Consider the following 138791-nt stretch of genomic DNA (forward strand, 5'->3'; position numbering starts at 1 on the left):
TTTACCTGACCAAATCTGCCAAGTCAGAACCTGGATCCAAATTAGCAGAAGCTAAGGGAACAGCAGCACAAATGCAACAGCAGTGGTAGGAGTGGCCACAACCAGGGAAGGAAAGAGGTTCCTCAGAGCCTTGCTGGAGCCAGTGGTGGGATTCTGGCTTCCCATCAGCCCCTGGAGCCTGATTACAGCATCTGCACATATATTAATTCTGGTCAGAGGCTGACACAGGACCTCCTGGTCACCTCATATAGAAGATGCTAGAGAAACAAATGACAAGTAGACTTGTCAATAAATTATTACAAGACAAAAGCATAATTATGGACCTTAAAGAAAGCATGTCAGGGAGTCATTATGATCCTTTAAAGAACTTTGAATCTCAAATTAGATGCATCCTTAGATGCATTGATAGAATGCATAAACCAGCATTTTGAATTTTATACAAATCATAAAACCACGTTTGGTTTCTTGTACAACCTCCACAAGTTACAGGAAATGTCAGAGGAAACATTTAAATGCCATTGTATAAATTTCCATTTAAAATTAAATTTCAACTTACACAAGACTGATTTGTATTAAGGATGAAATATTTTTAGAAAAATTGTTCCATGAGAATCATCAGTTCTACATGTACTAAGATTTTTATTTCAAAATAATTTATCAGCATAAAGATCTTAATCAAAATTTAAAATAATTTTCAATCTTTCATTTTCCAAGAGTAATTAATGTCTCCTTCAATTGTATCAATTGAACATAAAATTGCTGCAAGTACATTTTGTAATGAACTTTTAAATGAATTTGTAGGAAAGTAAGTCACAAAATTATGATTAACCAAGATATTATATTAATAAAGTAGTGTTATTTATTGGTTCCTATATAATTTTGATACCAAATTACCTTTTGCATTTTTAAATCATATTGGTATTCCCGTGTCATTACTTCTATTATATTTTATAAGTAACAAAATTTTTTTTTAAAAGATTTATTTATATATTTATCCAAGCGCTGGATACAGTCAGAAGTGCAGAAGGGTGAGAGAATTCACCAGAGCCAGAATGGGGAACACAACAGGCAGACTGACAAAACACACTGCTGAAGGGAACAGTGGGTGCGGCAGTAGAGGTCTGTCGCGCCATGTGGGACCCTCGCTGGTGGCCAGAGATCAAACCGGTGCTGTAGAGGCTGCGGGCAGCTTCGCAGCCCAGCTCTCAACCGCTGTGCCACCAGGGGAGGTCCAGTAACAAAATATTTTTAAAGAAAAAGTAATTTTTCGGATGTGTGTATAAGAAGAGGTGGTTCATATATGTGATGGAATACTACTCAGCCATCAAAAAGATAAACTCATGCCATTTGTGGCAACATGGATGGAACTGGAAGGGATTATTCCAGATTCTCCTTCTGGAAGGAGAAAGATAAATACTAAGGCTGGAATGGGAGAGAAGACTCACTTGACTATTGGCTGGAGGCCTCAGTTTCTCACTGCTATTGGTAGGATGTGTCAGTTTTTTGCAACACAGGTTTCTCCACAGTGTTGCTTGCACGTGACATCTAACATTCTCTAGAGTTCTATGAAAGACAGCAAGGCAGAAATCACAATTTCATTTACAATCTAACCTAGGAAGTGACATATTTGACATATTTAATTATTGTATATTCCATGGGTCACTCAGATCAATCCTGATACCATGGGTGGATGGGTATGTGTTTAGGAGGGGGAGTATTATAATGTACAAGGGCACAAATACCAAGAAATAATTGTCATTAGGGATTATCTTGGATACTACCTGCCACAGAAATCAAATTCTTGCATTGGCCTAACTGATAATTCAGCAGAATAATTAATTTTGGTCCTGGACTGGCGTTGAAGAAACTGATCCTTTTCTAGGAAAACACAAAGAGCTGTTCAGGAGATAATGCAGCTTCAATGAAGCTGCAACTACATTGTCCCTGTGCATTGTGTGACAAACAGTATTAGTTTGCATTTTGTAATTTCCCTAGTGCAAGAACATTTTCCTTTATGCATTGTATGCAAAGAGAATCATTATTGATAAAGTTAGAGTAACATACCCCTATGTCATTTACTAAAATTACTGAACTAAAAATAACTTAGAAGAACTGAATTATAGAGTTATAAGGCTCAGCAAACTTTCTCTGTAAAAAGCTAGATATTAAATATTTTTGGATTAATGGGTCATACGTTCTTTGTCACAATTACCCAACTTTGCTGTTGTTGCACAAAAATGACCATAGATAATATAAAATCAAACAAACAGAAAACACAGATATGGCTGGTTTCTAACACTTTATTTTCAAAAATAGATTGTGAGTCAGATTTGGTTATAAATCATAGTTTGCTAATCCTGATTTAGACTTAGGTGGGTCATTTATGACTAGCTAAGGGAAACATAAGCTAAGTCAGAAGTGGAATACCTTAAAGGAGTAAAGAAAAAAGTATTACCAAAAAGGTATTAAACAAAAATATACGATGGAGAATATGATATATAGAAAAATCTTTTGCTGATTTGCAGCAACATGGATGGCGCTGGAAGGGATCATGCTCAGCGAAATAAGCCAGAAAGAAAAAGAAAAATACCGGATGGTCTCACTCATAGCAGGAATCTAGAAAACTTAAATAAGGGACCAGGAAAATGAATAACTATAAGAAAGTGAAAATCAAAATCAACAAAAAACTATGAACCAGAGACACTTTTGGGGGGGTGGGTGGCAGGAGGGGAGGGATTGGGGTCAGAATGAGGGGGTTGCAATTGTATGGGGAATATAAAAATAAAATTTATTATTTAAAAAAAGAAATTATTATACTTGGTTGAAATAAAAGAAATGCAAATTAAACAAAAAAAAATACAGACTTGAAAAAAAAAGAAAAATCTTTTGCTGGTATGGTCCAAAACTATCTAATCCATAGGGTTATCAGCTTGTTCTGTGAGTCATCTGTTTCTGGGAGTCCTCCAGAGAACCTGAATTTAGGATATTTAATGAGTGTAACTTTTCAGTTCAATTAAAACCTTGTATTTTCTCAGAGGACTGGGAGTGATAAGGACCATAAAATTTATGAATGATGGGCAAAGTCTTACATAGTTTAAGTTCATGAATAAACATTCCAGTTATATGGTCTTGATATCATTGGATAAATTGGAATATACTATGTAAGAAACACAAAAGCTGATTGTGTTTTTTTATGTTTGTAGGTTTTGCTACTATGTGCGAGTGGATTTCTGTTAGACATGCTTCAACCAATCTAGAAAATAAATGTACCATTATTGTATACTTATAAACTGTAAACAGAGACAATTGTATAAAATCCATTTGAGAATGCTCAGAGGATCACTTAGGACATGGTTCTAGTCCATAGCCCATATTTACAATATTTCCAACATAATTTATAGATAAGACATGAACCAGCCGTGCCTTCTATTATACTAGAAAAGATTTGCTGATGGTGCCTACTGTTATGGTAAACCTGTGATGAGTTCCTCATGGAGAATTTTATTAAATGTCAATTTAAGATTTACTTTGATACTTAAATCTGTTTTTTCCAGAAAGACCTTATCTTCATCTATGTCATAACAGATCATTCTCAGTTTGAGATTTGACATTTTGAGAATTTGGGGGTCCAGATTTTGTGTATTTAAACTTCCCATATAATTTATTATGTTGTTGTTATTGTTGTTACTCATATGAGGTTCGTGTGTAAGGACTTTAGTCAGTCTATTTCAGTATGGTAGTCTGTTAAAATATTTCAAAAGTATTTCCAAGCATGGTATACAAATTTCTTACTGTAAATCTCTACTAATAGTAACTATTTCACATATCATCAAGACATCAAATCATGTATTTATTATTTGTTTTTAAGAGTATCTGAGTAAAATTTTGAAACTTTTTTTTTCTATAACAGTTTTTTAAAAGGAAATTATTTTAAGAGCAGGCCAGATTAACTTATATATTTATTATTGTTGTTCTTATTTAGTATTTGGAATGCCCTAGAGAAGACCACAGTTCTGTCATTTGAACAATTTGAAAAATTAAGTTGTTTCCATGTCTTGGCTATTGGAAATAATGCTGCAATGAATATGGGATGCATATATCTTTTTGAATTAGTGTTTTCATTAATCTGTGTTCATGGAGTCTTTTGTACATCAGTTTTCTGGACCATGGTTATTTTTTCAGTTACTTCTTGAATTATAATTCCACTTACAAGAGAAGACACATGTCTCTGTTTTAGCTATGGTGTTACTCTGCATTTTGAACATCCCCTAATGTCTATTTTTCATCTTTATTTTGTTTACAGTAAGAAAATTTTTCAATTTCCCTTACAATAATTGCTTTTGAAATTGCCTTTTTATTGTCAATTTTTTTATTTTTATTGCTCTCATAGAATTTTTTTAAATTTTGATATAACTAGATAATTTAAATCCTTTCTTTCCTGTCTTCCTACTTACTAGTATTTTCCCTAACTGAGAGGCTAGCATTAGCTGACCTAGTTAGTACAGAACTCCAGTAGAGGAAATTAAGTCTGTAACAAAATATTAAATTCCATAGCAAGCTTCTTCCTGTGTTTCCAAGGATTTAGGAAAACCCTTCACTATGTCCCTTACCCTGGCTCGAGACAAGAATTTTAATTCAATGTTCTGGTGTAGAAATTTTACCGTGTTGTTTTTCTTTCCCTGAGAAAAAAAATATCTCATTTTGAAGGTGAGAGAAACCTCAGTAGAAAAAGAGAAATTCAATAGTTTCAAAAAGGTTACAAAGTCTTTGAGAGACTGTCTTGAGTGAGAATTTTTTTGAGGCCTTAGCTAATCAATCATAGTAACTGACTATTGATTATTTAGCATTCTGTCTCCTAACATTTTTAAAGTTCCTCTTAACTATATTATTTAAAGATTTGAACATGTCAAATATGACATTATTTTAATTTAGAATTTTTTTGCCATTTACCAAGAAACATACAAAAGTGAGAAAAATTGTGCTTATTAAAGGAAATACATAAGAAACCACAAGTACCAGCAAGTATATGAAGAAAAGAGAACACTTATTTGCTGTTGATGAGAATGTAAATTGATACAGCCCCTATGGAAAGCACAGGGGGTTAATACACCGTACAATGAAGTTATCTGCAGCCACTGCAGCACGAGTTCAATCCCCGGCCAGGGAGATACCCACATGGTGCAGCAGACCTCTCCTGACTTGCCTGCTGCTCCCCTCAGTGGTGTATTTCAATTAATCCTGCTGTTCTGCTCCCCACTCTGTCTCTGGTGAATCCTCTCACAACCTGCATCTCTGACCTGCATCCCAGCTCTTGTATGCATAAATAAATCTTAAAAAAAAAAAAAAAAAAACAACTACCCAGTGATCTAGCACTTCTACTTCTGGGTATTTACCCAAAGAAAGTAAAAATACTAATTTGAAAAGACATATAATCCCTAAATTCACTGTAACATCATTTACAATAATCAAGATATGGAAGCAACCTAAGTGCCTATCTATGGGTGAATGGATAAAGAAGATGCAGTACATACAGAGTGGAATACTACTTAGTCATGAAAACAGAGAAATTTTGCCATTTGCAAAAACATAGATGGAACTGAGGATATTAGGCCAAGAAATAAGTCAGACAAAAAGGAGACAAATACTGTGTGATATCATTTATGCTGGGAATCTAAAAAACAAAATAAGCAAACAAATTAAACTAAACTAAAATTATGGAGCCAAAAATGGATAGGTGGTTACTAGAGGAGTAAAGTGCTAAGGAAGTAGGCAAAATGGGTGAAAGAGATCTAGAGGTACAAACTGCCAATTACAAAATAAGTTGAGGAGAGTAATGTACAACATCGAGAGTCGTAACATAGCACTGCAAATTTGAAAGTTGCTAAGAAAAAATAGTAAATAGATTTACTGTGATAATTACTTCACAATGTATACAAACAGTAAATCATTATGTTATATGCCTGACTAAAATAATATTCTATGTCAATAATGCTTCAATTAAAAAAAATGTTTAAGGGGGTTAAAAAAGAAGTAGAAGCTCTTCCAGGAGGAGAAAGAGGCTTTGGCATAGATAAAGTAGTAACACACAAGAAAGACAAACCATTACAGTTGAGTCTACAGTGTGGATTTTTGAAGGGTGTTTGGGTTCCTTTGACAAAGCAGAGAGTAGGATGAAGCCGTATTGCCAGTGACATGACAATCCTTAATGCCCGAGTATAAACAGAATGAAGTGAGCTTCACAATTAACAAGAGCGTACCCTCATGAAGGTTTTATAGAGGCCTCAGACAAAGATGGACCAATGTTTTCTTCACAAGATGATTGTTGAGCTAACAGACCTCCACCATTACTCCTCATGGCTAGCTTGCATTGGGTTGAAAACTTATCAGTCCTATGCTACAATCTGTTCCCTATGGAACACTCCTTTATACATTCAAAAGAGGCAAAACATCCCAGCTCAAAGCAAAAGCACATGAAAGAAGACTTTTTAATATAGACAACCAGCAACCACATCAGGGCTGACAGCAGAATAATAAGTTTAATAAGAAAAGCATTTCTCAAATGTAGTATCTCCACAACAAAAAATCTGATGATGTTATACAAAGACCTAGGTTTAATTATTTACCAAAAGGCACACTTCTAAATCAGAAGATCTAATCTTTCTACACAAAGATGTAGAATTAAACAAAGACCTATTTGGTAACATATCCTAGAATAACAAGATAAATTCAGTGATAAGAACCCAATGAAATACTGACTCACCTGACAGCCTCTCTGAAATGTAAATAGAATTTCAGCACAAGTGCTCAGTGAGTGTACCGAGTGCACCTGTTGGCCTCAGGGGCCCCTGGAATGCTGCCAAATGAAGGTCTTCAAAACAATCTGATTGGAACCTGCAAAATTGTCCCATGAGACTGTCCCTCACCATGAGAAATAAAAAGACAAAGCTAAAGTATTGTTTGTTATAGAGATGCAGGACAGATGGTCACTTCAAATAGAAAAAAAAAATGGCTGATCTTATAAAAGGTTTGGGGAAACATGACGTTCAGGAATTGACCAGAGGCTTAAGTTGTCTGACATCAACTTCAATTCTCTGGATACCCATCAGAGGCACACCCTTGGAGTGAGTCTGTTCCTCAATGGCTGGCTTTCAAAAGTTTTAGATTGACAGAGTAGTTCGTCTGTGAAATTCAGTTACCAAGACCAGTGGCTGGTTGATAGAATAGGCTTAAAATCAGTTGTCCTGGCAACTTCTGACATAACTTTGGAATAAGCCATCTTTTCCTGCATTTATAAAACTTTTAATTCTCAAGTTCAAAAATAAAGGAAGGAAGAAAAACATTAAAAATATTGGAAGTTACTCATGGTAGAGCTCTGTCAAAAATAGTATGGTTCCCCAGTCTGGAACCAGTACCAACCTTTGAGTTAAATGGAACAGTCTTTGTTATGAGTAAGATTTCTGTATATATAGTTTATATGGTTGGGACAGCGGAAGAAGGAAAATAGGAATGTTTCTGTAAAAAAGAGTTACATTTGAAATTGAGATAGTTTCAAATTTTTATTCCCTTCTGGCATTAACACTTTTTGTACAGTATTCATTTTTAGGAAATATATTTGTAAAACATATGTAAATCTGTTGAGCAGGTATTCCATATTCTGTTTACACTCCCTTACTTAGCTTTTCTTCTTTATTTTCTTACTATGGCAGAATCCTCCTAAAGAACTTCATAACTCCACTTTTTAAATATTCAATATTGTAAGTGACTTATAGTTTTAATTTATGATGCCCTCTTTATTTCCAGGGCAACTGGTTTTAATATTATTGGTAACCACAGTTAGAACTTCAACATAGAACTAAACCTTAAAAAAATCTCTAAATTTATTTGGAGTTATTAGAAAAGAAGAGGCAGAGAAGGTGGTATCAGTATGATTAAAAGCTTGGTCTCTCAATGCAAACAATCAGAGTTTAAGTTCTGATGCTTCCATTTATTAATTGTGTGACCTCCAGTATGTTACTCGACTTCTCTGAGCTTCTGTGTTTTCATCTGTAAAATGTTGATAATAAATAATACCTACTTTATCTTACTATTAGGAGGACTTAAAGCACTAAATCATGAGAGAAATTAGCATAGTTCCTGCACATAGTAGACATCAATAAATGGGGTTTATTATTTTTGTAATTAATAGGAAAATAAGAAGTCATGCTAAAATACATAATTTATGAATTTTTCTTGTTTCAGTTTCGTTTCTGCCTAAATAAATTACTTTTACTATTTTGAAACTCTTTTCCTCAAATTTGCAGCATAAAAACCTACTTAGATCTCCATAGTCCTTTAGTAACTATGTTAATAAATTTATGGTAAGAAATTACTTGAATAAGATAGCAAGGATGAGAATATGAAAAGAAATGTATGCATTCATTAAATGTGACTAAAGTATCCAGGAAAGATGATAATTTATATTCCTAAAGAACTTTTACTCCAACCAACTCAGGCCATCTAATCACATTATATATTGAGCCACAGGCTACTGCAGCAAAAAATAATGGGGTACTCAAATAGGACTGACCTCCTGATCCTCATAAATTACTCAAAGATGTAAGGACTTCGAGAAGACTTGCAAAAAAGACAGTACTTTTCTGAGTTTGGTGGCTTGTACCAGTATGCCTTGGGAAAATAAAAGTTCTGACCAACTTTTGTTAAGTAATTATCTGTTGAATTAATGCATTATAATATTCAGTCATTCCTCTTGTGGAACATGTAGTTTTCCCCCAATTTTTTTTTATATTATAGGTGATGATACTATAAGCATCTTTCTATATAGAACTTTTTCTTCCATTGAAGCAGCATGATTACAGTGATTATGAGTCAACACCAGGAGTCATATTATATGGCTTCAAATCTCAGCTCTGCAATTGGCCAAACATGTGAATATTAAAAGTACCTGATTTATATGGCTGCTATGAAGATTAAATGTGTTAATTTATATATAAAATATTTAGTAAAGTGCCTGCCACAAAATTAAGTATTCTAGGTGGTAACTACTACTAGCTGTGAAATTTTGGTTTAGGATGGATCTTTAGTTATAAAAGATCATTTATATCTCCATGCCCTCAATATTTAAAATTTATTATATTACATCATTTTATACTGACAACAACAATGCTTGAGTGTTCATTTCCTACAGCCTCTTTTGTATTCTTTCTTTTTTTTTAAAAAAAAGAATCTTAGAAACTTAACTTTTTTAAAATATTTATTTATGCATTCAAGAACTGGGGTACAGACCAGAGGTTCAGGGAGTGAGAGGATTCACCAGAGACAGAGTGGGGAGCAGAACAGGCAGATTGACTGAAATACACTGCTGAAGGGAGCAGTGGGTGAGACAGGAGAGGTCTGCTACACCATGTGGGTATCTCCCCTGCTGGCCAGTGGGGATCGAACCCACACTGTAGAGGCTGCGGAGAGCTTCACAGTGCTGCACCCAACTGCCTGTGCCACCAGGGAGGACCCTCTTTCTTTTTTTTTTTTATAAAGAATCTTAGAAACTTAACTTTTTTTTTAGGATTTATTTATTTATGCATATAAGAACTGGGGTACAGACCAGAGGTGCAGTGGGTGAGAGACAGAGTGGGGAGCAGAACAGGCAAAGATTGACTGAAATACACTGCTGAGGGGAGCAGTGGGCGAGACAGGAGAAGTCTGCTGCGCCATGTGGCTTGCTCCCTGGCCAGCCGGGGATCCAACTCATCCTGCAGAGGCTGCAGATACCTTCACAGTGCTATGTTTAATCCCTTAATCCCTTGCACCACCCAGGGATGCCCTCTTTTGTATTCTTGTAGTTTTTCTTATACTCTAAAATTTATTCAGCATGAGATATTACATTGCTGTTCTTTTATTTTTAATATTTTTTTAAGATTTATTTATTTTTATACAGAGCTGGGGTACAGGCCAGAGGTGTGGGAGGGTGAGATGATTTACCAGAGACAGAGTGGGGAGCAGAACAGGCAGACAACTGAAATACACTGCTAGGGAGCAGCGGGCAAGGCAGGAGAGGTATGCCACGCCATGTGGGAATCTCCCCAGCCGGCAGGAAATCGAACCTGCGTTGCAGAGGCTGTGGACAGCTTCACAGCGCTGCACTCATCCTTCTGCGCCACCAGGGAGGCCCCTACATTGCTGCTCTTAATGCAAATTTATTTCATTGCTATTGAAGATATTTTTTAAATGTTTCCTTACTTGAATGTTGTTAGTGTCCTTTTGTTCTTCAGGGGTTTGGTGCTAGGCTTTAACTGACTAAAAACTTGCATATTTACATTTTCATTAGCTCTTCTTTCATATTTCATATGAGTAATTACTCAGCCATTTTTCTTAGCTTTCTTTACTGATTTTCACTTTGTAGATATTTAATATGTTTTTGTAAAGAATAAAATATATATCCTTATTCTATTTCTTTCATCTCGCTGTTTGCTCTCCTTTTTTCTTATTTTCTTACAATTTGATTTATTAATATTCAACTTTCTGGAGTTTCTGCCCTCCTAAGTGGCAGAGACTCTGTTAGCCACCATTGTATCTACATGCCTAACTAGTTCCAACACACAGTGGGCAACCAATAAATATTTGTGGAATGGATAAATAAATGATAAATGAAGAAACCAGTGAATTGTTCTCAGTAACCCACAGACCACACAAACCTGTGATTACACAAATAGTTACATTCCATTTAATAGCCAAATTACAAAACTTAATGAACCTGCATTCTACAGGGTATAAGAAACCTGTTCATCCTCAGGATTCCCTTCCACAGACCTATTACATGTTCCTCTAAGTTAGTCCTCATGATCATTTGTCACCACTGTTGGAGTTCAGTGGGTCACCCCGACCATCTGATAACCAACATCACCAGACTACCACCCAACCCGACAGTTCCTTGCCCAGAATGTACACTGATTTCTCCCTTAATTCTCCAATGCAAAGTTTAAACAAAATAAAGCAATTTTTTAATGTGCTGCAGGTTTGTGCATTCAATGCACAAAAATACAATGTAGATTACAACTACTTCTAGGAGTTACTTTTAGGACAACCAGTGTGGCAATGGCCAGTTTACCCCACAAAGAGATCTCAAGGCATCTCCACACCATGGAACACTGGCCTAAGAACCCCTGTGGTAGAAGCAGGAATATGAACGTGTATGTACACATGCCTATGTATATGTGTGTCTCTGTGTGTACAGAAGAGAGATGGAGAGACAGAGACATTCAGAGAGATCCTCCCTTTCCAAATCCATGCCTGGCCTCATGTTCTATTGTGAGGGCTAAGTAAGTTTAAACAATGTAAACATTTGACAGTGTGTGAACCCTCCCACCTGGAATGTAATCTGGATCTCATTGGCTCAAAGTGATGATAATGGTTGACAACTCATTTTCCAGATCTGAATTAATCTTTCTTAAATAACACTATGTGAAAAGCACCAATGGTTCAATCCAAGTATTATGCCAAGCCCAGTTTTGATGATTCCTTTTCACACTTTTAATCTCCAGCATAAAGAGATCAGGCCTACACAGCCCTTAAGGCAAGGTCCCATATGACATTCTCCTATAAGTAAAGTACAAGGGCAGTTCGAACTGGATCTGTATTTCAGGGTGCTAGAATTTGAATGTTTTCATCCCATCCTCCCAAATCCTATGTTAAAAGTCTAATTCCCAAAGTGATTGTAAGGGGAGATGGAACTTTTGGACAGGTACTTAAGTTATGAAGGTATAGCCCTAATGAATGGAATTAGTGCCTTAAAAATGAAGCTCCAGGAATAGCCCTAACACTTTCCACATGTGAAGATACAGTAAGAAATCTACCTCCTGGAAGAGGATCCACACCAGACCATGCTGGCACCCTCACGTCAGACTTCCCACATCCATGACTGTGAGAAATAACTTTCTACTGTTTGTAAGATACCCAGTTTGGTATTTTATTTTAGTAACCCAAATGGACTAAGACACAGGGATTGTCATTTCCCCTCTGATTTTCAAAGGACATACACCAGTCAATAAACCCAATTTACATTTTGAAACCAAACTTGTCACCTTGCTGCAAACTTCAGTTTCCTCCAGAGCAGTAAGTACTTACATTACATGTTAGTTAGTATGGGTAAAAGAAATTGCAAGCAGATAGGATGAGTTGCCCACGGTCCTGTTTGAACAAGTGGACAAAATCATGGGCTGCAGAAGCCAGACCAAACAATTTGGCCCACCACACTGACCACAAAGTTGCATGCTAGACAGAAAGTGTTAGATCCTGAGTAATGATTATTTCACAATTTCCTGGAGGGAGGAAGCTGAGAGCCCGCATTCACAGTCAAAGTGTAACCCATGGGTACACTCTGCCAGGGAATAACCCAACACAGGACAAGCTATGATGCAACTCTCCTCCACCCTAACTCATTGACTTACCCTTTAAATATGTCGTCCATCATCCTTTTGAGGAGCTAGGCTAAATTCTCTTTTCCAGCACTGGTTCCTTCATGCATGAGCATTAATAAAGCCTTGCCTGGTTTTACTACATCTAGCAAACTCTACTGAATTCTTTCCCTAGAGTGCAAAGAATCCACTCCTTTGGGTTGGGGCAGCCTATAACATATATGCATAGTATGCTCCAAAGATGAATTGATGACTTATTTCTGTAAGAAAACAGTGGGTAACTTTTATATGATGAAATGCCAGCTTTCAAAAATAGAAAAGTTCTGATACACAGCTTCTTGCAGAAGAGATAAAAATCTAGCGTGAGGTAAAGGTCTAAGTTCTTTTTTTCATATTAAAGTCTTGTTTAAAAAACTAGCTCTTAAATCATGACTCCACTCTCGGACCAAGTACAAATATTATTTGCACGGACCAAACACATACATTAAACTTACATTTAAACTAGGTTTTCTACTCCTTTCAGTTATCCTTTATCCATTTTTGAACAAGTGCCATATCATTTCTGTTCATTTCCTTTAAAATTCCAGTACCTAGTAAAGATAGTTTATCTTCATTGTTCTTTGTATCTCTTTAGAATCTTATTTGATAATTCTGCCTCATTTGCTTTGCCATGACAGTTTTAGAATAATTTTTATTGAGCTCTATATTCTTTGGTTTTTAATGGGAATATCTTAAATTTATACACTAATTTGACAAATATCATGTCTACTATTCATAGTCATGCTATGTCTGCATTTGTTTGGCTCTTTGAAGGTTTTCGTTAAAGTTATTTTAATCGTTTATGTGCCTTGAACATCCCACATAAATTTCCATACATTTTGTAACTTACTGACATTGTGAGTATGACCTCTTTTTAGTTTTCTTTGCTAGTTGGTTTTGTTTTAAAAAGAAAAAACAGAAGGCCTCCCCAGTGGTGCAGCAGGTTGAGTGACACGCTGCAAAGCTGTCCCAAGCCTCTGCAGCACTGGTTCAATTCCCCACTGGCCAGGGAGATACCCACATGACGTGGCAGACCTCTCCTGTCACGCCTGCTGCTCCCCTGAGCAGTGTTTTTGGCCCGTCTGCCTGTTCTACTCCCCACTCTGTTTCTGGTGAATTCTTTCACCTTCCCGTACTTCTGGCCTGTACCCCAGTTCTTATATAAATAAATAAATTTTTTTTTAAAAAAGAAAAAGAAAAAAGACTAAAATGGTGTGATTTATTCCAAATTTTACCAAGATTTAATGCCTCACCTGATTGCAGTTTCAATCCTCCCAAAAATGAAATTTTAAACCCATCAATCTGCAATTTTCTGGTCAGCACTGATGACTGATGAGACTTCTCCCTGATGAGATGAGTAGCACCTTTCTACTTGCTAAATGGGATGCTGCCTGTCATGAATCATTGTATAAAGTCAATTAGACCTTCAAGTTTATTCAAGTGAATTTTATTTTTTAACAATTTTTATTATATTTAAGAAAGATATGTGTTAGCAGATTTATATTTGTTTGTTTTACTGATAGCTGTTAATGTCCCAAATGATTTTGTGGAGGGTGACAGTTTAGGCCTTTCAGTTTCCTTTTCCCCAATATTCACTTTCCATTTCTTTTGGCGATCCTACTGTGTTTAAAATAAGTTTCACCATTATTTTGGAAAATAATGGTGACAAAGAATACCTTTGCTTTCTTCATTTTTTTTTTTTTTAAGGGAGATGTTACTAGATTTGCTCTACCTCATATCTCAATTTTAATATGTTTAAGATTAGATGTTAAATTTTATCAAATTTAACTATATGTTTTATTGTTGAAGTTATTGATGTAACTTTTATTTAGCACCTTTCCCTTTCATTAAATTATTGATTAATTTGGAGAGAATTTCCCGGACTCCCTTTCATTTTTTTTTAGAGAATGCCTGTTATGTTTTTATTTATTTGTTTATGTTGTTATTGAAGTACCTTTATTTTACATCCTTGCTAGTGTTTTGACAGTATAGGATTCCCCGCCCCCAGGGCACCCATAGCACCCATGGTCCTCTACCATAGTCTCTCAGACATTATATTGCATCCTCCATATAGTCTCTCTATCTCGCATTAGCTTGTTTGTTTACATGTGCCTTATCTGTATTCTATGCTGTGGTCCTTATTGATATTGCTACTTTGAAATCCTTAATGATCAAGCATCATTGCCATTTTAAGTTGTGATGTTCCCTGATCTATTATTACAGTACTATCTTGTAACTGATGAAATCCAAACTGCCTCCTAAATCATGTTTGTTTATTTTTCAGATCTATCTGCAAGTCATTTCTGTGCAGAAGTAGCCTTTCACTCAGGAGAGAGCACTGCATGGAATTGATGTTTCTTAATTTGAGCTAAATTCTGACCTGCTGTTAAGTCTGGCTGCAATTAGACACAGTGAGATCTGGGGTTTACATACACTTTTATTCAGATATGTACAAATAAGAAGCCATTCTTAAATTTTTTTAGCAAAATATAAACTAATTCTAAGCAGATAATATGATTAAGATAGTTGCACTAGATTAGAAGTAACACTTGGATTTCAGCCCAGATGTTTTCACTTATTTACCATGTGACCTTGGTCAAGTTATTTTTCCTCTTAGCGTCTTCGTCTTAAAATTAGGAACTGCATTAAATTGATATCTTCCAACTACAATTCAAAATGAATAATTTATTAGATAAAATCTATAATATTAATAAGCCACTCTTTTTATACCAAAGATGTTAAAAATAAGTCTTGGTAAACCTTCTGTCTTGCCAGAAATATGATGGTAATTTGTAGGATATTTGTACCCAAATGTCAAATCATGAATCAAATGTTTTGAAGATGTGCTTCTGCAGTGGATAACTTTGAGGCAATCTCCCTAACCCCTCTACTTATTCTAGGAATTGCTCCTCCCTCTCCTGTTCCCCCTTTCACTACAGTGCAGCGAGAGCAGGCCAATTCTATTGCAGAGTGACCCTTCTTTCTATCTAGAGTTAATCTCTGATAGTCCAAGTGTGGGCATCTCACCCAGTCAGGGCCAGTGAGCCCCATCTCCTCAGTTGTTTAGATAAGAAAGAAAGAGGGAGAGCTTGTCACTAGTGTTTGAAGCCATAAAATGTAAGCCTTGAGTATACCAGGCAGCCATGTTGCCCATAGGAAAGATGGACCATGGAAACGAGAGGTAAGCAGAGGATCTGACATTGCTGGGCCCTAGGAAAACTGAATTTCTATTCCTAGATTAGGTTGTCCAACTCATTCTTGAGAAATACCCCAGTGTATTTTCAATGAATTCTTTTGTCCTTTGTTGATCAAAATCTGGCTTTGTTGCTTCCCTTCCTCCCTCTCCCCACATCTCAAGTAAGGCAACTTCTATCCAAATAAATAGAAACTTTCCATCTTCAGATCATCTCCCTGCCAGGTATGATTACCTTTCTTATAACTCTCCATCTCTCTGACTTCTATAGCATGGCCTTGAGTTTTCTGTTGACATTTTTCCTTTCTTTTAAATGAAAGATTTCTATTTGCTTAACTAGTAAAAGATATACTTTCACTAGATCAAATTGACCTCTATGACTTAGATTGTTTCACTTTGATTCTGTCATTTTTGGGTTGTTCTATCCACTCCACAGAGTACTATAGTTTCCTGTAAAAAGAAAAAAATTCTATACATAAAGATCACTAATCTCTCTCTCTATATATATATATATGATATTTATATATCATATATATAAAGATATATCAGATAAACAATTTAAGATGTAATTTAAGATATAATAGATAAATCATCAAAATAGCAATATGCCTGCCTCCTCAGCAGTCCAAATTCCAGTATAATATCCATTTATAACAATGTGATTATGCACTCCATATATTGAACATACTTCTGAGAAAGAAATTGAAATTATTTCAGCAAAAATAACCAGCATAGCAACAAGGGGTTAAGGAAGAAATGGGGAATGAGTTAAAGGATATAAATTAGTAGCTTATCTAAGACTACTATTGAAATTTTCCTTGTTTTGATTTTCCAGATGTCTTATCAGCTTATATGTTCTTCATAATAAAATTCCCAAATGACTTTTCTTTCTAATTTATGTGAATATGAATCCCCTCAGAAAAGTCCAATACCAAGATTAAAAAGCCATTTAGTCCGCAGAGACCATGGGCGGTTTCCTTGCATTGGCAACACCGGTCCTGTGAAAGGGAGACAGCGCTTTCCTGCCTTCAAATCCATTTCTCTCACTATACAATCTTTACTAGTACAGGCATAGCAAGTCCAAATTACAGCTGCCACTTCAGGCCAACGAGAGAAGAGACAGCTCTCATTTTAGAATTCTTTAAATCTTCCCTGACAGAGTGCTAGGAAAAGCATAACATATGGAATCACAAATTGGTCTTTTGACAAACTGCCAATCCAGTGACTCTAAAAGGAAGAACAACAGTGAACACGAAGGACACGAAAGAGATAGGAGAGAGATGCAGTTGGAAGTTGAACTAAATATTCAGGAGTGGGCAATGGAGGAGTCATGTAGCCAGATATATTGTAACTTCAGAGGAAACCTGAAGCCCCAGAGGAAACCTTCATGAGGAAATCTTTCATTACTTAAAATTTATAATAATAAAGATCTTTATGGCAGAAAATCCTCATGGTTTGGTGGAAGGCACTGAATGCTTGGATATAAAGACCCCAGAATTTTTGGTACAGAAATAAAAAATTAGAGAAAGACTTTCCTATTGTGCTCGTTTAGTGTTGTCTTTAGGGATGATTATTTTAAGAGATCAGACATAGCAGTGATTTCTTAGATAGGAAATAAGATGAGAGTTGGTTCCTAGTGCTAGAAGTGATAAAATATCAACCTTGGGTATACTGGGTAGTCATAACTTTTTAATCTGTAATTTTAGCTATAACAATTTGTGCTTAAAAATATTAATCTTTCTGGAGAGACTCTTTGTTCTATGAAAACTGCTGATTCATTTGTAAATTAATTTTGTGAACAATTTTCCTAACAAAACATGAAAAATTATGGGATAGTTCACTTGGATCAACTTCATGTAATTCCCAATGGGCTCTAACAAAATCATTACATTGACTCCAATTCAATGGAATTGCACCTATATTTTATTTGTTTAAATAGTTAATTCTGAGTTGCTAGACTACTGACTAAAAATTATAAACATTAAAATTAAAAAGCAGTATGTTATCTAACAGATACTTTTAAAAAGCAGTATTGAAAATTCTGGTTTAACCTGTTACACATTTTTCTCTCTTCTCAAATCCTATGAAAATAATAGTAAAGGGAAAAAATTTTAAGACATAAACCCACAAGCACAAAGATAGTTAGAGACAGTAGCAGTCGGGAATGTTAACAAATTTATGAAGATAGAAAGCAGATAAAGTGAAACTGGCTTAGAAGAACAGAGAAACCTGAAATCTAAGTGCTTAATACCAAACTAAAGCAAGTTGATTCTCTCCGTAGAATCCATAGCTCCTGGAAAGACAGAGATACGTGGGACTGACCACAAGAAAACAGATTAAAAGGAACATTGGAACCCTACCCTATGAAGACAGGTAACTTCTCTCTTAGTGTAAGAGCATAGGAGGCTTTTTTATCTCTAGTAACTGAAACATAGAGGCCCCAGAGTTAGGACTCCAGGCACTCCACAGGGTAAGGATAAAGTGCCAAGATGAAAATAAGGGACTCATCAGAGTTAGGCATGCTAAACAAGGAAAACTCCCACATCCAGCCCCATAACCCTCCCTCCAGGTCCCAGAACACCAGGAGTCATGCTTATTTCATGCTTATTTTATTAAGACATCAGAAAAGTTGTCAGCATAAAAGTTATCTCAGAGCCCCATTGCTCTATGGAAATGCCCATCTGTCCACAAATTCCTCCCTTCCAATCCGTTCTTCAGTGCCTTACTCTTTAATAGGGCTTAGTGGAGAGCCAACCCTCACCAAGCATTTAAGAAAAGCTCCAAAATGGAAGAGGTGAAAATAAATAGAACAAAAAGAACTTGAAGAGGTAGAAATAAATATAAGAAATAGGAAAAAAAAGTTTTAAATTGGGATTCATGTCCTCTGAGAGATAAGAGAGTAATCCAGTTTTTCCTCCCACATGCTCCATAATAGCAATGAATTTGAGATTCCTTTAGATACCATTCTAAAGGAGATACCATTTTATACCATTCTAAAGATACCATTCCTTTAGATACCATTTGACATTATTTCTGCCTTCATGAGGTTAGACAACACATCCAACTCATCTTTACATTAATAGAGTGTAACACAAACATTCAAAACATTTATCAAGAGACATTTTTAGAGAAAAAATTTTCAAATTGTTCTCTATTGGTTATATGGTCACTAATGGTAGAATTAGTATTATTTTCAGCTCACCTAGCAGAAATTATTACTCATTCTAGGCAACAACAATGATAACAATAACAACATTTTATTGAGTCCTTAATTTGTGGTAGGTATTGTGAAAAACCATTTACAAGCAGTCTCTTTTTAGTGGTCTCAACAATCCTCATATGGGTACAACCATTATTCTCATCATATAGATGAGGAAATCAAAGTTTCCAAAGGCCAAAGGATACCTCAAAGTTGGCAAAGGCAGGATTTCAACCTACATGTGCCTAGAACTAAAGATTTGTCTTTAACTTCTGTGTCCTCTATTGCTTAAAGAAGAAAAAAGGAAGTACTATAAAGCAGCTCTTGGCAAAAGGAGAGGGATTAAATTGTAAATTGATAATATATCACTTATTAGATGAGTACCTCAAGTTTTATAAGTCAGATATAAAAACAAATCTGGAAATATTATGGAGGGAGCAGGGCTATTCTAGACAGGGCCTCATATGGGCTGTTTACTTTAATAGGGTTTTGATAGAGACACCTGGTCCTTTTTGCTGTGCCAAGAAAAAGTGTCCAGCTAGTTCAGGGGGTGCCTGGCAAGACTCTAAATTCAAAGACAGATCTGCTTCTCAAGAGCAAACTCCCATTAACCAAATGGGGAGATTTATCTATAGTGTTTTTATTGGTATTTTCTAGGTATTGCATTATATATATATATATATATATATATATTTTTTATGTATGTTACATAACAGCTATTGTGGTATATATTACATATGATAAACATTGTGATATATAATAAATGTTGTTTTATATATATATATTATATAACGTATCCCAGGACACTGATGTTATTTTATCACTTCAGGTGAAGTATAAGGACTTTTATCTCCCTCTGTCTCTTTACCTTTTCTGTTTTATAACATAATTATCTTAAATATTTCCTCTATGTATAGTTAGAATCACACCAAAGTTTAACTTTAGCCTCAACCCTCCAACATGATTTAGAAGACTCAAGAGGCAAAGAAAAACCTTTTCTATTTACTCTTGTTTATGATTAGTGTATTTTTCCTTTCCAGTGTTCCTACATTCCTTCTTTTATTTTCTTTCTGTTTACAGAACTTCCTGTTCTTTAAAAGGAAAAGTCTGCCAGTGACAAAATCTCTCAGTTTTCCTACACCTGAGTGAAGGAATGACTTCTTCATTCCTAAAAACCGTCTGTCCTGGATGCAGGATTAGAAGTGGACAGTTTTTTCCTTTTAGCACTTGAAAACTGGAGTGTTATTTCCTTTTGACCTGATGATTTCTGATATGAAATCCAGAGTTATTCAAATTGTTTTTCCCTTACAGGCAAAACATCATTTCTCGCTCCCTGTTTTCAAAGATTTTTTTCCATTGTTTTAAGTTTTCAGAAATTTTAAGTTTCAGAACAATGGGACTTGGCATAGATTTCTTTGGATTAATCTCATTTGTCTTTTTTTTTTAAGATTTATTTACTCTTATGTAAGAGTTGGGGTACAGGCCAGAGGCGCGGGAGGGTGAGAGGATTCACCAGAGACAGAGCAGGGAGCAGAACAGGCAGACACACTGAAATACACTGCTGAGGGGAGCAGTGGGCGAGACAGGAGAGACAGGAGAGATCTGCCGCGCCATGTGGCCAGCTGGGAATTGAACTCACGCTGCCGAGGCTGCAGATAGCTTCACAGAGCTGCACTCAAACAGCTGCGCCACCGGGGAGGTCTTGTCATTTTTTTTTGTAATAACACTTTTATTGAGATATGAATTAATTACCATGAAATTCACCCTTTGAAACTTCACCTAGCAATAAAGTGGTTTGAAACTTCACAATAAAGTGGTTTTTAGTATATTCACAGGTTTGTGCAGCCTCCACTGTCTAATTTTAGAATGCTTTCACCACTCCTAGAAAAAACCCTAAACCTATTGGTTGTCATTCTCTATTTCCCCTCCCCTGGTCTTTGGAATTGACTAATCTATTCTCTGTCTCTCTCTGTTTGCTTATTTTATATATTTCATATAAATATAATCATAAGAAATGAGATCTTTTGTAATTGACTTCTATCAGTTGGCATAATGTTTTTAGGGTTCATTCATATTATATCATGTATCGTTATTTTATTTCTTTTTACTCCTTATTAACATTTCATTGTATGAGTTTACCATATTTTATTCATTTATCAATTGATGGCCATTTGAGTTTTTTCCTACTTTTTTGGTTATGAGTAATGCTGCTATGAACACATGTCTACAGAAGGCCTGGTGGGTACTTTTGGGTGGGTACTTTTGACCAGATCCCACATCACCCCTTCCCATGGCCAACATCTGAAATGCTTTCCTCCCCCTGGCCTGGTTCTGCCACTAGATCACCCTGTGGCTAGGAAAGAGAGCAAGAAAAAGAATGCTGCTATGAATATTTGTGCTCAAGCTTTTGTATAGGCATATGTTTTCCTCTGTATTCAGAGCAGAATTTCTGGGTGATATGGTAACACTATTTTTAATTGTTTGAGGGAAATGTCAAACTGTTTTCCAAAATAGATGTGGTATTTTGTATCTCCATCAGCAACACTAAAGAGCTCCAATTTATCCACATCCTTGCCAATACTTGTTATTATCTGTCCTCCATATTACAGTTACTCAGGTGGGTTGAAGTGATAGCTCATTGTTTTGACTTGTATTTCCCTAATAGCTAAAGATATTGAGCATCTTTCCATGTTTATTGGCCAATTGCTTATCTTTCTTGGAGAAATGCCTATACAGATCCCTTGCCCATTCTTTAAATTTTTTTTTTAATTTAAAATTACATTTTTTGAGGTAATGTTGATATAATTCACAGAAGATGTCTTAGGGGTATAGGTTTATACTACTATAATGTTATTTCATCACGCTCATGACCAAAGTCCAGGGACCCTTTGCTCCCACCCCATCACATCACCCTGCTGGTTAATCATAGTCTAATGTGCTCTTACGCCTCCTGTTTTTACCTCTTCCTCTCTTTTCTCCTTCCCTTTCCTCTACTTTTCCCTCCCCTCCCTTGTTCAGATCTATGCTCACCTTTTAGTTTGTCCATGTCTGACCTTTTCTTTGGTTTCTCTATATTCTAAATGTGGAATATAAATATCTGATATTCTCTATATTCTAAATGTGGAATATAAATATCTCTACATCTAAATGTGGAATATAAATATCTGATATTTATCTTTCTCCTGACTTATTTTGCTTAGTAGAACCCCTTCCAGCTCTAGCCATGTTGCCACAAATGGCATGAGTTTCTCTCTTTTGATAGCTGAGTAGTATTCCACGGTGTATATACAGTCATCATTTTTGGAGCATTTAGTTTGCTTTCATATCTTGGCTATAGTGCTGCAATAAACATAGGAGTGCAGGTTTCCTTTCAAATTAGTGTTTTTATATCCTTTGGGTATATACCCAAAGGGCAGAATAGCTGGGTTATATGGCAGATCCATGTTTAGTGTTTTGAGGAACCTCCACATAGCTTTACCCTTGTCCATTTTTAAATTAGGTTGTCTTTTTTATTATTAAGATGTAAATGTACTTTTTGGGCCTCCCTGGTGGTGCAGGCAGTTGAGCGCAGCACTGTGAAGCTGTCCGCAGCCTCTGCAGTGCAGGTTTGGGTTCCATCCCGGCCGGCCGGCAAGAATCCCACATGGCGCAGCAGACCTCTCCTGTCTCACCTGCTGCTCCCCTCAGCAGTGCATTTCTTCATTCTGCCTGTTCTGTTCCCCACTCTGTCTCTGGTGAATCCTCTCACCCTCCCACACATATGGCCTGTACCCCGGTTATTGTATAAATAAATAAATCTTAAAATAAATAAATCTTTAAAAAAAAAAAAAAGTAAATGTACTTTTTTTCTAGATACAAGTCCCTTACCAGATATAAATTAGCAAATATTTTCTCCCATTCTGTGGGTAGTCTTCACTTTCTTGATGGTGTCCTTTGATTTAAATTTGAAAAAAAATTATCTAGTTTGCTTTGTTGCTTGTGCTTTTGGTGTCATATCTCTAACTCTTTTTAAGGGTCACAAGATATACTTCCATGTTTTCTTCTAAGAATTGTGTAGTTTTATCTCTTCTATTTAGTTCTGTAATCCATTTTGAAGTAATTTTATATATGGAGTGAGGTAGGGGGTCCAACTTTATTCTTTTGTATGTAGATACTTAGTTGTCTCCACACTATTTGCTGAAAACTGTCCTTCCCCCATTTAGTTGTTTCCAAGGAAACAATTAGGAACAATTGTTTGTTGAAAATTCATTCAGCTTCTTAAATCTGTAGGTTTATGTATCTTGTCAAATTTTAGAAATAAGCAGTCATTGTTTCTTCTAGTATTTTTTTCTCCCTTTAGAACTCTATGAAATAAATGTTAGTTCTTTTGTTATAGTTGTCCTATTCCATGAAACTGTTTTTTTTTTTTCAATTTATTTTCTATTGTTATATGGAGTAATTGCTATTGTTCAATATTAAAGTTCACTTATACTTTTCCTCTGTCCTTTCCACTGTATTTTTAAATCCATGCATTTAGCTTTTTATTTTGATTATTGTATTTTTCAATTCTAAAATTTCCATTTATATTCCCTTTATGTCTTCTCTTTCTTTGCTGAAATTTTCTTTTTCATTTGTTTCAATGTTTTCATAGTTGCTTATTTAAGCACTTTTATATTTGCTTTAAAATCTGTGAATGTCAGGGCCTCCCCGGTGGCGCAGTGGTTGAGCACTGGGTTGCGAAGCTGCCGGCAGCCTCTGCAGCGCTGGTTTGATCCCCGGTCTCTCCCTGGCCACTGGAGGAGGGTCCCACATGGCGTGCAGACTCTCCTGCCGTGCCCGCTGCTCCCCCCAGCAGTGTACTTCGGTCCTTCTGCCTGCTCTGTTCCCCGCTCTGGCTCTGGTGAATTCTCTCACCCTCCCATGCTTCTGACTATGCTCAGTGCTTGTATGTATAAATAAATAAATAAATCGTTAAAAAAAAAATCTTTGAATGTCAGATAATTCTAACATCCATGTCATCTTGGTTTTGTCATCTATTATCTTTCTTCATACAGTTTGTGTTATTCTTGGTTCTTGATATATGAGTGATTTTCAGTGGAAATTTAGACATTTTGGGTATTAAGAGATTTTGGGTTTTTTAAAATCTTCTGTTTCCTTTTTTTTTTTCTGACATAGTGCTGGAATTGGAAATAGGAGTAAGAAGAAGAGACTACTTCATCACTTCCAGGTTGGAGAAGGCTAATTTCCCTACTTGGCCTCCACTGACACCCAAAATAGAAGCTCCTTGTTACTGGCCAGTCCTGTTTCCCTACTTAACCTTCTCTGACATCAGAGAAGGGCAGAGGGAGTGAGGTGCCTGAAGAGGGTGGAAGCCTAGACTCTCCAGTAGGCCTTTGCTAGCATGACTGTGGTACAGCCACAACTGTTTCCTATAGTTTTGGCTACAGTAGATCAGTTATTGTTTAAAAGTATTCTGTTGTTGTTAGTGGATAGAACAGTGAAAAGTAGGTCTCTTCCCTCTTCCCAGAAGTGAAAGTCTAAGTAGAACTTTCTATAGATAGAATCATATTTTAATCACTAAGAGGTATTAATAAAGGAATTTTGAAGTTATTCCTTTTCCAATTTATAATAACTTATCTTTTTTTGCAAATTCAAAATCTTTATTACGTTTGCTTTAAATGAGAAATGTCTATAGACTATTTACACATTTCTGAATATTGACTATAATTGTCCTCTTACAAAAATTGAATTAAATTCTAAATAATTACTTTAAATCTTTTTTCCCTTAATGCCAATTTGAACATAGTTTAGTGGGAAAGCAATTCCTTAAATGGTTAACTGGTGACAATTTAAAGAATATAATGAGAATTCCCACATCTTTCCAGAAGTGTAAAACAGACACAATATTTCTCAGCAGTATTCATGTTTAGAAGCTCACCTATATCTAAGATGATTTCACTTATTTTAGTGAGTTTCTATACACGCACCACAATTGCCTATTAACGATATTTAACAACTTTCAAATTTCCAGATGTAATTTTTTTCAACATCCATTCCTCCTCTCAAACATCTGTTCCTTTACATGCATTAACATGTAGTAATACCATGTTTTATTGCCCTCTATCTGCCAGGCACTCTGCTAATGAGCTCTTAATATACTTAATCCTGCTTAAGACAAGGAAAGTGAAGCTCTAAAAGACTGAACAGAAAGTGTGCTAAGATAAAGCCAACATCTGCATATAGGCCTTCTGCCTCCAAGCTTCATGGTTATTTTGACAATGCTACATCTAACAGAGTAAGCATCTTTTCCTTCCAAGGTGAAAGCTTATCAGCATGTTTCCTCCCTTACATACTATTTTGTAAATTCTATCATACTTTGGTTTTTATCTTGGTCAATTTTTCAAACCCAAGACAAAATTAATACAGAAATTAAAAAAATAAGGTATCTATAATAGGTTTGGAAAAGACAAAGTTTATTATTTTTAATTTCAGTATATGTCAAACTTTTTCTGCATGAACACTGCTGTACTGCATTTGGATATAAAGAGAAATCTACAGGGTTAGCTACTATTTCATGAGCAAACTATGCCTCCCCCCAAAAAAAAACCAAAAAACAGGAAAAGGAAAATAAAATAAATCATGTTAATGAATCCTTGTTAGAGGTACAAAGTTTACTGTTTAAAACATGTATTTTTAATTTAAACTAGAAAGTAGAAACAAAGTCTTTATGTCTAAGCATTTCTTTATTCAATGCAAAAGTATTTTTTCAACATTTTAATTCATTTTTATTTACATTTTATAACAAAATATATATTTAAGTTGTTTTCTCTCAATTTCACATTTGATAATATTTCTTCTTTCAAAAGATATTGAACAATAAATCTTATATGCACCAAATAATACTTCAGTATTTTCAATTCATTTCAATTATTTCCAAACTACAGCCAGGCAATTCCTTACTAATTGCTCAGTCTAGTTCTTTACATATGTCATTATTTACTAATCTTTTGCACCTTAAATGTTGCTGTTATTTTTTTCTTTAGCAAAGATTAATGCAGATAACACATATTACCTAATTAATATAGAGCAAGACTCCCTATTACATAGTGAAACTTTTCAAACGCAGAAATAAACCCTGTTTGTTATTTGAATAAATATACTTATTCTGGATAAATATATCTATTCTGTGTAGATACAGTAAACCACCATTTAGGGAGATTTATATTAATTTTTTCTTAGTAATCTATTTCTATTTGGGGGCCTACTGTATCCAACTGCTACTAAATTAACATTAGAAAATGTGGAAATCACATTTTAGTTTACAAGTATTTTAGTTATTTAAACTTTTTCTCTTGCTATATTCAATATCCTAATATAAAAAAAGATCATTTTCTACTCAAAATTTTAAGTTAAATAAACCAGTGGTTCCTGTAAAAGGGTTGCTTTTCAGAAACGAAAATTATTAACAGGTTTATTAACAAATAAACTGTCTTAAATAAAAGGAAAAACGTTCTAGTATTGGTACTACTTTTATCAAGAATATGCCTGGAAGGCAACAACAGCTACACATTTTCCAAACATTTCAATATACAACACCTGCAGTAGAATACTCAAAAATACGGGCATTTTTACACACGCTGATTATATGAGAAAGAATATTACTAGCGGTATCATCACCTTAGGAAATAATGACCATCTAGCAATGAAAATCCAAAATAGTCACCCACATTAAGCTTAACCTTTAAGAATAATCAGGGATAGGGGGACTGATATTTATCTATTCACTACCATTATTGTAACTGAGTATAAAAAACGTCTACCTCTCCCATTTTGAATTCTTTTCTGTTCTGAAAACTGACATTTTAATCTCTCATGATGGCTGGTGAAGCAGAGGAGGACACGTTATTTCTAAGAGCCAGAAACTAGTTTTAACATGACTACACACCTGGGGCCATAAACCTTAATATTATAAATCATTTCTGTTTACCTACAGAGCAGTGGACGTGCTAGATGCAGCATACTCCAGAAGCCTCCCGCGCAAGAGCGGGAGGCCGGCCGCCCACATCTAACATCATGCAGGCATTTCTGCGCTTGTACAGCGACGCTGCAATTGCTTTATTGTGGGATATGCGGCATGTGCGGTGTCAAATACAAGTCAGTCTGGGGTGGAAGCATCATGCTGGGAAGGCCCTGGACAGCCCCTAGGAAACCGCACTTACAAGGGCCATTTTGGGCTGGGCCTTGGAGCCCAGCAGAGTCCGCCGCCGCCCCTCCAGCGAGCCAGAGGCTCCCGTCAGGGCACGGGCCGCGGGGCAGCGAGCCTGAGAGCCCCGCGGCGGGCGAGAGGCCGCGGCGGCCGCACCCCGCGTAGACTCGGCGGCCGCGCGCCGCGGGGAATAGGTCCGCGGGCCGGGCAGGCCCGGCAGGCCCAGGCCGCGATTTTCCCAGCCCCGCCGCCGTTGCCAAGGCGACCGCCGCCGAACGTTCCCGCGGCGGGCCCCGCCCCCTGGCCAATCGGACCGGCGCTCGCCAGAGCCCAGATTCTCTTTGTTCCGCAGCCATTTCAGGCCCCGGACCCGAGGCAGCGCCGCTTCGGCAGAGGGCCCGAGCGCCGGAGGCCTCTGGGATGGTGTGGGACCGGGTAGGTGGCCTGACGGTGCGCGGCCCCGGGCTGCGGGCGGGAGCGGAGGCCGGCTGTCCCCGCGCTGCCTGAGCCGCGGCGGGATGAGGCGCCGACCGCGCCGCTCCCGGCTGCCCGCCCGGCCGTTTGGAGCCCGCCGGCGGCGGCGCGGTTCCGAGCCCAACAGCTGCCTGGCCCGGCTCCTGCGGGGTTCGGCCGAGGGGAGGGCGGCGGCCCCTCAGGTGTCGGATTCGGGGCCTGGAGCAGGTTAGGGCCGGCGGGAAGGGGAGGGGCGGCTCGTCAGGGGGCTTCTGCCCCCCTCCGGGAAGCGGCGGCGTTTCGGGGCCCGGGCGGCCGCTTCCCGCGGGGCTGACCTTTGTCGGGCGCCGCCGGGCTGGGCCGCGCTTTGTCCGCGCCCGGCGTCCCCTGCTCGGGCGTCCCGAGCCGCACACGTTATTCGCTCTGCGCGCAGCTGGCTGAGCTTTCTCCCGGCCCTGCTTCCCCCTCGGGCCTCTGGGTCTCACGACGTGTTTACCTGATTTTGATGTTTTTAACTGCACGGGTTTTGCGTAGGTTTCTGGTTTTTGCGCTTCTACCCTTTTGTCCATCTCCCACGAGAACGAGCAACTGGGAACAGCTGCCGAGGAGCAGACCCGCTGCCACACTCAGCCTGTTTTGGGAAAGTCTTTCTGGCTTTAAAAACGATCGCCTGCTGTTTGTTTACTTACTGATTTTTTAAAAAAATCACCTGGGTTTTGCAAGGGTACTTACAATCTAAGAGCGCTATCTAATCGCTAAGCAGCTTGGTCCATCAGTAGATATGATGTAGAAATTTAAAGTTAGAGACTACTCATATTGATTTGGACAGGTGTATTTAAGAAGCTTAGTGCTAGACCTACTTTGAAATGGTGGTGACTGCAGTGAGGAGTGCATCAATGGGTTTTTTTAAATCTACAGGAAAAACATGTTGTTATAATAAAAGAATATATCGTGTAATAGGTATTTAAAAATGTGAGGTTGTAAAATGGCTCTCCTGCTGTACTCATTTTTTGGAAAAGCAAAAGTTCCTGCTGGATTTTGTTTCCTTATTATATGTTAGAATGCCAAATGAATTATATTTAGTGAAGTAGGGGAGGATTCTATTTTTGGAAACAATTCCGTTTTCCACTTTTACCCTGTCTGCACCCTGTCTCTTCTTAGAGAATGAACTTCCCCAAGTTGAAAACTTGCAATTGCCAAAGGGAAAGAAGGTGCAGATATCTCTTTTCACTCCCCGGCATCTGCAATACATAAATTTATAACAGTTTGACAGTACCATTTTGATTTCACCCAATTTGCTTTGAACCTAAAGAAGTAGTAGTGTTCCATTTTCATTTTTCCTTAAAGGGGCCCCCACCGGAATAGCTTGATGTGGTTCTTGGGAATACTAAATTCCTCTCACTGAAATAACTAAAAATATTTTCAAGTAATCAAGCTTATGACCATTATATGTTGTGAGCAGGATAATATTTTGGTAAAAAATACATTTCTGGTTGTAAATATTTTTTTTATCAACACTTGCCATTGTATTCATTGTTTCTATAATTAGTTTTTCTCATAATGTTAAATCCATCAGGTGAAATCAGTTTTTCTAAATACTGTAATGAACTGCAAAGAAATGTAAGTTTCCTCTAGTTAGAAGAATTACTTGCATTTAACTATGTTGGATTTGGCAAAAATTATTTTTAAGAAATTTGATTATAAAGAAAACGAAGTGACATAATGAAATAAGTCTATCAAATGTAAACTGCAGGTAGAGGCACATCAATAAATAGGAGTTTTTATTACTCAGAATGTAAATTATGAATATTTCTTCCTAGGATTGACTTGGAATACACATTGATACTCAAAAGTTCTTGTTCCCAAAATAACCATTTGGTTTACCAGCAAAAGGGGGAGAAATCTGAGAGCATCAAAGTGATTAACTGATGAAGTTTTCAAAAACCATGGAGAATTGTGCCATCTTTGCAAAGGAAATATCAGAGACAGTGAAATTCTCTGGATATTAGAGATCTTAACTGGTTCCATTTAGCCAGTGCCATGGTTGATAAGTATTTGATGAGTGTTGGTAGATCAGAGTGGTTTTGGAGGGGATGAATTTCACAAGGAAGACATGTGTTTGCAAGGGTGGTAACTAGAGTTGTAGTTGCAATTTTAGATGGGTGTTAGCATAAGAGAGAGTTGATAGAAGCTAAGATTGGTTGCTCCAAGATCTGCTTACTGAAATTCTTGGAAGGACTGTCAGTAGGTATCATAAGTGAAAATATTAGTGTCCCATGGTCTCAATGGTTAAAGGAAACGTTGGAATAAGAAGTAGGGGTGCTGGAATTTCCCAGAATAGGTGGAATCCAATCAGGAATGGTGGGTGGATCTTACTCCTAAATGACTCCTCATGGCATAGCAAATATTTGAAATCAGAATTGAAAGAAAGCCGTTAGCTATAAAGACCACAAGATTTTTGACTTATGCCTTTTTATGGTTAAAATTTGAAAACACTGCCCATCTTTTAAGGATAGTATAGCAGTTAAGAACAGAAGCTCTAGAGCCAGACTTCTTGGGTTCAGTTCTTTACAACTTGCATAATTATCTGGTTGATTTCTGGCAAGTTTATCTCACTGTGCCTCAGTTTTCTCATTTCATAATGTTAAGAGGACTAAATGAGTTATTACACTAAGCTCTTGGAATTGGACGTGGCATGTAATGAACACTACATAAATTAGAACTGCTATTACCATCATGATCATTTGGTATTTTAGAAAACTATGGGAAATAACCATAAAATAATGAAAATCACTGCTATCAGGACTATGAGATAGCTACCATAAGCCCTCTGATGCATTTCCTTCCAATATTTGTTCTCAGTGTATTTGGTTTTTACAAAGTTGAGACTTTTTTTTTAAGATTTATTTATGCACACAAGAAATGGGGTTCAGACCAGAGATGCCGGGGGTTGAGAGGATTCACCAGAGACATAGTGGGGAACAGAACAAGCAGACTGACTGAAGTACACTGCTGAGGGGAGCAGCGGGCAAGTCAGGAGAGGTCTGCTGTGCCATGTGGGTTGCTCCCTGGCCAGCTGGGGACCAGAGGCTGCTGATTGCTTCACAGTGTGGTGTTTAACCCTTTGCGCCACCAGGGAAGCCCCAAAGTTGAGACTTTCCTATATGAATAATTATATTCTGCTTTTCTTACCTAAACCTCCCACCCTAAGCATTTTCTAATGCTATTAAATTATCTTGAAGCATCTTTTTCATTTTCCTGGTCCCTTATTTAAGTTTTCTAGATTCCTGCTATGAGTGAGACCATCCGGTATTTTTCTTTTTCTTTTTGGCTTATTTCGCTGAGCATGATCCCTTCCAGCGCCATCCATGTTGCTGCAAATTGCATGTGTTTATCTTTTTTGAATGCTGAGTAATATTCCATGGTATATATGTACCACATCTTCTTGATCCATTCATCTATTTTTGGGCATTTGGGCTGTTTCCAAAGTTGAAGCATCTTTTTAAATGACTTTCTTTTTGTGTGAATTTCTCAACATTTTCTTCTTGGACAAGTCAGCAAGTTCTTTTCAAGAATGTAATGAGCATCCTTGCGCATAAAACAATCTGTTTTAGATTGTTTCTTTAGCATAGGTCCATGTAGCCAGCTTGCTTTTACTAGAGGGGATTTATTAATAGATTTTAAATAAATTGGGAAGCGCAATATTTATAGCCTTTATTGCTTGACATGGGAGGAAAAAGGAATCAATTAATAGTTTTTCTTCTAACATATGAGGCATTACTTTTACATACATTCTCATTTTCATAGCCTTGTGTTAACACATGGGAGTTACTTCCATTTAATTACTGAAGTGTAGATAATCAAGTCTGGGTCTGAATGTAGATCTGCCTGATTGCAAACCTCGTGTTCTTTTATTTGTAAATTTTTATGTTATGTATATTAAATGAATACCAAATGTTACAGTGAATCTTTAGAAGTCACTATAACATGGTGAATCTACTAACTATAGATCATCAGCCACTTTGTTTACATAGTGAAAGTCAGCTGAAAATAATAAATGGCTAGACAACAAAGTTAAGGCAGTGCTTAACTGTCCACATACATTTCAGCAAAGGGCAGGGGAAGGGGGAATCCTTACCTGAATGGGTGTAATTGGTAATGAATATATAAAGCTGGCTTCTAAAATGAATGCAGCAAGTATTTGTGGGTGAAACACTCTCAGTGATTAACTCGGTGAAAATAGGACAGGAAACAAATTCATCATATGTTGGGAATAAGTAGCAAAGACCCATTAAGTAACCAGATTGAAAATTACATTTAGTAAAACCCCTGACAAAATAAAGTCTTAGTACAGAAATATGCAACAAGGAAAAAGATGTTCCAGATAATTATTCTCATATCCATGAAGTGTCGGAGATTTATTTTATACTGAAAACCAAAGGAGAAAGCATTCCCGTTGTGTTTTACAGTTGTCTTTGAAGTGCTGTAAAACCATTATTAAAATAATGAGGTCCCTTAATCCTGAGGTTCAGAAGTTACTGCCATAAATGAAAAGGTTGATCCTCCAAAGGTCAAGATTCCATTCTTTTTGTCTTTGCTACAGAGGAATTAGGGAAGATAAATACTTCAACAAATAGTGAAAGTACTAAGTAGACTCAAACAAATAATTAGGAATGGAGGTATTCACCGAAATTGAGTTAAAGCATTGATCATCATACTGCTATCAGAAGCAGTGTTTTTAAAAATTATTTAATGACATAAAAACATAGTTTATTTGGGCTGGAGCATAGGAAGACAAATGATGTGAAAGATGGCAAATTATGAAGAGCCTTGTATACTATCTGTTCATTCACTACATATTTATAACTGCTGGAATTGTCCCTTGTCCTCAAGGGATTTACATACTAGTGGGGAGAGAAGTGTAAATAAAAACCCCAATTACTTGTAGTTACAACTTTGACAGTATAAATCTGTACATACACCTCAGGCTGACTAGTAGCAATAGATTCCATGCAGAAAGTGGGGACAATGGCTCAGGCATTTCAGGGGAATAGGAACAGCACATCCAGAGACTGTGTCAGCAAAGATAGGGACCTTCTGTGTTCTCTAAATTCTAAGCAGTTGAGGGACCCTGACAGGTACCAAGCAGTAATTCAGATGCTTTTTCCCCCTCCCGCACACAATTTTTTTCTGTAAAGGATGAGTAATCTTTTTCTGCTCTGTAAACCGTACCAACTCTGCCATTGTGCAAAAGCAGTCATAGGCAGTATGGAGACTGATGGACATGATCAGATATGACTGGTGGGCCTTAAAATTAGCCGTCCTTTAGTATGTACAAAAGGGATTTGAAAAAAAGATAAATTACTGAGCTATGTGTCACCCATCCATGAGCCACTGAAAAGTTTGAAATCTTCTGAAGAGTGTGCAACATTAATTTGTGTAAATCATAAGGGCATAATCATAAAATAGATTCTTTTTAAGCACTACAAATGAATAAGAAAAAACAACTCAATTTGTTCAGTGGACAAATTCACAAAAGAGGAAATACAGCTAACAAATAATGAAATAATGTTCTACCCCAAAAGGGAAATGCAAAGTAAAACTGAAATTTTTTTTACCCATCATATTACAAAGGTGGAAAATGTTTGTGAGTCTCTACTGACCAGGTTGTAAGGAAACCTCATTCATTTGCATAAATCAGTGCTGACATTTTAATTCTAAAGTAAAACGTATTTGACCCAGCAGTGTCCATTCCTAGAGAAATATTATGGTGTATCAGGAGTCAGATGTTTCCAAAGGTATCTTTGTCGGTAGTTGCAGGATTTCCAGACCTCCAGGTTGCCTTTCATCTCCTGCACTCCAGTTCATACAAGGGTCTATACTAGTCTCTCTCTCTCTCTCTCTCTTTTTTTTTTTTCATTTTAAAATTATGTTCATTGAGGTAATCTTTATTTACATCACTGTATTCTTGAGTTAGGTTCACACCTCTTCCACCATCAAAGCACCAAGACCTTGAGCCCAGTTCCCACTTTGCTCCCAGTCCTCCTGCCTCTTTTTTTTTTTTTTTAATCCCCCTTGTCAACTCTTCATCTGCTGTGCCTGCTGGAATTGAATCTGCAAAATTCAGTGAACCTATTAAACATTGTTTTCATTTTTATGGAAATGTCTTTTTGCAGTGTGCACTTGTGACTGCTTGTTTTGCTTTTTTCCATCGCTCTCCTTATCACTATTCTTGGAGGTGAGAATGTCTGTCATATATCTCCTTGCTACTTTCAAACTGTGCTTCCTCTCTTCTCTAAAAATCCTCAGCTTGGGGTTATGCATAAGGTTTGCAATCCACTGTTCCTCATGATCAATATCTGCGTGATTCCTCATTATTTTAGCTCTAGGCTCACTGCACCTCTGTACAGTACCTCAGTCTTCATATTGAAATGGGCTAGAATATATGTACATAAATTTTCTTTCCAGTACCTTGACATCTCATTTCCTAGACCTTCTCTCCAGTGCTCTTTCCATCTACCCTATCACAGTCACTCACTTCCATAGCGATAGCCTCTTTTTTTTTTTTTTTTTTTAATAGAGGCATGCTTTATTTATTTGTTTGCTGGTTTGTTTGTTTTGTTTATACATGCACTGGGTACAGTCAGAAGAGCGGGAGGGTGAGAGAATTCACCAGAGGCAGAGCGGGGAGCAGAGCAGGCAGAAGGACCGAAGTACACTGCTGAGGGGAGCAGCGGGCGGCAGGAGAGGTCTGCACGCCATGTGGGACCCTCCTCTGGTGGCCAGGGAGCAGCTGGGGATCGAACCGGCGCCGCAGAGGCCGCGGGCAGCTTCGCAACCCAGCGCTCAACCGCTGCGCCACTGGGGAGGCCCCATAGCGATAGCCTCTTGTCCATAATTACAGTCCCTCCTCAGTTCTCATTTTCTGTGCGCTACCCTGTCCCTTCCTCCTACTTTTGCAGTTCACTCCTAATAAGTAGCTCAGCTTCAACCATATTTTGACCCCAATGGAATCTCCAATATTGATTCTGCTGTTGTTTCCCTGCCACTCACTTTCTTGATGTCTCCTTCTGTCACTCAGCTTAAATTCCATGGTCACTCCTTTGAATCCTTTCCCTTGCTTACCTAGAACCACACCCCTAGTTAGAACCAGCTGTCTATTTTCTTTTCACCTGTCCCTATGTAACATAGTGGGGCTGGAAGAAACAACCACCTATGACTTCATACCTCAAGTGGTTCTCAATGCTGCCTGGTGTTTGTACTATATTCTCGTAGTCTGTTTACTCTGTACTTCCCTAAATGACAATTTCTTCTTTTTCTTCAGACTTCTAGTATCTCTTTATCCTCACTCATGATCCTGCTCCCTACTTTGCTGGAACCTAAGCAATCAGGGAACAGACTCCCACCACCGCAGGTACCTGGCAGCATCTAATCAATACATGCTGCCTTCTGTCTTTTTACCTTAGGTGAACTGTTTAAGTTCTTGTCTCCATTTGTACTTGATCCCATCTTCTCTCATCTGCTCAAGGAGATTCCTCAGCTTCTCTTTTCACATATATATTTTTTCCTTTACTGGGTAAGAACAAGCGTAATATCAGCTAGAAACTGTAAGAAAACCAGTGTGACCAGAACATACTACAAAGGGAGGCAAAGACTGCTAGGTTTTAGTTCAGAGAGAGGCAGGAGCCCAGATTAGGTACAGCTTTGTATACTATGATAAGCATATGAAGTTTAATTCTAAGTGTGATGGAAAACCATAGGAGTGTTTTCATGGAGCTAAGACATGATCGTATTTACTACTTTGTCTCAGACAGTAGGTAGTGAGGGAATGAAAGAGAAGGGAAACCTATTGTAGACCATGCAGTTATAGAACATGGTATCTGGAATAGGGTAGACAGTGGAGGAGGTGAGAGTGGTGAGATTTCAGAGCATATTTTGAAGATCTATTTTGAGGGTATATTTTGCCAACACTGGTGGATGGCGTGAATGTGGCATATGAGGGAAATCAAGGGTGACCCTTTAGTATTCTGACCCAAGCAACTGGATGAACACGAGTAGCATTTGGTGATGTTAGGCAACTTGAGAAGAAGCAGATCTGAATGGAATTGAGAAGTGAACCAAGGGTTCCCTTTTATCCAGCAGTTTGAGATGCGCATTTAACAAACAGGTGGATATGTCTTGTGAGACACTGGATACTTGGTGTGGAGTTTAGAAAACTGTTTAATGGTACAGGCTAGATGAAGTTATGCAGATAGAGAAAGCAAAAGGTACCAGAATATGTGGGATGGGGGACTCAGAAAAGGAATATGTAGCACAAATTTTTCTGCAAAGAACTACATAGTAAATATTGTAAGTTTTGAAGACCACATTTTTGTTATATAGTCTTATATAGTCTCAAGCCTTTTAAAAACATCAAACTGTTCTTAGCTTATAGTCTGTACCAAAAGGGAGTGATAAAACTTGCTGACTCTTGAAATAGCATGTTAAGTGATACATGTTATGCAAGAAATAAAAAAAGAATACACAGTAAGAAGGGTGGGAGAAGGTAGAATACAGAATTGAAAAGTGTGTTCAGAGAAAGTAAGATCAGAGCAGAGATTTGGAGTTAAGGCCAGTGAGTCAACTAGATATATGGGAGAAGTATATTCCAGACAGCTGAACCAGCTGGAAAGTAAAGGCACTAAAATAGGAGCATGAGTGATGTGTATAATTTGGCAGGGAGTCCAATGAGCAGGGAGGGGAAATGGTAGTAGGAAATGAGGTCAGGGAGGTAAGGAGAACGAGGAGGAGGTTGAGCAGGTTATATAGTCCATTGAAGGCCATTGTTATAACTATAATGGATTTTCTCTGAATTGTAATGTGGGGATGGTCACCTCGGGGCTTTGAATAGAGAAGAGACAGGAGTGTCTCAATTTGTTAAAGACTTACTCTGGCTCCTATGGTGAGAAAAGACTGTTGGGAGGAGCTAGAGTAGAATGGGGAGACCAGGGAGTAACCTATTTAAATAATCAAATGAGATATGACTACAGTGGTAGTAGAGAGGGTGAGGCACGATAAGATTCTGGATATAAATTTTGGTGAAAGAAAAAGTAGTTATCCTGAAAGAATGGATTTGAAAAGTGAAAGAAAAGCAAAGTCAAGAATGATTCCAAGATTTTAGCTTGTCCTTCTGGAAGGTTGGAGTTGGCACTGACAAAATAAGAAAGTTTCTAAATAGATCAGACTTAGGGTAGAGGTTAAGGAGTTTAAGTTTTGGACATTCTCGTGCTGGTATGTATTAGACAATTAGGTAGAGATGTTTCTGTGAGTGGATGGCAATGGGGAAATTGAGTAGTAGTGGGGTGTGAATGGAGTCAAAGCTGGATTTTTAAGATTTTATTTTTAAATAATTTTAGGGAAACATTGTGAGAATAATTCAGAGAATTGCCATATATACTTTATCTGAACCCACTGGTTTTTTCATTGTGCCATTCTTTCCACCATCCCCCTTACCACAGTTTATTTTTCCAGTCATTTGCGTGTAGGTTATATACATCATGCCCCTTTGCCCTTAATACCTTAATGTGCATATCTTTAGAGCCAGAATAGTCTCTTCTGAAACTGTGTGTAGTTACCAAATTCAGAAAATTTAGTTTTTTTCAGTCTTTTTTATAAAATTAAAATTTTGTCAGTTGTCCCAGTCATATCCTTTCTAAGATTTTTTTTCCCTCCAGAATGGTAGCCAGTTCAGGATTTTATATTACATCTAATTTTTATCTTTTTAGACAGAAAAGTTTGGGGGTGTGCGTGTATGCATGTGTGTGTGTGTGTTTTAATGGAGCTTTGTCGTTTTATCTACCCCATGAGATTGTCTAATTTTTTATAATTTTTTATTATTCTTTCCATGACTAGTAAGTGGCAGAGCAACAAGTCAGAGTCAAGCAGAGACACTCCAGATGCCTTAGTCTCCATACTACTTTGTATAGAAAAATCTGAAAGTGGACAAAGAAGTCAAATTTATAGTTTAGAGGCAAAGATCCTTATAACAAAAGAATGATTTCAAATTTTTAATCTTTGTAATATATACTTGAATAAACATTACGATAGGGGGAAAAGCAAGAAAATATTTAAAAGATATGTAAATTTATCAAGACTGGCATAAAGGATATATTTTCAGAGTTATTGATGCTGATTGTTTAGAAAGGTAAGATAAAACACTTGGATTAATTCTCTTTTGGTAGAGTTTTGTTGGAGATATATGGACATGACTGAAGAGGCCTGATCTAGGTTTCAGAAAGTTTGCTTCAGCTCATAAAATGCTGGTTGTCAAACCTTTATTAGAAAATACTACAAGGCTTGGGCCTCCCAGGTGGCGCAGCAGTTGAGCGCTGGGTTGCGAAGCTGCCCACAGCCTCTGCAGTGCCGGTTCGATCCCCGGCTGCTCCTTGGCCACTGGAGGAGGGCCCCGCATGGTGCGCAGACCTCTCCTGCCACCCGCTGCTCCCCTCAGCAGTGTACTTCGGTCCTTCTGCCTGCTCTGCTCCCCGCTCTGGTGAATTCTCTCACCCTCCCGCACTTCTGACTGTACTCAGTGCTTGTATAAATAAATAAATAAATAAATCTTAAAAAAAAAGAAAAAAAGTATTACAAGGCTTAATTGAGAAAAAGAGCATTAAACAGTGAATCATTGAAACCACAGGTCCTCCTAAATAGGAATTAGAATAATCCATTGGATTTTTAGTTCAATAATGTTTTGCACAATTTTCTGCTACATAGGTTTGAGGAGATAATGGGTAAAGACTGTTGGGTAGAAACCGAATTATGGTGAAGATTTTTTGGTAAAATTTTCAACTAATGCTTGTTAAATGTTACTTCTGGAAACAGTGACCTGAGCCTGGCACAGTGCTGTGCCCTTTCACAGGAGTCCAAGTATTTGCTGAAAGAATCAAGTCACATGTAGCTCTCACTCAGGTAACTTAGCAGTCCCAACTACACTTGAACAATTGACAAGAATACAAGCCAAGCTTCCCTGGAGGGTAGGAAGGACTTGGGGAAGTTCAGTAGTAATTATGAAAAAAAATAGTAATACTGGCCTTTGCATGTGGAATATGATAATATTCACTATTTACAGTCAATGTTTTATTTTATATTTTTTTAAAGATTTACTTATTTATACAAGAACCGGGGTACAAGCCAGATGCACGGGAGGGTGAGAAGATTCACCAGAGACAGAGCTGGGAGCAGAACAGGCAGACTGAGGAAATACACTGCTGAGGGGAACAGCAGGCGAGAGGTCTGCCTCGCCATGTGGGATTCTCGCCCAGCCTGCCGGCTGGGATCAAAGCCATGCTGCAAAGGCTGCGGACAGCTTCACAGTGCAGCGCTCAACCACCTGTGCCACCAGGGAGGCCATATTTCTAGAAGCTTTTTAAAAAATTTTAATTTTATGTATTTTTTACATCATTCTTCATTTTTGTGCAATGTCTGCTTTCTCCTCTCAAGCACACCTCTCAGGTGTAGTCCCAGTGAAATTCCCACCACCAGTTTACCCGTGCACCATCACCATAGTCCCTTGTGCTCTTCACACCCCTGTTTTGATCCTTCCCCCTCCTCTTCCCCTGGAGAATGTCTCTGATTTATAGTTGCCTGTTGATTTTGATTTTTAATTTATTATAATTACTTTTTTTTTCCTGATCCCTTATTTTGTTTCTCTACATTCCTCCTTTAAGTGAAACCATCCGATAGTTTTCTTTTTCTTTGTGGTTTATTTCACTGAGCAATGTTTATCTCTAGAAACGTAAAGGAATATGGTTTTCAGTTGTTTACAGATGAAGGAATTAACCAAATAAGTGTAAGCATTGCCCAATAAGTTGTTCTTTGGGCAAAGAGCTGAGACAGGATTCCCATATCTCTGACACCCCTTCTATTTTCCCAATGTTATTTTAGCTCTTTATGACACAGAAGACTTAAAGACCCTGATTAGAAGACACTTTTTGTACTAAAGCCAAGCCTCATGAAGTTACACTGGACTATTAGTTCCAGAAGGGCTGTGACAATGAGCTCAGGTATCTGTGTCACTTCACTATCCTTCCCCTGGCCTGACACTCCCAACCATATGTCAGGGATGAAACAGCGGTGAAACTGTAAAGATACGAAAGTTTTTCTGGAGTATTGTTTTAGCATAAACCATAAGCTTAGATTTAAGAGTGGTATAGTAGTTTAATATTTAATTTAGGGATTTGTTGGGGAAGCTTAAGAGCCAATAGAAAAATCAAAGGTTGGAGCATAAAAACAAAGACTATTAATAATCCGCTTGATTTTAACCTAAATTCTAGTGGGCTAGAGACTTTGTTTTGGTACTTGCTGATCAGCAGGTGCACTGCAGACAATTTTTATTAGTAAAGCAGAACCTTTACAGTCATACTCCATCCAGTATGATTCTAGTATAGTTTAAATTGCTTCAGCAACCAAGACAAAATTATAATTTCAGATAAAATTATTATTTTGTAGTGCTGGGAAATACAAGCTTCTGGACATCTCAAATGCTTTTGAGTCAAGTTTATTAAATGGCCGTGTTGAACTCTTTGGTAACATGACTTAACCTTAGGCATTTCCTAGTTCATCCTTCTTATTCTCTCGACTTTTCTTTTATATCTGTAGTTTCCAGCTATAAAATCCTGCATATGCCAGTGCCTAGAAAATGTTTGTTTATTGATTTAACTACTGGAGTTGCTTTCTTCTACAACATGCATACTGCTTCTATAAGAATGTATAATAAAGAGTTGACTGAAGATTATGTGTTTTATTAGCTAAAAAATATGAACTATTGCATGAACTTTTTTAAAAAATGAATTATCTTTTAATGTGGTAATGCAAAGATTTGCTTTGTGTATCTCTAACTCCTGTAAAATGATTTAGGGAACGGTTTATAATAAAGGAATTTATTTTCAAAAAAACAGTTTAGTGTAATATAAATAATGTATACTCCTTTGAAGACAGTTCCTTAAACTCCTGTGTCTATCAATTCTAAGTGCATGGTCAAGGATTTTATCTTCCTCATACACTAAGTAGGCAGGCAGAACTGTACCAAAGTTTCAAGTTAAGATAACTTGCAAGCATATATATTTTTTCTGTCCCTTCTTAGTTATTAGTTTTCTTAGGCAGAAAGATATACTAAGTAGACTGTTGACAATTCTAACATAGTTTTTAATCTGAAATAAATTTTATTTACTGTTTACTCAAGGTCTTAATTTTAAATTATTTAAGTGATTTATGAAAAATCTTAAAATAAGGATTAGTATAGTAACATGACATAAATAATTAAGCAGTAGGATGAAAAGTACTAGAACTCTATCCTTTTTCAGTTTAGTGTATACTAAATGGCAAATTTAAATTATTTGTGGTATATGCTATTTATTCCTGCAGTCAGTTGTCTCATCGTGCATTAATAATTTTGCTTAAAATATTTATAGTTCTGATTATTGAGAGAATGGGTAGAACTTACATAGAAATCTCAAAAACCATTCTACAAGAATTATTGACCCTCATTTATAAGCTAAAATTTATCATAATTTGCTTTTGGCTCTTACATTTTTGTGGGATTTTGCCATCTAATTGAATATATGATTTAATTTAGCTAGTTATTTCTTAATATTTGTGGAATTATGCATAAATGTTTTGAACAATTAGAGGAAACTGATGAGAAATGCATGTAGTATGTTTTACATTCAAGAAAAATTTTGGTATTCGTTCTTGTTTAAGTTTTGTTATAGCCTTTCTATTTTTCTATTGTCACTTAGCATTTCATTTAAACATTTAAATAAATCTTAACAGCAATTAGTATTATAACATCATTAAAATTATTTCCATGAAGCTGTATGGAGGTTCCTCAGTCTTCTAAAAATGGAGCTACCATATGACCCAGCAATTCCACTCCTAGGGAGCTACCCAAAAGACACAAAAGCACTGATTCAAAAGAATACCTGTCCCCCTATGTTAGCACCATTTCTAATGGGTAAAACCTGGAAACAACCCAAATGCCCCAAAATAGATGACTGGATGAAGAAGATGTGGTATATATACACAATGGAATATTACTCAGCAATCAAAAAAGATAAACTAAACTCATGCCATTCCCAGCAACATGAATGGAGCTAGAAAGAAATGTGCTCAGTGAAATAAGTCAGAAGGAAAAAGAAAAATATCTAAGTGGTTTCACTTACAGGAGGAATATAGGAGAACCAAATAAGACATCAGGGGAAAAAATAATAACAAAACAAAATAAAACCAGACAATTATAAACTAGAGACATCCTGCAGGGGAGGAGAGAGAGGACTCAGAGGGAAGGAGGAAGGAGCACTAGGGTCTGAGGTAATAGTACGTGGGTGAACTGGTGAAGCAAATTCTATGGGAACTGCACCTGAGGGAGGAGGGATAAGCAAACATTGTTTAAAAATGAACAATGATGTAAAATATAGATAAATAAGGGCCTCCCCGGTGGCGCAGCGGTTGAGCGCTGGGTTGCGAGGCTGCCCGCTGCCTCTGCGGCGCCGGTTCGATTCCCGGCTGCTCCCCGGCCACCGGAGGAGGGTCCCACATGGCGTGCAGACTTCTCCTGCCGCCCGCTGCTCCCCTCAGCGGTGTACTTCGGTCCTTCTGCCTGCTCTGCTCCCCGCTCTGGCTCTGGTGAGTTCTCTCACCCTCCCGCACTTCTGACTGTACCCAGTGCTTGTATAAATAAATAAATTAAATAAATCTTTAAAAAAAAAAAAAATATATAGATAAATAAAAAAACATTGTCTGAAAGTTTAAAAAAATTATTTCCATAATATAAAGTAATAAGGTCATATATAATGTATTAAAGTCATAATCCAAGAAAACTAATCACAAGTGTAGAATCTATTATTTCCATTATCTAATGGAAAGTAAAATTTATGTTTTCTAATTTTCAAAACAGTCTTTTTCTGAGACTAGATCTTCAGAATTATAGAAAAACTTTTATGATATAATTGCTTTGCTTTGAATAAGTTGAGTTAGTTTTTTTCCCCTTACCAAAAGATTTTTTTTGTTCTTAATGTTATCATATGTCTACTCATTTCAGTTGCTGTAAGAACATAAATTTTCTGGATAACTAAAACGTAACCCTTTAAGTCCCATAACCTTTAAGCATTTTCATAAAAAACTTTCTAAGTACACATCACACCTTTGCCTCCTTAAAAATTTTAAAAAAGGGTAATTTAAGCTTTTTGATGATGCTCATTATTATAAATAACTAGCATTGTACTATAATGCCATAATATACTAGTGTTCTCTGGAATCTTTTGTTCTGCCTTATTTGTGCTTCAAACAAATATACTGTTGAAGATTTTTGTTATTTATTTTTATTATAAAGGTAACATAACCACAGTATTGAAAACTTTTTTTTTTAAATGGTTTTTTTTTAAGATTTATTTATTCATACAAGCACTGGGTATAGTCAGAAGCATGGGAGGGTGAGAGACTTCGCCAGAGCCAGAGCGGGGAGCAGAAGGGGCAGACTGACAAAATACACTGCTGAGGGGAGCAGAGGGTGCAATAGGAGAGGTCTGCACACCATGTGGGACCCTCGCCGGTGGCCAGGGATCCAACAGGTGCTGCAGAGGCTGCGGGCAGCTTCCCAGCCCAGCGCTCAACGACTGTGCCACCAGGGGAGGCCCAATATTGAAAACTTTTTAAAGAGAAAGTAAAAAGGACCCATAATCCTAATACTTTAATACTAACTTTCACTGTTTCCTTTCAGTCTTTTTCACTTACTAATTCTGTGTTGGCATAGCAGACCCCTGCTGTCTTGCCCACTGTTTTCTTAGGAGTGTATTTCAGTAACTCCACCTGCTCTGTTCTCAAAAATATAAAAATAAAAAACCTCTCGTTATAGTGTACATGTTTTAATTATTTGTAAGTAAATGTGCAACTTTTTATAATTTTTTTCACTTTCTAATCATTAACATTTTCCATGTCTTCAAGGAAATTAACCATCTTTTGTAATGACTACATAATAGCCCAACAGTTGAATCTTGTGGTATTTACCTATGTGTTTACAGTTATGTTAGAAATAATTCTGAGATAAAATCTTTAAGTGTAACTTATTTCCCTGTGTTTAGGATTGTAATCATGAAGCCAACTCTTGAAATAGATTGCTGAGTTCAGATTTCCAACAGGTTATTAGTTTACACTACCATCAGTAACTCTTTAGAATTAATTCATCATATCTTCAACATAGGATATTAATGTTATAAAATTTTTCTATAGCATGACATTATTGCATTTATTGATTATTAGCATGGTTCAGCATTTTTCCATGTTTGTTTACTGTTGTATTTCCTCTTGTGGATTTTCTTTCATGTGTTATATGTTGATTCCAAATTAGTTTTCCAGATAAGCAAAGTTATTAAATGTATTGCTGTTTTGTTGGATCACCTGTCTTTGTATTGTTGTAATATGCAAGAAGCTCCCTTTTATACTTGTTCTAATAAAGCATGTGTTTATGCATCATATTTGTAAATAGTGGTGCCTCCCAGAAATGTATAATGGGATATTGTAGGTCCTCTAAGATAAAACACTGAGTCTTAGGAAGCAAGTATTATGTGAAAGCTGGCATCATAGGAAGATGGTGAATATTGTGAAGCATTGTTTCCTTTCATGGCACCAGTGGCATGATTGCCCCTGATCAAAATGGTGTGATTTGGAAAAAGCAAGGGAATGGAGAGAAGTATGAGTAGATGCATAAGGAATTCCACTGTGTGTAAACTAGCTGCATACCTAAATTAACAACTGCCCTTATCCTTGGTTTTCTCTTTTCCAAGTGCTGGTTTACTCTGCAGCCATCTCAGTATGTTCATTACATTTCATACCTCCTCTCAGAGACTTCCATGTCTGCTCTCAGATTTACTCTAGTGTCCAATCTAAGGAAATAGATTCCCATAATGCTCTCATGGTACCAACCCTAAAGTTCCCAGAGGACTCCCTAGAAATTTCAGTTCCTTGCATTAAAACAAATGTATTTTGGGAATTGGACAGTTATTTAATATTTCTCTTCTGATGAAGCTTCTTTGGTTCCAAGGAAGAGAAACTCATTCAAATTTTCTTAAGAAAAAGGAGGAGGTTTATTTTAGGTCATTCTTTGAAGTAGAAAGCCACCAAGAAGCAAGACCACTCCCAGGAGCAGTTATTCCATGCTGATGGACCATGTAATCTTGCTTACTTCTCTCCTTGATGTTCCATTATCCTCTCTGATTGATTATAATTTTTCCCCTTTTAAATTTTATGTTGCACGTGGAATCGAATAATCCCCGCCTGCCTACAATATCAGGACCTTTTACCTTTTGCTATAAAGAACTGCAAAAGGACAAATGATCCAATATTTCCTGTTCATGTTTCTGAGAAAGAAAATACAACCTGATATAGCTCAACTTTCTGTGCCACAATAGTTCTAGGTGCTCAATCCTGACTTAAATCAACTGCATTTAGGAACATGTGATCACAAAGTAGCTGTCATTAAACACAACACCTAAACATGCACTGTAGGCTAACAAAGTTCTCTTTAGAATAGACCTCTGGGTTTAGTGATCAGTATCAGAAAATCACTGCACTTTGCAAAATTGAATGGGGAAAAGAGCCCCATAATTTAGAACTGGATGTTCTATGTTTTTAAAAATAGAAATCAAATTTCTTCCTCATAATTTTGTAATGTTGATTTTCTCATGTTTTTAAAAGGAGTGGATGGATGTAGTCAAATGTTCTTTGGTTTCCGAAGATAACTTTATTGTTGCTATCCTCTAGTTACTGTTACAGTTGAAATTCATAAATTCCAGTTTCATGGAATGGGGGAATGAATGGTGATGAAGACATGATACTCAACTGATAGCTAAGTATGTTTATAACAGTAAGTTTTTTAATCCATGATTGAGTTTTAAGGGTATCTTATATGGAATTCTTAGTATGTAGAGTAGATTAATGTTGTTTTTTGTGTCTAGTATAATCTCTGATTTCCTTACCATCTCACATTTCATTCTATGTTTAATATTCATTAATTTTTATGCCTCAATTTTGGTTGAATCTCATTGTTTTTATGTTACTGTAATAGAAAAATGAGCTTGAACATTCATAGACTATATGCTTTTGTTGTTTTATGTACTCAACTGTTAGTTGTAGGATATCATCTGTCATACAGCACTACTTACTGCTTTTTCCATCCATTTGTGGATTATCTCTGTAAAATTTGTGGTATTCTTTTCCATTTCTTTGCACTCTTGCCTGAATCAGCTAAGTTTCTGCCCTTATAAAAAGTTTACATATTGACTACATGCATATCTAATTACATTCATATTTCATTTTATAATAGTCTTAAATGAGAAGCTACAACAGTAAGCTACAAAACCTTCCACCCATAAACCATAGCATATACAATTTTTCAAGTACATGTGGAGCATGCATAAGATTAGACCATTATGTTGGAACACAAGTAAATGGTCCAAAAAATTATCGAGAGTGATACTATACCAAATACTCTTTCTGATCCTAGTGCCATAAAGCTATAAATGCCATAAAGCTATAAAGCTTATATATATATAAGAAAAACTGGAAAAACCTTAGTACATGAAGACTAAACAGAATGCTACTTAATAGCTATGGGATTAAAGAGGAAATTTTTTAAATGAACAGAATAAAAGCTATTGGAGTTAATGGATGCAGTGAAAGCATTCTTAAGAGAGAAGGGAATAGCAATACAGGCTCACATTAAGAAGCAAGAAAAATCCTAAGTAAACAACTAAGACCATACAAAAGATCAGTGAAATTAGCTGTTTTTCAATAAGATAAAGTCAATAAACCTTTAGCTAGGCTAATAAAGATTTAGAAATTCTAATAGGCTAATAATAAATTCTAATAGGCTAATAAACAGAATTAGAAATGAGAGAGGAGAAATTAGCACAGATAGCATAGAAATACAAGGATCATAAGTGATTACTACAAATAGCTATATACCAATAAATTTGATAAGCTTGAAGAAAGAGACAAATTTTTGCACAGTATAGTTTACCAAGGCTAAACCAGGAAGAAACAGAAGGCTTGAATAAACAGTCACAAGCATGGAAATTGAACAGTAATAAAAAATCCCCAAAATAAAAGCACATGGCCAGACAGCTGTGTAAGTAAATTCTACCAAACCTTCAAAGAAAAATTTATGCCTATCTTGCTCAAATTATTTCTAGAAATTGAATAAGAGGGAATGTTTCCTCATATATTTTATGCCAACATTAATACCAAAACCAGACAGAGACTGCACAAGAAAACTACAGACCAATATCCCTGATGAATATTGAGATGAAAATAATTAACAAAATACTAGCAAATCAAATTCAGCAATATATTACAAATAATATGCATCATCACCAAGTGGGATTTATCTCAGGAATGCAAGGATGGTTTAAACAGTGTGCATAAATCAATCAATGTAATATATCAATACAAGAAAAGGCAAAAATCATGATATCAATAGATACAGGACCTCCCTGGTGACCTACGGGTTAAGTCTCAGCACTACCACATGAAGGCCCACCCAGATGGCCTGAGTTTAATCACCGGGCAAGGAGCTAACCCACTGGGGGCAGTAGATGTCTCCTGTTTGCTCCCCTTCGGGTGTATTTCAGTAGATCTGCCTGTTCTGCTCCCCACTCTGTCTCTGGTAAATCCTCTCACCACCCACACATCTCTGGCCTGCACTCCAGTTCTATGCAAAAATAAATATTTTTTTTAAAAAATAGAGGCAGAGAAAGCATTTGACAAAATTTAACAATGGAGAGAGGAGTCTTTTTTAACAAATGTTGCTGGAAAAACTGAAGGGATACATGTTAAAAAATGATATTGGATCACTCTATCTCCATGCACAAAAAGAAATTCAAAGTGGATTGATGATTTAGATATAAGACCTGGAACAATACAATATATAGAAGAAAGCATTGATGCTACCTTTCATGATGTCAATGATAAATATGCTTTTGGGAAGTCAATATTACAAGTGAAACAAAGTCTTATTACAAGTGAAACAAAGGCAAAAATAAACAACTGGGATTATGTCATATTATGAAGCTTTTATACAATGAAAGTAGATTTAAGTATGTGAAAAAGACATCCTACTGTATGGCAGAAAATATGAGTTATGCAACCAACAAGGGATTAATGTCCAAGATACACAAAAAACTTACTCAATTTAACAACCTAAAAACAACCAACCAATTAATAAATAAGCAGCAGATCTAAACAGACAAATCCCCCAAGAAGATATCCAGAAGGCCAATAGATACATGGAAAACTCTTGTTCATTATTGCTTTTAGTAAGGGAGATGCAGGTGAAAATCAAAATAAATTATCTAATACTCTTGAGAATGGCACTTATTAGAAAGATCCTGAACAACAAGTGCTGGAGAAGATGTAGAGAAAGAGGAACTCTGTTAAACTGTGGTGGGAATGTAAGCTGGTGCAGCCTCTTTCAAAAGCAGTTTGTAATTACCCTAAAGAGCTAAAAATGGAGGGCCTCTCTAGTGGCACAAGGGGTTAAGCACAGCAATCGCTACCTACATGGTGCAGCAGACCTCTCCTGTTTCCCCTGCTGCTCCCCTTAGCAGTAGTGTATTTCAGTCAGTCTTCCACTTCTGTTCCTGGCTCTGTCTCTGGTGAACCCTCTCACCTCCTCCCCCACCTCTGGCCTGTACCCCAGTTCTTGTATGCATTAATAAATAAATCTTTAAAAAAAATAGATGACTGGATCAAGAAGATGTGGTATATATACACAGTGGAATATTATTCAGCAATCTAAACAGATAAAATCATGCCATTCACAGCAACGTGGATGGTGCTAGAAGGAATTATGCTCAGTGAAATAAGCCAGAAGGAAAAAGGAAATAGCAGATGGTTTCACTTATAGCAGGGATATAGGGGAACCAAGTAAGACATCAGTGTAAAAAAATAACAGTGCAAAACACAACAAAGCAAAAACAGACAATTATAAATCAGAGATATACTGCAGGGCAGGAGGCCGGAGAGGGAGCAGAGGGAGGGAGGGAGGGAGGGAGGAGCACAGGGGACAGGGGACTGAGGTGATGGTGCACGGGTGCATTGGTTTGGGAAACTATGGGGACTACACCTGAGGGGGTGGGGGGAAGCAAATATTGTTTAAAAATGAACAGTGATGTAAAAATTTTAAAAATAATTAAAAAAATAAAAAAGAACTAAAATGGAAGCATTGAATCCCCCAGCATTCCCACTTTTAGTCATATATCTAAAAAACATGAAAGTATCAACTCAAAAAATTACATGCACTATGTTTATTGTAGCACTCTTTATGATAGCTAGTACATGAAAACAACCTAAGTGTTATATTTCACAAAATGGAATACTGATTACCTATAAGGAAAGACACCTACAGGAAAGCGTAAGAAGTTAGAGGGAATATGTGCAGATAAAGCAAGTCAGAATGACAAAGACAAATACTGAACATTTACACAGCTGGCAATTCAACAGCACAAAATACTAATAAAAACTAGCAGACTAGTAATTGAAGCAAGGTTTCTGAGATTAACAAAAAAAAAGGGTTAAAGAGTTTAAGGAATGGTAGTGGGGAAAAAGTTACACATTAATTACATTCATATCTGATTTACCACTTGATCTCTGATTCTTGTTCTTATTCCTCCAATATTTTTTGGATTTTTCCGTTTCTTTAGAATACCGTCTCATTTAAATGACAAGTCAAAAAGCCCGTTTTGTTGCATTTTCTTTGATCATACAATAGTAAGTAATCATCGTCTTAATACTATTTGATGTACAGACTGCCATCAGTAAATCTGGAGTTTAATGATAATTTTAGTGGAGGTAGGTGCAAGGTGTGAAGGGTATGAATATTAAAATGCCAACTATTGCAGCACTTTCCCATTTAACCTCATTAGAAGGTTAAGCCACTTTCCTAAAAAAAAAAAAGTCAGTTGGGAGAACTGGAATTTGAACCTGTGCTTTTCTGTATCGTCCAGCAACTGAAATCTGAATAATATATTCCCATTATATGTGAGATCTTAATGAACAATGGAAAGATTAGATAAAAGCTAATGATAATGGGGCCTCCCCTGGTGGCGCAGCAGGTGAGCACTGGGCTGCAAAGCTGCCAGCAGCCTCTGCAGCACCAGTTTGATCCCTGGGCACCAGCGAGGGCCCACATGGCACACAGACCTCTCCTGCCGCCGGCTGCTCCCCTCAGTAGTGTGTTTCGTCAGTCTGCCTGTTCTGTTCCCTGCTCTGGCTCTGGTGAATTCTCTCACCCTCCCGCGTTTCTGACTGTACCCAGTGCTTGTATGAATAAATAAATAAATCTTTAAAAAAATAATAAATAAAATCAAATGTTTATTCTTTCTTTTTTAAAAAAAAAGCTAATGATAATGAACTTGCTGACCACTTACCATAAATCGCCTATTTTGCTATCTAATCTGCTTACTCTAACCTTTTCCACTTTAGCCAGTGAACACAATGGTATACTCCTTTTTGTGTTTAGACTTGAAAATGTGAAATATGAATCAACACATTACACTATAATGATAAAGAAACTAGCTGCAATTAAACAGTATACTTGTAGTTATCAAGTGCTATGTAGTTTTTTTTAAAAAAAAAAACAACCTTATCAAAATGTAAGGCATGTCCCGCTTTATAAATGTGAAGTATAGTCTAAACTAATGATACTTTATTGATGATAATTTCAGATCATTTTACACTGAAAATATTTGGGCATTTGCATCATAGCCTTTTTACTGGCTCCTTAACTTGTAAATGTAGCTATAATCAGTACATTGGTGCTCATATTGTTTTAAGTATTCAATATCTATATTTTACTGAAAGCTATCAGAATCTTGCTAGGGAACACATATAATTTGCCTCCATTTTGTATGTATGTCCATATATACACCAGCAAGTAAATAATAAAATAATGAAGAGCAGTGCAATGTTAAGACAAGCTACTCTTTTAGTTAGAAATACACTAATCCAGCTCTCTTGTTAAGAAGTAAAATTTCATTAAAATTTTTCCCACTTTATTGGGATATAATTTCTATATAACATTATGGAAGTTCAAGCTGCATAGCATGATTTTATATATATATATAATGTTGTGTATATATTGTGAAATGATTACCTTAATAAATGATTTGTTAACACATCTATAACCTTACATAATTATATATTTTTAAGTTTCATTTATTGGTGAGATCTTTTAAGATCTACTACCTTAGCAATTTTCAAGTGTACGGTACAAAACTGTTAACTCTGTTCACTGTACTGTATAATACATTGCCAGAACTTAATCTTCTTGTAATTGGAAGTTTGTGCCCTTTGACAACCTCCATCCATTTCCTCCCACTCCACCCCTAGCAACTACCAATCTGCTCTCTATGTCTTTGAGTTTGGGGGGGTTTTATTTGTTTTTTGATTACTCATATAAGTGAGATCACACAGTGCTTATCTTTCTCTGTCTGACTTACTTCAGTTAGTATAACAACCAGAAGATTTGTCCATGTTGTCACAAATGTTTGGATTTCCTTATTTTTTATGGCTGAATAATTTTATATACAGTTATGCATCATTTAACATTTCCATCAGTGAGGGATCACATGTGTAAAACTGATCAGTGATCCCTGTAGGCTCTATCATATAGCCTAAGTGTGTAGTAGGTTATACCATCTGGATTTGTGTAAGCGTATGCTATGATGTTCACACAGAAATGAAATCACTTAATGATCATTTTCTGGAACATATTCCTGTTATTAAGCAATACGTGATTGTATACCACATTTTCTTTATCCATTCACCTGTCGACAAAAACATATTGTTCCACGTCTTGGCTATTATAAATAATGCTGCAGTGAAAATGGGGGGGGGGTGCAGATATCACTTTGAGATAGTGATTTTATTTCCTTCCAATATATACCCAGAAGTGGAATTGCTGGCTCAAATGGTAGTTCTGTTTTTAATTTTTTGAGTAAAAAATGTCCTTAAGGTTTTCTATAGTGACTGCATCAGTTTACATCCCCACTAACAGTGGACAAGGATTTCTTTTTCTCCACATCCTCACAAGCACTTAACTTTTTAAATAATAATCATTCTAAAAGTTTTGAGGTGTTACCTCATTGTGGTTTTGATTTGATGAGTGGGGAGGTTGAACATCTTTTCATGTACCTGTTGTGATCATTTGCATATGTTTTTTGAAGATGAACTCTTGCATTGCAGCAACATCATGGAACTGGAGGGGGACTATGCTAAGTGAAATAAATCAGAAGAAAGACAAATACCAGATGATTTCATTCATATGTGGAATATAGAATAAAGAAACCTAATAGGACTGGCAAAACTAAACCAAAACAAACCATAGAAACATGACTTGAATTGAGGTTATTAGGGAAGAGGGGAGTGTGTGGAAACAAAGGAGGAAGGGGACCCAATGGTCTAGAGTAAGAGATTATGGATGCTTTGATGCTGGGAGGTAGTGTAGTGGTAAATATCTGAGGAAGTGTGAATCTGTTCCCCTAATGACATATGTTGTAAACCAATGCTTCCTTAATATTAAGACCAAACAAAAAATTCCTTTTGTTGAAAAAATGTTCATGTACATCCTTCCCCTATTTTAAAATCAGATTATTTGATTTTTGCTAGTTGTATGAGTTGTATGAGTTCCTTATATATTTTGGATATTGACCTGTTAGCAGATACATGGTTTGCAAATGTTTTTTCTTTTCTGCAGTTTTTGCCTTTTTAATTTTGTTGATGTTTTCCTTCACTGGGCAGAAGCTTTTCAGCGTGACATTGTCCCACTCGTTTATTTTTGGTTGCGTTTCTTTTGCTTTTGGTGTCATATGTATGAAATTATTTCCAAGACCAATGTTAAGGAGTTTTTTGCCCTATAATTTTCTTTTAAGAGTTTTTCTGGTTCAGGTCTTAGAATTTAGTCTTTAATCCATTTTGAGTTAATTTTGGAGTGGTGTAAGATTAGAGGTTTTTTGCATGTAAATATCAAGTTTTCCTAGCACCATTTTTTGAAGAGACTCTCTTGTCCACACTAAGTATTCTTGATTACCTTGTCAAATATCAATTGACTATATATGCATCAGTTTATTTCTGGGCTCTGTTCCATTGATCTATGTGTCTTTTATGTCAGCACCACACTGTTTTGATTGTTATAACTTTGTGATTTACTTTAAAATCAGGACATATGATATCTCTAGTTTTTTTCTTCTTGATATTGTTTCAGTTAATTGCAGTCTTCTGTACTTCCATATGAATTTTAGGATTTTTCATTTTTTTTTTTAAGCACTGTCATTAGAATCTTGTTATAGAGGTTGCTTTGTCTCTGAATGACTTTGGGTAGTTTGGACATCTTAATAATGTAATTCTTTCAAGCCATGAACTTGGCAAATTTTTCCATATGTTTGTGTCTTCAATTTCTTTCATCAGTACTTTATAGCTTTTAGTGTACAGATCTTCACCTCCTTAATCACCTTTAATCCTAATTTTTTTGTGTGTGTCACTGTAAATGGAACTGTTTACTCTTCATATAATTAATCCTAGGGTATAGAAATTCATCTGATTTTTGTATTTTGATTTTGTATCATGTGGCTATATTGGATTCATTTGTTAATTTTCTGATGGAATTTAATATTTATAAGATCACAGTATCAGCATTTATAAGATCACAGTATCAGACAATTTTAATTCTTCCTTTACAACTTGAATGCCTTTTGTTTATTTTTTCTTATTTGATTAGTCTGACTAGGACTTTCAATACTGTGTTGCATAGGAGTGGTGAGAATAGTCATCCTTAGTCCTGATTTTATTTTTTTTAAAGATTTATTTATTTATTTATACAAGCATTGTGTACAGTCAGAAGGGTGAGAGTCAAGAGGGTGAGAGAATTCACTGGAGCCAGAGCAGGGTACAGAACAGGCAGACTGACAAAATACACTGCTGAGGGGAGTAGTGGGCACAGCAGGAGAGGTCTGCGCGCCATGTGGGACCCTCGCTGGTGGCCAGGGATCGAACTGGCACTGCAGAGGCTGAGGGCAGCTTTGCAGCCCTGCGCTCAACCACTGCGCCACCAGGGGAGGCCCTTATTCCTGATTTTAGAGGGAAAACTTTGAACCTTTCACCATTGGGTGTGTTGTTACATGTGGGTTTGTCATATATGGCCTTTAGTATGTTGAGGTATGTTCTTTCTATACCACATTTATTGGACGTTTTTATAAGTGAATATTGAATTTTGCTAATTTTTTTCTGCATCTATTGAAATGAGCATATAATTTTTGTCTTCTGGTAATGTATCATATTGATTGATTTGTATCTATGGAAGCATCTTGCATCTCAGGGATTATATCATTTGATCATCTTGTATGATTCTTGTAAAGTGCTATTGAATTTGATTTGCTGATGTTCCCTTGATTTTTGCATCTGTATTCATTTGGTATATTTACCTATAATTTTCTTGTATCTGGTTTTGACATCATGGTGATGCTGGATTTATAAAATGGTTTGGAAATGTCCCCTCACCTTTTATTTTTTTGGAAGAGTTTGAAAAAGATAGAAATATTCAAAGATGTCTCATATAATCGTATGTATTTCTGTTGTATCAATTGGTTGTAATACTCTTTAACTTACTATTTGTCTATTTAAGTCTTCTCTTGGTGAGGATAGTTAAAAGTTTGTCAGTTTTATCTTTTTAAGAACAACTCTTAGTTTCATTACTCTTTTCTCTTTTTAGTCTCTATTTTATTTCTTTCCTCTCTGATCATTGTTATCTCTCTCCTATTAACTTTGGACTTTGTTCTTTTTTCTAGTTCCTTGAGTTGTAAAGTTAGGTTATTTAATGTTTTTTCCCTTGATGTTCATCTTTATCATATAAACCTCCCTCTTAGAACTGCTTTCACTGCATCCTATAAGTTTTGATATGTTTCCATTTTTGCTTATCTCAAGATACTTATTTTGGTTTCTTTTATCCATTGGTTATTTAGTATATATTGTTTAATATCCATGTGTTCATGAATTTTCCAGTTTTCCTCTTTCTATTGATTTTTCATGCTATGTGGTCAGAGAAGACACTTGATGTAATTTCTGTCTTGTGTTCATTGAGGTTTATTTTGTGGCCTAACATATTATCTGTCCTAGAAAATTTTGTCTCTGCACTTAAGACTGTGTATTCTTCTGCTGTTTGGATGGAATGTTGTGTATATTAGGTCAATTTGCTCTATAGTGATGTTCAAGTCCATTTATTTTCTAACTGATTCTCTGTTAAGAGTTGGGTAATAAAGTATTGGTATTATTTCTCTTTTTAATTATTAGTTATACTTTATATACCTTACGGGCTCTGATGTTGGGATAACTGTTAATATATGTTTTTGATGTATTAAGCTCTATTATATAACAATTTCTTTGTTTCTTCAGACCATTTTTAGCTTAATGTCTGTTTTTGTCTTGTAAGTATAACTATCCCTGCTTTGTTTTGGTTACCATTTGCATGAAGTATCTTTTCCATTCCTTCACTTTCAGTCTGTGTGTTCTTAAAGCTAAAGTGAGGGCCTCCCTGGTGGCGCAGGGATTACAGTCTCAGTGCTGTCAAACTATTGCCAGCGGCAGTAGCATGAGTTCAATCCCCAGCCAGGGAACTAACCCACATGGTACAGCAGATCTCTCCTGTCTCATCCCCTGCTCCCCTCAGCAGTGTATTTCAGTGGATCCAGCTGTTCTTCTCTCCATTCTGTCTCTAGTGAATCCTCTTACCTTCATACTTCTGGCCTTCACCCTAGTTCTTGTATGCATAAATAAAAACAAATCTGTTTAAAATAAGGTAAAATGAGTTTCTTTTAAGCAGCATATTATTGGATCTTATGTTTTTTTATCCATTCAGCTATTCTATACCCTTAATTAAAGAATATAATCCATTTATATTTAAAATAATTATTGATAGATAAGAATGTGCTGTGCTATCATGATGAAAAATTTCTGACTGTTTTTTAGTTTCTATTTTCTTGTGCTGTCTTCTGTCACAATTTGATGATTTTTTTATAGTGGGCTCCTCTATTAATAATTGTTTATCTGCTATAAATATTTTCTTTGTGGTTATCATGCAGGTTGTATAACAAATATTTATAATATTATATTTTAAGTTGATAACAACATCAGTAAAATACAGACATTTGATACTTTTACTACTCCCCCATTGCATTTTAGGTTATTGATGTTATGGCATTTCTTTTTTAAATACTGCCTACTGTTTCGCTGGTCATTTACATGACATTTAATTTACATAACAGTAACATGTTATTCCACCATATCTCAACTTTTTCCAAGTTTACATTCCTAAAGACTTAAATGCAGCTCCTTACCTTGTCTGTCACTGATAAATTGTGAAGTGAATGAACATTGCACTTAATAGCTTCTAACTTATGCAGTCTGTACCAAGTAGTGCAAATTATGATGAGACATTAAACAGTGTGTTCTTATGCTTTGGGCTTTATCAAAGACATTTTTCTAGTAATTAATAATGTTTCCATATTAATCAGTACAGTGTACATTCTATTCCTTTTTCTCCTGTTTTCTTTAATTTATAGTAGAGCTAGAGCACTGCTGCTCATTAGAGTAGGAAACTAATAAAAATTGCCAGGAGCATATTTTATGGAGTTAATGTGGTGACTCTCAACTGACTCTATATTGCAACCACCTGGCAATTGTTTAAAGCTACCCCTGTTCAGGTGACTTTATTCAATGGGAAAGGGAGAAAGAAGGGTGTGTGATATATGAGAGAGAATGACATGAGGAATAGGCACCTTGTTTTTCTCAAGTTTCAGTGAATATAATGTGCAGCCAGCGTTGATAATCACTGTTTTAAGTGATGCAGCATACATGGAGAGTGAGATTAATTATGATACTTAAATCTGTTGTAGAAATCAACAGAGAATTGATGTTTTGATGTTGAAAATGATGTGAAAAAAAGTTAAATATATGGAAAGTATTGCTCCTATAATCTTTTGCTTTGATTAAAAATGAAAAGTTAAACTGAAAAGTAGGGTATAGTTATCACACCTAAATTGAAGAAAGTAGACATTCATCAAGAAAAAAGTTGAAATCTTAGCGGTGAATACAATAGAAAGGAAAGTAAGTTTATACCCAAGAGCAGTTGTTACCTACCCAACAATTGTATTAAGATTTAGTCACACTACTAAGAATGGAAGTAGCAGAATAATACAGCAGCATGGTTCAGTGCGTAGGCTTTCGAATCAGGTGTTTGGTTTCTTTCTCTATTCTTCACCGTATTTATGACTTTAGACACAGTATTCAACTTTTTTTTTCCTAAGTCTGTTCCTTTTCTGCAAAATGAAGAAATAATATGATGTTTTAAATGAGACCTGCATTTAAAGGACTTAGCATAGTAACTGGCACATACAAGCCTCCATAAATGATAACAGAGTTACTGTTATTACTAGGAAGAGACCAGAATTTGACTTTGATTTGGTTTTAAATGCCCAGTCTGCCACATACTGCCTGAGCAAGCTACATAACTTCTCTGAACCTCAGATAAGTGTAAAATGAAGTTAATATCTACCTCATAATGCTATTGTGAATATTAAATGAACTGAAATATAGGAAGTGCCTGGTTGTAGGTTGTACTGAGTTTTGAAATCGTTTTCCTTCTTTATTACCTGCTCACTTTGATTGTAGACTATTTTTTTTTAAGTTTGTAAATTTTAGCATTGGAGTCACATGTCTAGTACACGTCAAGAATATTCCTGAAAAGGTACTCTAAGAATATGTTTATTTAAACATTTTCTTAGTATGTTTAGTAACTCTTTTCCTGTTAATCTTTCACTTCTTAGATGACATTAAGGTGTAATGCCAGAAGATTATAATTTTAACCCCTTGACATATTCTTTCCATGTGGTGCATTAGATCATTCGCTTTAATTAATCAGCGATTTAAAACCTACTGTGTGCCTAGAACCATGTAACATCAGAGGTCCATATGCTATGGTGCCTGCCTTTTCATCTAGTTGGACTCATTTCCTTCACTCATTGTTCGTTTTGCTTTTTACTCTCTTCTTTCTTAAACCATAATCTCTGGTTACTTTATAGGTCTCTTAAAGAACTTTTAAGTTCCACGGGTAGCTATAATTTAACAGGCCTGTTGGCATTTTGATTCATTAACATTAAAAAACTACTTTTTTTTTAAAAGTTAATGATCAGCTATCTTTAAACTTTCCCTTCATACTTGAACTTTAGTTCAATTTCTCATAAAAGTTTTATTAAGTAACTTAAAAAAAAAAAAGAATAGCATGGTCTTTTTAGCCCCTATATCTTGATTGATTTTCTTCCTTGCTCATTATAATGTCTTTTTATAGAACACCTGTATAAGAGACATACACTTTGGATGTCTATAGATCTAATTCATATTCAGCAAATATATTTGGCAAATTACTTAAGCTGTGTTTTGATTTATCTGCTTTCAAATGAAAATACTTCCCACCTACTTACAATTAAGGAATGTTGTGAAGATTACATAGAGAATGTTTTGAACTCATTTATTCAATGCTGTTGAAGTATCACTTATTTTCAAGCTACATAGAATAGCTTTTTGTTCTACTTACATATGAAATAATTTATTCCACAGAACTCTATGATGTATTAATACTGCATTTTACAGGTAATGGATACAGAGAAGATTAGTTATCCAATAAATGACAGAGGCATAACCCAAATCGAACTAATTTTTACAATCAGTAAATATGATTTTTATTTTTAGCCTCACTCTGAAGTTATCAAATACATGTTATTTCTTTATTATACAGATTGTTTTATTTATCATTAATTTCCAGTTTCTATGCAGTGATGTTTTTGTTAGCAAGGCAGTATACAGGGGCTTAGAAACTGGACTCTGGAACCAGATTAGTTCGATTTGGGTCATGTTATTTATTAGGTAACTAAACTTCTCTATGTCCCATTACCTCTGTTGCAGTATTAATATATCATAGAGTTCTGAGGAATAAATTATTTCATATGTAAGTACTTAGGGCATTGCCCGGTACTCAAAAAATATTTGCTATCACTAATGTTAATGACAACAGTAGATGTGTTTCAGTCTTTAATATTTAAATACCAGAATTTTTGATAGTATTTGGGTTCTCTTTGAAACATGACTACTTTTCTCCTAACAAATTCAAGCTCCATTTTAAATGTAGGAAGATGGTTAGGTCTTCCTAAGACAACTGCTGCCCCACCAGTGTTTTCCTACATTGTGGGCTGGTATTTTTTCCTTCATTTTTAATTAAAAAACAGTGTTTATTGTAGGAATGAACATAATACCGAAGAGCAGAAAATAAACATCTCCATTCCCTTTTCTACTTCCTAAAAGGAATAAGCCTTTTCCGTATTTTTATTTTATCATCTCTTTTATCAGTTTTTATACCTCCACCCCCATTCACAAGCTGTCTTTTAGTCTTCAGATAAAATCCAAACTATCTAACATCATCTGCAGGTTCCTCCTAGCCCCTGCCATCCACTCACCTTGACAGTTTGGTAAAACCTGTTGGATCTCAAGTAAAAAGTCACTTCTTTAAGGAATACCTTTCCTGACCCCTAAGTGGGTTAATGTAAGAGGTTCTCCAGAACCTCTTCTACTTTACCTATTCTGTTCTCCACTGAAGCAATGTGCTTTCTGAAGGAGGTGGCCTGATAATTGGTAGGCACTTTTATCATTCAATGGGTAGGACTGAGGGGTGCTGTATACTCACCATTAAGAATTATCTTAAGGGCCTCCCTGGTGGGGCAGCGGTTGAGCGCTGGCTTGCGAGGCTGCCCGCGGCCTCTGCAGCGCCGGTTCAATCCCTAGCTGCTCCCCGGCCACTGGAGGAGGGTCCCACATGGCACGCAGACCTCTCCTGCTGCCCACTGCTCCCCTCAGCAGTGTACGTTGGTCCTTCTGCCTGCTCTGCTCCCCGCTCTGGCTCTGGTGAATTCTCTCACCCTCCCGCGCTTCTGACTGTACCCAGTGCATGTATAAACAAAACAAACAAACAAATAAATAAATAAAACATGCCTCTATAAAAAAAAAAATTCAAAAAAAAAAAAAAAGAATTATCTTAAGACCTGAGTTACTTTTAACTAATTGGTCAGATACACGTGAAAAAAAATATTTATTTACAATTGTCAGTCTAAAGCCTAACTCAATTCTACATATGCACAGGGAATTTTTTTTTAAAGGATTTTAGGTAAATGTTGAATTTTTCAGAAATAAATACTGTATTATTGAAGGAAGATACTACCTTGCTTTCTTTGGTACTCTACCAAGAGTTGTTCACCATTTTGGGAAATCATGTCACTGCTGACAACATTTATTACATTCATAGTGATTCATCATATAGGTGGAAACATCTGACTGCTCAGTAAATGTCTTTTTGAGTGTAATTGAAACTAGAAGGAGTGGGGGAAGCTGGGAACCAAGTGGGGGAAAAGCGCTTCTCTGTTTCCTAGTAGAATGTATTCTCTTTCCTCTCTCTTCGTTTGGTACTTCATATACTTCATTCATAGCATATCTGTCTCTGTCTCTAAAAGAGAGCTTAGTGAGGATATAATGGTATTTTACTTACCTTTGAATCTTTAGTACTCAGTGCAGGGTAGTTGCTCAGTTTAATATACAGTTGACTTGATGACAACAATAGTATTTATTAAACTTTTATTAAATCAGTCTTTGTCAAACAAAAAGGACAAAAAGACACTGTGCCTGCTCTCAAGAAACACATGATCTATTGCTCAGACGGACCTGGAAATAATTATAGTATAATATCACCACTTACAGGATGGAAATAGGTACAAACTATAGATCTGTAATGAAAATTAAAAAAAAAAAAACCACTTAAGTCATGTGGGGAGGTCCTAGAATAATGTCAAAGGAGAGAAATAGTATGCAGTGGCAATCACATTGCCAAAACTCTCTGTAAATATTTGGAAGTTGAGTAGATGAGCGTAGCTCTGAAGAGTAAGAAGGGTTTGTAAAATGATCAAGTTCTACGAGAACATTCCAGACAGGAAATCCCTATTCAAAGACTCAGGTATAAGAGGAACATAAAGTTAGAGGTTGAGTCATAAGAGAGAAAGCTCCCTGGAGGTGATGATGAACCAGATCACGAAGAACCGCTTCCATGAAAAGAAGTTAGATTTTATCTTGTAGGGGATAGGGAAAACCATTGCTGTAACAATTAAAACTACTTTATTTCAATACTATATTATACTGTGCACCAGGCAAGCACCTATAATCTTATTACAGAGTTGGTGTATTTTTGTTTTATACTTAGTGAACTAAGGCTCACAGAGAATAATTAACTTGCCTAGGTTTTCACAGCTACCCTGTGGAAGAACTAGTATTCAGACTGAAGTTGGTTGAGTTCAGGTCCTCATGTATGCTTTTTAAACCATATTTTATAGCCCCTCCAAAAAGAAAGAAACTAGATTTCTTCAACTTATTTCTTAAAGGCTACTTAGCTCTGGTGCCATTTTTTTGTCTAGATAGTTCAGATACTTGTCTTGGCTTATTGAAATGTGAGGAGTGGGCCAGGGGGAAATTCACCACTTAATGTCATAGACCAATCTGCATTTCACCACTAAATGTCATAGACCACTCTGCATTTGTATACTCTTAAAAGACAAAATTTTGAAGTACTGCCTCCCTTTTTTGAAACATTTAGATCAGTGTTCACCATGCAAAAAGAATAGCAAATTATTTTAAGAAAATCCAGTATTAATCTTGACATGCTATTAATTAATATAGACATAGTTTACTGCTTAATGATTTCTACCTCATAATAATTTGGTAGGCTTGGTTGGCTTAAAGTACTTCAGAAATTATCTAAGTAAGCCTGTGATCTCTGTGGCTACCCTTGAATAAAAGTCTTCCTACTTTAATGGTTGTTAAAATATGATAAATTCTGAGGGTTGGAGGGAATGGGTTGACAAGGTCAAAGGTACAAATTTCTACATAAAATAAGTATGTAATGTACGGTGTGACTACAGCTAATAATATTGTATTGCTTATTTAAACTTGCTAAGACAGTAGGCCTTAAAAGTCCTCATCACAAGGAGAAAAAATAGGTATCTGAATGGGAATGGACATTCAGTAGGCTTATTATAGTGATTATTTCCCAATATATACAAATGTCAAATCATACCAGAAACAGATAATCAATTATACCTCAATAAAATTAAATAAACAAATTTTAAAATGTGGTAATTTCTAGAGATAGATATGGTAAGAGTAACATTGGTGAGAATACTTAATGCCAGTAAACTTATGCTTAGGTGGTTAAAATGCTAAATTGTATATTATGTGTGTTTTACCACAATAAAAAAAAAATGGTGTAGAAATTCAAAGTGACCTAAGGGCTCTTGTCAAATAATTACCAATCAAATATTTTTGAGAGCCTTTTTTGTTTGAAATAAAACGTGTAAGGAGTGAGGAAATGGTTTATCTCAGTTCTCTGTATCACATCATCATAAGCTGATCAAATTAAATGTTCTTAATACTAGGCTGTTTGAAGAGAAAGCATTCTACTATGTAAGTGCAGCAATAAAGAAGGAAATGTGGTAATGATATTATTGGCAGTTAGCCTCAGGATAGATTTGATAAAGATACCTTTTTAAACTTCGCTGCTGTTGGCCCTGGCTTTAGTTTGTTGTTTAAAAGGGCAGTTGAAGAGTCAAGTAGGCTATACAAATGTTACCTCCACAGGTGGCACATGCATTGTGTGATGTTAGATCCAAATCATAACAAAGGCTCAGACTTAGATCCCTTCATCCCCACATTCCTTCTTCTCAGTATTAGGAGAAATTAAATTTTCACCCATTAGATTCACAAATATTCAAAGAATGCTGGTGGTGATATGGGGAACATTCATATTGTTGGTGAGTGTTTAGTACCTGTTTTGGGAAAGAAATCTGGTGATAACTGTTAGAAATTTTTAAATATGCATATTTTTGGACCAGTAATCCCTCTGAGTTACTACTACTGCCTAGAGACGTTAATACAATTTTTTTTTTTTTTTTGCTATATTGTTCTCACTGGCAAAAAAGTAGAAGCAACCTAGAAGATAATCAGGAATTGGTTGAACAAACTAAATTCTATACATTCTAAAGGCCAATATTTACATCTAATATCTGTTAGTCTAGAATGATGGCGTATGTGTCCAACTATATGTGTCTGAGAACATAAGAAGAGAATTCACATCAAACTGTTAAAACTGATTCAGGAGTTAAGCTTGGTGGTACGATTAAATTTCCCTGAACAGCAATGTTGTTTGATTTGTCATAATACAGTTTTTGTAACGTAAGAAGTTTCTGACGTGAAAACAGGAACAGGGAAGAGATTTATAATGATAGAAAGTGTAGTAGCAAATACTTTGGAGTGGGTTGATGACTCAGAATGGGTACAGACAAACCTTGATCCTGGTAATGATCTTGATATAGATGTGTTCATCACACAGGTGTGTTCACTTTGTAAAAATACATCTTTTTGTATGCTTATGATTTGTACAAGTTTATGTATATATTATATTAATTAAGAGTTTATAAAATTATGTCACAGCAATACAAAGGAATACTATTATATTTTTAAAAATGCTTTCAGTAACTGTTTAATGATATATCAAGATGGGCAAGAAAGCAGGACCAATCCCTTTATTATGAAATATGTTTGTATAAACAACACAGTCGAAAGCTGGGACAAAAACAGTACAATACTATTAGTAGATATTGTGTCCATATTGTGTCCAGATGATCACTTATTTTGTTTTTGGGTTTCTGCTTTAAGTAAGAAGAATTTTTTGGGTTTGTTGGTTTAGGAAGTTCCTTAGAAGGTGTTGAACACAGCGAGATTATGGAATACTGAGCAGAAAATTAGGGTGAAGAAAGAGGAAATGGTTAAAAAAAATAGAAAGGAAAAGCAATGCTAAATAGAGGTGCTGTAAGGTCAGGTAATTTTTTTTAACCCCTTCCAGGAGGGGACTCCTAGTACTGAGGCACTAATTTCAGCTGTCAAACCTTTTTGTAGCAGTAATCATAGGAAAAATTTCTCTCCTTTAAGCAAATTCAGTTTGATTTTTACACATAATTCATACTCAGTAATTCAGTTTTGTTCAAGCATTTAGGTTTTTTTTAATTATCATTTTTTTATTTTAAAGATTTATTTATTTATTTATTTATTTATACAAGCACTGGGTACAGTCAAAAGCGGGGGAGGGTGAGAGAATTCAGCAGAGCCAGAGCGGAGAGCAGAACAGGTAAAGGACCATTTAGTTTCGATGAAACCACGCCATTGATAGTTTTGATTGTAGCAGATGCAACTGGTAGTAGTTTAAGAAACCTATATTATATTCTCCAGCTTCACTAATTGTGGTCATTTACTCAAGTGTTTTTGCAGCTATAGTTATCACGTGGGGGCAAATAATACTTTCCCAGGTTCTAGCTATAATCAAATGAGAAAATATATTGAAGCCACTTTAAAAGAATTAAACACAATCTAATTGTAAATTACATCATTTTTCTTTTTTTTTTTTTTCCTTCCAGCTCAGTCTTTAGTTGTGGGAAGTTTTTATTTCAGATGAAATTTATTTCCCTTAAGAATTCCAAAGTTGAAGTTCGTGGAAAAAATGCATTTTTTTCAGTTTCTGCAAGTGTTGCATTACGTGTTTTTCTTGTATGAATTGTGATTGCAGTGCATATTTAATATTTTTACACTACATATTAGTATTTAGTACTTTATATATCCAATTGAAATGCAAACATTGTAATTCAAAGTACTGTAAAACTGTCACTAGAATTATCGGGTTTTTCCCTCCTGTTTCAGTCATTCTTCATTACTCACCATGTTAACTTAAAATAAGCAAAATCAGGTCTCTTCAGGTGTCTCATAGGAGTTTTGATAAAGACGAGTTTAGAAAAGCGCTCCTGAGTTACACCGTGAACGGCTTTTGAGTGAGTGTGTAGAAACTGCGTGGCACTAGGACCCAGGGGGCTCCCGGGAGCGGATCTAGGGGCCAGATTGCAAATTCGCGGTGACTCAGTCTGGTCGGCTCCTTGCGCTCGGCGGCCGCGGCGGCAGCAGCAGACGTTGGCGGCCGAGCTGGTGGGATCTGTTCCCCCGGGTTTCGCCGTCCGAGACTGCTTTCGGGGCACACCAGGCAGGTCGAGGCGTCTGGGGGGGCGCAGGGGGTGTCCGGGCGGACGGAGGGGTTTGCTGGCGCGGGAAGCCCTCGGGCCTGTGCACGGGAGTAACATTAGCTTCGTCTCTTCCTGTGTCTGGCTTTATTTGCAGCAAACCAAGATGGAGTATGAGTGGAAACCTGACGAGCAAGGGCTTCAGCAAATCCTGCAGCTGCTGAAGGAGTCCCAGTCCCCAGACACCACCATCCAGAGGACCGTGCAACAAGTATCCTTTCCGAGGCCTCGCCGCCGCCCGCGCAGCTCGGCCCGCGCGGGGCCCGCTCCCGGCGGCCGGGTGGCTCCCGCGCCCCTCCCCCCGCCCGCCCGCGCCCCGGATCCCTCCCCCCGGATCCCTCCCCCGCCCTCCCGGAGAGTCCCCCCGCCGCCGCCCCGGCCGGGCGCCTCGCGCACGCGGCCCTGAGCCCGGGCCCGCGCGCCGCCGCCGGGGGCTTCCGGCGGGTGGGACCCGGGAGCGCCGCCGGGCGCCCGCGATCGCGACATGTGCGCGGGTCGCGCCGCCACGTCCCCCCCGGCCGCCCGCCGCCGACCTGCCGGGGGGTGGAGAGCGGCGCGGCGCCCCGGCCCACACAATGCGCCCCGCGCGCAGGGCGGCGGGCGCCGCGGCGGCCTGGGGGAGGGCGCTGTGAGCGCGGCGGGGCTCGGCGGCCGGCCGGCCGGGAACGGGGTGGAGTCGGCGCGGGCTTTGAACCGCCACCGCGCGGGGCCTGCGGTTTCTGCGAGCCCCTGCCCTGGAAAGGGAAGGGGCTTAGAATTGGAGGGGCTCTGGCGAGCCCTCGCTCCGGGCTGCTGGTGCTAGCACCTGTTGCAAGCTTCCTGGTTTCCAAGGGGGGCATTTTGAAAATGTATTTGGCTGGAAGCTGCTCATACCAATCCTCTCGAGTTTGCTGGTGTAGCGGTCCTGTTGCCACGCTATTAAAGAAGGAAGAGTGAACAGAAGTAAAACCTGTGTTGGGTATGCTTTCTGTAGTGCCCTAAACCGGGCAGATGGAGAGCTCTTAGTGGATCCAGTGAAGGAGGCACGTTCGCCCACCATAAATAAACCTCTCTGCCTGTTATTTTAAGCCCTCAGAAGTCAAGTTCTTAGGAAGATTTAAGTGCTGTTTTGCATAAAAAGCTTCTTGATTTTTTATTGTTAACAAGCGTCAAAATTGCTTGTAATGGAATTTGCTAAGTAAGCTCTTTTGGTATTTGGACTGAGAATTTAAGACATAAAGGTGACATATATATAATTACATGAGAAGCTCTGGTAAATAAGTTTCCAAGAAGTACTGCATTGCTGTAACTTAAAACGTTCAATAAGTGAAAAAGGACTTGTCTTCTTCATTGGTATGATACTGTTGATTTAAAAAGACGGGAAATAATGATTTAGTTCTGCTTGGATTTCTTTTAAAGCAATTCCCTTTGAATATTACTAGTACAGAGGAAAGGAAAGTAGGTTGAGGGTGGGATGTATGGGAGCTTGTATCTGAAGTCCTATTAGAGGTGTGTCTTAATTTGTATTGTCATAACTCCAGGAATGTTAAGTTCATTTTTAGTGAATTGCGAGTATTATAAGAAAATTGTTCCTTAAATTAACGAGGCCCAAAATTGCTTTGTAATTTTTTTTCTATAGCACTGTATATTGTACTTTCCTGTTAAGTACATATTTATTAAATAACTTGTATTTACCTGGTATTGTGCTTGGGCAGATTGTCACATTTACAGTTTTTCTCTGTGTGTGCCTTGCAAAGAAAAACAAATTAAATTTCAGTACACAGAGGCAAACCTTATTTCAAAATGCACACTGCTTTATATTTTCTAAGTGCCTGATGACTGTTCTTTTGTGTCTCCCTAGGAAAGAATGTATTTAATTATTGCTTTTGTATAGGCATGGACGCCTTTTTAAAAGACCGTTATAATAGTATGGATAGATCAAGTTGTGAAAAAGTAAACCCTGTCAGGAAATATTTATGAGACATATTAGCAAATCAACTTGCTGTTAATCATGGCCGTTCACTAATTTGAGAAATCTCTGTCTTTTGATTGAAGAAATTCTTCTAGAGAATATGTTTTGCCTAGTTTGTATTCTAACCACTAGGTATTGAGGGTATTCACATATGTATCAGTAATAGTTAATATAATACCTAGACTTTGTATCATGGATTTAATTTAAAAAATTAGATCTGTTGAGTAAAAGTATTCGAATAGTTCTGTGTAATGAAATCCGGTTAGGAGGCCTGTTAATAAAAACTTTTAGCAGTTAAGGGGGCATAAAGGAAGATATAGTAAAGCATTCTGTCACTGTTGCCTGCTAACCGCAGTGAAATGCCTGCCAGTTTGTCGCTGGGAATGTTAGCTCTTGAGAGGAAAAACAGTTGTAGAGTATTACAGTGCAGTAATTTTATAATACTGTAATGTTTTATACAGACTTATGCATAAATGACATTTTATCTTAATTTTTTCACTTTAAAGAACAAATGAGTCTAATAAAAATAGTTTTTTACATTATAAAGCTATTTTATAAAATTCTCTAAAAGGCTTGTTTCATTTTTGTCATTTTATACTCAAATATCTTTCTGGTTAGGATGTTTTAAAGCTCAAGAAAATTGTGTTTTGAAAAAAATAGTTTGCTGTGTTTAGTATGCTGAAGGTGGAACTTGCTTATGTACTGCATAGAGTATAAAATAATGAAATTTAATATTTCAGCCATAAGGTACCCAGGAGGTTTGACACAATCATTAGTGTGTTCTTGTAATAGTGTATTGATGATTTTAATAAGATGGCTTTTAAAACTTACTAAAAAAAATGCAAGGCTAAAAGTATTACAAACCCTTTGATTTTTTTATTTTAGATTAAAAATCAGTTTCTTAGATTACTCTGAGAAGCTTCCTTAACTACTGTTTGTTCTAGAAACTGGAACAACTCAATCAATACCCAGATTTTAACAACTACCTGATTTTTGTTCTTACAAAATTAAAATCTGAAGGTAAGACGTATTTGTCAATAACTTTTAAAGTGTTTTTAAGACCTGTTAAAATGTAGTCGGAATTACTTGGCTCAAAGGATTTTATTTTGTTGTTATCACTGTTTCACATATGGGGAGGAAGCAGAGAAACTTCAGAGTTAGTACCACTCATAAGTAGATAGGTACTTAATAAGCATCAGTTGATCCGGTACTTTTTCTAATACCCTCATTTATGAATGAAGAGTGTTGCAATGTTTACTTTGGTGTTTTCCTTCAATCCTTGTCATAAAAGTTGATTTCTTTCATAATACTCAGCCTAAATGCACTATTTAATGATTACCTGAATATGTGTTCATCATAGAAAACAATTAAAAGTTCACCAATATAAGTTATAACCAAAATGAACAGTTCTTTATGATAATCCCATCATCCAGAGACCAGTTGAGACTCTTGATTAGTTAATTCTACACTCTCGTAGGGCTCTATATTTTGAAGTTTCATGAAAAATGGGATCATTCTGTTTATAGACTTTGTAACGCGTTTTTAGAGCTTCTGTCTAATACTGTATATGAAACTTTTTCATTAACAGTTGTTCAATACATTTTAAAATTAAATTACTGCAATGACATTTTAAAACCTGAAAACTAGTCTGATTTTTAAATGTCGTTTTCCTTTAGTTGTTTCTGGTGCCTATTTTGTGTCTCACTAGACTTGGGCAGTAAAATAAAAAAGAATCTTTAATCGCTACCCTTATGGTGCTTATATAGTACTAAGTGGGGTTCTTCGTGGAGCTGAGTATTGAGTGTTCGCCTCCTAAAGCATCAGACATGCAAAAAAGCATTGAAATATTTATTGAGCAACTGACTGGCCTTTCAGTGAAAGCATTATACCCTTTTCAGTGGTTGGTATTTCAGAAGCTGTAGTGCAATCAGTAAAAAAACACTGCACTTGGAGTTGGGAAATGTCTTAGTCACTGACATTCATTTCAACTCTTGCTTCTTTCAGCTGTAAATTTCCTGTATTAGACAACCAGGTCATCAGTAAGGTTTCAACTCCAGGCTCTAACAGGTTAATGTGTAGTGAAATCTCATTCATCCTGTGTTTATTCAGATTTTGATAATCCTTATACAGTGTAGTGATTTATTTTTAATTACTTCCAAATAATTTTCTGGTTAATCTTAGGAATTTAATTTGTGATTGAGGGGGTGTAATACACCTAAATACAGGTTTTTAAGAAACTAGAAATTCCTTCAGCATATCTTTAAGTTCAGCAATTAATATTGCTAATTTAATAAATATACATTGTTTCTTAACACAGAAATTTTTATTTTCCCTATATGGCAATTTGTGGTAATGTCAGTATTGTGTGCTTTTCAGAGAACCAAATACATTTTTCTTAATCTATAATTGTTTCACTTGACATTTTTTTAATTTCTTTACATCAAATAATCTGATTTCTTTTCAGGTCCTCATCCTAAGTTCCAAATACTAAGATAGTTAAAATATTATACTCTCTTAAAGCTTTGTTGGGATATAAAGACTCTTCAAAAGTATTTTTAAAAACAAATTTGAAAGTCAAATGAGCAAAAGAGGATGTAAATGTCTCCAGAGAGACCTATTGATGATGAAACCTTAAAATGTTGGAAAGAATTTTAATAAGGCTTTCTTGACAGTAAAATTCTGTTCTTTGTTCACAGCCATAAGGGAGATAGTAGAAACATTTCATTTGTGTAGCAATTGATACTTTACTCATTTGGTACACACGTTTGCTATGTCTACCTTCTTATTTTGGAAAAATAGCGTTGTGGCCATTCATTTTAGAGAATGGACAAAAGTAAAATCTGGAAATGAAATTATTTAATAATCTTTCCACCATACCATTTATGAATTGTTTATAGTGTAAAATTTTAAATCTGGAAGAGATCTTATCAGCTTGTTCAGTTCCCTCACTTTACAGATGAACAAATTGAAGCCCAGTGAAGTAGTCTTCCTTTTTTTTTTTTTAAAAGAGCAGATGGTTAATTGGTGACTTTTTTTTTTTAAAGTGGATTTTGGATGGAGTATTTTTTCTTTTAATTATTTTGATGTTAAGTGCTTTTTAAATCATTTCACCTTTTGTTAGGATACATGAGAATATATATATCATCTTGTAACCTTATGTAAAAAATGATATAGTATATGTTTCTTATGAACAAATACTCAGGTCACTGAAATAAAACTACATGGCCATGAATTAAGAGCTAACTTAAGTCAAAAAAAAAGTTCATTGATTCAGGAAGTTAAGTATATCACTATTCTGTGTCACATCCAAGAGAAATTACAAGTGTATTTATTTTGTTTCATTTCAGTAGGTTTATAACTGAAACTGGGAAGGAGTTTTAGTTTGGTGACATAAAAGCTCTTGGGCTGTGTTGTGCAAAGCAATTTCGCTATTCTTTGCTTTTCCATGCGCTTTACCTTTGAAGATGTCAACTTAGTAGAACAAGCTTGGGTATTTTGTCGTTTTTTTTTTTTTTTTTAATAAGGTATATAGAACAGTAGTGTTATAGAAACATTCTGTTCACCACACCAGCTCTTCATGTCTTCTAGGTCTTTGAGGGTGTGGTCCTTGGAGACAGAATCTTCAGGGTGATATTTTGCAGTCAGATGCTCTGCCTCTGAGCAGAGTGATATTTTGTCCTTGCCACTTAATAGTTTTATGTGATTTTGGCAAAGGCCTCAGTTTCTTAACTTGCGTAGTGAGGATGGTAATTCTTGTCTCATGAAATGGTGAGGATTAAATGCAAACTACTGGGAAATATGTAGTAGTGTTTATTAAAAAGCATTGAGAAGATGTTAACTATTGCTAATAGTGGTGGTAACAACTGGCAAAGCATTAGTTCTAGTATTAAAGAACCTCTTGAAAATTTAATACCGTCTGTGGCTAAAACATAAAGTAAATTTTGGTTTTAAAGTACTTCTGCAAATGTTTAAGTTGCTTCCCCCCCACACACCTTTTTTTTTTAGCTCAGAGGCTAGTGAAAAACAAATGAACAGCAATTATTTGTATATAAAGGTGATCCCATATATTCTCTGCTTAATTTTTAATGGGATATTTTTAGTGACTAATGCTTTCAGATCTGTAATTTGATGTTTTTATCAGATTCCAATAAAGCTTGAGTACCATGACTATATATAAACCAAATTAACTCTTAAAGTAAGTCAGTGGTTCTCAACCAGGTGCATTTTTTTCCCTCCAAGCGACATTTGACATATGAAAACATTTTTGACTATCACAAATTGGAGATGATACATCCATAGCCAGTAATATTGCTAACCATCTACCACTGAAAGAGGATAACACCTCAACAGTGAATTCTGACCCAAATGTCAATAATGCCAAGGTTGAGAAACCCTGAACTGTAAAATCATAGAGCTAATCTTTTGAAAATCGTTTATATTTCTTTTTCCTGGTTTTAGCAAAATTATTGGTTGCAGTCAATTTTGAATATAAATATTTTAAAGTTTTTGTTTTTGGTACATTTTGAAATTAAGAGTACTTTTAAGACTCAGCATTCTTTATTACAGATGAACCCACAAGATCGTTGAGTGGTCTCATTTTGAAGAATAATGTGAAAGCTCATTTTCAGAACTTCCCAAATGGTGTAACAGACTTTATTAAGAGTGAATGTTTAAATAATATTGGTGACTCCTCTCCTCTAATTAGAGCCACTGTAGGTAAGTTATATTGTAACAATTTTGGTTATCCTAATAATAACTAGGTTTTTAGATAGGACAGGCCATTTCTGTAGGAATTTGTGTTTCGTTTCCAACTTGTGATGAGAAATTTTTCATTGCCAATTAAATTTTTATGAAATAATGTTAACAGTTACAGCCAAGTTCTCTTAACCCAGTGAGGCTAGGGTCACTGGTAATTACGTAATCAGAGTTGGTTAAAATAAGACATTAATAAGTGGTAATAATTTGGTATTAATCTGTCTTTTCTCTGAGTTCCTTATCTGTCATCTTTGTGTGATACTTGGGACATAAGTTTCCATTTCACTTTGCTTTAATGGAAAGAAACTTTTATAAAACAACGTCAGTATAAGGCTTTAGACTTTTTATATTTTCCTACTTGTTTTTTTAATAGTAACATTGAATTAAAATGCTCAGTTAGAAGTGGTGTAAGTAGACTTGGCAGCACCCCTGTGGTAATCAAGCATTTCAGTGGATAGAAACAGAAATAGGTCTACTCTAGAGTAGCCTACTAGTGGGCAGAGTTCAGTGTGTCATGGAGCTTAAACTAAATTTTACAGAGACCTGGAAAACTGTTAATCTGGCAAGTTGACTAAGTGCAAGTCAGTTAAGAACTTCCATGAGCCAAATACTTTCATTAGAAATTTTTTTGTATATTTTGTCTCATGGTGGGTCTGAAGAGTATGTGGTTCATCTCTTAAAGAGCAGAGGTTCTGTGACTTTACTCCAAATATTTGTTTTAAAAACTGCTGTATCGACTGATTTTAAGTGGGATGAGTAGAAGGTGTTTCTAATTTGACAAACGGGACTCCAGATTATTCCGATGGATCCTCCTGTATCCAACTAGTGTTCTGCCAACCCTTGAAACTGATGAATGTATGCTAATCTTAAAAAAAAAAAAATTAACAATACCCATTGGAAATTGTTAAGTACATTTTAATGGCTAATCTGTTAGTTGAATGTAGAATTGTTTCTTTCATTAAATAATAGATATTTTACAATTTCACTGACCATCGTTTTTTGTGTTTATTCACCTGAGCTAAAGTTTCTATAGAATTAATTCATATTAGTGCCATGCTGGGTGTTGTGGAACATTTAAAATTTTAATAGTGCCAAGCACCTATTCATGCCCATATTCTATATACTAGAAATTATTATCACTTTATCTTTTGCAGCTATACAAACTAGGGTATTAGAAAATTTGGGAGAAGTGAATGATATAGGTCAGATAAATTTGCATTTATCTGTCTGTCACAGTACCAAGTTGTGGCTTGTGTTTAATTTTTATTGCTTTTTTTTAAGACATGCTTGATTTCTTTTAGGTAAATTCAGAGATTCCTCTTTCCCGCAGTTCTTACATATTTTATCTTTAGGATAGTTGGCAAAAAGAAATAGATAATCAAGTCTTTCTGCCTTTTGATCTTACTAGAAGACTATTTTATTTTTGAGTTATATCTTAAAGACACTCTCAGTGCTTTGACCCTCACCATATACTTAATTTTTCAGTGGAGAAAGTAATTATTTGACAGCAACTTTACATTTTTCTACATCTTTGTCTTTGGGAGCAACTGTTTCAGAACTAAAGGTGAAAAACTCAAAATTATCACCCAATGAAATTTGGTCCTCAGTTACTGTCACTGAGTGTTACTATATGTGAGGCATTTCGAGTGTATATCTCAGTAAATTCACAAAATTACAAAGAAATCCCTTTTTCTTTTTTCATTTTGACAGACTAGTAGCTTGAAACTTAAGAATACATAGAATTTGCCCATAGTCAGTTTATGATACTAAAAGATCCATAATCTTCAAACATATGACATATTACTAATTATTGTTAAGTTTTCTAAAGGCAAATAAAATTGTTAACATGTAACTCTTGTGTTATTTCAGTAATTTTTTATCACACATAAACTGCACAGTGCTATTGAAATACCAGTCCGTGATCTGATCAGTCAGCGTGTACCCCCAGTCAGAGTGTACCCCCATTTAGCCTCCAGATCACTTCCAGGATCCTTGATCTAGTAGTGGCAAATATTACAGGAGTGTATAGCTTGTTTACACCAGATTGTTGCAGGTAGAGTGACTATATGATTCTTCTCACCTGATGGCTCATCTATTTTATTGCTCCTTACTGTGGTCCTACTAGGCTGTGATCCTAGGTTTAGTCAAAGAGCTTTCTTATGTTTTGGAGGTATTTTTATTTGAAACTAATAAACTATACCCATCACCCAGTTATAAGTGCTGCTTACATCTTGGCATACTTTCCACTCTTTGTATTTAGTTTCTGTAGAATAGGACTGATTTTAATTAGTAAACCTATCCTTAGTGTTCTTTTTTTTTAATAATAATTTTTTTTTTTTTTTTTTTAATTTATTTGTACAAGCACTGGGTACAGTCAGAAGTGCGGGAGGGTGAGAGAATTCACCAGAGCCAGAGCTGGGAGCAGAGCAGGCAGAAGGACCGAAGTACACTGCTGAGGGGAGCAGCGGGCGGCAGGAGAGGTCTGCGCGCCACGTGGGACCCTCCTCCGGTGGCCTGGGAGCAGCCGGGGATCGAACCGGCGCTGCAGAGGCTGCGGGCAGCTTCGCAACCCAGCGCTCAACCGCTGCGCCACCAGGGGAGGCCCCCTTAGTGTTCTTGAAGAATAGCAAGTTCTAGTCTTTTGTACAGACGTGTTAAAAATAAAGGGTGAAGTAAAGGGGAAAAAAGAGGATGAAGTATAGGAAAACAAGATTAGAAACAGATTTCATTTGTGCCGTGGCCTTTGCACAGGTGTGGGAATATGGGAGTGCTTGATTGTTCTTTATATGGTTTGGATGTCTTGGGTTGATTTGGGACATTTAGTGTGTGTATCCATACAGTTGTGTGCTGTGCACAGTTATTCACATGCCAATATCTAACATACAGGCAGATTTCCTAATGGTGAATGTTTTCTCTCAAGGTATTTTGATTACAACCATAGCCTCTAAGGGAGAATTGCAGAATTGGCCAGATCTCTTACCAAAACTCTGTAGCCTGTTGGATTCTGAAGATTACAATACTTGCGAGGTAAGGGGATTTGATTCAGATATAACTTTGTCATATTATGTGTTAGAAACTTTTGGAAAAAATACTCAAACTTAGAAGCCTAAAGTTACCTTTTTGTTTTACATTTTGTGATCATTTATCTTTGTTTTCTATAAAGTCTCTACTATGTTCCCTGTAAGGAATTGTGTTTTGTTTTATTTTAAAATTATTCTTGGCTGTGTTGTATGTGAATAAACTAAGCTGTTGTCAAGCTTAATCACTTAATGTGGCGTTTTTTGAAAGCAGACTTAACTCTCTAAATTCCCAGATCATGAGTGTTTTTTCAGCTTCTCTAAATTGTTTTTGTGCTTTTTACTGTGTGACATGCCTAGTCTAGTTTTAATCAGACATTAACTGTGATCTCTTTCTGTTGATAAATCAGTAGCATCCTTTCCATTTAGGGGAGTGAGAGGGGGTCTGGTTGAATTTTTTTCTCTATACTTTCTCACTATTACCTCTTTCATTAGCAGGCTTTCAGTTTGGGTAGAAATTATCTTTTGTGGAAACGATTTTAGGTGTTTTACCTCTAAATCAGTGACGTTTCTCTCTCAAAAAAGGATAAGTCTTGGTGACAGGACAGGTACAGGAATAACCTTAACAAAAAGGAATCAGATGGTCTTATAACTTGACATTTTGTTGCCAGATATGACTTGGGAAATGGGTATACTAGGAAGGAGGAGAGTAAGCAAAGAAATGTTCAAAGTCACTCTTCTTCCTCCCTAAAAGAAAAAAAATCTTGAGTTCTCATACATTTTCCAGTAATGCCTTGTAAGAAATAGGCTGATGAGATGACAGAAAACTGAAATCATCCCTGCCAACCAGAATACTCTCTAAGCCATCTAATGTTAAAATTAATATGTATACCCTTGTATTTAAATCGAGGTTTTAGATGTGTCAGTGGTATAATTACTTTTGTCTTAAAATTTAATGTCTTAAAATTTAATCGTTTACAGATTTTATGCAGCAGCATTTATTTGTGTGTGTGGGGGGGTGGCTAGGAACATTAGTCCATACAAATTAATTAGTATTCCTCAATTTGCTTTTAAAATGGCTTCACTTGCAATGGCTTCTAATAATGTGTGTCTTTACAGGGAGCATTTGGCGCCCTTCAGAAGATTTGTGAAGATTCTGCTGAGATTTTAGATAGTGAGGTTTTAGATCGTCCTCTCAACATCATGATTCCCAAGTTTTTACAGTTCTTCAAGCACAGTAGTCCAAAAATAAGGTATTTATAAGGCCACTATTAATTTATAAACTGAGAAGCCTGTTCACACCCTTATATTAACATTACCTAATATTTCTGTGATTAACAAAAGATATTGGAGGTTCCATAAAAGTGAGCTTTGATAATGGAAATTTATTCCTTTAGTAACAAAAACCATGTGAAATTTTATTTATTTTTATTTTTTTTTTTTTAAGATTTATTTATACAAGAACTGGGGTACCGGCCAGATGTGTGGGAGGGTGAGATGATTCACCAGAGACAGAACAGGGAACAGAATAGGCAGACTGATGAAGTACATTGCTGAGGGGAGCAGCGGGCGCAGCAGGAGCGGTTGGCGCGCCATGTGGGACCCTCACCGGGGGCTGGTGATCGAACCGGTGCTGCAGAGGCTACGGGCAGCTTCTCAGCCCAGCGCTCAACCGCTGTGCCACCAGGCGAGGCCCAGTTCAGTACTTTTAATTTAAAGGTTTGCCTCTAATTAATAAAAGACATTTTAAGCATGAAGGTGAAAGGATTTTTCCTGTACACTCTGAAGTCACATTTACTGGTCCTGAAATTCCCCTGGTCATCTTCATTGTTCTCTCCTGTATTCCTAATTCCTAGAACAATGCTTAACTCGAATTCTTAACGTACAGTTACATTATTTAAATATGTAATATATAAAATACGGACATAATATAGTTAATTTTAATTTATATTATGTGTAAATTGGAATATACGTTAGCCTTTGATTATTTCCAGTTATTCTGTTAAGCTGTAATTATCATATTGTGTCGATTACATTGTTGAAGTATGTAAGACTGTAACTGCACCAAAACTTCCTTGGGCTTCTGTATTCTTCCTCCCACCCTCCCCATTATAATTTCTTTTCTGCTTTTTGTGTAGAAGCACTCCTTTTCTGTTTGTCAGTGCTTTGATTTTCGCTGCTTTCAGTTGTCCATGCTTTTCTATAGAATAATCAAACATAATTATTTAAAGCAGAAATTATGCAGCTGCTATTGCTCAGGGATACCAAGCGATGAGCTTTTACTGTCTGGGCTATATCTATTTTCAGATGCCCACTGGGATTTATTTTTAAGGTCTAAGCTGTATTCCAAAGTACTGTGCTTTTAACAATTTGACAAGTGTAATCAGAAATGTAGCTCTCTTTTTTAAATTCATGTAATTTTAGTTACTTTTCCTTCTTAGTGGTACTTAATATATAGTATTGTACTCAGAGTAGAAACTTAAGAGGCCACCCTACTTGTGGTAGTTTCATGTACATAAATAAATAGATTTCCAAAATTAATTAATATTCTAGTAGAGTTCTAGAACTATGTAGAAGAGTTCATGTTCCCTAGGAACTCTCTCCCCTGTAATCTTTCAACTAAGGTGATCAAAAAAACTATGGTGGTTTGCTTAGTATCCTTTCCTTCTAAGAAATTCACTTTTTTGTAACCATGGCTCACCAAATAAATGAAGCAGAAAGATCAAAAAAAGGTATTCCTGGTAATTGGTTCATCACTAGTGAATGTAAAATAACAATAAAAATTACTTTGTAATTTCAATGCATTTTTGTAGATTATCGTTTGTTTAAAACTTAAGTAGGTAGGGTTTAGCAATACATAAAAAAATTCTGTTTACTGCTCACCTTGAGATTTATGTACTGTTAAAATTTTTCTGCATTATACTGTGTATTTGGGTAGATGTCTACTATGTGTTTTAGCTATGCACTAAACATCTCTTCAATCTTTCTGGTATCCTACATTATTATTTTGTACCTATTAAAATTTTACTGGTATTAAGTATTCCTTCAGGTGTTTTTCCCTCTGGACTGCCCAAACTGTTAGACTTTGAGAATATAGAATGAGGCAAAGGAATGCAGTTTTATCAATCACATAGCTTAGCTAAGAAAAATTTTTTTTTTAAAGATTTATTTATTTGTGCATGCACGAACTGGGCTACAGGCCAGAGGTGTGGGTGGGTGAGAGGATTCATCACCTGAGATAGAGGGGGGAACAGAACAGGCAGATGGACTGAAATATACTGCTGATAGGAGTAGCGGGCTGCTGTGCCATGGAGGTCAGCTCCTTGGCTGGGGATCAAACTTGTGCTGCAGTGGCTGTGAATAGCTTCATAGGATGCGTCTTAACCCCTTGCCACCAGGGAGGCCCCAGCTAAGAAATTTAAAAATTAGAACCACTTCATTTATTTCATCAGACCTTAGACTGAAAATGGGGTTTTGATTCTTAGCTCAGTGCATGTTCTTATCATGGTCCACTTCTGTTTAGTCTTCAGTTTGTTATTTTAAATAAAAAGTACTCATCCACCAGCCATCACAAAAGTTAAGGCCTTGACAATGACCTGCATCTTAATCCCAAGTTGATCCTTCCCTTGCATTCTTTTAAAAATATTTTTTTTCCATTTGGGTAACAATTTTTCCTAGCATTTTTTTTTTTAAAGATTTATTTATTTATGCATAGAAGAGCTGGGGTACAGGCCAGAGATTTGGGTGGGGGGGGATGAGAGGATTCACCAGACACAGTTGGCAACAGAACAGGCAGACTAACTGAAATACACTGCTGAGGGGACCAGTGGGCAAGACAGGAGAGGTCTGCTGGGCCCTGTGGGTTGCTCCCTGGTGGGCTGGCGAATTTGTGCTGCAGAAGCTTTGGATTGCTTCATAGTGCGGCGATTAATCCCTTGTGCTATCAGGGAGGCCCTCCTAGCATATTTCTTAAATAGCCTTTTTCCTTTCCCTCCATTGATTTCAAATATGACTTTGTCATGCAGAGTTCTGTTTATGGGACCTTTCTTTTATTTCCATAGCTTCACATTAAGTTCTGATATATTTTAGAGCAGCTATTTGACCTTTGGAGACTTAGCAAGTTGCAATTTTTTTAAATAAAGCTTATAACAAAAAGATAACTGACATGAATTTCTACATAGCGAGAAAGGAGGTGGACAAATAAGAATGAACAAAATTATCATAAATTTTTAATTTTTTAAAATTTTTACTTTGGAATCTGAACTTGAATCTCTTGATGGTGCTTCTATATGTAATAAGGTAAATAGGCTTTTCTAGAATGGGGTAAAAGTAATGACATCTGCAGTTCTCAACACATAAATTGGGTAGAGCTTTTTAAATAATTGTAAACAACTTTTAAAGAGTTTTGTCATATCAAAATATGTTGAAGGATAACTAGGAAACAGTATTTGACTTGAAATACTCAGATATTGCAGGATAAAAAAGTAAAATTGAGGATATTCTCCATTTGTCAGATTTATGCAGAGCATATGAAACACTTCAGATGCCTGTGGAGATTTTTTCAATATGGTGGTCTATAAGGAAAGCTCAAATTGAAAAAAGTCATTCTTTAGGAAAAATACCAGTGACATGTATAAAAGACATAGTTAAGCATTGATAAAAGTATGTACCAAGAATAGTTAATCTTTGTTCCTAATCATCAGATAATCCATACCAAGAAAGTTTTAATTTTACATGCAGGTAACGATAGGCGTCTATGTTTCTTGTCCACATTTGTGGTTTAGATGGTTCCTTTTATTGGTAATGGTATTTAGAGCCTGCAGTCTAGATAGTATTAGTGCTCCATATTGTCAAGTTTTATGCATTTTCCTTTAAAGGCCTTGGATAAGTTTTATATCATAGGTAACTTGGTCTTCTCTGATACTATTATATAATAAAAATAAGTTTAATATTTTTTGTTTTTCTTTCACTGCTAATATAAAAAGTCAAACACTGTAAACTGTTAATGTAAGCTTTTTTTAAATTAAAAATGTGAATTCCTGACAGTCCTTACTTTGTAAAAAATTATTTGGGAAATACTTAGTGGTATTTGCCTCTGGCATATGGGGTAGGAGAAATTTATGTTCTTCTTATTTTGTTCCATGTGCTTGTGGAATGCACATGGAAACATAGAAATTTAGAAGATATTTCTTCATTTAAAGGGCTTTCTAAAAGTTAGTCTTGAAATAGGGCCTCCCCGGTGGCGCAGCGGTTGAGCGCGAGGCTGCGAGGCTGCCCAAGCCTCTGCAGCACCGGTTCAATCCCCAGCTGCCAGCGAGGGTCCCACATGGCGCCGCCTGCTGCTCCCCTCAGCAGTGTGCTTCGCCAGTCTGCCTGTTCTGCTCCCCACTCTGGCTCTGGTGAATTCTCTCACCTTCCGTGCTTCTAACTGTACCCAGTGCTTGTATAAATAAATAAATAAATCTTTGGGGGGAAAAAAGTTAGTCTTGAAATAATTTTTCCTTTCTGCTTGTTGTGCCAAGTGCTTACATGTTTGTTTAGTTAACCGCACAATAGTGGGTGAATTGTAATTTTCTTATAGGTGAGAAGAACAGTTTTAAAGTACATCTCGTGCTACACATTTAAGTGGTTGAACGCTCTTTAGTGTGTATATACACTGTTGGATAACTTTGCTTTGTTCCATTTAAAATTATCTGCCTGTGTGTGTGTGTGTTTTTTGTGTGTGTATGAAATAAAAAGTTATATCTCTTTTTTGCATAGCAGTAAGACTGAGAAAGAGTCTTTTGGGGTTTATATATTTCAGCAGGAGAGTCAAATAGGATAGATAATATTAACTATAATTTCATGATAAATACTATGGGAAAATGAGAATGGGGTTAGAGTGTATTTCCAGAGACATTTTACAAAGAAGGTTCTCTGAAAAGGTAACATTTGTGCAGACCCTGAATTAAGTAGTAAATGTTTGAAAATCAGAGCTGAGAACCTCTGAGACAGGGAACAGCAAGTGCAGAGGCTCTGGAGTTGGGAACAAGTCTTTTTAGAGTGACAGAAGAAAAAAGCTTTGTAGCATAGTCAGTAGTGAAGTTGGGTGATAAGGAGTGATCATATTATAGAAGGTCTTGACCAGTAGTGAGCAAAGATTACCCATTCACTACCTTTGAACTAAGAATGACTTTTGTATTTTAAAAGGTTATATTTAAGGAAGGGGGAAATGAAGCTGCCATAGAGGTCTTATATTGCTCACAAAGCTTAAAATAGTTACTATTTGACCTTTTGCAGAAAAAAGTACATCTGATTTTATTAGAGTAATCTGAACAAGGATGTAATGCTTTGATGTATGTTAAACAGGTCATAGTGGGGTTTGGCACAGTGGAAGTAGGGAAACCACCACTTAAAGCCTGTTGGAGTAATACTGGCAGATCATGGCTTGGAGTCGAAAAGAAGTGGAGATAGTAAGAAGTGATTGACCTATGGGTGTATTTTTATTTTTTTTTTTTTTTTTTTTTTTTTTTTTAAATAGAGGCATGTTTTATTTATTTATTTTATTTGTTTGTTTGTTTTGTTTATGCATGCACTGGGTACAGTCAGAAGTGCGGGAGGGTGAGAGAATTCACCAGAGGCAGAGCGGGGAGCAGAGCAGGCAGAAGGACCGAAGTACACTGCTGAGGGGAGCAGCGGGCGGCAGGAGAGGTCTGCGCGCCATGTGGGACCCTCCTCCGGTGGCCGGGGAGCAGCCGGGGATCGAACCAGCCCCGCAGAGGCCGCGGGCAGCTTCGCAACCCAGCGCTCAACCGCTGCGCCACCGGGGAGGCCCGGGTGTATTTTTTAAAGTAGTGTCATTAGGAATTGTGTGGGATGAAATTGGTATACCAGAACATGTAAACTATTTCCCCGTTTTAGTTTCAAAAGGAAAGCATAACCATTTTAAAATCTGTAGGTATATAAAATAAATTCCTGTTATACCCCTATTCAATCTCCCACTCTTCAGAGATATTTTTAAAAAGTGCCCATCTTTTTACTTTGTATTGCTTTGCAAAAATTTGCCTTTTTAGCATAATACATCATGACCTCCTTTTGTGTATTAGTGCAGAGAAATTGAATTGTTTTTAGTGGGTGCATAGTCCATGTGTATAACATGTAGCTGTATATGTACCTTAGTATTTTTATGGCATAATATTTAGTTCTTGCCAGTCAAAGTGAAGAAAGTTTCAGTGAGTGTATCTTAAATTTAAAATTTGTATTCTAGGTCTCATGCTGTTGCATGTGTCAATCAGTTTATCATCAGTAGAACTCAAGCTCTGATGTTGCACATTGATTCTTTTATTGAGGTAAGATTTATCATCTCCCTTTTTTTTTTTAAAGGTTAGAAAATGTTAATTGCATGTGTTTTATAGCTAATTTCTAATTTAAAGCATTTAGTATTTAAGTTATTTTTGATAGTACTATAATTGGATACAGTATAGACTTTGTAATTTTGTTAATTGAAAATAAGAGCACTTTCCCCATTATTAAATTTTCCACTTGTATCATATAAACTTTGGTTAGATGTGCATTTTAATACCTTCACTGTAAGAGTTTCTGCTTCAGTATACTGTTCGGACTGCATATTGAAATCAAATATCTTAGCTCATTCACAGTATGTGAAACATTAAACTTTGGTGAGGTTGGATAAACTTAACTTGATAAAGAATCTGAAGGCACAGACTGAAAGAACAGAGCTTCTCTTTATCCATTGGTTTCCATTGTAAAATTAGAGATGTAAGGGTAAAGATGATTCCTTAACCTTGGCAAACATTTTAATAGCTCAAACTTGTTGTAAAGGCAGAAAGACAATGATAGCATAATTTTCTTCTGGCCATGAACTTTAAGTAGTAGAATTCCTTTCTAGAACTAGAACATCTACCTGTTCATAATAGCAGCTGTGAAAGGATTCTTAAAGTTCCTCAAGCATTTCACTTTTTATTTTTAGCAAACAAAATTTGACTTAATAGTCCATTCCTTTTCAGCATTGCTTTAAAATATCTGCAGGAGCCATACTGCTGGTATTACTGTTGAGGAATTATAGGAAAGGGAAAGGAAATCCTCACTTCTTTCTGAGCATCTCTTAGCAATAGACTACAGAGAGTAGGCATAACGGTCCTCTAGATATTTAAAAGTTGAGACCAAAACACATCTTAAATGAGTTTTACTGAGTACTTAGTATGAATCAGACTCCTTGGTGCCAGGGATATATAAAGTATATGCCTGCAAGGTCATTTCAGTCTAGTTTGGTATAAAGGAATTTTGTGGATAATATTTGAGATCTGGATAAAGACTGCCTAGGTTCAAATCATAGCTCCACAACTTAGTAGCTGTTAACCTTGGGGACCTAACTTAACAGATGTTTTCAGTTTCATCATCTGTAAAGTGAGGCTGCCATGCTCAATTGTTTAAAAGATATTTGCTATAAATAAAACAGTGTCTGCCACAGAAGAAAAACTTTGTTAACTACTGCTTTTATTTTTAGAAAGTTGGAGGTCTTGTTGGAATTGTAGTAGTATTTGCTTTTAGTATTTTTTCACAGCTTAATAAAGAGAACAGTGATATATCAGTATCTTATACAGAAATACCATTTATAATAAATGATATTAAATTCTCTGAAGAAAATTTCATAGAATTTATTCCACTGGTCGAGTATAGAACATTTCCCAGCATTTTAAAATACTTTCCATTACACCTAAATACCATTTTTAAAACGTGTTTGCTACTTTTGATAATCCTACAAGATTCAACCAGTTCTCCATCCCACGTGAGTGGTAAACCTTCAGAGGATGTACCTGACATGTTAAAGGCCCTCAGTGACTGTTAACTGAATAAGTGGTTTGTTTTTTTTTTTTTTTTTTTTTCAATTATCAGTGTTTTCATCAGGGATTGATGTCATGTCTGCTAAGTCTGACAATATTGATGAAAAGTGTATTGGTTACTAGTCCGTTACTGTAACCCACTTTGGCAAACATGGATATTCATACTTAGGACAATATCAAATTTAGTGAACAGTGTATTTCTAACATATAAGCTGAAAACAGTGTTCTTTTCTGACCATATAAAATACATCTGATTAAAAAGAGGGACTAGAGTTTTGAAAACTCAGATGTAGAAGCAAGACTTCTACAATAGAAGCAAGACTTATACAAGGAAATAAGGTTATTTTTTTTTTTTTTTTTTAATGTTACATTAGTACTTCATGCTTAACTTCTCCATTGTCTTGTCCTTTTTTTTGTAATAAGATTTCAGAGTCATCTATTTGGAGAAGATTCTGATCTTTTGGGAAAAGACAGTGGGAAACATTGGATTGTACTTTTTTTCCTTTTTATTCTTTTTACTACTTTTAGCATGTATATGTGTGCTTATGTTTGTAAATAAAACCTTGGTAGTGACATGAGGAAATTTGTTTTCTCACATCCACAATTGCAACCTCTGTAAGAGACAACTTGTTCTCCTGAGGAATAGTGGAGATGGTATAGTGAAATGAGTGTGGACTGTTGTGATCTGTGAAGACCAAATTGAGATCCCCTGACTAACAATTCCTGAATTTACATTTTTGAATCTGTAAAATTGCATAACAAACAACATTTTGAAGTTGTGAGGATTAAACAAAATCAGTGTCTTTACATTCACATGTTCTTTATCACCTTGTTAAGAACTGCGTTAGATAGGTTGCTACTTTTTTCTTTTTTCCTCAATAGTTTACTTGAACAATAGCAGTTTTAGGGCTAAGTTAGAAACTGTCCATCCATCCCAATTATTAATGCTTTTATGGAACTTGCACCCCACCTAAAGAATCAGAGGTGGTAGGAACTCTTTCATCAGACAGTAATTTTGAAGGGTAAATAAAGTTGTGTTTTAATGATTATCTCTATTTTTGCGAAAATTAAATGAATGCCCCATGTCCCACTGACATGATTTTACTCTCACAAACTAATGATTAATGTCACCAGAACCAATCATAGTCTATCAGAAATAATGGCTTTAGATCATTTTTACAAATTATAGTTTAGGGCAATTATTCTATATTTAGTTGTCTTACAACTATTAATGTAAGCCAATTAATTATCTACTATGTCTTCTTTGGGTTTCTTTAAATGTTACCAATTGCAGATTATTACTTATTCTATATGTGTGAGTTTGTGTATTGGACATCTTAAACTAGGGGGAAAATGTGTTTTTTGTGCAATAGAATCTCTTTGCACTGGCTGGTGATGAAGAACCAGAGGTACGGAAAAATGTGTGCCGGGCACTTGTGATGTTGCTTGAAGTTCGAATGGATCGCCTGCTTCCTCACATGCATAATATAGTTGAGGTAACACAGGCAATTTAAAGGCTCTCTCTTCCTGCCCCCCAAGAGAAATCTTGGGCTCAACATGTTTAATAATGTGAAACCACTTTTCCAGTTTCTTTAACACAGTTGTTGGGACAGCTATATAAAAAATTCATTATGATTGTCTTAAAATAATTTTTTTAAGGTAATGTTTCTTTTGTGAAAACTAAGATATTAGGGGGAAAAGTTATTTAAAAGAGTAGGTAACTTTTAACCAGGATAACCAAGAAATACGTAGATTATTTGTGCTTACTAGATATGGATTAGGCTAAATGATAAGCGATATTAAGTGGCATTTTCTTGCGTAATTGCAGTTTGTAGTTGAAGTTGTGTTTATTTTCTCTTCATTAATATTATACTTGGTCTGATTGGTAGTAATGAGATTTCTGAGTAAAAAATATATAACTGTTATAGTTGGTTCCAGCAAACCATTTAGATTTTCAAAAGCTCTTTCAATTCCTACATGATTAATTTTATTAGGAAATTCTGAATATATTGATCACAATGTGGCCATCTTTAAAGAAAAAAATAGATAATAACATGTTATTAGGATTAGAACAAAATAATTTGAGCAGCGGTGAGTACTGCACCACCTAATATTCACAGTAGTAGTTAGTTATGTACATGAGTAATGTATATCTTTACATGCGTAGTAAATAGTATATTATGTAGAACCTCTCTTCATTTCCGCAGTATCATGTAGTATGCAGGAGAAAGGCCTTTTTCTAGTGGATGGGGTCTAAGACCTGCTGGAACGCGGCTAGTATCTATGATGATAGCTTTTTTTTTTTTTTTTTCCTCAAACTTTAAGATAGTTGTAGAGATAAGGTTATATAGCAACATAAGGTGACAATGATGTTTCCTTTCTCGAGTTTCTTCATGGGAAGTATTTAAAAGAATTAGGTGGAGTTTGTTGAAAATTTAGCAAGAGAGCTTGAAGTTAATCAGAAATTGAGATTAGACATTTTATCAGTTGCTGGAGCCATGTCACAGCTAAGGTCCTAATTTGTAATGCTACAGTTCTTCAGTACTATTCAGTATAGTTGTGTGACATGATGAAACTTGTATTAGGGATTGATCTGTCAAAACTGTCACATTGTCTTATTTTGTCATGTGAGACATTTGAATTACAAGATGCATGCTAAGAATTCCTCACTTGGCCCTAATTGTTTTCCCAATTATTTGGGGAAATCATATGTAGAATTTTGACTATTTTTATTTTGCATGCAGGTTTTGGTGGTGGTCATTTTAAGAGAGACACTGCCTCTAGGTAGATTTGGGAACCAACTGCTCCTCCAGTTAAGAGTGAACATCTCCAATTAAAAGTGAACGTGGCTTGATGTGTTCAGAGGACATAAGCTAATTTTGTTGGAAACTATAGTATAGTTGGCACTAAGAAGTGTTGTAAATATACATATATACCTTTAAATATGTGAAAGCAATATACGTTAAAAGAGAACTTGAGCAGTTGTATAAAGGTTTTCTTAAAGGTGTAATGAATTCTTTTGATGTTTCAAAGAAGGCTTACTATTTGATTATTACATTTTTAAAATCTGTACAGAAGTAAAGAAACAACATATATGTTGAACACTTCATTAGACTTCGTTCTGAAGCAGTACTTAAATTTGGCAACATTTCAAAATTCACAGGGGAACTTTTTTAAAAAACTGAAGACTTGGTTGAGAACCACTGTAAAATGCAAGGCCATAGCAAAGTATCATTAACTTGCTGAAATAGGACTGAGTTTATTATAATTGTTTGATTAAAGCTGATTAATATTAAGACCCCTTTCTTTACAGTACATGCTACAGAGGACCCAAGATCAAGATGAAAATGTGGCTTTAGAAGCCTGTGAATTTTGGCTTACTTTGGCTGAGCAACCAATATGCAAAGATGTACTCGTAAGGCATCTTCCTAAGTAAGTCTACCTTCCTATTAATGCTACTTTGTTCTGAAACTTAAGATTGATTCTTCTTTTAAATATTTTTAGATTACGTTCTTCTTCCATCAGGGAGTTGGGTTCCAAAGAAGTAAGATTTAATTTTACTGTTGAGATAAGAGATTTTTCAAGAAGCGATCACTTTTTTTAATATGTATATGGCTAATGAGGGTGGTTTATTTTAAATTGTCACTACTTTTTGGATATTTCATGACCCAATTCTTGTTTCTGTATGCCTTACAATTCACCAGAGAGTCTCTGGAATGATTAATTTCCCATGAGTTGTGATAATATCAGAGTTTTGGTACCTATGATTAAACCTATTTTTAAGTCAATGAATGCTATAAAATTGGTTACTTTTTACAGTCTTACTGATGCAGTTAGCTAATACGTATTAGTTTTAATTGTACAACATATTGATATGCTCTGTGTATTGAATCAGTTACTTTAAAAAGTAATGTCTTTTGAAAATAAAGTAATGCAGGTTTTTGGAAGAGAATTAAAATGCAGAAAATGTTTTTAATTGTATTTTATTGAAGAAACGTTTGTTTACAACACTGTACATGACTTAGAGGTATAGGATCACCCCTCACGCACCATCAAAGCACCCACAATCCTCCACTATAGTTTATTTACTGGGTCCCCACCCTCCCTCTAGTGGCCTCAGTTCTACAAGTGGGTTTCTAGGGTTTGTTTTGGTTTAGTTTTGTCAGTTCCTTTTGTTTCTTTATATTTCACATATGAATAAAATCATCTGGTGTTTCTTTTTCCTTCTGATTTATTTTGCCTAGCTTAATCCCTTCTAGTTCCATCCATATTGTCAAAAGTGAAAAAGTTTTTTAATCTTTTTTTTAATAGCTGAATAATAGCCCATTGTGTATATACTCCACATCTTCTTAATCCATTCATCTTGTCAATGAATTTGGATTTTTGCTAGCCTGAGTAATCTGTTAGTATTTCTGATGTGTTGGGTTAGTGGTTTGTTTTTTTATTTTAACCTTAATAAGATATTCAGGGTGTTTGGAAAAAGTTAAATTTGGTAGTATGTAAAGCACTTGATATATGACTTAGTGTTTAAAATTTTGATTATACTATTCTGTGGTTTGCTTCTTTCAATTACAGTATGTTGTGAGCTTTCCTTCGTGTCATTAGTCTTTAATATGTTAATTATTGACAACTATTCTATCATGGTAGGCACACCATTTTTTGCTAGTAGTTGTTGAATATTTAAATTGTTGCTCTTTTATTTTTTAAATATCAATAATCCTGGAATGAATATCTCTCTTTGTCCACTGTGACTGTATTTTGAAAGTTCTTCATAAACGTTAGATTGTTCTCATATGAAGATGTACCAATTTAAACCCTGCCAATAGTGTTTCCTACTACTTTAGCTTCGCCAGCCATTAATTTTAGTATCTCTAATCTTAACCATCTGGATAAACCAAAAACCCTTGTTTTAATGTGTTGTACATTAGTGGTCACTTTTTTTTTTTTAAAGGTGTTTTTACATCACATGGATGTTCTCATTTTCATGTAGTCAGTTTATTTCTTTTTTTCCTTCCATTATTTCATTTCCCATCAAGAAAGTAGCAGTTCCACCTATATTGTATTCTAGACAGTCTAGAATTTATTTAGGATTAAAAGGCAAGATGAAAAAATAAATAAATAAAAGGCAAGATGATGTGCCAAGAGGATTTTTTTTTTTTTTTTTTTTTTTTAAGGAAATCCATATATTACTACTATTCTCTAATTCATGATGCCGCTTCATTGGTGGACTCAAGTCATATAAATAGATATTTAATTCTTTAAGAAACTGAAGTGATTCTTTTAATGTAAGCTTAAGCTATAACATTAGTATATATTATACTATCTAAGATCACAAGTAGAAAGATTGGTAGGATAAGAACAACTCCCATGAAAATATATCTTATGTTTTGGGGCAGAATGGTCACCTGTTTTCCCAATAAAGTGGAAATGCCCAAAATGAATGAAGAGAACTTCAGAAAAGTGATAAAGTTTTAAAATTATTCTGGTGAATGGAAGATAAAAACTGGACCTAGAACAAGAAAAACTAGCAGATAGTGTGCAGGGTAGACTTACTGTTGCAGACCATGGCTTTCTAGACCTATTAATCCTCCTGGCATTATAGCTTTTCTCAACAGAATTTACCTGAAAGCAATACAGTTCATCTTATCCAGAGCAGGAGAGATTTAGGGTAGCTAAAGGTTTATGTTTAGTACAGGTGATATGTGAATTATGTGTGTGCTACATAGAGAATGAAGAGATGATGTGCAAGAGATGATGTGCCTGGTAAAGCCAGGCAACTGAGAAAATGAGGTCTAAAAGTAAGATGGGGGCATTAATTTATGACCATGTGGCAGTATTACAAGGTCGATCACTATATATGAATACCATTTATTGTTAAGCATTCTCCTGAAGCCTTGTGTAGCCATTGAAAACCAGAAACTGACTTTTTTTTTTTTTTAATTTTCTAGAGGCATGTCTTATTTATTTATTGTTTGTTTGTTTGTTTGTTTGATACATGCACTGGGTACAGTCAGAAGCGTGGGAGGGTGAGAGAATTCACCAGAGCCAGAGCGGGGAGCAGAGCAGGCAGAAGGACCGAAGTACACTGCTGAGGGGAGCAGCGGGCGGCAGGAGAGGTCTGCGCGCCATGTGGGACCCTCCTCTGGTGGCCGGGGAGCAGCCGGGGATCGAACCGGCTGCAGAGGCTGCAGGCAGCTTCGCAACCCAGCGCTCAACCGCTGCGCCACCGGGGAGGCCCAGAAACTGACTTTTAATGCAATTTCACAGAAAGCAATAATAACAACAATGCATGTTTATTGACAGTTAAATATGTGGGGACATCAGGTTAACTGTTGTACCTAGATCAATCCATAACTTCCCTCAAAAAAGTACTGATGTACAAGAATAAAGGTGGGAAAAATCATTCTTATTTTCCCCCACCTAAGACTAAAGGTGATTTCTTTTATAAAGGTGGGGAAATCACCTTTATTCTTAGGGTCCTCACTCTATTAGATATGAATACTCTTGGGGGGGGGTAAAGGTTTATTTATTTATTTATACAAGAACCGGGGTACAGGCCAGATGCGCGGGAGGGTGAGAGGATTCACCAGAGACAGAGCGGGGAACAAAACAGTCAGACTGACAAAATACACTGCTGAGGGGAGCAGCGGGCGCAACAGGAGAGGTCTGCTGCGCCATGTGGGACCCTCGCCAGCTGGCCAGGATTGAACCAGCGCTGCAGAGGCTGAGGACAGCTTCACAGCGCTGCACTCAACTGCCTGTGCCACCAGGGGAGGCCCACACCTTTTAGATATAAAATAACAATGGTGTCCAGAGATACCATTTTCTTGTATATCCTTAAGTAAACTTGTGTAGTCAAGTAAGAATGTGGGTAATCTCATTTTTAACTCAAATGGAAATAAATGTACTATGTGTGTTTTACATTTGAGCTTTTCAGCTTTATTTTTCATTAATCCCTAAACGATGAACATTTAAATTTTTACAGTATTTTTGTTATTGCATCAAGTAACATTGGTCTTTAAAAATTGGGAATGTTTGTTAGTATATTTAGAATAAATTTTTGGAGGAGAAATAAGAGAAATTGCTGGTGTTTTGTTTTTGTTGTTGTTTCTAAGCACTATTGGAAAGCTAACTTGTGCCTTCTAGATCCATCCAGTGATCCCTTGCACATCTATGTGAAAGATCTAAGATGTATGTTAGGAGTACTCATGATTTGAGAAGGGCACATATCACTGAATATGCTCTGTCGGTGTTAATTGTGGTGGTTGTCTCATTAGTATTGATAAACATAAGGTGAAGTCTTTTTTATTTTTCTCTGGAGATCTTCAGGTCTTTGTTTCATGAATTCATTTCTTTATAGGTTGATTCCTGTGTTGGTGAATGGCATGAAGTACTCAGATATAGATATTATCCTACTTAAGGTAAGGAAACTACTTTCTGATGAATAAGAGGATTGCTTTCATCAACTTAATAAATCTTTGAATTTGACTGAGAGGACTTAATTTGAATAAATATTCTATGTAAATCGGCTTCCTGTTATGTCTGTTATAGAGTACAAAGATCTAAGGAAACAATGAATTTGTGATGATAGATTCTAGCTTAGTTAGAACTAGATGGTGACATGACTTAGCATTAATATCTTGTAGATTTAAGTTACTTAGAAGTACATTAAAATATCTTAAATTTAAGATATATCCTTCAATATATGAGATATATTCAGAAATATCTGAATATGATTCAGGTACTCTAGATTATAGCAGCTGATGGGAAGCAGGGTGGTGCAGCTGAAATGCCTGATACCTAACAGATGTTTATGATAGTCTGCTCTCCCCTTCCCACAAAGAACTATTTTCTGTACTGGGAGTGGTTCTTAATGAAGAGGTGAAGTACACTTCAAAATCCTGTGCATGACCCCATCTCTGGCTATTCTGGTTCTGTTATTTGTGTACATGTTATTAAAAAATGAATGTCACCAAAATTTCTTTTTTCTAAAAAAAAAAAACAAAAAACTAGGGTGATGTTGAAGAAGATGAAACAATTCCTGATAGTGAACAGGATATAAGGCCACGTTTTCATCGCTCAAGGACAGTGGCTCAGCAGCATGATGAAGATGGAATTGAAGAGGAAGATGATGATGATGATGAAATTGATGATGATGATACAATTTCTGACTGGAATCTAAGTAAGTTCAGAAAGGGAAAAGCACAGTTGCTTGTTTTGTTAACACTATTGAGATACCATATAATTCACCCATTAAAATAATTCGCTGGTTTTTCGTATATTCACAGAGTTCTACGACCATCAGCACAATAAACTTTATAACAAATTTCAGCACCCCAAAAAGAAATGACCCATTAGTCACTCCCCATTTTCTGCTAGTCCTCTTCCAGCTGCTATCTATATTCTGTTACGGATTTGCCTATTTGGAACATTTCCCAGAAATGAAATGGTACAATATATGGTCCTTTGTGATTGACTTCTTTCGCTTAGCATATATTCAGGATTTATCTATGTTGAGGTGTGTATTGGTATTTTATTCCCTTTGTAGCAAAATAGCAGAATACGTTGTCTTATTTATTCATCACTTGATGGACCTTTTGTTGTTTCCCCTTTGGTTATTGTAAATAGTGATGATACAAATACTTAGATAAAGTTTATGAGTGGACTTAACGTTTTCACTTCTCTTGGATATATATACCCAGGAGTGAATTACTGGGTCATGTGGAAATCTCTATTTAATCTCTCTTTAATTCTTTGAAGAACTACCAGCCTTTTCCCCAGAGTGGCTCTACTATTTACCTTCGCACCAGTAAAGTCTTAGGGCTCCAGTTTCTCCACATGCTTGCCAACACTAGTTACCTGTCGTTCATTATAGACATTCTAATGAAATTGAGGTGGTATCTTACTGTGGTTTTGGTTTGTGTTTTCCAGACAGACCTATCCTTATATTTCTTAAAAAGACTTCCTGCCTCAAACTACCATTCCTTAAGACTGTTTTGTTTGATATATTATTAATTAGGAACACTGGCCACACGCTTTTCTTGTTTTCCTAACATTATTATTTTTGGTGATAATTTGCATGAGAATTGACTAGTTATCATGTATGATTCAAAATAGAAATTGCTTTGTCATATTCAGGCTTGCAAAATAAGTTTTTAATTAAATCTAGATTTTTCCCAACCTTAGCTAAAAATGCATATCATCTCCTGAACAGGCATATTGAGCCACACTCTTAAGTAAGTCAGGGGGAGGAAGCTAGACACCTGGTTTTTTGTTGGTGCTTGCTTACTGATCTTTAAAGTCCCACTGCTTTTACTTCAAGGTTTCTCAGTCCAACACTACTGTCATTTTGGGCCCCACAGTTCTTTGTTACGGGATCTGTTTGGTCCGTTGTAGGATGTTAAGCAGCAGCATCTCTCACCTCTATACTCAGTAAATGGCCAGTAACACCCACATATACACACAGTTGTTTCAACCAACAGTGTCTTGATGTTGCCAGTTAACTCCTAGGGAACAAAATACCCCCAACTGCGAACCACTGGTGTTATTCAGTATTGGGGTTTCTAGTAACTGATGAAGTAGGTAGTTAAAGGTATGAATTATATTCCTGGACTCTGAAATTCAGTGGGTTAAACAGTGCTAATTCTTTGTGGCCCATTTAGTTTTCTACAGCAGTTATTAATGGTAGGCCAAAGACCTTTCATGCATATCACATTTGCTCTTTCCAATAGCCTTATTAGAATGGTGAGGAAACTAAAAAAAGAGTAACTAGCCCAAGGTTACCATAGCTGGTACTGATCTACCATATAGTAGTATTCAGTGTAACTAAAATGTTTATTGATGAATAAGGTGTTACTACTCAGCCAGAGTAAGTCGTCCCCCTCCACCACCTTTTTTTTGGGTAATTAACCATAGTTCACACTGGGAAAATTTTACTTACTTGTATTTTTGTTCTTTTCAATTGTTCTTTTCTAAATTATTACATTAAATGAAACCTGGCATAGTAGTCTCATGGTTTTTAATAGTTCCTTTGTAAAGAATGTTTTACCCCACTATATTTTATGCTTCATGCACTGGTGACTTTTGTTGCAGTTTATTTGCCCTACCTCCAGCTAAATCATTACATACTTGATTCTGAATCATCTACCAGTAGGAATGTTAAGTATAAATAAGACACTTATTTTGCTGAGGTGTACATACATAGAACCAGTAAGTGAGTAGAAAAGCATTTGCTTTAATTTTTCTTCATATACAATTCTAGTGTAGCAGTCGCGTATAAATTATAATTAGTTTACTCATTCTTGGTTATCAAGTATTGTTAACAGATTTTTTTTTTTCCATGTTGACAGACTCCTATTTAACTTAACTCTAACATAACATCATTTAGTTTTAGGTGTGCATCATTAAAAAAAATCAACATCTTTGTAGTATACAATGATCCTTTTTCCCTGATTTACACTACCCTTTTTCCTCTTCTGATAACCACAATTTGGTCTTAAAGTCCAAAAGTATGTATTTGTTTCTGTATAGGCTTACATATAAATGAAATCATAAGGTGTTTGTCTTTCTCCTTTTGACCTATCTCACTAGGCTTAATGCCCTTTAGGAGCGTCCATGTTGTTGCAAATATCAGAATTTCACCTTTGGTGTATGTATATATACATGCCATATCTTTATCCACTTGTCTGATATTAAGAACTTAGGTTGTTTCCAACTCTTAGCTGTTATAAATAATGCAATTTGAAAATGCATATTTGAAGACGCGTATAGCTCTTCAAATTGGTGTTTTTACATAATTTGGATAAATACCTAGAAGTCAGGTAATTAGATTGTAGGAATTTCTATTTTTAATTTTTTGATGACTCCATGCCTACATTCTATATTAACTGTACCATTTTACTATCCTACCAACAGTGAAACTGGCGATATGAGTGAATTGTTTCATGTGTAACACACATGTTCATTTATATAAATCTATAACTAAATGATAATGAAGGTTGATACAATAATTTTGTATTAAATATTTCCTTAGGAAAATGTTCTGCTGCTGCCCTTGATGTTCTTGCAAACGTGTATCGTGATGAGCTTTTACCACATATTTTGCCCCTTTTGAAAGAATTGCTTTTTCATCATGAATGGGTTGTTAAAGAATCAGGCATCTTGGTTTTAGGAGCAATTGCTGAAGGTAGGTCTAAATCAAATTTGAAATGTAAAGTTCTTAATGGGTGCTAATGTGATATGTTGCTTTTAGGAATTCTTAGTATATAAACACAAACTATTCAGTCTTGAATTCACATGCATTGTTTTAACAGTGGAGATACTTTCTGAAAAAGTGTCATTAGTTGATTTTGTTGTTGTGTGAACATCATAGAGCATAATACACAAACCCAAATGGTATATAACCTACAACATACCTAGATTATATGGTATAGACTTCTGGGACCAGCATCCTATATTTAGTCCATTGTTGACTGAAACATCATTAAACAACATGGCCTCCCTGGTGGCGCAGGTGGTTGAGTGCCGCACTGTGAAGCTGTCTGCAGCCTCTCCAGTGTGGGTTTGATGCTGGCTGGCAAGAATCCCATGTGACGAGGCAGGCACCTCCTGTCTCGCCTGCTACTCCCCTCAGCAGTGTATTTCATCAGTCTGCCTGTTCTGTTCCCCGCTCTGTCTCTGGTGAATCCTCTCACCCTCCTGCACTTCTGGCCTGCATCTGGTTCTTGTATAAAAATAAATCTTTAAAAAGAAAAAAACCCACATCATTAAACAACATGTGACTGTAATTCTTTGTTCTCTTATGTTGTGAATGTGGGGATGAACAAGACTTTGATCCACATTAATCTTTAAAAGGATACTCGAATCCAAAAACCATCTTAGAATAAGTTTTTCTTTGAACCATTAAGTTTTTACTTTGTTTATTAAAAGAGGTATAGGTTTCCAGGGTCCCTGGTGGTGCAGGGATTAAAGTCTCTGTGCTATCAAGCTACTGCCAGTCACTGTGGCATAAGTTCAATCCATGGACAGGGAGCTAACCCACATGTTGCCGCAGACCTCTCTTGTCTCACCCACTGCTCCCTTTAGCAGTGTATTTCAGTAGATCTGCTCCCCTCTTTGTCTCTAGTGAATCCTCTCACCCACTGCACCTCTCACCTACACCCCAGTACTTGTATATATACATAAATAAAAATCTTTAAAAAAAAAAAAGAGAGAGGGGTGGGTAAGAGAGTTACAGGTTTCTAAACCCAGCCACATAATTTTCAAACGAGAGGACACTGATGACAGAAACATCCCATTATTAGGAAAAACATTTTGTTCCGTATACAAGTATAAGAAACATGTCTGGAGCAACAGCGTCCTCTTAAAAGGTTATTCTGTAAAGACCTATCTGCTGCAAATTGAAGCATTTTACAGGCACTTCAGAAATCCAGAATTTGTGTTGCAGAATTAAAATGAGTTCCTAGCCCAAATGGAAGATAGTTTGGAATACCTTGTTTCCATTTCAGCTACTCATTTTTATAATTTGAAAGAGATTATTACAATATATTGCAGTAGAGGTGATCTGAATCTTTTGCATGGATGTATGTTTCAGTTTAGTATTCAACTGGAATAGTCTTGTTGTAACCAAATTTTAGCACTTTCTGAAAGACTTGCTTTTTTTTCTAGGTTGCATGCAAGGCATGATTCCATATCTGCCTGAGCTCATTCCTCACCTTATTCAGTGCCTCTCTGATAAAAAGGCTCTTGTGCGTTCCATAACATGCTGGACTCTTAGCCGCTATGCACACTGGGTAGTCAGCCAGCCCCCAGACACGTACCTGAAGCCATTAATGACAGAATTGCTAAAGCGTATCCTGGATAGCAACAAGAGAGTACAAGAAGCTGCCTGCAGGTTTGACAAATAACAAAATGTTTATTGTGAGAAAAAGTATTTCAATAAGAAGTTGATTGCTAATTGTACTTATGGAATATTGGTATAAAATTAATAGTGGGGTTTTTGATATCTGTAGCTTAATTTGATATTATCTTTAGCCTTCACTTGATTTTATAAATCCAAGTGTGCTTCTAACTAGATGTCAGTCTTTGCTTCGTCTTTTTTTTCCTCAAGTCATTGGCTATCATAACAGTAGATAGCTTTCACCCTGATTCCCACAGACATCAGGAGTGAGGATGGCAAAGATATGTTCTTGAGCAGATCCAAATCAATTACCTAATTCTAAAGAAAGTCTCACAGAGACCTATCTGTCACTTTGTGAGTCTACTCCAGTAACTGCTGTCGGTTTAGAGCTGTTTTTGCATCAGACTAGCATTTTTATTCTACTATTAATACTATTTGTGAACATTTTTATGTTCCTAAAAATCCTGCTACTTATGTTTATAGCTCTTACTTTTTTAAGGACAGTTGCTTTTACCATTGACTTCGTTAATAGGAACAATAAGTTGTTGAAAAAGTAGAAAGTAAATATAAAAGGAGTGGAACTTTACTAGATCTGAAGCAGAATTATCTGGAAGATTCTGATTCTTAATGAGGTGAAAGTTGAATAGGAGACTATGCTGTAGCACTAATTTTTTTTTTTTTTTTTTTTTTTTTTTTGGTAAAATCTGGGGAGGATACAGGTTATATTTGGTTCCCTGTAGATTATTCATCTGGTAAGGTTATTTTTAGCGCTAATTTTATTAGACATATACTAAATACTGGGCTTTAGTAGTCCTATCTTGAACATTGGAGGCTGTTAGGGAATACTAAACAGCTATAAAATTTATGATAAATGCTGTGAATGACATAGGTAATGCTAATGAAAAGGACTTTTATTAACAAATGACTTGCCTCTCATTTTAGGAATTCCTGAATAGGTAGAACAGAAGACAGTAAAACCCTAATCTTAGAAATAAAGGACTAGATACACTTTTGAGTCAAGAGACATTTAAGTATAAATTAATTTCACTGAGCCTGAAGTTTTTTCCTTTCTTACACATTTCTGCTAGTAGGTAAACTAAATTATTTCATAAGGCAGGTTTATAATAGCAAATGTGCTCCACTTTATAGCGTAGGGTTTAGAGACACATTGTTAATCACTTTAATGAGAGGAATTGTTTACAAATACAATTGAATATATTTAAAATGTACAGGGTGATGGTTTGATACACATATAAATAGTGGTACAATTACTAAGATCAAGACAATTAATACATCTGTCACCTCACAGACAACTTGGGTTTTTGTGTGAGGGGGGAATGCTTAGGATCTGATCTACTCTCAGTAATTTTCAAGTATATGATATCCTGTTAACAACTCTAGTCACAGTGCTGTACATTAGATCCTCAGAAGTTATTCTTAGTTTAACTGAAAATTTGTTTTCCTTTGATCTACATCTCTTCGTTGTGCCCCTCCTGTCTCCTGAGAAACATCATACTGTGTTGTTCTACACTAAGCATTGAAAGTCCTTTTTATTTTGTGGCCTTTGTAATAGATTGAAGGGGCGGGGTATAAATTGGAGTTAACAGTAATTTTGATTTCGTTAATATGGGACAACCACTAGAATGTAATCTTCCTGAGAATGGGTACATTGTTCATTGCTATATTCTTAGTACTTGGTGACTAAAAATATATTAAACACCAAGTACCTTTGTTGAATCAATAAATACAAAAACATTTTAGTTGCAGGTTTTGCCATTGTAATTAAACAGATGCTCATGATAGGCTCTTTGAAATAAGTGATGATAAATGGGAGAGAAATAATATGAATAAGATGAGGAGATAGGCATGAAAGTGAAATAGATATTCTGTGAACTGAAAGACTTAGTTTCTATCTTTATGATGAACTGTTTTGTACAACCGTAATTTTATTTATTTATTTATTTTTTTTTTTTTTGGTAATTATAGTGCCTTTGCTACCTTAGAAGAGGAGGCTTGTACAGAACTTGTTCCTTACCTTGCTTATATACTTGATACGTTGGTTTTCGCGTTTAGTAAATACCAGCATAAGAACCTGCTCATTCTTTATGATGCCATAGGAACATTAGCAGATTCAGTAGGACATCATTTAAACAAACCAGTAAGTATCTGTGGTAAAGTATTTATAGCCAATATGTTAACCTATGTAGGGAAATCAAAATATTTTGGGAGATGTGAAGGTTTAGTGTTTGCTACATTAAAAATACAGATCCTACAAAGGCAACAAGTGTGTTTACCTTTTAAATTGTTTTTTTGGGGGCCTCCCGTGGTGGCACAGGCAGCTGAGCGCAGCGCTGTGAGGCTGTCCGTGGCCTCTGCAGGGTGGGTTCAATCCTGGCCGGCTGGCAAGAGTCCCACCTGGTGTGGCAGACCTCTCCTGTCTTGCCCACTGCTCCCCTCAGCAATATATTTCAGTCAGTCTGCCTGTTCTGCTCCCCGCTCTGTCTCTGGTGAATCCGCTCACCCTCCCGCGCATCTGGCCTGTACCCCGATTCTTATATGCATGAATAAATAAATCATTTTTTAACAATTGGGTTTTTTTTGTTATGTGCATAGTATGGAAATTACAGCAAAATTCTACATGAATTCACAAACATTTCATAGAATGACTTTAAAGTGATAACAGCTTTATACTATGGATTTCTACTTTTTACTTAATTTTGGGTATTTCTTGTATCTGCCACTTAATAAACACTGAAGTTTCAGAGTACACATCTAGACATCTTTGTTTTCTCACCAGGTATGGGGAATATACTAACAAATAGAAATTGGGATAATAGATTAAAAATGCTAAATAGTAGTGTAAAGTATGCCTGAGTAACCAAACACTGTCTCTAGCAGTGTTCATAGTTGAAGAGGAAAATGAAACTGGATTTGTTTTAAAAGGACTTAAGTAATACTAGAATTTTAATAGCACTCAAAATTCCCTGCTGAAGAATAGATTTCCTGTTTATAGTTGCTGTAAGAAATTGTTTATAAATTAAAACTTTAATGTGTGGTGCAGGACACAATGTTTGTGGGTTTGCTTTGGTATGAGTTGATTTTGTTGCAGAGTTGGGGGTTCTTAGGGATAGTTATGAATGTCTTAAATCAGACTCTTCAGACTATACTCCTTGTTCACACTATTACGGTCTTTGTTTACTCAGTTTTACAGATTCTTTAGTTTCAAGGACACTTAATGATTATGAATCTTTATACTAACGCATATATAAATTTACCCATCATTCATAACATATATACTACAAAACCACATTACCTATCATAAAACCTGGGACTGAAAATTTCAGTCACTAGAGAGTGAAACGTACAAAAATCATCCCTGATTATTGGGGCCTCCCTGGTGGCACAAGAGGTAAAGCATCTGCACTCTGAAGCAGTCTGCAGCTATTGCAGCATGAGTTTGATCCCCAGCCAGGGAGGTGACCCACATGACACAGCAGATCTCTCCTGTCTCGCCCGCTGCTCCCCTCAGCAGTGTATTTCAGTCAGTCTGCCTGTTCTATTCCCCACTCTGTCTCTGGTGAATCATTTCACCCCAACCCCACCCCAGCCTGTTCCCCAGTTCTTGTATGCATAAATAAATACATCTTTAAAAACAAACAAACAAAAAAATCATCCCTGATGGTCAGGTAATTTTTATAAAATGGTATACATTTTACCTAAGAAAGGATATAAGATGATTTTAAAATAGAATAAGAGTGTATAAAATAGACAAAAAGAAATTTTAAGATGGTACGTAGAGCAAGAAATGAGTCTTAAAAATGTATTCTGTAATAACTTAATGTGTTCTGTAATAACTTACACAATTCAAATGAATTTTAATTTTCATACTCAGAATGGACTTTTTTGCATGTAATCATGGAGTTTTGTTTTTTCATCTTTGTAAATAGGAATATATTCAGATGTTAATGCCTCCACTAATCCAGAAGTGGAACATGTTAAAGGATGAAGATAAAGATCTCTTTCCCTTACTTGAGGTATGCTGAGCTCCAATGTGTAGTTAATCTAATTGTGTGCTTCATTGATAACAAATTTACAAATCAAAAATGGGTATAAGTGTTGAATAAATGTGATTTCTCGTTACTTTAATTACTTTAATTATGGCACATGTATATTAAATACTGTTATACAGAGATAATGTAATAGACATGTCATACTTTTTTTGAGTACACAGGATTTTACATGTTTTCTAACCAGCTCTATTTAGTTAATTATGGCTTTTTTTATCAGCATGTATAGCTCTTTTAATCATATTTCTTCATAGATAGTTTAAATTATGTTGTCTATTTTGTGTGTGTGTAAATAAATATACATATATACATACTCATCTATATGTAAAATAGTATTGGTTTTCATAGTAGTAAGGAGGGACTTAACATCCTTTTTCTGTCCTGTTTAATATTTTTCCATGTGTACTTAATTTTTTTTTTAACCAAAAATAACTTTTTGTATGATACTCAATTAACAATCAAATGTAACTTAAACCAGTGAATTGTTTTTTAGAGCCAGTTTAGTCCTTGTCATTCTTGTTCTCCTTGTCATTTCAAGGATCACCCCTTCTGCCATGGATTGTCCTTAGCCAAGAAAGTAAAAACTTCTGTGACCAGAGTAATGGCTAATTCTGGACCCAGTAAAACAATGTACCCATTAAAGTTCACTCATATCATTAACCAGAATTGGAGGATAAATAAATGTAATTGAGAGAAAAATAGGAGTATATAGTACTTAATCTGTTTTTGAAGGATAATACCTGATATTATAGAAACTTTAAAAAAAAAAAACCTGAAAAAAATCTCCCTTTGACTGGCTGACCAAAAATAGCAATTAGAGACATCCAAATGAGGGGTTTGAAAAAATGAACCTGCTGCTATAGACATGTAGTGCTGATTCATAAATTATTAGGACCTTATAATTTTAAATATTCCAGAATTTTACACACATGCTTTATTTTTTCTAGTGCCTATCTTCAGTTGCCACAGCCCTGCAGTCTGGCTTCCTTCCATACTGTGAACCTGTGTATCAGCGTTGTGTGAACTTAGTACAGAAGACACTTGCACAAGCCATGGTATTCAAAAAAATTATCTCTTCTTGACATCATTTTCTAAGGATAGGCATAGTTTATACAAGTTTTTTCAGTAATTAAGTCAAATTACGTTGTTTAAACTTTGTGTCCGATTTCAGCTGAACAATGCTCAACCAGATCAATATGAGGCTCCAGATAAAGATTTTATGATTGTGGCCCTTGATTTACTCAGTGGCCTGGCTGAAGGACTTGGAGGAAACATTGAACAGCTAGTAGCCCGAAGTAACATTCTAACACTAATGTATCAGTGCATGCAGGTGAGCTTTGTTAAATTAAAAGGAGATGAAACCTGTTTCTCCTGTCAAGTTGAGATTAATTACTTATTATTTCTTATAGGATAAAATGCCAGAAGTTCGACAGAGTTCCTTTGCCCTGTTAGGTGACCTGACAAAAGCGTGCTTTCAGCATGTTAAGCCTTGTATAGGTATGAACATTTTTCCACTGCTATGATCTGATTTTTTAACTTTTTTACATCAGTTGTGTTTTACTGGTAAACTGGACTTTCATAGAGTCCAACACTTGTAAATGTGCATTTTACTGCATTAAAGCAGCTCTTATTGCAGCAAGCAGGATGGGAGTGTCTGGTGCTTAATTTCTAGAGCTTGGCATCATTTCAGTAGCTAGTTAGGCACTCCTTTGACTGAATGGAAGTTGGACAAGTATTAGTAAAGGACATGTAAACCTGTGAAACCTTGGTACTTTGTGCCTGTTCCTAAGTTTTGAATTAACCACTCCTTATTTTGGTATACGTACCCAAAAGTGATAATGTTTTCTCATAATAAATAAGCATAATTTCTCAGTTATCATAGGTAACTTTTGGGATGATTTACTTTTAAATAATGATTGGTTTCTATTTTAATAGCATGAAATGTGTTTTGGCCTTTTGTACAGATAAGGACTTCCTTGAATAATGTAACCTGAATTTCTATCAATTCATGGATTAAATGCTTTTTGGTTATTTTTCCTCTATCTGTCTTTTTTATTTTGAGTTTGGGTTCTGGTTTGTTTGTTTTTTTTCCCCCCTCCTACACCAAGTCACCTCCTTTATTTTCTGTATCCACATTTTGGGCAATAATTGTTTATAGTACATTATTTAATTAACCGTGGTTCATAACATTGACTTAAATGACTTTTTCATTTGATACAGTTATGCTTTGAGCCTTCCTACTTCTCCTAGTTTCATTGAAGTATAATTGATATATAATGGATAATATTCAAGGTTTTTACATATTGCAAAATGATTTTCACAATAAGCTTAATTTAACAGTCTTTACTGCATAGTTTCAAAGATTTATTTCCTTGTGATAAGAACTTTTAAGATCTGCTCTCTTAGCTTTTTAAATACGCAATTCAGTATTCTTCTTAACTATAGTCATCATATCATACATTAAGTTCACAGATCTTGTACTGGAAGCTTGTACCTTTCAAGTACCTTCTTCCAGTTCCCAGTTGTGCTTTTGAATAACTATCCTAAATTTTGAGTAATGACATTAATTATGATGTGTTAAAATAAGTCAGTCAAATTTAAGTATAACTACTCTAAATGAAAGTATAATGAATTTTTATTTCATGAAAAGCTTCTTTAAATACTTAACCAATTTAGTTAAAAGTTTTAAACTAGTATGAAAGGATTTCAGTTCTTAAGACCTTACACACCCAGATATACCTTCGTCAGGAGGTACACAGTGTCTGGTTGGCTTTTTAAAATTTTTACCAATCATGATGGTGATTTTCTAAATCTGTGATACCCAATGGAAAGTGGGGCCATTTACACACACAGGGAGACACACACACACTAACACACAAGGAACATTTTCTAATATCTGGAGATATTTTCTTTAACACTGGGAGTGTGTTGCTGTTATCTGCTATGGAGAGACAGGATATTGCTAGACATTACTACAATGCATGAGACATCATCTTTCTCCCAGCCCCACCCCCCACCCTGGCCCAAATTGTCAGTATTGGTGAGATCAAGAATCACTGACTTAAAGCCACTAAGTAGGGGTTTAAAAAATGATAGTTTAAAAAATGATAATTCTTCATTTAATAAAAATGATAGTATTTTAATTCTTAATCTAGTTCATGTGAGGAAACATAAAGAGACATTTCCATATCAAAAATCTGTTGCCCTGAGATACAAATTAAATAGGAGAGGCAGGATAATTAGTTGGTTCTCTCTACTTACCAGTTATCAAAAATAATTGATTACCAGCATCTTCCAGAGGTATCTATATTTGTTTCAGTTTAGTTTTTGTTTGTGTTTGTTTTTGAGTGTCAGTATGAACTCTTGATGCTCAAGTTGTCCTAGTGTTGTCAGTGGGCATTTAATCAAATTGGCTTGCCCCCTGAGTTTTGTTTTGTTTTGGTATGACAAAAAGATTCAGGCTTGTTTTGTATATTTCCTCTTCTTAACCTGCAATGAGATATTGAACCTTCAATCTTTTTAAATTGAAAATGCTTATTTAGAGGCCACAATCTAAGTATTAGGATAAAAGTTACTTATTTAAAAGCCAAGATTACTCATTTAAAATTTTGTGTGAAAAACTAGCTCTGAAGAAAGTTCTATTGTATCGTATTTTTCTTCACTTTCAATTGGAATTTCCTTAGTCTGGTGATGAGAGATTATTCTGATCAACTCTTGAATAATGATACCTAAAATAACCCAAAACTTAGGTTTCCTAGTATGCTTCATATGAAAGAATGTTCAGTGGCCAAATACCGCCTCCTTCACTTTAAGATAAATATTACTTGGTAGATCTTACCTAGATTTGTTTTACTTGGTGGATTTCCTTTAAAGCAAAACATAGTGCTACTGACTAACTTACTAATGTAATCTTTAATTTATTTTTTTTTTTTCCTAGCTGATTTCATGCCAATATTGGGAACCAACCTAAATCCAGAGTTCATTTCGGTCTGCAACAATGCCACTTGGGCAATTGGAGAAATCTCCATTCAAATGGGTAAGATTTTCTTTCCCTTTAAAAGTATAAATTTAATTTTTTAAATACTTTTGCAAATGCTCCTTAAAAAAATGATCTTGTAACATGACATGGTTAATAAAAGGAAGATAATATTTTACTTTTTTTAACATTCAATTATTTTTTTTCTCTTGGCAATGATCTAGGTATAGAGATGCAGCCTTATATTCCTATGGTGTTGCACCAGCTTGTAGAAATCATTAACAGACCCAACACACCAAAGACGTTGTTAGAGAATACAGGTACCATATGACTGAACTGTTAATGGTGAAGAGAAAATTATTTGCCTTTTAATTTTCATTAAGATGCGTAGAGAAACCAAAGCAAAGCTATCTTTAGAAACTCAATTTATTATTAATGTCTGTTTTGGATTCTCAGTAGCGAAATATGTACTGTTGTAGCTGCATTCCCTAAGTAATTTTTAGAAACTTAAAATTATATATATTCTAGTGTTTTAATACTCCCTCAAAGGGACCCCAGCTAACTATTGAACAATATGAATTTTACTTTTACATTAATAAAGAGAGTAACTGGGAGCTGGGAAGAAATTTTTTGATAGATGAAAATGTGACCAAAAGTAGATTGCAATATAGTGACTAATTCGGTTAACGATGGCATATGTGTTTTTGTATTTCATTGTATACTTTCCTTCAAATTGAGAACTTGAGCAGTACCTTATGGGAATTTTATTCAGGGGGCTTGTTTCTCTTTTGCATTTATAGAGAGCATGTTTATATTAAAGAGTACCTTCCATACTATAGAACACATTTCAGGGTGATTTCTTTCTCTCCTCTAAAAATTTGCTAATAATGATAAAAGAGCTAAATTTTGGTTTCAATTAAATATATTCCTTTCTTTGTTATACTAAGATAATTCGGGTAATGTTCAGTATTGATGAGGGTTTACCAAAATACTGGGCAAAAATTAAAATAGGATTTTAGAAATAAGAATGCATTTTCATTTTCAAATTTATTTTCTTTCTGTTTTTTTTAATTATAGAAAGTATATTCTAATGTGATCAAAATTGATATGTTTATTGGTATGGAAGGAAATCTTGATTATAAAACAGTTTATATGGCTGTTTGGCTGTATGGGTACTGTTATTATCATAAAGTGAATTAGATTTTCTTGCTGGGAAGTACAAAAATCTATACGTAGAATAGTTAATGAAATCTTGTCAGGTTTTTATCTCTGTAGAATGCAGTACCTATACATGACATTCAGATTGGAACACTTGCCAGTAGAAAATCACTGTGGAACCTAAAGAAACTTCCTATTTATTTTTAAATGTGAATGCATAACTGCAAATAAATGTTGAGTGTAATGTATATTAAAGTTTCTTGTGGGATATCAGTGGTGAATTTGTTGGAGTTCTGTTAACAAATTGGCTTTTTAAGACTATATTTTAGGTATAATTCTACTCTAAATAAATCAAACAATAATGCCTTTCAAGTTGATGGATTGAATTTGTAGATTAAGAAACACTTGGAATTTATTGGATTTATCACAAGTGACTACAGAAAGTGTTTCCCTTATTCCTTGCACAAAACAAAGGGGATTTTTTTTAATTATTAAAATATTTATCAGTGACTAATGCTTACAGATTATAGCAAACTTAGTTAACCATTTCTTAATATTTCATAAAGCCAATCCCTTAGTGAATGCAGTTATTTGATTTTTCCAATTAGTATATCCTACACTGAACTTTTTCAATGGACCATCATCTGCTTTATCGCATGTTTCATTGGATTGTTCATACTTGCCTGTTTAATGAGAATGTTGCATAGTTTGTGTCTTTTGAACATAGGTTTTCTTTCTCTTGCTTCATATGAATCTGCTGGATTTTAGTATTATCTGTGTAGTTTGCTTCAAGTAATCCTTAAACATTTTTCTTTACCCCCCCACCCTTTTTTTATGAAAGGTTAACCTGTAAGTTTTTGAGAGAACACCATTAAAGCACCTCATGGTTTGTTTTCTGTTCGTATTTTTTTTCCCGTTGTGTATAAATGTATTTATATGTATGTACCTTTGAATTGCAAAATGCAGTTCTGAGTTGCATTTGTTTTCAGTTCTTAGTTAAGGACTTCTGGATTTTGATGGTGAATATGTTTGATTAAATTCCACTTCAAAAGAATTATTTTAATTCCTTTATGTCAAATGTGGTTTGAAACTAGATTACTACCTGAGTTACTATCATCACCATCAGAGGTTTTTGTAATGGGGTTTAATACGGCACAACAATTTTCCAATCCATTCATGCAGTACATAACATAACACCTAAAATTGGAAAGTTGATTTTGATATCAGACAATACTTTGTTTGGGAAATGTTAACCAAAAACTTCACCAAAATTTGGATTAAATTCCTAGGTAATGGAAATCACTTATAAAATGTGGAGAAGTGAGAAATTTTAACTTAACTTCTGAGAGAAGTATGTTTTGGTAAACAATTCAGAAATTTGGTCATTCACATTTTCTGATATTTTGATGGGCCCATAGAATTCATTAAGTTCTGAAATTCAACTCAGTTTGAATGAAGAATCTCTGACTCCATTCACTTAGTCGCTCATCTTTTTATTAACAGAATGATACTTCTACACGAGCGAGAAAAGCAGTTCATCATGGTTTTTGGTGTTCTCTCAATCTTTAAAATTTTTTTAATTCCTTTTGTTTTTCTTTTTCCAAGAGTATGCCATATATGTTGCTGCCCCTTATTTTAGGGGGTGGTAATAAACAGCACTGGTGAAATCTTATGTTTATTATCATACACAAATTCTGTTGGTTTCTGTTTCTGAGTTATTTGTTGTTTTTTCTTTATTTTTTCTCCTTCCCCCTCATTTGCTCATGTCTTGGTTGGCGTTTGGTGGTGTATAACCGTGATTGCGTTACCTTAGCAATAACAATTGGTCGTCTTGGTTACGTTTGTCCTCAAGAGGTGGCCCCCATGCTACAGCAGTTTATAAGACCCTGGTGTGTATTATTCAATCTTTTTTTTTAATTCATTTTTCTTCACTCTTTCTTTCTCTATCTCACTTTTAGATATATTTTCAGTTGGTTACAAAAATCACAATCCTTAATCATTACCAACCATGTGACTAATCTTGTCCTATCAGGTTTGTGAGGTTTTTCAGTAGCATCGTCATGTATATTTATTTTATGTTGTGGCTAACGACTAATTGATGCATGGGATAAGATTGTCACATGCTTGCTGTGTTAAAAAGCTTGATTATACATAAAAAGCATTTAAATATCCAGTAAAACAAAGATGCATGCAAATTTTATAAATTTAGGTTTTTGCATTTTCTTTTTGAGAATTAATTTGAAAACTTGGATTGCATTAAGAAATAAATGTCTAAATTTGTTATGTATAGAAATCTTATTTGCTTGTTAATATAAAAGTTAAACATCTACACCATAAGTTGTAAACTAGTTTATATTGTGGCAGTATATCCTATGTTCTGCTTCTTTTAATTGATAATCTTTCAATTCAAGTCATTTTTAGTAGTGTTTAATGGAATACAGGTCATAATATAGTTTTAAAATTTAATGTGGTAATTTACTCTTGGGTCAAGCTCAGTAATAGTTTAAGTGGGAGATTAAAACCAATTGTCCATTTCATAGATGCAATCTATTAACAAGAAAATACAATTTCAAGGTTGCTACTATGCTTAGATTAAATGGGCTCAACATATGGAAAGTATGAGAAACTAGCTGTATGAAAATTCTTTAAACATAAACATTATCTAGACTATGGTGCTTATTCCATTAAATACTGTCCATTAGTATTATAATTAAACCTGCTTTTTACTTAAATGCTAAACTCAATTCTATAATTCAATAGGTGCACCTCTCTGAGAAACATAAGGGACAATGAGGAAAAGGATTCAGCATTTCGTGGGATTTGTACCATGATCAGTGTGAATCCCAGTGGAGTAATCCAAGTAAGTGTTCACAGGAATGTTTTTAACTTTTAATGTTTCGAATAACAAAACCATAAAGGAGGAAATATTTTTAATTATTAAAATATTGCATAGACTACATAGTTTCAAAAAATAATCACAATTTTGAAATAATAATGATTTGTTTTCTCAATTTTTTTGTCACGAAAGTAATAGTAAATAGGGAGAATAAAGTCCTATTCTTGTCTTGATTTAAATCAAAGATTCGTTTCATCCATATTCAGACCTCATTTATTTACTTTGTACATGCCTCCCATTAATGAATATCAGTTTGCTGAGTTGTAGGATAGCTACACTTTAGAGTGACCAAATAATAAGATACTTTCTATTACTTAGAAGCTAAGTTACAAAGTAGACTAATGAATTATCTGTTAAAATTGCTTTAACTTTGAGAGGTTATGATGTATTCCTTTTTAATTTCTCCATCTTTTATATTATATCGAAACATTTTTTAGGATTTTAAATATTATTTGATAACAGTATCAAAAATGACTGATTAAACTTGTGAATCCAACTGCCATTTTGATACACACAAAACAGAGACCTGTTGGTTGACATCATGTTTATGAAATCAACAAGATGCTAGCTATGGTATTCTAGGTTAAGTGCTCCAGATTCTTCATCAGATATATTTTGAGGAAAGAAAGCATGAGAAGGGTTTACGAGAAAATAGCCTTTCATTTCAGAGCTCATGTTGAAGACGTTTTTGGTTGAGATCTTTTGCTAGTTCCTGTCTTGTATTAGTTGCTGTGTTGCTTGTCAGTTCGGGTTTAGAAACCTTGTGAATTAACAGTTAATAAAATACTGTTGGTGGGTGAAAAGTGTAACTAATTTCACATTCATAAAATATTAATGACTTACTATAAAAATAAATCCGTACCATCTTTAGAGTGATTCATAGTTGCAAAAAAAGCTCCTAGCATAAAGTTTGTTTCTTCATTGCTTAAGAAATCCATGTCACCTTACCTCTAATATGACATATTAGAAGCACTTTCTACCAGAATCTTAGTAGTTTATTATTTTTGTGAATTAGCATTTTTAGATGGTTGTCATGAAATCACTGCCAACTTAAGGGTTGTTAAGACTTTTTATAGACTTTATGTGGCTGGGGTTAAAAGAAAATGTTCTAAGTTTCATTTTTGATGTTTGAATTTGTAACCATAGGTTCTTTTTTTTTTTTTTTTTTTTTTTTTTTTGAGCATAAATTGGCAAACTAACACCAAGCAATAAAATGATGTATTTCAAGCCATTGACACATTCTGTAGTGTCAATTCCAAAATTACCTAATATTCAATGTGTAATCATAGGTTACATGTTAAAAATCAGGCTTTGATATTTGGAAGGCATAAGGAATCATAATTTAAATAAATCATAAACTTTAGGCTCATGGCATGTTATTTGCTTAAATATGTGTTTGATACACATACTTTGGTATTAGTAAATTTTGAAATTAGGTTCTCTGAACTTGATAGTAAAATTTATGATTGACATCAGAATATCATTATTATTTTGAATGTTGTGTGTTGAACTGTTTTAGTATAGTCAAAATTTGAAAAGTAATGCAGGATTTAAAGCATTAAAGCATGTCATCTTGTTCTTGTATTCATAATCTGATTATTTTAAATCATTAAACACAGAATTTTTTGTTCTTTTCAGGTTAGTCCTACATAATTTGTAACTACAAAATTATTTTTCTAGTTTTTGGTCACTGAATTTCTATCTGAAAATGAGTCTTAAAATTTAGAACTATTCTAATATTTGATTTAAACTCATTTGTTATATACTTAATGGCTTGAAATTACTTCTTGACCAGTCAGAACTAAAAGTTTTGAACTTAATCTAATTTTTTGATAATGAAGGTATTTTTAGTTGGTGCTAATTTGATTTTAGTCCTTTGCTGCATGTAAACATTTACTAGACTGTTAGTTTGTGATGTATAAGCCTAAAGGATGTTGAGTTTCAGTATAAACTGAATGACTAGCGATTCCTTGATGGAATAGCAGGGACAGTAATTAAGTATCCCTTGGAATTAAGTTTTTAAAATGGGTTTTTGGGTTTTTTTAAGCCAGAATTCTATGTGATAAATATTCTGAACTCTACATATTTATTTTGCTGTTTGACATATGTCAATATAAGATGTGTTTCTTTCTACAGGACTTTATATTTTTTTGTGATGCTGTTGCATCATGGATTAATCCAAAAGATGATCTGAGAGACATGTTCTGTAAGGTAACTAAAAAGTTTTTATGATACACCTCTTGGGACTATTAAAATCCTATTTGGAGAGTTCGAATCATTTTTGTTTCACTCGAAACTTAAACTCTTCAAATCATACTGGTAGGCTCTGTTACCTTTGTTCTTGTAAAGAAATTGGTGTAGTCTTTTGGTGAGATACAATAATGATTTTATTGATAGGGCATGCACTTCAAAAATTGTCAAGCAATGCCACTGATTTGTGTGGTCCCCATTACCCCACCTATGCGAAATAGCAGTATTTTAAACTATGACTGACTGACTGTTGGTGTATAATATAAGCTGGTGAGCAAAGTAAATGTAAGTGATCTCCTCTGGGATTAAACCTGTATAGTTCCTTGTTTTATTAGTGCTCCTTTTAGAGTAACTATGGCCAGCACTCAACCAATACAAAATAAATAAAATGGTATTACACGTATGAATCACCAATAGAAATAGTGACATAATTGCAGCCATGAACTGCTTAGTTTTTTCAATTTCAAAAAAGTGAATATGGCAGGGCCTCCCCTGGTGGCGCAGGCGGTTGAGCAAAGCACTGTGAAGCTGTCTGCAGCCTCTGCAGCGCGGGTTCGATCTCTGCCCACCAGCGAGAATCCCACATGTCATAGCAGACCTCTCCTGTCTCGCCTACTGCTCCCCTCAGCAGTGTATTTCGGTCAGTCTGCCTGTTCTGTTCCCCTCCCTCTCTGTCTCTGGTGAATCCTCTCACACTCCCACGCATCTGGCCTGTACCCCAGTTCCTGTATGCATGAATGAATAAATCTTTTTTTAAAAAAATGAATATGGCATAGAAATTTTATTCTGCATGTTTTTGCTTTTCCTCAGTATCATGAAGATTATCAATTTTGCTCATAATACATTTGTTACTAGGACAATTGCTGAAGTCTAAACTCAAAGCAAAGTTTGCTATAATCGATGAAGAGCTTTTTAAGTAAGACAGAAATGTAAAATCCAACATGAAACATAAAAATTTAGAATAATAAAATAGTGCTTGATTTTTAGAAGCCATGCATACCTGAGTTTTTCTTTTTTGTTATTGATGAATGATTTTTTTCACTCTGTGCAGATCCTTCATGGATTTAAAAATCAAGTTGGGGATGAAAATTGGAGGCGTTTCTCTGACCAGTTTCCACTTCCCTTAAAAGAGCGTCTTGCAGCTTTTTATGGTGTTTAATCTTGCACTCTGAAGCTGCAGTCCCACAATTAGGGGTAAGTTTTGTGATGTAAAATAAATAGGGGTAAGTAATTAGGGATAATTTAGGGGTGTTTGTTACTAGGGGTAAGTTGTAAGAAGTTCAGTCTTTTTCATGATGGAAAAACTTAGGGACTGCATTCTAAAACTACTGAATAGAATAATAGCTATATGTTTTCTACAGAAGTTGAGAAAGCAGTTTTGTACTATATTGGACTTTAAACTTTGAGAATTTTTTCAAAGAACCAGCAGTACTGCAAGATAAAATGCATGGTTCCACTTTGAATTCTTCATAGAAAGAAAACCTAAGTTAGTCTGCAAGTTAGATTAATTAACAGTGCCTCAGTTGTTTTTTTAAATTTACCCTGCATGAGGTCACTAGCATTGACTGTGGGTAGGGTAAAATTGGTTAGTGTTTTGTTTTTATTGGAGTCACATTTTATTACAACATAAATCTTTGAAAATAGTACATCTGTACACTACGTTAAGTTCACCTCCAACATCCATTTCTGTCCTTCACCATAACATTGTCCCAATTTACCCACCTTTTTCCTTCCCTCTGGTAATTACTATTTGGTCTTACAGTCTAAAAGTTTGTTTTTGTTTTATTTTGCTCAAAAAATGGTTTAAGTTTTGAAGTATGAATTTATAGTCTCTATTATATTAAGGACTGTCCATATTGGAAGCTTTAGGGAAAGACCATTGTGAAATTGGAACTGGGTTTGGGCTCAGTAGATTAGAATATTTAGTATTTATTCTTAACACATATTTTATCGTATACCTCCCATTTACCCAACACTGTGTTGTAAAATGGGCTGTGAAAGATTGTTTTGATTTTGAGTGGTGTAGGGAGGGTAAGTCTACTTGGCTTTTGGGAGTTTTTTGAGTTTTTCTGTTAAGTCAGATTAACAATTTGACTTGAAAATTAAACACTATACTGTATACCATTGTAAGTACTGTTACTACATTGCCTAACATACTAGGTTGACTGGATAAATGTAAGGAATATGGGCCAGTATAGTAAACACTTTTGTAGGTTTTTGAAGATGAACTGAGACATATTTGACTAGGAGCTCGGGGGATTTACATGGTATGCAACCAAGATAAACACAGGTTAAATTTCCCCTTTATTTTGAAGGCTTTGTTTTCTTGCTTGCTTTTGTATTCTGAGCTAGGTATTAAATACGGAACGATTTCAATATCCAAATTGTCTAAAGTAGGATGTTGTAGACCTCTGACATGTTGCAGGCTCTTTTGTGTGGGTTTTCCCACTGTGGCCTTGAGTTCCTGTGGCTGTTCTGTGGTTTTGGCATTTTGGAAAATGCTCAGTTTGCTTTATGTTAAATCATGAGAATGTTTTAGATAAGAATGATACCTTTTAGCTTAAGGACAGAAGATTGAATAGTGAACCAAGTCATAAGCATTTTCAGATTGATTACCAGCTGTGGTGCTCACTATTCTAAGACCAGTTATGAAATAATTCTCACTTCACTAAGATAATAGTGGGCTAGAATTTCTTCCTGCCCTTTCTTTACCCTTCTCTTGGTTTTCAAAGAAAAAAGAAATTACCCATACTTCTCCACAGATAGGCGATCTCTGTGAATTCACATGAACATTCCAGATATCCTAAGTCTGACATGAGTTTGTTAATAGTTTTTTGGGAAAGGACCATTATCAGATACCAGTTTCAGTCTCCCATTAATCTACCTTTATTTCTTAATGTCTTTCTCATTAAAATTGCTGCAGTTGCAAAAGTCCTTATCAGGAAAACAAGAAGCTTATATAGGTAGTTACTAGGAAAATAGGGTTGGAAGAAGTACTCGTTAGGAACATCAAGAAGGCAGGTTTTGGGCCTCACTGGTGGCGCAGGACTTGGAGTCTCAGCGCTATCAAGCTACTTCAGCCACTGCTAACCATTGCAGCATGCATGGAGCCCCAGTCGGGGAGCAGACCACCTGGCATGGCAGGCTTCTGCTGTCTCACCTGCTGCTCCCCTCAGCAGTGTACTTCAGTAGATTTGCCTGTTCTGCTCCCCACTCCGTCTCTGGTGAATCCTCTCACCCCCTGCACCTCTGGCCTGTGGCCCAGTTTTTGTATGCATGCATAAATGAGAAATCTTAAAAAAAAAAAGTGCAGGTGTTAATATTTATATTTTGACATTTGCTAATGTAGTTACCTTCATACTGTATTAACACCTTTAATTCCCCCTAAGCTGAAACATCAAGTAATCAAAAATAAGTAATGCTGCTTTAATTTTTTGATTAATTGGATTTTGTGTGCTTAATACTGGAAATAATTGCAAAAAGGGTAGTGTTTTAGTTCTCACTTAGAAAAGGGATTGTCTTAAAGTCTGTGTATTCATAGTTTTGAAGAAAGTGAGGCATATTTTTATGTAAGAAATAAACAGTTTCCATTGGGACCCATTATGCAAAAGAGGATAAAGAATTAGACTGCTAGCATCCTGCAAGACAAATTTCATGTGCATAAAGTACTACACCTCTGCACATACCCCAGCTTGGCATTTCTTTTTATATCTGATGCCAATGACAATTCAGACCCACAGGAAAAGGAAGAAACATGGTTATCATTGACTGGAATGATCTTAGGCAATTTGTCAAAATTGTTTTTTTTTTTTTTTTTTTGGTAGAGATAGTGTTGTTACTTGATTAATTTTGTGCACCACTGACTTTAAAAGAGAAACAATGGTTAAAGTGTTTCTGTTTTTTTCTTATAGGTCCTTCAGTCTTGGAGACTATGAGGGAGCCTCTGCACCCAGGGAAAATGTTACCCTTTACAGGGGGGAAGGGTAAACCAGTAGGGAATACAGTACAATCCCAACCCTACTGGGAGGGGCGGGAGGGAGGTGTTGCCGTCACTGTATTAAGTCGATGTTGGGAAACGTTTTAACATCTGGAGCCTTTGTGGGTGGAAATCTGTCTCCAATTACAACTCAGCACTGGATGTGAAGAAGCAAAAAAAGAAAAAATAACCTATTCAGTCTACTCACAAAACAGTACATTCTGGAATATTATGGGGAATTGTACCAAAACAAGAACCATATAAATGATGCATAGGGACATGAAAGAGGAAAAATTCTATAGTGCACAGTAAAGGAAACCTAAGAAAGGTTTCCTTTCCAGTAAAGAAGCTTTTTTTTTTTTTTTTTAATTTAAAGGTTTTTATAAATTTTCCCACATGATGGGGTCTGTTTTGCATGCTGATGAAGAACCACATAAATGAAGCTAATAGAGTTAAAATCAGCTTGCTACCCATAGAAGCAGGTTCTTGGAAGTTACAATTTAAGGTACCCCCAAAATGCTGGAAATAAAACATAACAAATTTAAACAATGAAGCACCCTGTGAAATGCCAAATGAGTCACTCCTTTTACCTTTGTGGGGTGGGCAGGGAGGGAAGAATAAACGGGGTTGGGCATATCAAACTAAAGATTGACATCTTAATTTTGCATTAAAACATTTAAATGTAGTGGATATAATTTGATGGTTGTACTTCATTAGATTTAATTTCTAGGCCAAGATGTTACTTTTAAAGTGCAGTTTAAGGTTCAGGCATGCATTCTGGCTCATAGTGATTGAAAGTACTTTTAAATTAGTGGGAAAGTAGCATGCTTGCATCACATAGAGTGAGATTGGTATTCATTTACCTCTGTTGCGCCAGTTTGTGTTGCAGTTTACCAATTCAATATAGCCCTGCATTTAAAATTCCTTTTTAAGACTTGTGGATTTTATTTTTATTAAGAATATAGGTATAAAGTACTGTAGTTTACAGCTAGGCCTTGAAATATCTTTTTAGGATCTGTTAGGAATAAGATTGATATTGTATTGTGTGTAACCTGCACAATGTGGAAAGCTGATATACCTGTGCAAAATCTTTGCCTCTGTGCTGTCAGTGTGATGTGCTTTCTGCATGGTTATATACTACTAGTGATTTTATCAAAACTTCAAAAAGTACATGGTAAAAGATCTGTAAGAGGCTGCGTAAATGTTAGTTGGCACATAAAGACAATTGTAGAAGTTGAAGACATGATTGCTATATTTCAATGTTTATTCCCATTCAACATATTGGCTTCGAAGCTTTCTTTTTTTTGTTCAAAGCATGATCTTAAAGATACGTTTAAGTTAATGGATGTAATGCAGGGTTCCTACACTGTATTGGCGCATGTTGGTGGCCCTCTGTGCCCTAGATATATGCACACAGGGTGCAAGTAAAAAGCTACAGAGTGAAAGTTGGTTTGGATCCTCTTCATTTCATTTGTTTAGCTTTTCTGTTATTTTTCTCTACTTACATGTATTCCTGTGAATAAATCCTTGTTAAGTTAACCCTTTACTTTCCTTCCATGTGTATTTTCTTATATACTGTGAATGTGAAAACCTAACTGGTACACTTGATCTTGTGTCCATATGAAAGTGCAAGTCTTTATTAATTTGGATTGCCTGAACAGTGTATCCCATGATGATGAAGGAAAATGGAGAGATTTTTCTTTTTAACTCTGCTGGTCAGAGGTGAAGCCACACCTTTCCATTTTTCAATGCTGCATATTTAATCTGCAACAAAAATGTTAAGCCATAACAACCTTTTTATATTTTGGTTTGTCACCTTTGCATTGCAGAATAAATACTGAATAACCATTTTTATAAGCAGTTGCTCCTCTCTGCATGGTTCTGTTCTTCTAAAAGTGTTGAATGATACAGCCATTGCACTGAAGCTTGAGCTGTATGTGTGTGTATTTTTACTGTTTCAAAAAATTTCAAATGCATGGTAGCATGCAGAAAGGTTTTTGTTATTGTATGTATGTGTGTATGTGTTGTTTTTTTTTAACAAGTTCTTTCACCTTCTTTCTTCTACTTTGGCTTTGCAAATTTCAGTCTATAGAGCCTGAAATTAAATCATTTTTTATAATGCCCAGTTGTTGTTGTTTTTTTTTTTTTTTTTTTGTTTTTTTTTTTTAATTATAAGTTGGATCCAAAGGATATATAGCATTTTGCTTTTCTCTTACCATTGTTTCCCTGGGAGCTTAAAATTTGCTTCCTAGCTTGGTTCTTAAAACTTGATTAGTATAGCTATTTTATCCTTTAATTCTAGTGATACTCTATATAATTTTTCAAATACTTTTTAGAATTTAATATGGGAGCTATTTTAATACTTTGAAATAATAGAACCATAAATTGAAAGAAGAGCAAAATTCACCTTTAAACACTTCGAGACAAATATAAATGCAACCTTCAATAGTTATCAGGTCTGTGATTAACAATGAATGCTGTATTAACTGGAACGCAAAATTGATTTTTGGTTAGGCAGAGAGGTAACATAAGAATGTTACCATAATTTTGTAGTTAACCCATTTTTAAAGTAAAATAAAATTAATATGACTGACAACCTAAGATTGGGTTGGAGTTTTTTTCTTTGTGGTTTTTTACCCCGAGATTATTTGTTTTCTACCTTATATTGTAGATACATAGTACAGCATAGGAATTTGCAGAAGCCATTTAAGTTATCTTTTGAGGTAAGCTCTGATTTAGCATTGTTCTGATAAAACAATACATCATGGGATATCTATAAAGCAACTTAATTCTTGTGGTGTAGTCTTAATAGTTTTGAGTCTTGACTGAATGTCTATGAAATTGTGAGTTTGTCTTTGTTACATTCCAGTGTTTTCTGCCTCTTGGCATGCTTAAGGCACGGCTTAATTCATCTGCTCCTTACACACTAAAGTGCTGTTAGTGTGCTCAACTACAGCAATAGCCGCTGCTAAGTGATGTAGATTTTCTACTTGAATATTTTTATGTTGTAGGAACCTCAGGAGGTCAGTGTTTACTGTTTTATATATGCCTTCTTTTTCCTGTTCGAGCTTCTCTCTTTGAAGGATTCTAACAGAACAAAAGCTGCTGATCAACCTAAGTTGGAAACAGAAAGTGTATTTAATATAAATTAAATGCATGTTTGGCAGTTCCATGTTATAGTTCATTAGTAAGTGATCTTAGTGCCACAGATATTCATTTATTCAGGAAAGAATATTGCTTTTTGTATTGTCTAATCTCTTTAATAACTTCATACTGTGTAAAAAAATCACTTTTTTATATTTTGGTTGGTTATTTCCTAAATAATCAACATGTAAATAATCTTTAAGAGCCAGTTCTGATGCTTTACCTAATTGCTACTTGATTTTGTGATGTAAGTTAGATTTCAGAATAGATTTTAAAACACTTAACCAAGCCATTACATCTTAAAAACAAAATAAGTAGCATACATTTTGTAATTAACATATTGATAAACACTGTGATTTTTTTTTTTGTTAAAATTTTTTCATTGGTCAGAATTGCTTAAATTGCATATATTGTAAAATAGGATCAGATGTATATTTTAAAATAATTTCAACTGACTATTGAAATGCTTTGTCTACTCAGTTATAAAATAATTCAGATACAAGTTTTATCTCAGGTGAATACTCTTGTATCCATTTTGCTTTGGTAACATGCTTAAAAGGTGTCATCTTATAGTTACATTCTATGTTTTTTTTAGTGTACTTTATAGAGGCTTCCCATTCAATCTGATTTTCCAGTCCTTATTTTAGCAGACTAAGGTGGTATAAATCCTTCCTGGTGAACCTTTTGCATGCAGGTTTACCTTGGATGTTCAAGTTGGTCCTCCTCCAAATTTTCAAGAAAGTGGAAATTTTTCTGTCGTATATTAAATTACCCTGCATAGTTGAAATGCCAGAATTTAATTATGTCTTAAACCCTTTAGTCTAAATTTAATGAATCCTTTGCCGTAAAAAAGTGGTTTTTTTGTTTCACATAATTAATCTATATTATTCATATTGAATGTATTAACAGATAAAGGTGCAAAAACATTCTTCTCAAGAGAAGAGTGTATCATGCATAACTGCAATTTAAGTCCTTCCTTTAGTAGTACTTTAAGAAACAACTTTGCTTATTGGAAAAAAAATTTTTTTTTTTTTTTTTACAAATAATACAAAGGGGAAGACACTAATTATTGCTACTAATACTGTCACTGAAGTGTCGGCAATTGAGATCTTTAAGAAAACTGTGGTCTTCAGATTGTTAGGGGCCTGGCTGGGATAATCTAAATGAAAAATCTGATCGATAAAGAGTTGTGTAACAATAATATCTAGTAATACCATGCAAGAGCATTGTATACCAACTTAATATATTTCATACTGTATTAAATATGGATATATTTCTAATGCTTCTTAAAAATTAAATTTTGCATACAGGTTTCATTCACTTGTACACTTTCCAGGTGACTTGTGACTAATTTTTTCAGTCTTACACAGAACTTTCCTCCATTGATGTTGCTTAATGTAGAGGATTCTTTGTCTTTATGCCTAACTATTATGCATATTAATTTTAAGGTACACCTTTAAATTATAACTGCTGTTTGTTGTCATTTGTATCCCAGAATGTATTGTGTTTTTTTTTAATGTATGCATAATTTTGAGGAAAGTTAAAATGGTGATTTTTTTTTTTCCTTCACCTTTGTACATTTTAAAGCCAAATCAAATCTGTTTGCCAAGCATTATTTCACTAATTAGGAAAACAGTAGTTTACCTTTTATTATAATTTTTGTTCAGCTACTATAGAATTCCCTTATTCTATGGCTTGGTATTATGTAGAATTAGCTATTTGCAAATATAATTAACTTCCTAAAAACCTATAACATGGTTAGCCTGTAAGGCAGTGTTGGTCCCCTCCTAATACCAGCCTCATAAAGGGGTTCTGCTGTAGTTTTCCCATATTACTTCATTGTTGTTTTCCTCTGTGGATATATAACCAAATTCCTTAAGGTGGGATGATATTTATGATGATAATAATTAGACAATACTGTATAATTAATTTTACATAACAGATTATCATCTTTGAGGAGATGTTTAAACGTGGTTAATGACTTCATATAAAACAATATTACATTTAATATTCATGTTAACATTGGGTGCAATAATTTAGTAGTTTTAGCTTTAGTTATAAATAACTGGATCTTTCTGCTAACAACTTAGGTTGTATGAGTTATGCTTAAAAGCTTTAAATCTAATGTTTCCTGTACCTGCCACACTATGTTAGAATGTGTCCTTCAAACATATCCTCCTGCAACTTCTCAAACTGTACTAAATTGATATTTCTTGAAGTCTAACTCTGTGCTAACAGATCTTCATTTTAAATAGAATACGGTTTTAATTTTTGATAAGCTGCTGAATTTTAAAGAGAGTTTTTTGGGGCCACCAAATATTTTGGATCATGCAGAGAATATATATTGTACTGTAGTAATTTTGTATTTACATTTGTATGTGACATAATAGATGTGAATGTTAATCACTGCTTGACTATGTTAATAAAGTTGTTTAACTATAGATGTTTCACTCTGATTTTTAATGAAGAAAATGAACTTTCTCTCCATTTTGGGTTTAGATAGGTCTTGTGTTTCTTTGGTTTTGTTTGAGGTTTTTTTTCCTTTGCTTACAAATTAATGCACTCTTGTTTTACATTTTTTTAATTATTTGTATAATGTAGTAAAGAATTATTTCTTCACATTTTAGTTTAACTCCAGTTGATAAATTTCTAAACAATTGATTTCAGGTTCAGGTTTGGGGGAAGAGGAAGGGAAAAGTACTATTCTGCAAAAAAGAAATTAAAAGGTGAAGTTATTTAACAAAACTTTCTAAGGGTAGATTGCATAAATATGTATGAATGTGTGTCCTAATAAGGCTTCTTGTTTGTCCTTTGAAAAATTAAAACTTATAATTTGGTAATATTTATGAAAGTTTTTCTCCTCAGGTTGCATATCACTGGTTATATTGCATTTCAGGGAAACTAACTCGTCAGCTTTTTGATATTTAGACTATTTTAGGACAATAAAAGGCCTGAGATTAGATATTTTTTTTTTAAGGGAGATGTGGCTTAGATTTACTTCCCTTTATTACCCCTGCACATAATAATTTGAGGTTCTTCAGATGTGTTGCAGGAGGCAAGAACGTGAAATTCCAGAGTCTGGGACTTAGACTGTGGGAAAGATAAAAACCAGCCTAGTCATTAAAGATTCTGATTTGCTGCTAAAGTTAAAATCTTCTATAAGTCTTAACATTGTGGCAAAACTTAAGTACAAAGTGTAAGTAAGATGTTTTCATACTACAATCATCCTAACTCCAATACTGTACATGTGATTGTTCAGGAATTATTGGGAGAGTTTACACTGTTCTGGATAGGCTGCAGCTCTTTATTATATAGTTGACTGCAGAAACTTGAAGCTATAACTCTTTTTTTAACCCTTAATCTCAGTATTCTGTGTTAATTCATTGTAAAAGAATATCCTGAAACAGCCATATAGATCTCTAGTGTTCGTTTCAATAGAATGTGCGAGTTACGCTTAAGAAATGCAGTGTTAAAACTTAGCAGGAGTGGTACAAGAAAACATTTAAATGCATGTTATAACCTTGATTTGACAATTTAAATTTTATTCTAAGTGTTTACTTTTCAAGCTTCACATTGCCTTTTAAAAAACCTCATGAAACAATTTAAGAAAGGCAAGTGAACAATTTTAAGTAAATTTTACTACAACTACCCAATGATATGACTTAATACTTCTGTGCACATAAGAGTAAGCTTTATTTTAGAAATGGTTTGCAACACTGTTTCAGGGGGATAGATTCGCACCAGGTCAGATGTATGTTACCACACTGAAACACTAAAGCAATAATCTACCATAATCCATTGGGTTCTCTCACCTCTACCCAACCTCTGTCCTTCCCTTCTGGTAGCCTCATTTCTGTGCATTTATTTATGCATAGAAGAGCTGGGGTGGAGGCCAGAGGTAGGGGAGGTGAGAGGATTCACCAGAAACTGGGGAGCAGAACAGTCAGATCTACTGAAACACACTGCTGAGAGGAGCAGTGAGCAAGACCGGAGAGGTCTGCTGCTGCGCCATGGGGTTAGCATAGTTCTGAGACTTAACCCTTTCAACCACCAGGAAGGCCAGTTCTGTGTATTTAGTATCTAAAACTACTTGTTAACAAATACACGTTGACAGAATTCTCAACTGAACTATTCTCTGAACAATTTGCTGCTGAACTATGCTAACCCACATGGCCTTAATCATTGTTGAACTTGCAGAAGTTATCTCTCACTTAGAAAATTGTGATTGATGTCCCTATGTTTAACTGATTGCATAAATCTGTTGTGATTTCTTAGTAGAATTTCCATGTTGAAAGAAAATAGTTACCAGCCATATTCCTTTCAGATTAAAAAGTACTAGTTTTCATAACCAGCAACAACTTCAATGGGTACTGTCTTGTGTGCTGTAAATTGTGACTTAATAGCATGATTTTCTAACTAGAAATTGTATGTACAAAGTCTGTTTCATATTAACACATCAAAATCACTTTTTCTGGTCTCTTGGAACTTATATTCTGCTGTAGGAAAACAAATAATTGTTACATGTGATGGCAAGTGCCAGTGAGAAAAGGAGCAGGTGGAAGGAGATGGTGGGGAGGCATGCTATGTCAGATGGGATGAAGAGATGGAGGAATGTGAGAGAATGTCATTTGAGCAAAACTTGGAGTGTCTGTGGATGTCTGGTGGCAAGTTATTTCAAGTTAAGACAACAATGAGGGCAAATGCCCTGTGATAGTATTGTCATATGTTGCTTAATGACAGAAATTCTGTGAAATGCATCATTAGGCAATTTCATCGCCATGCTGTGCCCATTTCACTGGCATAGCAATTCAGAAGGGCATCTTCAAAGAGCTGCTGATTATCACTTCAGTGTATTATACTTAGGAACTGAAAATTAATGAGAGCTTCTGTTAAATTTTCTGAAGTATTCACTACTTTCTGCAAGGTCAGGTAATGTATGCTGGCGTCATCACTGATGAACTTACCTTTTCACTTAAAATACATATCTGTCCAAATAGAAAAGCGTAAGATGTCTTAACATTTATTTTTAAATCAACTTAGACGTTCAAAATAGTGTTCAAAAAGACTGAAAAAAATGGTTACGTTAGGATTTTAGTTTATTTTTTATACCTCATCCTTTTTATCATTGTAGGCATGCATGTTTTCTTCAAAGTTTGCTAAATGAAACTAATACCCCAGAAAAGAAAAACTTAGTTTTCTTGAGATCCTCTAAGAACTAGCTTTCATTATAACCAATAATGTATAAATCAAAATATTTCCACTAGGTGGAGTCATTTACCTAGCCTAACTCAGGAATACTAGTACAGTATTTTGTAGAAACAAGGCATACAAATATAATGAGCAAATGTCTGCTTTTAAGTTTACCTTAATTAACAAGGCATTTTCACATGAAAATCACCTTGAAAATTTTTTTTTCTTACTGAACAAATTTTAAATTTCTTTTTTTTTTTTTTTTAGAGGCATATTTATTTATTTATTTGTTTGTTTTGTTTATACATGCACTGGGTACAGTCAGAAGCTCGGGAGGGTGAGAGAATTCACCAGAGCCAGAGCGGGGAGCAGAGCAGAGCAGGCAGAAGGACCAAAGTACACTGCTGAGGGGAGCAGCGGGCGGCAGGAGAGGTCTGCGCGCCTTGTGGGACCCTCCCCCTGGTGGCCGGGACGCAGCCGGGGATCGAACCGGCGCCTCCGAGGCCGCGGGCAGCTTCGCAACCCAGCGCCCAACCGCTGCGCCACCGGGGAGGCCCACAAATTTTAAATTTTAATGTTAAGTCTCCCTTAGAACACAAAATCTTCAAGTCTTTCCGTAAGTACAGGTTTTGTATCTAGGCAGGACCATCCAAACATTAACCTGCATGCATGTCACCTGACATCCTTGTTAAAGTGCAGATCAGTAAATCTAGGTGAAACCTAAGATTGCGTTTCTGATGGGTTCCCACATGATGCCTTGTTTATTTTATGGATGTTTGAGTTTAGCAAGGACTAGAGCATTCTGTGGAACCTAAAGTTCATTTGCAACATCAGGTATTATATAGCACATAAGCTTCACAGTAGGACTGATAGGAGGTTTGTGTATTTTGTTTACTCATGTCTGTAGTACCCTAAGTAATCCTGAAACAAGTAAATGCTCAAATATTTCTTGAATAGATGAAAGGACAGTTTCTAAGTGCTTCATGTATACAAAATCATCTTGAAAGTTTCAATTCACCTCTTTTTTTTTTTAATGTTTATTGAAGTAAAGTAGGTTTACATCTCTGTATCTGCTCCAGAGATTGTATTTTCAAACCTCTATGAATGTGAACGTTCACACCCTGCCCACCACCAGTGCCCCAACAACCCACCATGTCCCATTGGACCCCTTCCCTCTCCCACAGCCACCCCACCACCAATCTGGTTGCCCCAGTTTTGCAGTCACATGTTGAGTTTATTATTGGTTTGGTTTTGACTGACGCTTTGATATGTTTCTCTGTGTTCCACATATAAATCAAGTATCATTCTCCTGACACATTTTGTTTAGCACTATTCTGTCAACTATTACTTTTCTTGTCCATAGAAAAGGAAACTAAAGTCATATGTAACAGAGCAGGATGTGAATTCAAATCATTGAACTTGTCAGTCTAGCTTCAGCGCCCCTGCTTTTAACAGAAGTACTATTCTGTCTCTTTTTTAGGTAACCTGTCACCAATTAAGAAAGTCCCAGACTGACAAAGGCAATATTGTCCAATCGCCTGTTATAAACATGTGATGGTCACTTGTTTCTGATAGGTTGTGTTGGGTTTGCTATGCTGTATCTTAGAATCCCAGTGAAGGGGAATTAAAATCAGTCGATGGGGAGAGTGTCCTGATTTTCTCTGTTTTCTGAGTTGCAGAGTGGGGTGGGAAAGAAATGAGAAAAAATTAAGTTTCTTTCATGAATCACGAAGGAATAAGTTGCCACTGATCTTTACCCCCATTATTTAATTTGGTTAAGTCTTGTAGTTTCGTGGATCAAAGGAGTAATTGTCAGAATCCCAAATTGGAGATAATAAAAGCAAGACCTTCTAAAAAACCCCTTGGTATCCAGCCAAATTCGATTATTTCACCTCTCCTGTCCTGTAGGTCTTGTGCTGGGTCATTTCTGGTTTTGTGTTGGGAATTGCTATTTATTTTTACTTTATTTTTTACTTTATTTTACTTTATTTTTTTACTTTATTTTTTTTACTTTATTTTACTTTATTTTATTTTACTTTATTTTTTACTTTATTTTTACTTTTACTTTATTTTTTTTTACTTTATTTTTACTTTATTTTTTTACTTTATTTTTTTTTCCCTGATCTTTAGAGCTGCATTTGATTTCATTTGCCAGTCTTTAAAAAAATGGATATTGAAATTTTTCTACCGGAAGTCACTACATAATTTAAATAGTGATGGGGTAGGTTGTATTAATGCTGCTCATTTACTATTACTTGAACAAATTTCCTACAACAAATTCAATTTTTATGTTTTGTGGTTGAAAAAAATGACTAGCTTTACATTTAAGGTTGAATTAGTAACCTAGTTAAAATGTTTTTATTGAATAGGAATACCCATGAATATCTCAGAAAGCATGCATCTTCAGGAAGCACGAAAGACAGCCTATATAAGTTCAAATTTGTGTACGAACTTTTCCATATCTTTCAAATGTTTTTGTTCCCCTCTGCTCCCAAAGTCTGCGGAATGTTTTCCAAGCTCCTCTCCTTAATGAATAATTAGCCTTGCCCAGTACTTTATTTTTCTTGAAATATTTATTTATTTATGCATACAAGAACTGGGGTTCAGGCCAGAGGTGCAGGGGGTGAGAGGATTCACCAGAGACAGAGTGGGGAGCAGCGGGTGAGTCAGGAGAGGTCTGCTGGGCCTTGTGGGTTGCTCCCTGGCCGGCCAGGGATCGAACTCGTGCTTCAGTGGCTGCAGATAGCTTCATAGTTGCATCTTAACCCCTTGTACCACCAGGAAAGCCCCTAGCCCAGAACTTTAAACAGATGCTTAACTCATTAAAATTGTTTCCTTTCCTAGTTTTTTGACAATTTTGAAGAGTATTGGTTCAGCGCTTTGGTATGTATCAATTTTGAATAGTCCACTATTTTCTCATTATGAAGTTGGAGTTGGTTATGGATTTATTTTGAAGAATACTACAAAGATGAAGTGTACTCCTAATTGCATCTTATCAGACAATATATGATGCTCACATGACACTGGTGACATTAACTTTGATCACTGAAAAGGTGACCTCAGCCAGACATCTCAGAAGTAAAGTTACTATTTTACCTGTTTCATATTCCATTCTTTGGCAGCCAGTCATTAAGCAATCACACTAAAGGGGAAGGGAATTGGATTTCACTTCCTAGAAGAGAGAGTATCTGCATGTATTATTTGGAATTCCTCTGAAGAAAGTATGTTCCTTTCATTTAGTAGTTAGTTGATCTCAGTATGAATTCATTGATATTTGTTATTCTTTGTTACTCAACTTGTTCCAGCTTTGACCATGTGGGACACTAGTAGGTTGGTTTTCTGTGTACTTTTGAAATGACCCCGTCCTTTTTTGTTTTTATTTTTAGCACCTCACAGCAGCTCCATTGTATGGGCTCAGATGAGGGTGACAGGTAAGGTTTTCTGAAGGAGCTATTCATCATGGCAGAGCCAGAGCAGTGGTGTGCTGCGGTCAGGCCCTCGGGAATCTATGTGCACACCTCTTCCCAACTGCTGTTCAGTGACATCATGTTTCTAGCTTTAAATGGGCCAGGATTGGAGAATTTACACAAGGGAATCCAGCAAAAGCTTCAAATCAAGGCTTCTTCCCTCCACCCCAGAGCTGGTTGTTAAACATTTACCAGTGTACCATTGGTCCAGAGCAAGCTAAGATTAGGGGAAAAGGACAATGCCCGGAGGGTCAGGGAAACCTTGCTAAGAAAAGTTACCTTGCTTATCCAGCCACATGAGGCAGGTTCCTGTGATCAAAACACATTCAATGCCAAGTAAACAGGAGTTCTCATTTGAAGTAAGGAAATACATTCCAACTATAAAGTTCAATCAGGACTTGTACTTCAAATATGAAAGAAAATTAAGAATCAACAAACATTTAGGGGAGACCAAGAGCATGAAAGCAATACTGAATCCAATAAATAGAAATAGTCCATGCTTAAAAAATAATAAAAACACTAAAAAATTATAGCGTAGCTAATATCCTCAAAGTTACTTGAAAGCACATCACATCAAAAAAGAGACAGTTGCTGTGAAACACAACCAAAAATTAGTAGGCTTTTAAAAATATAATTGCTAAACTTAATCGTTGGGCTGAATATATAATGGATAAATTGGAAAACTGAAAGATTTTTCCAAAATGATACGTTAAAAAAGGAGGGGGAGGGAGAAAGAAAATAAGGGAGAACAGAGGGTAGAAGGATGGAAGAGAGAAGAGAGGTTAAGAGACATGGAGAATAGACATAACTAAAATCATACAAGTATAGAATTATGAAAGTGGAAGGGTAAAAAACTATCGAAGAAGGACATTTTCCAGAACTAAAAAGAAACTTGGATTGAAAAAACACAAAATGCCAGGCAGAATGAATGCAAAATTATCTTCTGAAGGTATCCAGAAATTAGTGAGACAAAGGAAAGCTAGTAAACAGAATGAGAAGCAGTAATGCCAACTCCACATCTGGTGAAAATGGAAGGCAATGGAAGCTAAAATGGGAAGAAGGATTGCCCAAGTGGTGAAGGTCAAATGGAAGCATGGAGACCTGAACCGCAGATCTGAGAAAGAGCCAACAGAAGCCATGATTCCAGAGGAAAACACAGTTTAAGTTGAAAATCGGAATCCCTTTTTGCAACAATGGAATGAGGCTCTGGTGGTGGGAACTTCTGTAGATTGTTTTGTACTGAGAAAAAGCTGAGGAAGTACATTTGAGCAAGAAATATTGACTAATCATGTTTTTAGGAAGCAGTCTGTTTTTGAGGGAGGAGGATAAAGATCACTGTGACATCCCTTTAGTGTTGACCTCAAGTTGCAGAGAAGCAGAACTGAAAGGAACTGACACACACATAACCCTGTGTTATGAGGAGAATTTATGCTGATCGTGAATCTAGTCTTGCCTCTCTTCAAACTCTAATAATTAGTGAGTCTGGGGCAAACACAGCTTTCTTAAATTTGAATAAATACTTTTAAAAAAAAGCGAGTATAAGAACTATAAAAAGAAGAAAGAATAAGGAGGGAAAACCAAGCAAAGGAAATGGCAAAAAACAAAAACAAGTGAGGCATTCTCATCAGAGAGCAGATACAAATTGAGAACAAATAAATTGTTATGAATTAAGTTTTTAACATTTACCTGTATAAAATTCATCTGTATAAAACAAGAGCACAAAGAAGAAATAAAAGATTTCAGGAAAGATAAAAACAAGAAGACGCATTTTTCTTCATGTCGAAACATGATAGCAAGGCCCAGGGAGAAGTGGAAAAATAAAAAATTGCAGATGTGAGCATGACATTGGAAGCAGCACAAAGGAATAAGCATGGCTGAAAACACAGGTAGGTACCCAGAGGACAGGATTTAAAACAAAATTATTGGTGAGAAAAATGGTAATTTGTGAAACTAGGAAAGGAAAATCTTTCTTTGCATGATTGTGGTCTTTCAGTCTAAACACTGAAATAGGATATTTAAGATATTCAAGTGAACATTTAAGAAATAATATTTACGATATAGTTTAAAAGAATAATCCAGAAATAAAAGACATATCAACTGATTGAAGAAAAACAACATATCATTGGCAAAATCTGCTTGCCAGATAGCAAAGTTTGTTTTCTCCTTCTAAAGAGCTGGGCCTGTGGCTAGAGTTTCTGAACCACTGTGTGGAGATCAAAGAAGTTATCCTTTGATCTGGAACATTTGTTAACCTTGAGACAAACTGATTTTGTTAGGACCATTTCATTGTGGGACTTGTCATAATTTTTCTTATCCTAACAGGGTCACACACACAAAAGGGATGTGAAACAGCTCTAAAGATATGTTATAATAAATGTATTTGATTTCAAAGAAAAGTTAATAAACTTTTGTACAGAAAGGTTAAAAAACTGATGTAAAAAAGGAAAAGCAATGCTGACCTGCTTCAGACTTCGCCAAGTCTAAAGCTAACTGCTAGAAGACTATAGAACAGCCCTATAAAATCAAGGAGCTAAAGAGTGAAACAATAATTGTACATAATTAATACTATTCAAATAGTCATTGAAGTAAAAAAAAAAGGCAACAGGAAGACATTTTATTTTTGTTTTGATTTCAGTATATACATACCTTGCCTCTTTGGTGGCGATGTTCATGTTTCTCCCTACCAAGTATCCAATCCATTTTAGCAACATTGATTGCTGCAAGTCACAGGTTCTACCACCAATTTTTAATCCCCCAGTACCAGTTCTACCACCAATTTTTAACATCTGCATAAAGTGATTCTTTTTTTTTTTAATGTCTTTTTAAATAGGTGGTAAGCACACATGGAACAAAATTCGAAAGGTGCAAAATCAGCCTCTTTTTTAATTCCAGCTACCTAGTTCCCCTCTCCAGAGGCAATCACCACTACTTCTCAGCCCTTTGACTAAGCTCAAGTACAAAGGCAATCATGATTACCAGTTTTTTACATATCCTTCCCAAGATAAATACACGCATAAGAAAATACATGTATAATACACATAGATTATATACATACATATAATGTTTGTGGACATATGGGAAATGTTTGGGTAGATACATTTATGTAAACATACACACATTAGTTTTCCTTTGTGATGTAAGTGGAAGTGTCCATACATTCTGTTCTACATCGTGCCTTTTTCTACTTATTAATACATCTTGAGTATTGTGCAGGGTTTCCTGGTAAATCTTTTAACAACCAAGTGTCTTGTCCCTCTATTGTCCACATAGCAGTTAGGATGGTCCTAAATGTTAGCCCATGACATCCCTCTGCTTAAAGCCCTCTGAAGGCTTCTCACCATTCTTAGATGAACAACTGAAATTTTTTCTATAAGGCCATAGCTGACCTGGCCCCAACTTTTACCTCATTTCCTACAATACTTACTCTTATTATGCTGAAGTCATGCCAACCTCATTGTTATTCTTTGCACTTGCTTTTCCTTCTCTCTGGTAGGTCTTCCTCAAGACCTCACATGGTCCCTACTTCACTTACTCATCTCTTCAGGTAGGTCTTCTTAAACATTCTCTCTGAAATAGCAGCCTCCATCACTTCCTGTTCCTCTTGATAATAATATTAGTAATTTACACTTACAGACTTTACTATAAAACAGGCACTATTCTGTCGATATTTTGTATCATTTTGTCCTTACAACATCCCTTTGAGGTACGTGCCATTATTAATTTTTTTTAAGATTTATTTATTTATGCATAGAAGAATTGGAGTATAGACCAGATATACGGGGGTGAGCGGATTCTCAGATGTGGGTTAGCGCCCTGGCCAGGGTATCAAACTCAGGCTGGCGTGGTGGTAGTGCTGAAACTTAACCTCTATGCCACCAGGGAGACCCCGGGTGCCATTATTATTTTGCAGATGTGCAATCTGAGGTACACAGGATTAAGCAACTTCCCAAGGGCATAGGGCTTACAAGTATCGGAATCAGAATAAAAACACAGGCAGTTTAATTTCAGAGTCATACAGTATATGGTCTCTGATCTGCTACTTTTAAATACAGTATTATCTACCCTTGCCCTGTTTTACTTTTTTAATGTAGCACTTTTCACAATGCCATAGATCTACTGACATATATTAGGCATTATACTATTGTTTATTTTTATCTGTCATTCCAACTGTGCTGTAAGCTTTAGGCAGGGTTTACCTGTTTTCTTCATTTCTGCATAGCACATATCTAATAAACTTCCAACACTCATTGTACAACAAAATTGTTAAGTGAGTGCATGAGGGTTTGCTGGCATCATTAACATTAAAACACTTTTTCTCCAATATGGCAGCCCATGAACAGTGGAAAAGTAGGAGATGACATGTTTTTAAAAATGAATGAAGAAAGATGACTCCCTCCCAACCACCAACACAAACACATTTGTTTAAAACACACACACACACACACACACACAAACAGAAACAGAACTACAAAGAATAATATACAGCTTTTAGTGATAAGATAAAAGTCTTAATCTAAAGAATGTATCAGTGAAAAAGACAAGGGACAGCATACAGAAGGTATGGTTTAGCAACCTTCTTTTTTAGGAAAAGATATACATGAAGATAGCTTTGAATAAGGGAAAGTAATTTTTGCTGGCATGTGGAAGACGGTGGGGTGAGTGGGGGTTGGGGGGGTAATAGCATACTTATTCTGGACCTAAGAGGAAAAAAATAACTAATTGGTGACAGTTTGTTCTAGAAACAGTATTTTAAGAACTATATCAAGGCAGATGTCTTTTAGTGGACTTTTCAAGCTAGAAACAAGGTTCTGTTTCATCATCTTTGGATCTAGTCATTCTAATCCAGTCCAGTTATCTTCCTGCACATAATTCATCAGATTTTAGTTGTCTTTCTGAAGGATGTGATAGAGAACATTCCAGTCATGTCCATAGGCTGATTTGATTCTGTTTCCTTCTGCCTGTAGAAATTCCTGATTTTTAATACTATGACCAGATATCCTGTTTAGGGTGGGACAGCCTTAGATTTTGATTAGAATCTGAGTTTTTGGGCAATTATATTGCTTGCAAAATGACTGTGAGGAAAGACTTTTAAAAAACAGCACAGTGCAAATAAATTTGCTTGTAATTTTTGGAATCCTTTCTAGTTAGCATTCATATTCATTTAAGCACCTGGGTTAGAGAGATTGTAACCAAGGAAAGGGCTTTGTTATGGAAAGAGTGCGGCAATGATGACCACCACCAGACCATGACTTCAAACAAAGAATTATAAATGAAAGTCTTGGGCAGATGAGTTTTGCCCATTCATCTTCTTTTGACCTGTTCTTTTGCTTGAGGTCTTGCTTATCTTTCCTTCATAACAAGCCTCCTTAGCAATAATTTACCACTGTTGATCAGTCTACCACAAATTAACAGTGGTTCACCACTTACTAGTTGTGTGACCATGGTAACTTATTTAATTTCCTAGAGCATATTTTCTCATCTGTAAAAGTAGAAGAATAATAGTAGTAATCTCAGGGTTGATGCGAAAGTTGCCTTTATCATGCAGACTAAAATTACACATGCAGTTATAATTTTTTCCCTTAGTTAATTGATCAAGATCCTATTAGATTTAATAGCTAGGAATTTAGAGACACACCCTTGAAGCTGTGATTTTACTCTGGATCCCACATATTTTTCCTCAACTCAAGGACCCTATTTCTACAACAGTTTCTTTTCTCCCTTCTCTTTGGCTCATCCCCTCTGGCCGCCAAGCATGGATTATCCCTGTCCATCTTAGCTGCCCCAACCCTTTTATTCCTTGTTAGCTTCAGTATCTGTTCTTCTCATTGCTCCCTTTCACAGTAAAACTTGTTGAATGACTTGTATATATTTGCTGTCTTTATTTTCCCTTCTCTCTTCAACCCACTAGTCAGGTTTATAGCTCCATTACTTCAAAGAATCAGCACTCAGCAGGTAGTCAAGGCTGTTTCCATGTTGCTAAATCCAACAGTTTTTTCTTATATTGGTCATCTACTTACCAGTTCTTAAAGTATATTCTTGGTTTCAATAGCATCTGGTTTTTGTCCTGTCATTTCTTCTATTTTATTTTTTTTAAAGATTTATTTATGCATACAAGATCTGGGGTACAGGCCAGAGGTGTGGAGGGTGAGAGGACTTACCAGAGACAGAGTGGGGAACAGAACAGGCAGATTGACTAAAGTACACTGCTAAGGGGAGCAGCGGGAGAGCAGGAGAGGTCTGCTGCACCATGTGGGTAGCTCTCTGGCCAGCTGGGGATCAAACTCGTGCTGCAGTGACTGCAGACAACTTCATAGGTTGTGTCTTAACTCCTTGTGCCACCAGGGAGGCCCCATTTCTTCTATTTTCCTTCTCTTTATTCATTGCTGTTGCCGGCTCATCTACTCCTGAACTGTAGGTGTAGAAGTGCTCAAAGCTTTTTGTTCAGTTCAGTAGTCCCTCTCTCTCCACTTGCACAATAGACATTTCCACTTGGATAGCCTATAGGCACCTCAAACTTAACATGTCCCCCTCCTTCTTGAAGTCCCCCTCTCTTTATCCAAGTCAGCGTTTTTCCAAATCTTTTCCTTATCTGTGATACCATTATTCCACATCAGGCACAATTCTTAAAGTCATCCTTGGTTTCTTCCTTCCGTTCACCCTCCAAGTCCAATTCACTGGCAAGTGCTGTCAGTGTTGCATTCAAAATAGGTCTGACACTCAGGGCCTCCCTTGTGGCACAAGGGGTTAAGTGTCAGTACTATGAAGCAATCCACAGCCACTGCAACACGAGTTCCATCCCAGGCTAGGAAGATGACCCACAAGGTGCAGCAGACCTCTCCTGTTTCACCCGCTGCTCCCTTCAGCAGTGTATTTCAGTAGATCTGCCTGTTCTGTTACACACTGTGTCTCTGTTGAATCCTCTCACCCCCTCATCTCTGGCCTGCACCCCAGTTCTTGTATGCATAAATAAATAAATCTTTAAAAGAATAGATCTGAAACTTGATCAATTCTTACCACTTCCAGTGCCAGAACTACCATCTATCTTTTAAGTAGCTTCCTAATTATTGCCCCCTTCCCACTCCAATTTCTCTGCACAGAAGAGTGTGATCTTTTAAAACAGAATCAGATGACATCTCTGCTGCTTTGTAAAATCTTCCACTGACTTTCTATGCCACTGAGACTATAAACCAATCTTGGACTCAACTCTGCTTCCCTCTCTGCCTCATGTCTCATCTCCTATGTGATTACTGCACTCCAATTACACTGGCTGCCTTTCCATTTATTTGACCAGATCAAGCTCATCTCTACCTCTGAACCTTTGCACTGGTTGATCTTTCAATGTAGATCTCTCTATAGGTGTTTACATAGCTGTTCCTTTGGTTTATTCAGCTCTCTCCTCTGATGTCACTGCCTCACAGAGATTTTTAACCACTCTAGGTAACAAAGAAGCCCTCTCTCCCCACCACAATATATACCAGATATAGTCCATAGCATGTGTCACTAGCCAAAAAGGATCTAGTTTATTTACGTCTTTATGATTTGTCTTAGCACATTAAGTACTATGAGAGGAGTGCGGTTGTCTCATTCACTATTGTAGGCCCAGTGTTTAGATAGAGAAACCAAGCAAAGGTGCAGATAAAGACAAACTTAAAAACTAACCCTTGAAAGCTAACTACAGAACTGAGGCATCCAAAGGGGAAGGGGAAAGGGAGGGAGAATAAAGTGGGGAGCACAGTGGACTATGGTGATGGACAATGGGTACCTTGGTAGCAAGGGTGCTATGGTAACTACACCTGTGGGGGGGATACTATACTCCCAAATATCAACAATGTAAACCAACATTAATTAATTCAATTAACTAAATAAATAAAAGAAAATGTATAAAAGAGTACCCAATATAGGCGTTCAAGAAATGTTTGTTACATAAGTGGTTAAACTCCTTCCTCTCAGTTGTTCAAGAACTTAAGGGTCTGTGCTTCTTACTGGTGTACTGTGTTACTGGTAAAATCTGGTGCTACACAATGTGCAGAAGGACCTGGTCACTGTTAACTGAGATTCCTGCTCATGTTTTCAATGAGCCTTCAAGGGAGACCGAACACACACTTCCATTCTTAGCTCAACCAAAGGTGACTCTTTCTTGGGCTCCTATGGGTATAATTTCATGTGCTCTGTGCTTCTAGTTCCATATACAGCCATCTTCTATGGGACTGGTTGGTCTCAGATGCAGAGTTTTAAAAGTTGGTCTGGACTTTACTACCCCATACACTCCCAAACCACTGTGCTATATTGGGAGATAGCCTTAGTGGACCCAGGGCAATCTGTCACTTTCCTTATTTAAAAAAAAAAGAGAAGAAAGAACAGAAGCACAGAACAGAAAAAGAAAAGGAAGACTAGAAAGAAAGAGTACAGAAAAAGATTAAATTTCCTTGAGATTATCCTACTAAACAATGATTCATTTTTTTATTAAATAACTTCACTGGTTACCAACTATATACTAGGCATTCTTCAAGGTACACTATTTTGTAATTTTCATCATTTCAGTTGTCTTTCATCATGAGTCTATACTGGATTTTGAATTTTTTTTTAAAGATTTATATATTTATTTATGCATAGAAGAGCTGAGGTGTAGGCCAGAGGTGTGGGGTGGGGTAGGGGATGGTGATGGTGAGAGGATTCACCAGAGACAGAGTGGGGAGCAGAACATGCAGATCTACTGAAATATACTGCTAAGGGGAGCAGTAGGCGAGACAGGAGAGGTCTGCTGCGCCATGTGGATTAGCTCCCTGGCCATGGCAGTGATAGCACTGGCCCGATTGTGAATTTCTTAAAAGCATAGAAAGTCTTTTCATTGTGTTAAGTGTTCAATGACTACTGCCTAAATAAATGAGGAGATAGTTAATAAAAAACTTAAGGGAGATTTGGCCAAGTTATGTTTATATTCAAATAAAAAAGAATAGTGGTTGCTCTTGAAATTGTACAATATTATTATATTTAAATAACTTTTAATTGTTTTCTAATTTCCATCATTGATTTCACCATCCCAATACATACACATTTTCTCCTGTTTTCTTTTGGTTGTTATCCATTTAAATGCATATTTTGACGTATTTGTAATTTTGATGTATTCTTCAAGTCATCTTCTGCCTCTCCACTTAACATTAATGGCACACATTTCTGTATATTTTAAAATTATCTTCACCTTTGTGATGTTCTGTAATTTTGATATTTTCTTAACTTTCTTGAAACCTCCATTGGGTTTCCTATGGTCTTAGCAGTGTAAACCCCTGAGTATTCTGTCAGGCATCTTTGTACTTCTCCCACAGACAGCAAGGTAAGAGAGCCTGGGAATTACACCTCATTGTGGAGGAAGAGACCTGCCACAACTGGGAGCAGGCAGTCTATCCTAGGTGCACTCAGGAGAGAAGAAAGGTACGTCCTAGCATGCTGATCTGAACAGAAGAGTGTGTGGAGAGTGATATTTAGCTCCATCCTACAGTTGGATTAACAATTTCTACCTCTTCACCCTCTTATAACAGCCTCCCTTGATGCCATCTGCTAAGCCTTTGCTTTTCTTTCTGTTTTGCATATAGCTTTTGCTTTCAATATGCTGCTATTTGAGCAAGGAGAAATAAGGAACACCCGACTTCAGGGATCTCTGTGCTTCTCTTTTGCCTTCTGTTGGAGCTTGCTTCTTTTGCCCTTTGTTATTGTCAAGTATAAGATTAGTATAAAGAAATACTACTGCATCTGACCCAGGTTCTACCCCTTAAAGTGAAATTAGCAGGGGGCCTCCCCGGTGGCGCAGCGGTTGAGCGCTGGGTTGCGAAGCTGCCTGCAACCTCTGCAGCCGGTTCAATCCCCGGCTGCTCCCCGGCCACCGGAGGAGGGTCCCACATGGCGCGCAGACCTCTCCTGCCGCCCGCTGCTCCCCTCAGCAGTGTACTTCGGTCCTTCTGCCTGCTCTGCTCCCCGCTCTGGCTCTGGTGAATTCTCTCACCCTCCCGCGCTTCTGACTGTACCCAGTGCATGTATAAACCAAACAAACAAACAAATAATAAATAAATAAATAAGACATGCCTCTAGAAAATTAAAAAAAAAAAAAAAAAAGAGAAATTAGCAGGGAGCAGGAGAGATTTATAGGAACTTCTCTGCCACTCTCTTGGAAACAAATGGAAATCCATTTGCAATATCATCTTGAAAATAAATGGGAAAATGTGTTTTACTTTATAACCGGTTCTTCTGGAATAGAACTCGTTTTAAATGAAATAATGAGGAAGTTGCCTTTGTAACTAAATGTTGATTAATGTGCTGTGAGCTGTGAAACCAGGATTAGAAATGGGAGATTAAACTAAGGAATGAAAAGGAGGAAATTCTTGGGTAACTTGCCCTCAAGTCTTGGAGACAAGCCATATTTTATAAACCAGAGAATTTAGAGTTAGGGTTCTCTCTCTCTCTCTCTCTCTCTCTCTGTTTGTGTGTGTGTTAATTTCTCTGCTCTTACTTGCTATCATTTTTCAAGTTATGTTTTAGAAGACCAGGTATGCTTTGGGCTAGAATATGCTTAAGCCAGAGTTTAATGGGGCCAAATACATCCCCTAGAAGCCAAAACATTGACGAGAAATATCCTAAGAGAAAGATGAATCTGATGACGGGGCCATGCAAAAACTAAAGACCAATTTGTTCAGAAGCCATTACCCAAAAGATCTGCTAGAGCCAATCTTGAATATTATCTAAATTTAATTTTTATTATCTTATCCTTTTAAAATTATACTCAAACCCAAAAGAATTCTTTTGAAATATTTAATGTGAAAAATTAAGTATAACTTAAATGTCATTTTCATAAGCTCTAGGATCTGGCGTACTTAAGAGTATGAGTAAAGGAAGAATTGAATTATCTTATTCACCTGGATATTTCTGAGATAGTCTCAATCATTCAGCCATTCTTTCACTGAACATTTACTGAGTGCCAGGTATTATAGGCAGTGAGTGGAACACTACTGCTGTCTATGTCAGTTTTTAAAAATTTCAGAATGTTTAGATAAGCACGGGCTAAGTGTGTGGCACAAATTCTTTGAGGCATAAGAGTGAGCTATGTACTCAGGGCCTTATCTGCACTCTGCCAGTGTGTATGCATCCCTGGACACCTTACTTGAGAGGACAGAAGGTGGCTGATACCACCCACATTCTTCTTTTATTACACCACGTTGTCTGAAATTTAGTCATCTTAATCATTTATTTACTATAATTCCACAATTTAAATTCCAAGCAATGGTAGCACGTCGTATTTTGACCCTAATGAACCTTGTAAATATCCAAAATGCATAGAATATTTACATGGCACACTGTTGTGCCAGCAAGCACAGGGCAGGTTCTCAGTCTATTTGGGCAGATGGATAAAGGAGAATCCTGGAGCCCTCCATGGCTTTTTCAGGCTTTAATGCTTTTTCTACACCAATTGTTGTGGCTCAAGCCCGCAGGTTGGCAAGGAAGGGAGGCCAGGGGAACCTGGAGGCTGGCAGGCCTCCCAGCCCCTGGCAAATCTTTACTCTCTTTTTTCTGGGCTCTCTTTGTTCTTTTGTGGTCTCTTCCTCTTATAGTCATTTTGCCACAGTAGTTTTCTTGTCTCTGAGTGACACTGCCTTTATATGCTCAGCCTTCAGGCTCAGGTGTGCCCACTTATGCATGCTCACACCACACTCCAGGTGTCCACCATCAGGCATGTGTACCCCGAGCCCACGCTCCAAGCGCCTTCTGCATTCAGGGCCACAGGTGATAGCCACAGAAGCTAGCTGTGTAAAAGCCTGACCACCACTTATCCTATACACTCCCACCTTTAGTACTTATGGGACTAGAGGAAAGAGTACAAATGGACACCAGTGTACCATGGGCAGCTATTTCAATACTATGCTAAATTGTCAGTGTCAGAATCACAGATTGTAACACTAAGAGAAGGAAGATCTGTGCTTGACACCAGTTTGCTTTGCAAAACATTTTGCTATGCAAGAATTATTGCATTCAAGCTGAGAGGAAGAATTTGACATTTTGACTAATTTGTCTTCTCTCTTAACTAAAGCGCTTCTGCTGTTCAAATTCTGCTTGAACTCCAAAGTAGTGTATTTTTTTTATGATCAATGGTTACTATCCATATATTTTCTCTGCATTTGGAGCCTATCTTTTTGTTTTGAAGACATGGAACAAGAGTTATGAAGAAGTGTTTCCCTATAGTGTTCATCATGGGAGACAGTTTATAGTTATGGGCCAGTGTTAAGCATCAGATCAGGAGTGGCAAAGGGATGCAGGTGTTTTTAAATAAATTAATGTGTGACAATTGAGGTCTATTAAAGAACAGGGTCCATGATAGGGGCCTCTCTTGCCTACCTCTAATGGGGGTGGTGCTTGATGATAATAAGAATTTAATACCAAGCTCATTTGCAGGGC

At 35.9% G+C, this 138791-nt stretch overlaps 1 protein-coding gene across 2 annotated transcripts; it reads left to right on the top strand.

Annotated features, from left to right (window-relative positions):
- Positions 1 to 27341: 27341 nt before the first annotated feature.
- On the top strand, positions 27342 to 120155 carry TNPO1 (transportin 1). Of its 2 annotated transcripts, none has more exons than XM_037529941.2 (25): positions 27342 to 27458; positions 64863 to 64976; positions 67661 to 67736; positions 71283 to 71432; positions 74392 to 74498; positions 75608 to 75741; positions 81735 to 81816; positions 84705 to 84827; positions 86645 to 86763; positions 90692 to 90752; positions 91345 to 91513; positions 94364 to 94516; positions 95998 to 96223; positions 98216 to 98387; positions 100177 to 100263; positions 101244 to 101351; positions 101468 to 101626; positions 101706 to 101793; positions 104234 to 104332; positions 104497 to 104592; positions 107244 to 107319; positions 108191 to 108290; positions 110463 to 110537; positions 111628 to 111770; positions 114488 to 120155. In XM_037529941.2, the coding sequence occupies exons 1-24, from the start codon at positions 27444 to 27446 to the stop codon at positions 111733 to 111735; spliced, it is 2697 nt and encodes an 898-aa protein (XP_037385838.1). In that variant the 5' UTR covers positions 27342 to 27443; the 3' UTR covers positions 111736 to 111770; positions 114488 to 120155. The 2 variants fall into 2 exon arrangements, with proteins under 2 accessions (XP_037385838.1, XP_037385839.1); XM_037529942.2 differs by lacking the exon at positions 27342 to 27458 and adding an exon at positions 64605 to 64728.
- Positions 120156 to 138791: the final 18636 nt, after the last annotated feature.

This window comes from Talpa occidentalis, unplaced genomic scaffold, assembly GCF_014898055.3.
Source record: "Talpa occidentalis isolate TD23 unplaced genomic scaffold, MPIMG_talOcc4v2.1 talOcc4.6, whole genome shotgun sequence".
Lineage (NCBI taxonomy): Eukaryota > Metazoa > Chordata > Mammalia > Eulipotyphla > Talpidae > Talpa > Talpa occidentalis.

What these genes read in the sequence shown, in the direction of transcription:
- TNPO1 (XM_037529941.2), top strand. An exon ending in ATCTCTTTCCCTTACTTGAG is followed by an intron (nt 100,264 to 101,243) that starts GTATGCTGAGCT and finishes TATTTTTTCTAG; the next exon opens with TGCCTATCTTCAGTTGCCAC. An exon ending in CAGCAGTTTATAAGACCCTG is followed by an intron (nt 107,320 to 108,190) that starts GTGTGTATTATT and finishes ATAATTCAATAG; the next exon opens with GTGCACCTCTCTGAGAAACA.